Below are 144,179 nucleotides of genomic sequence, written 5' to 3' on the forward strand. Positions count from 1 at the left end.
AGCGCCATTTTAAGGAGTTATTCGAACATCCTACTCAGGACCGGCGCCATTTCCTCCTCCTCACAGCTCACGAAATTCGCGCCGCTCCACCCGTCCACCAATCGGATGTAACCCGGAATTTCGCCAGAGAAATCCCACCCCCAATCTTCCAGCCCCTCCTCCATCCCTGCGTACTTACCAATCATCCCTAGGCAGTACGTGTGACAGTCTCAGTCACCAATCACCTGGGGTTCTGCCCTCAATCCCTCCCAATCCCCGCCCCCTGCACCTAGTGGGCTCACCTGAATGACGTAAAGAGCCCCCAGGTCGACGCAGCCCCTCCACCCCCTTTCTCTCTTTGTCCTCTCTCTCCCGCCACCCTCCGTCCTCTTCCCGCCCCGCTGGAATAACCCTCCCAAAGTACCTCGTTGTGCGTCCGTTGTTTTCGGCTCACGGTAAAAGAACCAGGCTGCAGGAGTTAGCTGCGCGTAATAACGTAAGACATTTGAGAGCTTTTAAAAAATAACCTCTAGCCCCCCAATATATATTTTAAGCACCTTCCCCAGAGCTCAGAGTTTTTGCCGTGAAGATGCAGAATGACATCCTCAGGGCAATCGTCCAGTGTCCTGGATCACTACAATTCACTTTGCAAAAGATCCGTAGCGTTGATCCTTTCCTTACCTGAGCTCTTAGTTCCTTACATGCCGGTGACCTAGCCCCCCCCCCCCCCCCCCCCCCCCCCCCCCGACTTGAGCCCTGCTTTTGCTTCTCTCTTTCATCCCTAGGACTCGTCATGGCCAATGCCTTCTGTTTGCAGCACGCAGTCTCTAGCCCCTAAGGTTTCCAGCTCACTTACTTTGTTTCCCTGCCTTATTACAGTTCTCCGAGCTGTAGGGAGTTTTAGGTTTTCATTGTTCCCCAATTCCCTGATGGCCTTACTTCCTTTTTTAGCCATTTTAGATCCTGTAATTCATCATAATCAGCTGGGGGAAAAAAAAAAAGACCCCTTCTTCCCGTTGTTGCACTCACCTGGCAAAACTTAGTAAACAAAATGTTCTGCTTTTTCTGGAACTGCTACCAATAATATACAACCAGTGTTGGTTGGCCTTAGGCAGGGCTCGTTTCGGTTTAAATTTACATTCTGCTGGGACTGGATCTGCACATGCTCCGGCCACGTTTGTTTCTCCACCACAGCCAAGTGCTTGAAGTTTGCCTGCTCTTCAATTACTGTGGATAAACTGTCCTTGCTCCGCCAGCAAAGGCCAGTGTCTTTACCTGTGTTCTGCATACCTGTTTGTTCTCACGTGCAAAACAACATAATTTCAGTAATTGTCTCCGTGTAAGGTTTTTCTTTTTTATTCCAGAATTCCCAGTAAAATACAAACAGACTGTTTCAATACCTATTTCACAAAGTAAATCTTGACTCGCCCCTTTTTATTTCCAGAAAAACAAAACAGGTTTTATCCTCCCGTACTTTTTTCACTTCGTTTCCTTCCTATTGTTTTCCTGAGCTTGTTTTAAACAGCCTTGCTACTTTTCTGTAAAAACTGATGATTTTAAGGCCACTTTGCTAAATCTACTTATCAGTTCTTCTTATCCAGCTTGACCTATGATAATAAGCAACATTAGAGAGAGAGTGGGTCACCTTTGTTTTTCTGGTCACCTTATAGTTTAATTTGTTGGCTCCTCCTCATTTCCCTAAGTCCTAGAGTTTCCTACATTTGTTTATCTAGCCTAGAGCTCATATTGGAACTTGGTCTAGCTAGAGCAGAATGAGCAAAGAGGGGAGATGAAGGACTTAGCTGGCTAGGCAGGGCTTTGTAGGGCTTCACGAGGAGTTTGCCTTTCGCTCTGTGTTCGTTGGGAAGCCATGGAAAGTGCTCGGGCATGTTGGCATCCTAAGCAGGGAGTGTCATCCATTTGTATTTCAGGGACAATCATTCTGTTTGGCACAAGGTAAGAGGCATGACTTGAGGTTAGCTGTCGCTGCCACCCTTCGTTCATCTCATCACCGACCCGTTTGTGTATCTTCTAGCTCCTAGGTAGCTCTCGTATTCATCTGTAAGTTTACATCGTCACTGCCAAACTTTTCTTTTGCCTTGGTTTTAACTCTGCCTTCAAAAAAAATAATCCTTAAAAATAAAGCAAATTTTCTCCTCCCGACCTTTTTTTGTGTGTGTGTGTGCGTGCATATATGTACAAGTGCATGTGTGTGTGGGGACGATAAAGCACTCAGTGTTGTTCATAGGTAGCTGATGGCTCACTTTTTCCCCCAGTATATTTTTTAGCTTGTGTTCCAGTGCTGAATTCTTTGTATTAAGGAATTTATGCATGCATGCATGTATGTATTTGAAAGGTAGAGTGACAGAGAGAGGAGGGACACACAGAATGATTGCATCTACTGGTTCACTCCCCAAATGACAACATAACCCGATCTGGACCAGGCCAGATCTAGGAGTTCCCACGTGAGTGTCAAGGCCACAAGCCCTTGTGCCATCTTCCACTGTCTTTACATGCACATTAGCAGGAAACTGGATCAGAAACAGGAGCTAACGCTCAAGTTAACATTCTGATAACTTGATGCCAGGGTCACAGGGGTAGCTTAGCCCACTGTGCCACAATGGGTGCTCCACAGTACAGCCTATTACATGTTTTCTCATGTCAATTTATTATAAAGCTTATCCAATAAATTTGATTTTGGATGTTTTAATTTTCAATTTGAAAACTATTTTTAGCTTCTATCTTACTCCCCAAACTTCTTTTACTTATTATTTCCTATATATTGAAAAATTAATTTGAATAGTCCCTATAAAATCTTAATCTAATATTTCCAATATTTACTTCATCTCTGTGCCTGCTCTATGACCCCTTTTTTCCTGATTCCAGGTTACATTTTCTGCTTTTTGGCATGTGTCACAATTTAAATTTTGTTCTGGACGTTGTAAATGAAAAGAACATTTGGAAAGTTTGTTAAGGCATAGATCTTTACGATTCATTCACAAACTGAGTTGAACTGGTGGTCGGCATTATGGCTGTAGAGCCTGAATCTCTTATGGGCACCAGATCAAGTCCCGGCATCTGTACTTCTGATGCAGCTTCCTAATAATGTCCTGGGAACAGCAGAGGAAGATGGCCCAAGCACTAGGAGCCCTGCCACCATATGGCAGATCCAGAAGAAACTCCTGGTTTCTGGGTTTAGCTGTTGTGGCCATGTGGGGAGTGAACTAGCCGACGGAAGCTCTCTTTCTCTCAGTTTCTCCTCTATTGCTATTGACTCTGAGTTTCAAACAAATGAATCTTAAAAAGCAAAAATAGAAAAAAATCAAATTGAATTGACCTGGTGCTAAAACCGCAGCTTTAGATTGTGTTTACCTGCAGTTAACCCCAACCGACCTCTGCAATGAACTGAGCTCTTTTTTTTTTTTTTAAGAATTATTTATTTATATTGGAAAGGTGGATATACAGTGGAGGAGAGAGAGAGAGGAAGATCCTTCATCTGATGGTTTACTCCCCAAGCAGCCACAACGCCTGGAGCTGAGCAGATTTACAACCAGGAACTTCCTGTGGGTCTCCCACATGGGTGCAGGGTCCCAAGGCTTTGGGCAGTCCTCCACTGCTTTTCCCAGGCCACAAGCAGGGAGCTGGATGAGAAGCGGGACTGCTGGGATTAGAACTAGCACCCATGGGCCCGGCCTGGTGGCCAAATGGCTAATGTCCTCGCCTTGAACACACCAGGATCCCATATGGGAGCCAGTTCTAATCCCGGCAGCTCCACTTCCCATCCAGCTCCCTGCTTGTGGCCTGGGAAAGCAGTCGAGGACGGCTCAAAGCCTTGGGATCCTGCACTTTTGTGAGAGACCTGGAGGAAGTTGCTGGATCTTGGCTTCAGATTGGCAAAGCACTGGCCGTTGACCTCACTTGGGAAGTGAATCATTGGATGGAAGATCTTCCTCTCTGTCTCTCCTCCTCTCTGTATATCTGACTTTCCAATAAAAATAAATAAATCTTTAAACATAAATAAATAAAGCTAAGAGCTCAGTGTCGATCATCCACGTGGTTGTCAGGGATTCAGTGATTTGAGTCAAACCTGCTGCCTGCCGGCATGCACATTAACAGTAAACTGGAATTGGGAAGTGAGCCAGGACCTTCAGGGTGGGACACAGGTGACCTAAATGACACCTTATTCTAGACCAAAATCCCTGCCATGGGATTAAGCTCTTTGCTTTGTCATGTTTGAATTAGAGGAGGATAGGTCACAGTTTTAGGTCACTTTTGTATTAAACTTCAGCAGGGCCTTGGAATCCAAATAAGACATGGTGAATTCTTTCTATTTAACAAAAAAAATGTATTTCCTCCATTATTGCCTTCTTCTTTTTTTTTTTTTTTTAAAGCAGTCTTGGGAGTGAGTACAAACCTAAGTGATTTATTTTTTAGATTGCTTTCCAATTACATGCAAGTCTGCCCAACCAGTTTGCATTTGGTAAGGTCTGAGCTGCCTAACGATGAAGCCTTAGAGCATCGCACTCCCACCATGTGCACCCAGGCCAGGGCCTCTCCCTGGTCTTGGCAACACTGCCTCTCTCTGCTCATCTGTTTCCTTCTAGGCAAAGATAATTTTTCAATTTATTTCACTAAAGTCTCATATCTATATCAACACTCCAAAGGGAATGTGTGATTTTTGTTTGATCCAAATATTATTATTTCAGCTATGAAATGCTTTTTTCTATCTTTCCATATGTTATCCAGTGGGAGAAGTCTTATCAGCCATCCCTAGAGCTTTCCCTGACCTACCTAGACCAGATTAGATGTTCCTGACATATGCTTCCAGGATATACTCTGCTTAATGGAACCTTAGTGCACTTTGTGCCTGCCACTTTGCTTGAGTGTCTACCTGCTTGTCGATTTGGGGCAGAGGTTTTTACCTTGTTCACTTTGAATGTCCTAGCTCAATACCCGCCATACAGGAGAACCTCAGCAGGTATCTATGGAGAGCCATTTGGGCCCAGTGACCCCTGAACCTCTGTATATTACTCCATCTTCCATGAACCCTTGCATTAGTTGGAATTAATAGCTCTGGATATTTCCTTGAGCTACTTTCCTGAGCAGAATCTCCAACTGACTAACCTAACTTTCATCTCCCGGGCCAAGAGAGGCTCCCAGTCAGGACAGCAATGAGCAATGATTTCTTGGTTATGTATAAGTACCAGGCTTATTCGTGTTTGAAGATTCCTCCAAAAAGTTCATGGAAAATAGAAGCAAAAGACAAGTTTATTTTGGTGCAAAAAAATGAAATCTATGCATGCTTTCTTCATAGTACTTAAAGATTTTTCTTGTCATTTATGGAAAGGAAGACTTCATCTGCAGAATCACTTCCAAAATGGATGCTACAGCCAGATCTGGGCCAGGCTGAAGCCTGAATATGGAATTCCATGTGGGTCTTCCACATTATTACGGAACTGGATCAGAAGCAGAGCAGTTGGGACTTAAATGGGCACCCAGTGTGGGATGCTGGCTGTTATGCAGTAGCTTAACCCATTGCATCACAATGCCAGCCCATACCAAGAACTTTTTGAAGACCTCTCATTTGCATGGATTTCAAAATATTTTTGCATCAAAATGATTTTTAAATTACATTTTCCATGAACCTTTTGAATCAACTTCACATGTAGTGTACAACCGATAGGCACATGATAAAAGTGAAAAAAAAAAAACCTTAAAAAGTGGTTTCCTTCTTGGAGGGTGGGAGTCACATGTAAAGCTAGAAGTTGTGATTTCCAGTTCAAGAGCGGACATTGCTCGCTGCCTTCTCGGAGCCCTGATGATTTCTGTTCATTACTCATCCACAGCTTGTGACAGCAGTGCCATTCACATTCTAAAGCTGAATTTCCAGCACTTAAAAACAATCTATAACCAGAAATGGCCAACTGCCAGAAAGTCTCTGAAATATGTATTCTTTCCTTCAGGATTTCCATCACTGGTAAAAAATGAAAAATGTGTTACCAGATTTCATTTACTGTAGTGCATGTTGGAGCCAAAGCAAGGAGACTGTAATGAGTACTGATCTCCAAGGGCCACCTGCATGTACTCAGTAAAAAATCCAAAGAATTTCCCAATAGTTATCTTTGTTTTCATAGTAGATCACTGAATTGCTGTTATTTCATTTTATCATGAAATTCTTTCTTATCCTGGGAACGATGAGAAATGGGATCTCATTTTTCTTTTGTGTTTCATCCTGTTCTCTTCAGGATGGAGTGGTTAGGGAGGCATGGTGTTTGGCTCGTATTGATGGGAATAGAAAATATCCTCCATCCCACATCCATCATCCCAAGTCTCAGGAGTAGTATAATTCATCTGTTATGACTTGGTGAAGTGAACATATTCTACCCGAGTTACTTCCATTGAATAATGTTTCAGGCTACTTTTATTTGTTCTGGCTTTTTAACCCCACTCAGCAAGCTGGGTTGTGAGCTCATATTCTCCACACAGAACACAGAGTCCCCAGGAAGACAGAAGTGTGGCTAATGATTGTTCTTTCCTTGAGGGGAAAGGATCTCACCGTGCCATGTGTACCTGTGGGTCCCTGTGTAATGACATGGAAAAGGCAATGCCATTGAAGAATTGATGACATTTCCCGAGAAAAGGGAGCCATGTCACACCATGCAGGTTCACAGAATAGGACCAGGATGTGGGCCAGGAGGAGAGCCTGGCCAGAGGTAGGAGAGGCAAGGCAGGGCAGGGCCCATGATTTAGGATTATGGTTTATGATTACAGTTTAATCACTGGTGGTGGTGAGGCATAGGAAATTCCTTGGTTGTGTGGTGCCTGGCCCTGGGTTTAATCAATGCCTGGGAAATGTGGGCTTCACATGCAAGTTAGATAAGGAAGTGAGTGGAGTATGTGGGTACAGGATTCGTTGCTTTGTATATGAGACACGCGACCCAGTAAGGAGTTTTGTTGATATACTTGGCCCCAAGAGGAATGATGACAAATAGACACACACAGAATCTAAGAAAACACAAAGCATGCAGCATCCAATGTGGGGACTTTCTGGTAATAACCCTGGTTCTTAGAAGACACTTCACTCCTGAGAATAGAATCTCAATAATCAATTTCTCAAGTGATTGGTAGGGTGGAGTACAATTCAGAGTGGGGAAGAATGAGGGGGTATGCTGATACCTTCAATCAGACTAAGCCAGGCCTCCTGCTTCCCCAGCCTCTGAAACTGGTGCTCTAAGTTCCTTAGAGATGTGTTCTACATCCTCAAGTTTCTTAAAAAATGAAGACCATGAATTCCCCTTGCCTCTCTGAGTCTTTGTACTTCTCCTTGCTTGCATGCCCCTGGGCACCCAGCTCCTGTAACCTTTATCTTGTGACCATGAGGGTATTGCCAAGCTCTTTGTAACTTTGAGATCAGAGACCAATTTTCATCCTTTAAAATACCTTTATACTCATAACAGACCCATGCACATGGTAGACAGTTAATATTGGAGCCAGCATTATGGCACAGCTGTGGTTGGTATCCTGTATGTTATTGCCGGTTTGTGTCCCAACTGCTCCACTCCCAATCCAGCTCCCAGGTAAAGGCTTGAGAAAGCAGCCAGAAGACAGTTCAAGTCCTTGGGCCCCTACACTCATGTGGGGGACCCAGATGGCGTTCCTGGCTCCTGGCTTGGCCCAGCCATGCCTGTCGCGGCTACTTGGGGAATAAACCACAGGGTGGGAGATCCCTCTCTTACTCTTTCAAATAAATAAATGTTCAATAAAAATTTTTTTATTGAACACAGAAAATGTAGAAGTAAAAAGAATGCATAGGAGGGTAAAATGTAACCCATAATCCTTCCTGTTAGCAGGAATCGGTACCATTTCTATAAAGGTATTGTACTTTGTATTTTATGTTTTTCATCTTGGGCGGGAGGGAAGCGGGTGGAGACGAGGTAGGCCGCAGACCTGAGTCTGATTAGCTCTGAACATCTTTGACAGCACTATTCTCTTCATGGGGAAACCTTGTTAATTTTTTTCTTAAAGGCAGCAAATGATGCAATGATCAGCTGCTTCTGATTAACTTCCCTCATTTCAGAAAATGACTCAGCACCTGGACTTCTTAAAGCGGTCAGGTTATTTTGAATCACAACCACATAAAGCCCCCTAACCTGACTCTTAAAGTTCAGTATCAATGCTTCTTCCCCGAAACGTTGTTTTCTGGAGTCCAAGATAGTTATTATATAGCCTTAAAAATGGGTCAAAGCTTGGGCCTGGCAGCATGGCCTAGTGGCTAAAGTCCTCGCCTTGAATGTTCCGGGATCCCATATGGGAGCCAGTTCTAATCCCAGCAGCCTTACTTCCCATACAGCTCCCTGCTTGTGGTCTGGGCAAGCAGTCGAGGATGGACCAAAGCTTTGGGACCCTGCATCTATGTGGGATACCCGGAAGAAATTCCTGTATCCTGGCTTTGGATTGACATAGCATCGGCCGTTGCGCTTACTTGGGAAGTGAATCATCGGATGGAAGATCTTCCTCTCTGTCTCTCCTCCTCTCTGTATATCTGACTTTACAATAAATAAATAAATCTTTTTTTTAAAAAAGGGTCAAAGCTTACAAGCTGGTAAAACTATGAAAGTGCTTCATAGTTTCCCAATCTGAGCTTTTATTTAACGATTAAAACAAAATTGAGGAATCCAGTGATTGTGGATGGACTTTACCATCCACCGAGCATACGTCTGGTGTAGTTGAGGGAAGTTTAAAATAGGAACATGGAAAGGAAATTGATGTGTTGGGACACCCATCTGAGAATTCAGAAATTTCACTTGAAGACAGTGTTATGGCGTGGCCCCTGGCTAGGTTTAGCCCAGGTTCTTAATATTAGAAATACAAATGAGACATATGGAAAAGCAAGCAGAGGAGCAGGATTACTGAAAGCTGAAGATCCCACTGAAGGAATGAGCAAGGAAAAAACTTCAGGCCCGTTCTTTCTTATGCTCTAGGGTCATGGCACATGAATATTTAATGAACATTCAAAGTGAGAGGAACATGGGGCTGGGTTGAGTAGCACCCATTTCCCTGCTGTTTTAAAAGAAATTTTTGGATTGTCATGGCCTCTCAGGCATGAGTGTTAGTAATTTCATTATAACTAACAGGTCACCATGGGACCCAGCAGTTCTGGCTGTTTGGAGCGGGCAGAGCACGGCTGGGTTTGGGTGGTGTACGTGGGGATGCGGGGGAGGCGAGGTTGTAGTGACGGTGCTGGCAGTCCGCAGCAACTCTGCTAGCTACCTCCCTTCCTACAGTAGTACTTCTTTACTTTCCTGGCTCTGTTCTACTGGCTTTCCTGAATGTTCTGCTGTAGAAGGCCTTGCCTCATATGTATCCCATAGTGAAAGAAGGCTGGTTCAGAGCCAAACCTTTAATCATGTCATAGAGATCAGGCTGACAGACACACTTTGATACATCTGGTACCTGATTTTGGAATCAGAGCACTAAAAGCTACCGCTGTCTGTAGAGCTTCCTGGCAGGTATATCGGGGGAAGGAAGAGGCATGTCAGGATAGATAGCCAATGTCTGTTAGAAAAATGTGATTTTGGGGGTTATTTTGGTCAAGGACCTGATAAGCATGGCTCTTAAGGAAAAAGAATGTTGACAGTGGCAATATGATGAATCCCTGAGATTCCTTTACTATAATTCCATATTCTCCCACATACTTTCCATCAAGATTGGAGAATGACGACCAAGAGTTTTGTAAAGATCATATACATTGATACAGACATGTTAATCATTGTGGTCAGAATACTGACAGAATTCCAGAACTGCTCCAGAAATGAGGGGTTTATTGCATCTGCAGGATAAGTTTAGGACGAGGCTGGACCTGAAGCAACTGTTTATAGGATTAATCCTGTAATAAAAGTTCAAGGATATCCTGTTAGAGCTCTTTAGATTTCAGGAGAGAAATAAACCTTTATATGTTCTGGAACAGATTACTTGTAGAAAATATAGCTGTGTTATGACTCAGCTCGAGGCAGTGTTCAGTTTTCACAAGAATGCAGAATTTGACAGAACACTTGTCAAATTAAAGATTTATTTTTATTATTTTGTTATTGGAAAGGCAGATGTACAGAGAGGAGAGACAGAGAGGAAGATCTTCCGTCCGATGATTCACTCCCCAAGTGAGCCCAACGGGCCGATACTATGCCGATTCGAAGCCAGGAGCCTCTTCCAGGTCTCCCACGCGGGTGCAGGTTCCCAAAGCTTTGGGCCGTCCTCTACTGCTTTCCCAGGCCACAAGCAAGGAGCTGGATGGGAAGCAGGGCTGCTGGGATTAGAACCGGCGCCCATATGGAATCCCGGGCGTGCAAGGCGAGGACCTTTAACCACTTGCGCCACCGCGCCGGGCCCAAATTATTTAAAATTCTATAGCTCAAATCTTAATGAAGAAAGACTTTCTTTTGGCAGGCTGGAAGTCAAAATGAGCTAATATACAATAATTATAAGAAAATATATCCAAGTTATTCCATGTATAAAACCAACTTTGCTAAGATTAGTAGAAAACTTAACATCTGACCAAAGAATCATTAACATGGTAGAAAGTTCAATGACATTAACTTCCAATGCTCTGATTTATACTTGATTTGGGGGTGGTCTAGCAACAAAGATGCCAGCATGTGGTATCAGAGTACGTGGGGTCTTTACCCTGCAGACTGCAGCCTTCTGCCGGTGAACATGCTGGAAGGCAGCAGCGGGTGGTTGAAGAGCTGGATTTCTGCTACCCACGTGAGACAGCTGGACTGAGTTTTTGGCTCTGGCCTCAGCTGTGACCATCTGGGGAGCGAACCAGCAGATGGGAGCTCTATCTTCAATAAATTAAAAAAAAAAGTTAAACAATGTCAACTAAAAAAGTTATTAGAATTCTAGTCAAAGTAAAAATGAACCCAAATGAACTCATTTGGTTAGACAGTTTTCACTTTATCACTGTGGTGTAATTTATCACTGAGCTGTCTCTGGCTTTACTTTAGGTTAGTTGTCTGGGACCTATTTCCTTTGTCTCAAAAATAGATATTTCCTAAGCCAGCATTAGGGAGCTCTTATTTGAGATGGTTGTGAAGATTAACCTTAATTTTGGCCTGAGTCTAATCCTGTCTGGATTTGGCTCAATGATAGAACAGCTGTGTTTATAAGGAAGATCAAAGTTTTGTGTTTAACCACTATTAGAAGCAAAGATACCAGCAGCATTGTGTCCTACTGCAAAGAAATATGAAGGACCCCCCCCTCCCCAAAAGCCACATAAATCCAAGCAGTCTTTCTATAATATACATTTTATGTGAAGCCATGGACATTTCTGACAATTCAATGCAACTGCAGAATTGAAAATAGATAGACTTATTTCCTAAATCCTGAAATCTATTGAGTTACAAAACTTGTTTGCAAAGGTTGAGAAACCTGGTGGTTTCTTATTGTTCATTACAGGGATTTTACAAGGTTACATTAATTTTTTTTTAAATATTTATTTATTTTTATTATAAAGTCAGATATACAGAGAGGAGGAGAGACAAAGAGGAAGATCTTCCGTCCCATGATTCACTCCCCAAGTGAGCTGCAGCAGCTGGTACTCCACTGATCCGAAGCCGGGAACCAGGAACTTCTTCCGGGTCTCCCACACAGGTGCAGGGTCCCAAGGCTTTGAGCCGTCCTCGACTGCTTTCCCAGGCCACAAGCAGGGAGCTGGATGGGAAGTGGAGCTGCCAGGATTAGAACTGGCGCCCATATGGGATCCTGGTGCGTTCAAGGTGAGGCCTTTAGCCGCTAGGCTATGCTGCCGGGCCCAAGTTTACATTAATGTTTACAAGTTCTAGGCTCTTCTGTTAAAAATTACTTGAAAAGGCACATAACTAATGTAGTTCAAAGAGCAGATACAAAGGCCAGGAGGTTAATTAAATGCTTTTCATTTTCCATGAAGTCTGTCTCCATGCACAGAAAAGCAACCACTTCGGCCTTATGCACGCTGTCACAAAGCATGTACTTTTACTCCTTTTGTGAAGTGAGATCTGCAAAGTTGATCTCTTATTTTGTTTTGCTGCTGTGCTTAGGTAACTAAATGGTTGCGTTAAGTTAAAGTCATGTTAATAGAAAAAAAGTATGTCTGCCTTTTTTAAAGACACATTTAAGTGTTTAATTATACATGAATGTTAGCTGTTTTGAAATTCTTTGCAAGTATATTAAATTATTTTGAATCAGCAAGGTGTTAAGATTAAGGAAACGGTGTTCTCTCCCATCTGTGTTCCTTGAGCATACGGACAGAATGCTGCTTCGCACAGCTTGACCTGCCTCACAGGGATGACCTGTGCAAATGCATCAGCATGGCAGCCACCTGTGCTTTGCACGCTTTAGGAGAGTTCAGAGCTAAGGCTACTGGTGCTGTAACATAAAGTGGGGTTAAACTGGGTATAACTTTTTGAACTACAGAGAAACATGGAGAATACTGTGGAGCTACTACTTTTTTCTCTCCTTTCAAGTATTAAAATTACATTTGGGTACAACATTGTCCTCGAATTCTCTCCAATCAGCATTTCTCGGATAATGTCAGGTTTTGGGACATTTACAAAAACCAGACAGAAATGTGCAAACCAGATTTCAATTTCTTCTCCACTGACATGAGATTTAAAACAGGAACGTTTTTAGGTCAATATGCAGTCACAAATTACCAAAGTAAGAAACAAACTGGAGTGCATGGGTGTGTGATTTTGTGTTTTGGCATGGGATAGACATTGAAATATTCCCAAAATACAAGCCAAATCATAAAAATAAAAGGGGACTTACTTATGATCCCATCATTTTGAGAAAGCAGGATTTAGCTTTGACATCTTGCAGATTTGTGATATCGTGACTTGCTTCAACAGTCCTAAATAATACACATTTTAGTATATAAATACAGTTTTTTTCTTTCCACAATTTTTGTAAGTGAAGCAAGCTTGAGGAAAGCTCAATTTAGAAAACCCTTTTAGACATATTTATAAACAAATGCAGAAAAACTAAAACTGCGATGCACAAGGTATACGAATCATGCTAATTATCAGGAATTAGAAGTGATGACCAATAACTGCTTCCCTATAAACATTTTCCCTGGTAATAGTTTAACTTAAACATTTTTCAAAGAACACAGTTTACTAAGGAAAAAGAACATTATTGTACCATTTCCAAGTAATTCCAACACAAGGTTTAAGAGAGCAGAAGTTGGAAAATGGATTTACATGTAAGCCAAAGGCAGAGAAAGAGGTTATAGTTTTCAGTGTTCAAATGTTCAGGTTGAAATGCATTCCATCCTGAAATCCCTCCCTTGAGACTATCTTTTCTCACAGTAAATACTGATTCACAAATGAAGTGTTTTCTTCCCTGGGAGGATAACAGCTCCTGCCTCTTTTTAACATAACCACATTTACATGACCACGATGAGCTAGCTTTTTCCAACACGGCTTTCTCTCATACTAGACAGCATTTCCACTTGGTACTTCTGACGGACAGCTTTGTGTTTCGGGTGGGACTGCTGTAGAGACTCTGTTCCTTCATGCCCAAGCCTCCAAGTCTCGTCCCCTAACCACTATCCTTACATACATCGGACTGAATCTCCCAACACATTTTTAAAGTGTAAGATAAATATTTTCAAATATACTGGCTCAGAGGATGACTTATTTTTGGATGCACTGTGGAAAGACACATTTTTGTGAGAGACACTGTTGATTTGTGTCCCTTTTATCTGTTCTGATTCTTTCAGCCACGTATGTCCCATCGGAGGATGCTACACAGGACCAGGTGAAAACCCATGTGCTTTGCTATTTTCTTTGTTCTGAATCTAGTCATGAAGGGGTTAAGGAAACTATATTTCTTGGTAACATTTTACCGTATTAAATAACTGACCTGGATGTGTCTTTATGATAATTTTCCAAAAAATTCTTAGCCTTATTAATTAAATCTTCAAATCCTTAAAAATAAGAACTACTTATCCTTAAAATAAATTAGCGAACCTACAAGTCATTGATTTGTGCGGCAGATATATGCAAAGGTATTTTCATTCATCTTTATTTAGTCTTCACAGTGACACTATGAGACAGTGATTTCAAACTATATTTTACAAGAACAATGCTTTCAAGGGAGGTTGCTTTCAGGAAAGCATGGTCTGTGGAAACTTATCTAATACCATACCCATGAGATTAGTAAAACCAATCTCATGCTTTTCTGACTGCATCATGTAATGTTGCTTTACATGTTGATGATTTTAATGATCATGGGGGTGAAAGAGCTAGTAGGTACCATCTCAAAAACCCTTAACTTGGTTAGTGAGAAAGGTGAAGATCCATAAAAAGGAAGGCCATTGTTAGTAAAATCCGTAAGTTATTTATTCAAGGTGAGCTCTACCCCAGGTACCAAAAGTTTTAAGAACAATGAAATGTCTAAGGAAAGGAATCTGCAAGCAGCAAACAGGGTTGAATGGCACAATCTTATTCAAAAGGAAACTTTTTTAATATTAACAATTTTTCCTAGTTACTGACAATTATAAAAACCCTGTACATACAGACTACTAACAAGTACACACAATAATTATTCAAAAAAGTTCGTGGAAAAGAGTAAAAGAGAAGTTCATTTTGGTATAAAAAAGGAAATTCACCCATACTGTATGTACAGTCAATCACTTTTAAAGTACACTGAGAGATTCTCTTTTTGTAAATGTCTACGGCCCTGAGAATTAGGAAAACAACATATAATCAAAATTTAGAAGACAGGACCCAACATGATAGTCTAGTGGCTAAATCCTTGTCTTGCATCTACTGGAATCCCATATGAACACCAGTATATATCCCAGTTGCTCCACTTCCCATCCAGCTCCCTGCTTGTGGCCTGGGAAAGCAGTGGAGGACAGCCCAAAGCCTTGGGACTTTACACCTGCATGGGAGACCTGGAGGAAGCTCCTGACTCCATGCTCCAGATTAGCTCAGTTCTGCCCATTGCGGCCACTTGGGCAGTGAACCAGCAGATGGAAGATCTTTTTCTCTGTAAATCTGGTTTTCTATTAAAAATAGATAAATCTTTAAAACAAAGCAAAACAAAACCCAAAATATATTAGACAGAACACACTTTGAATAATTCCTTGACAAAATAAAAAAGCATGACTTTTTTCTAGTCATCTCTTATAGAGCTGTGCTTCTACATCATTTGTGGTCTTATGAAACAGTTTAAAAAATATCTACATCTCTCTACTTACCTACCCATCTTCCCACCCCCAAAGTAGAGCAGGAAAATAATATCCAACCATCAGCACTTTATTTAATAAAAGCAACAACTCAGATGTTTCTAGAGTTTACAGTAACATTTGATATAAAAATAAGAAATTCTCAAAAATGTGTACTAAAAATACGAAGTTTATGAATCTAAAGAACCGAGGAAATGTATGTTATACTTCAGTCACCCAAAACAACAGCTTGTGGTCTCCTCCAATTGCACAGAGTGGGAGAGTTCTATGCCAGGAGAGGCCAGATCCAACAGTTACAGATCCAGTGAGGATGGGCTGCAAAATATGTGAAGAATTGAAGAAGCACAATAAGTTTCCAAATTTCACAAAAAGTACTTTCAAAAAAATGCACTGATTATTTTTGCTTATAGCAGAAATAAATTTTAAACAATGTTTCCTTAGGCGTGACTTTCACATTATTTATTTGCAGTTGGTGGGAATGACAGATACAGTCCCTCTGTGAATAACTGGTACAGCCAACATGTACCAATCAACCAAACAAGCAAAATCAAATGAAAGAGAATGTAAAAGCAACAGGATAAGTATGCTTCTTACATTAATACTGGCAAGAGAATTCCTGTTTCCATTGGTAATTTGAACATAAACACCTTTTCATTTTAAGCAGATAACAGACATAAATGTCTTTGGTTCCAATTACAAATGTGGCTAGGGACCAAAAAGCTGAAAACACAAAAATAGGTACATGATCACAAAATATTTCCACATTACCTGAGGGTGTCCCAAATGATGAATTTGAAACTGACTTGCCATCTTGCCGGGATAACCAGTGGTTGCAAACAAGTGTTCACTAATTTTGGACCACCTAAGAAAAGAGAAAATAAAAAACCATAAATTTGATTACATCTACTTTTATATCTTTATCAGCACAGAGCAATAAGAAGGTATTATGCTTACACCAAAACCTGCTGTGCTGGTACTAGGAAGGAGCAGCATGTATTTCTGGTTAGACAATGGTTCAAAGAAAATATTTGAAAAATAAGTAATTTTGTTGTCTGGACCAAAAGACCAAAGCAAGGATGTTGGGAAAAGCAAGACAACCACATATAAAACAAACAAAGAAACAAACAGAATGTAAAGGAGAGGAAATGTGTAACTATTCTAGCGGTGGCCCAGCAAAACACCAAAATTTCAAATCATTATGACTCCAACAAAACGGCCCCTTACCTGAATAAGTAGGCTCGGTCTATGTGAATAGGTCTCTTTTCCTGGGGATAGCTGAAAGATAATATTTTGTATTTTGTGAATCATATAGCAGAATTTATTAGATGGATTTATTAAAGTCAAAGGGCTCTTCTCTTTAAAGGACATAATACTAATGTACTTAAACCATCAGAAAATTCCAAATAAGCATTCAGTTAAAATACACAAAATGCACTACAACTCAGAACCTCCATGAGGCACAATAAAGTCAATGTTTTTCTAACAAAAGTAAATGTTGCTCAGATCAAAGATCTCCTTCTCTGCACTGTCTTTTCTGGGCTTTTCGCAGTCAATGTGCACAGCATAATTATGTTATGTTATGTAAAAATCCCTGGGCCTGGCCCTTCCATGGGAGAGCCTTATTCTCACTCCAGACTGAAGCCCAGGTGCACATGAATGCTCCAATGGCACATTCAGCAGTAGTTTTCTTTCTCTTCTAAGCAGGAGATAAACATGCTGAGGAAGTACCTGGACCGAGTAATATCCCAAATCAACCAGTCATTTCCTGCAACAGCTCCAACTTTGAAGGTGTTTTTCAAACACCAGTGTGCTGACATCAATGGCACCTGCTCTGATTCCAGAGACAAAAGAGCCTGTTGGGCCATAAGATCATAAAACCGGATAGTTCCATTTTTCTCTGCGACCATCAACTACAAGACAAAACAATAAAACGAAATTCATTTACTTATCTCACCAGCTAAATCTGAGAAGCAGGCACTTCAGTGTTATGCAGTAAAATACAAATATTTGCATATATTACAAGTGGATGATCAAATGCAACGGAAGTAACAGTAGGCTATGTAAAAATCTATATCAAATATGAACTTCAGAGAAAACTAGTAACAGACTCAAGACACTTAAGGACATTCACAAGTGATGATGCATGGTCACTAGCAAAAAAATCAACTTAAAGACCTTATTCCAAGAAAAGTCACCTTTAAGTGATGTTAGTTAAGCTCTCCAGAAAGGATCACTAAGGATGTATTTCTCAAGTCAGATTCTTATTAAATGTTACTTCTGTCTGTATAATCATATCTGATTTCTGGAATGGAAGGCAGCATACACAGTTAAAAGGTGTAAGCAGATCTGGTAGAACTGAGTGACTGTCATGTGACCGGCAGCGTCCTCATTTCTTACATGGAGCTGTGAGGACAAGAATAGCTGTTGTGTTGTGATGAGCAAATGCACAATGTATGTAAAGCACTCTGTACAATATTTGCCACACAGTAGCCATTCAGTCAAAAAACACTATTGCTTCGGTTATTAACTTTTTTCTAGGATGTCACTCGTTTAAGACATCAATAAATTGCTTTTTATCCATCTATGGCTCACCTTATCAAAAAAGCAAAAATTATGAATCTCAAGGCTGGTGTTGTGGTGCAGTGAGTTAAACTGCTTTCCTGGCTGTTCACTTCAGACCCAGCTCTGTCATAATGTACCGGCTTAGTGAAGATGGCCCAAGTGTCTGGGCTCCTGGCACCCACATGGAAGCCTGCGTGGAGTTTCAGGCTCCTGGCTTCTCCTGACCCAGACCCTGCTGGTGTGGTCATATGGGGAGTGAACCAGCAGACAGAGTAGCTCTCTGCCTTTCAAATAAATAAAGTAGATCTTAAAATCAATAAATCTGAATTTTACAAAATATTATATTGTGCAAAGTTTTTGTTTTTTTTAGACTGAAAAGTAGAGCATTAGGAATACACAATTTATGGGAGATAAGATACAGAGATTGCTGTGAATATCTATGTGTATAATTAATTGATGCCAAAAAGTGCTTTAAAAAATTCCCAGTAAGATTATCCTTTTATTTAAAATTATTTTTATTGGAAAGTCAGATTTACAGAGAGAGAAGGAGAGACATGTGCTGGGTTGCAAATGGAGCAGCCAGGACATAAACTGGTGCCCATGTGGGTTGTCGTGCTGGCAGATGAAGGATTAACAAGTTGAGCCAATGTGCTGGACTCAGGAATGTTCTCTTAATTCTGGTTTCTTTAAGGAGAATATATCACTGAGGGTTGCGAGTACTCCTGGTACAATCAGAAGAATGTGGGACACACACACACACACACACACACACTGCATTATATTCATTGAGTGACCTGGAATTTCTTTTTTTGTAATCTCTGTAAATGAAATCATTTTTGTTATTGATTTGCATGTTTGTGAATACAAAAGTACCATTGTACTGATTTGGGGATGCCAGAGTTTTAATGAGTAGATCAATTAGTAAACATAAAATCAGCAAATAATAAGGACATACCCCCAAACACTATGTCAATTTCAACAAAAGTAAATGAGAACAGACCCTTGGTTTTAAACTGCATGTAGAAAAAAATCATAGGGAAAAGTTCTGGCCATATTTCAAGGTGAACTGTCTGAGAGTACAAAAAAGGGGGGAATTATTTAAGAATACAGGTAATCTTTGGGACTATGGAGTTCTTCAGAGAAGGAACAGAATATAAAACTGTTTCTTAAGAAGTAGAAAATGTTTAAATAGTACTGCCAATGATAACTTACAATGAGGGAAGTGATGAATATACAACTAAAGCAAGTACAGCACCGAGGTATGCTTCTACCTCATACCCTCTTTATTTAATCCTCAAATCCACTCTAAGTGGTAATCTTTTAGATGAGGCTCACAGTTTACAGTAATCTGTTCATGGAACCTAGATTTGAACCCAGGCCTTCACCCCACATAAGTTCAGCTGCAGACCATATGGAGTCTGTTACCAGAGGCTGGGCTGCCGAAGACGAGTGAGAGTTCTGGTGTGTGAAGTATGGATGTGGGGAAGGACTGGGAACAGGAAGAGTTCAAAAATCAAATTTTTCTGAACCCTAAATAATGGAAGGCAGCAGAAGTGGTTAAGAGTGGAGTCTGCTACTGTATGTTTTTCATCTTTACAAGTCAGTATGTAAGAACAGGAACATTTTTTAAAAGCTCCTTATTAACACTACAGGTATTAACATGAAACAGGGAAAACTATCAGGTTCTATTCTCATGTTCATGTGGTGAACAAAAATTTGGGTAAAAATTGTAAAACAAAACCAAACAACCAAAAACAGATACATGGAAAGTAGCTGATGAGGCAGTGCAGCTTGAAAAGTCACTGAAAAAGTTTCAAGTAGGAGGTGATGGATAGTGTTAGTAAACTGCCTTGAGATCCAGCTCCCCGCTCAGGGCTTGGGAAGGCAGTGAAGCATGGCCAAGTGCTCGGGCCCCAGTACTCACAAGGGGGACCCAGAGAAAGTTCTTGGCTCCTGACTTTTGGACCTATCCAGTTCTGGCCATTGCAGCCATTTGGGGAGTAACCCAGTGGATCAAAGATCTGTCACACAATCTCTCCTTGTAAAAGGAAAAAAAAAAAAAAAAAAAGACAGAAAAAAGGTGAGGTGAGGAGGAGGGGGAGAGGGCCAAGAAGAGTTCACTGTGGGGAGGGAGGGAATATGCTGATCCTTCATCTGCTGGTTCACTATTCAAATGCCCACAATGGTCAGCGCTCTGGGCTAGCCTGGACCTCCACCTGGTTGGCAGCTAAGCCACCAGCTGCTGTCTCCAAAGGTGAATTAGCTGGAAGCTGGCTGGGAAGCAAAGTTGCCAGCACTCCAACCAACACTCCGGTGTGGGAGGAAGGAGTCCTAAGTGGCTGCCTAACCCACTGCACTGTAAGGCCTGCTTGTTTGCTTGCTTCATTTTTTAAAGCTGCATACAGCTACCAGTCATCAGTTTTTAGACTATAATCCACCAAGGCTCAGGAAAAGTATATTAATAAATGCCATCTGTGCATGCTGGCAGCCAAGTGAAGACTATTAGTTATAGATAGACTTTCAAAGTATTGATTTCTAGACTAATCCAAATCTATTTGTGCCTTTTAGTCTCTAATATATATTTGCATATGCACTGTTTCTGTAAGTCTTTTCAATTTGCTGAAGGAAAGCTAAGTTACAGATACTAACTTTAAAAGTTTCCTCAGGATGCCAGCATACACTCATTCCTGGAGAATGAAGAACAAAATGAGCTGTCTGCATTCCTTCCAAGTTCCAAACCCTAAGAAAGAAGAAGAATATAATGTTAAATATTTTTGATATATCCCTACTAAAAATACCAAACTTCTTTGGATTTCTTCAAAGCTACTATTTATAAAGCTACAAATTATAAAGCAGACATTAGTACTCAATTCACATCTGTTAAAAAAAAAATGGTAATCTTCCTTTTAGAAAATCTGAAAGTAGGACAATGAATTTAAGTTTTACCATGTTCAATCACGGAAAAAAGGTTAAACGCACATTCTATCTCTAACACCAATTGTGTAACACAGTAACCACATTAAATTACTTATGCATTCTTATCTTGTGGGAGTTTCTAGGTTCCCTAGTCATTCCAACCAAGCCTCACTCCTACCATGGGTGCTGAATATGCTTCGTCCTCCCAGCACACGACAGCACTTACATGTCAGAACACGCCAGCAGCTAATGCCATAGCCATCTTCCATACTGCTTTTCTTGACAGCTCTAGGTTTCCATCCCAGTGGCAATTTCCCATCTTCTGCCTGAAATTATCTGGCTCATTTCTCTAGCTGGCTCTTCCAAAGATGGCCATGCTTGATGGCTACCAGATTAATGGTGGGTTGGAGAAAACAGGCTCTGGCCTGCTCCTCCTCTTTCCTCAGTAGTTACAAATCCATAGTAACAAAGTCCAGATTGCTTCCTGACATGGCTCTCTAGTTCATTTGCCTTCCCATTCCCAGAGGAGGATCAAGACTCAGAAACATCAGTTACGGATTTTGCTGTGCGAATTGCTATTCCGTACCCAGACTGCTAAATGTTTTCCAGCTCATTCTTTATACTCAGCACTGTTAATATATTGCTGGCGCAGAGTGCATAGAAAGGCAGGAGACAGAAGTGGGTGGGTGGCTGGCAAAGTGTCCACAGTTTCTTGATCCTTAGGAATCGAACCCATACACTAAAATGACCTGGACTTTTTCCCTCTAGGTTTTACAGTTCATATCTCCTTAGGTACCATCAAACAACTTCTGGGATCCTCAAGAATGTATCTTTAGTGTTCAGGCACAAATCTGTTTTCAAAGACAGTAAACATATTTATTAGGCAATGCTATTATTCTGTGTCAAGCCACATTACTTCAAGTATTTTTATTCTTGTGGAAATTATAGGGTTTCTGACCTGAAATAGCATAGTTACCGATAAATGATCACAAATGTTTTTCAAAATGATTATCTGCTTGATTAAATAATTTAGAAGCATATTCTTTTTATTGCTAAATCAGTTTTTTGTAATCTGTATTTACAAAGGAGACAATTACAATTTAATTGGAGAGAAGAATCATAGCTACCAAAGGTTTTTGCAACTATGCTTCACTCCCCACAGTGAATGAGATTATTAATTATGGCAATTGGCTATTTCTTTCTTCCCAATTTCCTTTTGCAAAGTAAAGTGCTGGGTTAGCATGTATGTCACCACTACTGAAACAGTGGGATCTATTTTGCAAATTCAGTGAGTCCCATGAGAGGATGGTTTATTTATTTACTTATTTATTTTTTTAACAATGATTTTTTTTTTTATTGGAAAGGCAGATAAAAGAGAGGAGGAAAGACACAGAGGAAGATTTTCCATCCAATGGTTCACTCCCCAAGCAGCGGCAATGGTTGGAGCTGAGCCAATCCAAAGCCAGGAGCCAGGAACTCTTCTAGTTCTCCCATGTAGGTACAGGGTCCCTAGGCTTTGGTCTGTCCTTGACTGCTTTACCAGGCCACAGGCAGGGAGCTGGATGGGAAGCAGAGCTGCCAGGATTAGAACCGGCACTCATATGGGATCTTGGCACGTTCAAGGTGAGGACTTTAACCACTACAGTATCGCGCTGGGCCCCTCACATGTATTTAATATTTTGTTGACTATTATAAAAAATTAGCAAATACATACCATGATTCTTTTCTTTCAAGTGAAGGTAACAAAAGATGTGGAAAAACATGGACAATCTACAAAAAATAGGTCAACTGAAAAGGTGCAGTCCTGTCAATGGGCCAAATTTTAGCCTAACTTTTAAATAGTATTTTACCCTGAACAAAACCCAGCCCCTTAGAATACAAAGCAAAAAACAAACACACACCTGAGTTAAAAATGAGGCTGAAATTGATTATTTTTCAGGGATCTAGGATAAAATGATTTATGGTTTATAGTTATATGCTTATTCAATAATTCACACTGGTTGCATAATCTAAGTATGCAAAACAAAACTAATTAGGTTGAATGAGTTATCCTCAATTAGTTACAGATGATATAATTTAACTATTCTCTTTTTAATAGATTCCCTAATTATGTCCTCAAATCCATCTGTAGGGCTCAACTCATTTTTCTACATGGTCCATCTAGTTCTTATTAACCCCATCAGACATTCGCATGTCTTTTTGCTTCCTGGATAAATTCTTTGAAACTTACTATATATAACAAAAAGTACCTACATCTTCAAAGTACAATTCAAAGATACTATCTTCAAATATGGCATTCAAATCAACAGTTTCTCCAGGAGCCCAGAGCCACACTGTGCTCACTTCCGTCTTAGTTCCCACTTTCATAAAAGGTACCCAATAGTCTGACTTCTAATACCACATCTTCCACTTACTTGTTTCTGGGCATTATGGAAACGGCTAATACATTACGTTTGTTTTTGATCTTGCTTTGGCTACTCATTAAGTGTTGTGAGATTTATCAACATGCTGCATGTTTTAGTCTGTTCATTCTCACTAACATACAGTCTATGTCAATAATTAAGTACAACATAATTGTTTATTCTGTTGTTGAAAGATTTTAGGCTGCTTTCAATTTGTTTGTTATCAATATAGCTGCTACACTGCTTCTGGCACATGGTTCCTAACACATCATGTCCCATCATCCTATAAATAGAATACCCGCAAAAACTTTAACTGAGAAATAATAGTATCACTTACAACTTTTAAATATATATTACATTGTTGTAATATTCACAGTATTGAGAAATACAACTTTTAAATATATATTACATTGTTGTAATATTCACAATATTGAGAAATTACAATTTAACAGTTGCTGAGTATAGGCACCAGTATATCATCTTCATTGTCTTGTTACACACACACACACCCTCCGTCCCTCCCTCCCTCCCTCTGCTGCTGGGCCCTTACCAAGGTACAGAATTGCTGCCCAATAGCTTAGTAAAGCTGTTCACCTGTAGCAGCATCATGAGATTTGGTTGTTAAATATACTTGTCCCCTTCTTACGTATTTTTAATAACCAATGGAAGAAGCTAAAACCTTTTCTTATTTTCTGACAAAATCAGTCTGAAAATAATCACTTGCTTGATAAAAAAAAAAAAAAGAGGTACAGTTTTAAGTTGTTTAAGTTGGTCTTATTTTGTAGGGCATACTTCTCCATCCCTTTCTCTGGCAATTACATTGTTGGCCTCATAGATCTATGTCCGCGTAATGTGTCAGCTTGAAAATGGGGAGAACACAAAGTGCAACAGAGGCTCACTTCATCTCTTCCTTGGAATCCGTCACTGTGTGCATTTGTCACACGCACACCAAGGGAGGATATGGGCTCTGTGTTTAACAAATGATATATGTTGTAAACCTTTGCTTACAGTGTAATTACACAATATTGTATAAGCGGAAATAAATGTGAGCTTGAGAGAACTGTTTAAATGAATCCTAATAAATAGCAACTAATTAAAGTTTCTTCAAAAAATAAAACTCTTTGTGTAACAGCTATAAAAGATTAAACCAAAAAAAAAAAAAAAAATAGATGTACCTTAAATCAGGCATGCTTTTCTAAGTGTTCTTTTTATTTTTTTATTGCAGAGGTTGTATTATGGTCCAACATCCATTAACATTCATAACCTAGGAAAAAATTGTTGGGACCATATCAAAAGATTGGCAAATGATTTTTCTTTTTTTTTTTTTTTTAAAGATTTATTTTATTTTTATTGGAAAGGCGGATATACAGAGAGGAGAGACAGAGAGGAAGATCTTCCGTCTGATGATTGACTCCCCAAGTGAGCGCAATGGCCGATGCTATGCCGATCCCAAGCCAGGAGCCTCTTCCGGATCTCCCACGTGGGTGCAGGGTCCCAAGGCCTTGGGCCGACCTCGAATGCTTTCTCAGGTCATAAGCAGGGAGCTGGATGGGAAGTGGGGCTGCTGGGATTAGAACCGGTGCCCATATGTGATCCCGGGCGTGCAAGGTGAGGACCTTAACCACTGCGCCACCGCGCCGGGCCCAGCAAATGATTTTTCATACACAGCGCCTGCCTTGCACACACACACACACACATACACACACAGCACCTGCCTGGCACAGTAGCCTAGTGGTTAAAGTCCTCGCCTTGAATGCGCTGGGATCCCATGAGGGCACCAGTTCTAACCCCAGCTGCCCTGTTTCCCATCCAGCTCCCTGCTTGTGGCCTGGGAAAGCAGTGAAGTACAGCCCAAAGCCTTGGGACCCTGTACCCGAATGGGAGACCTGGAAGAGCTCTTGGCTCCTGATTGGCTCAGCTCCAGCCATTGTGGTCACCTGGGGAGTGAATTATTGGACAGAAGGTCTTTCTCTGTTTCTCCTCCTCTTTGTATATCTGACTTTCCAATAAAAACAAATAAATCTTAAATATATATATATATACACACACACACACACACATACATACTGCATATGTATTACAGAAGAATAAGATATGGACAGTGTTAAAGTCTCCCGAGTTAACTCATGTTTTGGTTAGCTAAGAAAACTATAGGTCCACAGCATTTCACATACTAGGGGATTATTGTAGCAGGAAAAACAGTCAAATTTCAGAAACTCAGGCTGTATATTTCTTTGCCAATAAATTATTTTACAATACATGATTCTCACAGAAGCGTACTTTTAAAGAAAGGGTGCATCACAGGGAAAAATTTTAAGGGTTCAGTTTTTCTAGTAAGCATGATCAAACACTTAAAGATAACACACCACATATAAAAAAGCAGCATAGAAGTGTGGCATAAATATTATGAGATTATGTATCCTTGAACAAAAGTTAGAAGTTACACCAAATGTATGTGTGTATATATTCTGGACTGTCACTGTGGCATAGCAGGCCAAGAGTTTCACCTGTGGCTCTGTCATTCCATGTGGGTGCTGCTTCAAGTCTTTGCTGCTTGACTTGTGAGCCTGCTGCTTGACTTGCAAAACAGCTCCCTGTCTGGGAAGGGAGCAGAAGATGGCTCCAATGTTTGGGCCGCTGCACCTTGTGGGAGACCCCGAGGAAGCTCCTGACAGCCCCAGCTCCAGCTGCTGCAGCCATTTGTGGAGTGAACCAAAGGATGGGAGAGTTCATTCTGTAACTTTTTCAAATAAAAATGAATGTTTAAAAATTTTTTTAAATGTGTATGTGTACATATTTAAATGTTTACAGGGAAAATTTCAAAGGAAAAGCTTTTAGGTTGAAATTAATCTGCTGACATATTAAACACTGTGGTCCTAAACTCCTACATTTAGCTATAAACTGGAAAGATGAAGAAATAACTTGATCTGATGATTACGAATTATAATTAATTAGTTTATTGCTAAAACTATTGCCTCATCTTTGCTGAGTTCTTTTCAGCAGAACATTAAACAGAAACACCATAGGACATTTAAATGTAATCATCCCATATAATTAATAAAAAAGCGCCCTAAGTAGGGTGTTGGCATTGAGGAGATATCCTGACACTGTCAAAGGGCTTTTCAGCTGGCAATCAGTAGCGGGTGAAGTTCCTGCTGAGCATCCACAAGGACGCCTCCTTGGTAGATACTCTGTGCTTTTCAGTTGCTTGTTCTCCATTTTTAATTGGTAGCTCATTGTCTATTAGGGAGCCCACTGTGGAAGGAAATTCCTACTACCAAATGTTTGGACAACGGACAAAAGGAGGAATGGATCACATTAAGTGACACATCTGTATCCATTTGGCCCCCTGTAACTAGTAAAGCAAAAATTACAAACCACAACCTTTCTAAAACCATAGCTGGATGGGGAGGGGTTGGGGGAATCCCAGAGCCTATGAAACTGTGTCATAAAATGAAACGAAATGAAATTTAAAAAAAAATAACCATAGCTGGATCATATGAATCTGCATTCTAATTAAATATGAAAACAGGAACAAAACAGTAATAGAGAGATGTAGCTATAAAAATGAAAAGGCACTTTATAATTTTCCTGGGTACACAAAAGGGACTCCAGGATTTTTAGAAAACTTCCATTTTCACTAAATCTGTACTAAAGAAATGGGGATTTCCTCTCTCATTTGTAAATAATCAATTACTAAATCATTCATCAAACTACCGAGAGTCAAGCAGGTCAAGCCTCCATGTCCTGAAGGAGGGAATGTGCAATTAGAAAGAAAAATGAAACAAATTATACAAGAATGTAGCTCCGAAATACCTGGTTTTAAGTGGAAATTAATCCAGAAGTATACAACTATGTCAGCAAGAGCATCAATCCAGGTACTGCCAGCATAGAGGTGGATATACCTCGTCAGTTTGTAGCACAGACCATGGAGAACTCTGACAGAAACAATGCAATGGCCTGATAGCTGTGGATATGTAGAAGGTACTCCGAGTATGACTACTAATTAGAGGTTTCACTGGCTTCAGAGTATTAAAATGGTGAAAATGACAAATGTATACTATTTTAGCCCTTAATAATTAAAAATGCATAAAAAATTAGCCTTGAATGTAAAAATATCTGCAAACATGATCATCAGATTTAGAGGGACATAGAATTCTTACATTCCATTCAACAAAGGTAAGATATTAAGAAATTCAATATAAATTGGCATTGTTTTCTAAAACTATGCAGTAACTGACATTGATTCAACTTTATTTCCTCAACTGTTTGGCCTTTAAGTTAGCATGAATAATATAAATGATCCTGATTTCACTTAGAACTGGAATTATTTAGGTTTGATGAATGTGCTCCTAAATGTGGATTACTTTCCAAGGAATGTTTCCTTGGCTGATCTTCACAAGACACTCTGTCTCCGCTTTGTTTCCCACAAAGACTGTTTTAAAATACATTACATTTTTGTGATCCCCGTTGCGAGAGGGAAGGAGGTGTCCTGCAGTGTAATTTCAGATGGTAAAGATGTCTCATGCGCAGCAACAGAGAACTAAGTACCCCGCTGGCTGGCAGGTGGGACAGAGGGACACCTGATGAACTTCCTTTCTCCTCTTGTAACATTCTCAGAACACTCTACAACTGGCTTGGCGAATGTCTTAGGAATTTGGTAGTTCCTTATCCAGTTTATTGATTTTAAACTAAGAATTCTCAGTTTTTAGAAGTTAATTTGTCTCAGCCATAAATTTTAACCTAATATTTCAGTATTATTGATGGGTAAGGAAGAGGAGGAAAGGGAATTGTGACATTCTTTGGCATTACAGTGAGTACTGGGTCTTCTATTTCTTTTGTATCCCCTGAAGTACTAAATGTTGGCTATACTAAACGTCTTTAATAACACTTGTTGATCTGAGTTGTTCTTACAGAATGGTAGTGTTTCTAATATACAAGAACATCTGTTATTTGGCACTGACTGGAAATGAAATGTTCTGTATTAGCAACTTTTAAAAATAATATGCTTAACCCATTAATTACTTAAGCAGTATTCCTACCTCTGTTTCTAGGCAGAAAGTAATAAATCCTTCTAAATGAATATATACTCCCTTACCTCTCAAATTTTAACCTTATTGTGAGGATAACAGGCTATAATTATTAACATTAGTTAATAATTTCCTGTCTAGTTTCCTGTCTGCATATGCAAGTGCATAAAACAGAGATGAACATCCGTTGTTTTATATCATACAGTATGCTATCTGTAGGCATGTGGGTGTACACACACATATTTCTGTATATGCATGTATGTGAGTGTGTATTTGTATATCATGGAGATGATGAGATACCATAAAATAAGTGGTGTAGAGCATGAAGCCAAATGTTAGTAATCTTAAATTACTTGGGAATTTCTTTAACTATATTTAGGAAGTGGCTGTTTTGGAAGGTGGGCAATGCCCCCTTTATAAAGGTGTAATGACATTTCAAACTGTATTCCTCTCATCACAGTCATTGAGTCATTACCACTAAGAGACTCTTTTATAACCTGTCTGACCTCTGATGACCTTCCCAAACGCCTTCTTACTGAAAGGCTGACATAGCCCACTTAGGAGAACCTGCTCCATCCTCTAAAATGTTATGTTTTAGCTGCGTTCAAGGCTTTTGTAACTTAAGCATGACTGAGCCCATGGAGACCTCTGTGGCTCCAAATAATGCTTGAATCTGATTATACATGCAAGTTAATACAAATGTTAACTTCTTTAATAACATAAAAAAAAAAGAAACTGCTTAAAGTAGAGACAATATAAAACTTGAGGGCCTGGAGGTGTGACCTAGCAGCTAAAGTCCTCACCTTGAACACACCGGAACACGCTGGAATCCCATATGGGCGTTGGTTCTAATCCAACTCCCTGCTTGTGGCCTGGGAAAGCAGTGGAAGATGCCCCAAAGCCTTGGGACCCTGAACCCACATAGGAGAACTGGAGGAAGTTCCTGTTTCCTGGCTTCAGACTGGCGCAGCACCAGTCATTAAGGTCACTTGGGGAGTGAGTCATTGGAAGGAAGATATTCCTCTCTGTCTCTCCTCCTCTCTGTATATCCGACTTTCCAATAAAAATAAATAAATCTTAAAAACAAAAAAACCTGAATGCCAGACTACTTGGGTAACTCGTCTGTAAAAGGGAAATAAAAACAGAATCTACCCTATATTTCTGAATATTAAATTAATCTAAATATTTAGAATATCGCTTGGACACATGTTGCTTTATACAATTACAAATCAGTGCTTATCATACCAAGGGGGCCATTCTTGGTTGTTAAAATGACTGAGGTGCCTTGGGCATGAACTGGGTAAGAGCCAGACACACTATTTTATGTGATTTGAGTTCCAAGAAAACATTACAGACTCATCACAAGATGGGCACATTTCAAGAGGGGAGATGGCTGCAGTGATTGGTTACTTCCCTATTTCTCATATCCTACTTAATTTTGTTCCATCACTACTAAACATGAATTCTCACTGCAGGACTGAAGACTTACTCAGGGCTATGATGCTGCAGCACTGCAGATGGCACTATTTACATTATAATTCATGCCAACCAGATCCTGGGAACTGGGCAACCTGGCCTTGCCCTGTCTTCATGTTTCCTAATGTCTTCCCTTTCTGATAATCATCAGCACTGTAAAGCATGACAAAGACTATCCCACTACGTACATGTCAAAGGTTGTATCTGAGTACAAAAGCTTTGTTAGTTTATGAACTGATTTTAACAGAAATGTGCAACAATTAAGGTATCATAATACACTTTTTTTTGGCAAATTTTAATTGATAGGTAATGTCTTCTCTATTGTAAAATATTGACAAAGATGGTACTGGGACTGAGTGTTAAGTGGTATCCTATTTGTAGTTTTGGTTTGTTATTTTACTATTAAGTAATAACATTCAGCATCTTTTCATATGCTTGTTGTTACTTACACATCATCTGCTGAACTAAGTCCTTTGTCTACTTAAAAATATACCATTTTGTTGAGACTGAATTATAAGTTTTTCATATATTCTGGATATGACATGATATGCACATTTTTCTCCAAATCTGTAAACTGTCTTCTTATTCTCTTGAAACTATCCTTTAATGTCCAAGTTTCAATAAAACAAAATTCATTTATTTTTATTGGAAAGGCAGATAAGATTTATGGAGAGAAGGAGAGACAGAGAAAGATCTTCCACTTACCGGCTCATTCCCCAAATGGCCACAGCTGAGGCCATCCGAAGCCAGGAGCCAGAAGCTTCTTCTGGTGCAGGGTCCCAAGGCTTTGGGTCACCCTCTACAGCTTTCCTAGGCAATAAATGGGGAGCCCGATGGGAAGCAGAGCAGCTGGGACATAAACTAGTGCCCATTTGGGATCTCAGTGCTTGCAAGGTGAGGATGCAGCCACTGAGCCATCGTGCTGGGCCCCTAAGTTTTAAGTTTTGATAAAGTACCATGTATTATTTATTTTGATTTCATATTTAAGAAACCACAACTGAACCTGAGACAATGAACATATTATCTTGTGTTTTAAGAACTTTCCAATTTTAGTTAGATGTTGAGGCTTTGTTATCAGCATAATGTTGCTTTACTCCCAGAATGAATAAGAAAGTGTCTACACCTCTTCTATTTTTTCAAAGTGTTTGGAAAGGCTGTTGGTAACTCTTGAAGTACAATGATGTCTCCAGGAAAGCATTTTGTCCCAGACTTTTCACTGTTGAGTCTGCATTGCTGACTCAATCATTGTTACAGGTCTCTTCAGATTTTTCTTCTTCAGTCAATTTTGGCAGTTTGTGTGTTCTGGAAGTTTATCCTTTTCATTTTGAAAATTTAATTTTCAGTGTATAATTGTTTTCATCATTCTTTTAAAATCACTTCTGATTTCTATAAGATTGGTGGTTGTATCTCCTCTTTTTCTGACCATACTATCTGGAGTAGTATTTTTGTTCACTTTAGCTAACAGGGTGGAGAATGTTGGGCCCAAAGGCAATATAAAGCTATGAAATTATTTGGTTTGGCACTGCCAAGGTAAAAGCAAATGGGAATAGACATTTAATAAATCTATAACTGGCTAATTTTTAAGTTGATAATTTTATATGGCTCATGAATGATATTATAAATATCCAAATGGCCTTTGGCAGAAAAAAGGTTCCCCACCTAAAGACTTGTCAATTCTATTGATTAAAAAACAAAAAAAAAAACCCTGCACTTTTAGTTTTCACTCCCTCTTTTGTGTCTCTTTTTCTTTCCAATTTATTATTTATTTCATTCTGGTATCTTTGCTTTTTATTTGCTTTCTTTTTTTATAGTTTCTTAGGGTTTAAACTTAGGTAAATAGATATGAAATCTTCTTCGGTTCTTACCCATTACACAATATTTTATATTCTCCTTTGTTATTTCTTCCTTTCTATACTGGCTATTCAAGCTACACAACAGCATGTAATACCCCCTATTATCCATAGATGCTAGCATGTTACTGATTTGTTTCAGTTCTTTGTAGTCTAGGTGATACTTTGTGTACTTTGTGTGATTTCAGTTCTTCTATTAAGACATGCTGTGGGGCCCTGCACTCTGGCCTAGTGGCTAAAGTCCTCACCTTGAACGCATGCCAGGATCCCATATAGGTGCCAGTTCTAATCCTGGCAGCCCCACTTCCCATCCAGTTCCCTGCTTGTGGCCTGGGAAAGCAGTCGAGGACAGCCCAAAGCCTTGGGACCCTGCACCCATGTGGGAGACCCAGAAGAGATTCTTGGGTTCTGGCTTTGGATCGGTGTAGCACCGGCCATTGTGGTCACTTGGGGAGTGAATCATTGGACGGAAGGCCTTCCTCTGTCTCTCCTCCTCTCTGTACATCTGCCTTTCCACTAAAAGAAAAAAGGGCTATATCCAAAGAGTGGGAAAAATCTCTTCCTTTGATGGGAGAGGGAAGAGAGACCACCTGATAAGCAATAACGATGCTAATTATGGTCAAGCATAATTAGACTTTTAGGGGCAATGCAGCAAATTTTTTAAAAAGTCAAATTTATCTAAATCAAAAGACTTCCTCTGAAGTTAACAGTTTTGTACTTTTTAAAAAATTATACACTTTTCCTTTCATGAGGTATACTTAAAATTTCTTATTACTTAGTAAAATACAAAATTTGGAACCTTTTTCCAGTCCCTAAAATGCTTTGCAAAAAGACTCCAGAACAATAAAAGCCCCAAGTGCAACCTTAGGGCTTTAGGTTGTTGTTCTTTCTTCACCAGCTACTTCTTGGCTTGTGAAGATAATGCTTTCCTGCCTTCAAAGATGTTCCATTTACTTTTCAGGTCTCTATACATACTTTAGTACTATTTGGAGCTTTGGAATCTTAATGTCTATAAATCTCTATGTCTTTGATTAACTTATTAATAATGGCTCTGTCCCTAAAACCATCAAAACATGCGCTATAGTATAGTAAGGTTAAAATTGTTGAGAAAGCTGTCAGCATTTTTACATCTAACATAAGTGAAGCACTTTAATAATTTTATTAAATGGATACAGTACTAATGACTATTAGTGATACTGACAGATTTAAAACATCAAAGCTATGCTAAACAGTTTGTTGATGTTCACAGTTTTGTTACAGAAAAATGAAACAATGACACAGCTTTAGTGACTGAGTCACTCAGTTCATTACTGACTCCGTAGCTGGTTTCTCCCTCCTAGTCTTGCTCTTCAAGTGGCTCTTGTGATAAGATCCAGTTTTCAGTCTATTAGAATGTTAGTGGAGTGGAAGAACAAGATATTGCCATACACTGTATCAACAGAATTATTGAGACTTGAATTTCTCAACATACCCAATAGTCCAGGTATGACATTCAGACAGAGTATATCAGATTCACAGTTCACTGCTAAACCCTAACTTACCTTACAGGGTCTGGAAGTACTTCACAAAATGGCAGCCGCTACATGGGGCCGTAACAAACATTAAAAACAAATAAATCTGAAAACAAAAGTTACATTTTCCTCTAATTTTTGAAATGCAGTTCTAATTACAACAAAATAAAAGTTCAAAAATGTGCTTCGAGCATTGGCAATGTACCTGCAGGTATGATCATCACTCACACTTGCGATTTCTTGGCCTTCTTTGGGATCAAATACCAAATCATTGATGAAATCTGAATGGCCTTCAAAACACTGAGAGAGGAGAAACAAAGCTAGTAAGAACACAGGAAAATAATCTGCAGTATTCCTACCTAGTCTTTCTACTTCACTGCATTAAAGACATTCTGCTATTTTTAAGACATGATTTACACACTTAGTTTTCTGGAAGCGTTATCTTGGAAAGAAGTTGAACATTCAACGCACTGTTATTAGCCTGTTTTTTCTTGTACAGCATTCATTTCTTACAAAAGCACACTTTTTAAAAAAAACCTGTACCTGTCCTCATATCACCTCCTTTCCTGTGTATCTAAAGCTTAAGTAAAGTTAAAGCTAACAGCCTTTCAGGGGTACTAAGACAAGTGTTCTGGTAGGCTTTTTACCTTCTGTCTTCTCCTTTGTGGACTAATTACTACTTCACACACACACACGCGTGGTATGGACTTCTGCCTTCTACATTCTTTGTTCACTGTTCACTGTGATTGCTGGCACTGGTAACAGCCAGCATTCTAAGTCAACAGTCACAATCAATATTTTTTATTTACTGGAAGGCCAAGAATGCAATACATTCTTAAAAAAAAACATGCTAACCTTTTAATCCAGGAAGTATTTATCATGCCAACACGGAAACATTTGTGAGGGTCACTCTTGGCATGTGCTTTATAGATGTCAGCACAGGTGATCATGATCTCATGAGGTACAGGATCATTCCCGTTTTACACACAAGGAAATGGGAGCAAAGACATGAGGGTACTTGAGTAAGGTCACATCATTACTAAAAAAGTTAGTACTGGGCACTGAATGAAGATGGCCCAGCTCCGGTATCTGTGCTCTTTCCACTTTGCAGTCCTGCCCATGCTATGTTCCATTCAGCATTTGTTTGCTTGCAACTCTAATCTTACTTTACAGTCTTTTAAAGTCTACTATAACCAAACATGAATGTCTAATTCTTTTACTTCCTGTTCCTAATTTTTTTACTAAGTTGTTTTTCTTTTTTTTTTTTAAAGATTTATTTATTTTTATTGGAAAGTCAGATATACAGAGAGGAGGAGAGACAGAGAGGAAGATCTTCTGTCCAATATTTCACTCCTCAAGTGAGCCGCAACGGCCGGTGCTGTGCCGATCCGAAGCCTGGAACCAGCAACCTCCTCCAGGTCTCCCACACGGGTGCAGGGTCCCAAAGTCCTGGGCTGTCCTTGACTGCTTTCCCAGGCCACAAGCAGGGAGCTGGATGGGAAGTGGAGCTGCTGGGATTAGAACCGGCACCCATATGGTATCCCGGCACGTTTAAGGCAAGGACTTTAGCTGCTAGGCCAGGGTGCAGGGCCCTACTAAGTTATTTTTTATAACGTAAATTACCAACAATTTAGTTACTGTATTATTCAAAATGTATTTAGTTTAGCCTTACATAAACAGATCCAAAATTAGACACTTTAAAGATCACCACGTCAATTTAAAAACTGAGTTAAATCTAATTTATAAAGCAAAAAATAAATGAACTATAGATTTGTGAATTTTAATGGCTAGCATACCTTATATTCATTTTTATCTTGAAGATCTGAAACAAATAATCTGATTTTCATATCAGCAGCTGACGTACAAAATCTGGAATAAAAAAAGAAAGACAAATCCATTTTTAATTGCTAAAGTGAAAGTCCTTCACCCTCTAAATTATTAAAGCTTTTATTGAAACTCATAATCACAATTTTTGGGGGGAGTGTGGTGTGGAAGAATGGTGTAGCTGTTTTAACAAAACACCAAGTGGCTACTAATTGGAAGTAAAAGGCATATCAAATATTTTATTTTGAGAACACATGAATTGTTAGCATATACTGTATTTACTCTTTAATAATGTCAGTGTGGAAGTCAGCACCTGAAGTCCTGTGCTGCTTCAGCTTTCTGTAAATCTTAGCCACCTTAAAGGCGCTTAAGCTCTCCTTTAATTAAGCCAAAAGCCCTCAGAGAACTTCAGCATCATGAACAATTCACTCTGCAGCAATTGTGAAAACAAAACAAAAAACCCAGGAGCAGATGGAAAAAAGTAGAAAACCAAGGAGACAGAGAATAATATTTAAATTGCAATGCTGAATATAAAATATCAAGAAAGGCTACTTTCTAAATATAAGATAAAAGTTAAGGATGCTAATGATTGATGCTAAATTACACCTTAGTCACCTTGATGGATCACTGTGTAGCAATGAAAAAAATTATTTTGTAATACCAAGAAAAATGTGACCAAAAAACACAAAACTGAAAACCAGGGGAAAAAGGACGGTTTCCATAGCTTTCAAAAATCTGATGAGCGCAGACACTTGTTCTTGCTTAGTTTTAGATACTGTGAACATTTATCATTTAATGTAAAATAAAATGAACAGCACATCAGCTGTTGTCAATTACAAATGTATATTGACAAGAGCTGTTGGTTACCCAAAATTAAGGTAGCTAAAATCTATAAAATGTTGTAGGGGTGGGGAAAAAAACTAGTTTTACATCCTTATATGCAAAGATGTCTTAAAGAGAAGGAAAATGAACAGAAAGAGCACTCAGCTTTATGAGGAATGGCACTGTGTCAATAAGAACAGCTAAAATAAAGATTAATAAAAGTTATGGACAGTAGGGAGAGCAACTTCTGTATCTCTCTGTTACTGGTGGGATGAAGTAATGCTAGATGACTTCAGAAACTGGCTCTTCGGTAAGGTGTAAACATATGCCTATGCTGTGACTCAGCAATTTTACTTTCAAGATAAATAATGTATTCAAGAACTGTACGAAGGATTGTTCATGGCAGTTTTTGTCATGACAGATAAACACTGGTCAACTACCCACTTACAGGTGAACAGATAAAGAAGCTGTGGTATAATGACACAATGTAATGAAAAACTATTAAAAAAATAAAGAGGAACGAAATGGGAGTTGGGTGCAGGGGTTAACTTGTGTATCTCTAGAGGAAGGTTGTACTCTAGTAGGGTGTGGCTTATGGAAGTACATGCACTTGTCAAAACTGATCCAACTACACCCTGAAGAGCTAAGACTTTAGTGTGTTTATTATGCTTTGATTTAAAAAATTCAGTGAGCTCAATAACAGGTAACATGACTGCTAGGTACTATTTAGCCTCTATCTTTCAGATTGGACACTGTAGGAAGCAAGATTAGTGTTTTGTAACTGACTTTGGCCTATATGAAGATCAATAGGGTTCAATAATGTATTAAATTTAGTTAATTTAGCAAACTGTAAATTCAATAATTAAAGTGGGAAAGTCAATGAAGAACTTGTTAAATTTCAAATGGATGAAATGAATCAGGAAAAGAGCTTTATAGTGTGGCTTACACGCATTGTGAAGGCATCGCTGCAGTGGCTGCATATTTAAATCAGAAATTCAGGTGATAAGCTTTAATTGATAATAGCAAATGTCAAAATATCTGGAGTTGGAAAAAATGAAAACAGAAGAGTTCCTATGACCCCAAACTTCAAATTACTTAACACAACCAAATAACATGAGAAAATGATACATTTGTGATGCTTTTAAACTTACTTGATCACTGGAGGTAATGAATCAAGTCTAGTCTCTGGGCTCCAGGCTATGCCATCAACCCTGACTCCGTGATGAAATGTTCGCAAGGTTTTATACTGAATTCCTTCAATGTTTGCTTCTTCTTCCTAGCATACATAGTGTATGTTTTAATAAATTATCAAACAATCTGAATTGTCATAATATTTTGTCAGAGGCTATTTATGTACATTCTCTTGAAAAATTCAAAAGCTAAGACATTCATATTTAAATAGTTAATTGAACTATAAAAAATTCAAAGTTGCCTAATCCTTATGAAATGACTAAGGCAATGAAAACCAAATAGTAAACATGTTATACCTTATCTTAGGAGACATTTTACTATTCAGAATATGCTTCCTAACAAATTCAATGAAAATGGAATGTCCTAAAAATCTGAACATCATAGGTAAATGAATTAGTATACATGGTTTATCCATTGATGAAATAGCAACAATATACACTGAACATGAAGCTTTGTTTAGAAGATATTGATGCTTGAAAGTCATTAGTGTCAAAGATTGTTATATAGTAGTATAGATGGCACTAACTGTGTAACTCATGTTATTAGTCTATTGAACAGTGAATATACAATTGAAAATCTGGTTGATTTAGTTTTGGGCATTTGATCTGGGTATGAATGATTAACAAGGTCAGCTAATCTACCTATTCAGTGCTATTAAAATGGTTTGTTTGTCCTTATGAAAAAAGAAAAATGACTTTTAAAAGTTAAGCCACCTGGGCCCGGCGCGGTGGCACAGTGGTTAAGGTCCTCGCCTTGCACGCCCGGGATCCCATGTGGGCGCCGGTTCTAATCCCGGCGGCCCCTCTTCCCATCCAGCTCCCTGCTTGTGGCCTGGGAAAGCAGTCAAGGACGGCTCAAGGCTTTGGGACCCTGCACCCGCACGGGAGACCCGGAAGAGGCTCCTGGCTTCGGACCAGCATAGTATCAGCCATTGCGCTCACTTGGGGAGTGAATCATCGGACGGAAGATCTTCCTCTCTGTCTCTCCTCTCTGTATATCCGCCTTTCCAATAAAAAATAAATAAATCTTTAAAAAAAAAAAAGTTAATTAACTGAATGCAGGTGGATATGCTGACTTTTCCAGCCTTTGGGATGATGGTAAAATCATTTCACAGACACATGATCTTTCTCTATACAATGCTGACATCATTTGAAAATGAATTTTGGTTGAATTCAGAGTTAACAGCAAAAAACTGTTCCATAAATGAAAGAAGGAAATAGAAATGCACTCATCAAGTAAAGAAACACACTGTCAAATTTTATTATTTTATAATCTGGGTGTATCATTGCTGTATGGTTAACAATCAGATATGCCAAGGCAGCAACCACTGAGCAATTTTAAAGCTTCGCAGCCTGATCATAGCTGACTTCACAGATTGAATTACATCTATTTTCCCAGACTTGACAAATCGTTCTTCTAAGAAATGAGGCTTTTGTCTGAGAACACATTATTTTGCTACTATTAACAATAGTGTTGACAGTTAGCTCCTGTGATTTGTTATTCAAAGTATAAATGAATTATTGGGTGGTCATGGGGATTAAAAAAAAATTGCAGGGATGGTGTGTAGCCTAAGCTTTATGTATTGCCATGGAACCTTTTTTCCTGGCAGCTCTGTCTGCCAGTGAGCCAACTAACAGGCCAGCCTGTGTGTGGTATAGGCAGTGCCTCATGCTATTCTGGGCTTAGTTTGGAGTGTAAGCAGTATTGTAAAGGCAGGAAATTAAGATACTTTGGGAAACTTGCTATAATACAAACTATTTTACAAGGCTCCAACATATTTGAGGTTGGGGCCAAGCCAGGTTGATGGAAGTGCTGCTCTAAGGCTTTGAAACTGGTGGTCCCAACGCACCCAATGAAGGCCAAATACATAGGTTGTTTCAAGACTGGATTTATCTAGTCCAAACCTTTTATTCAACGCTTTTTAAGAAAATATCTATTAACATAAAAAAAAAAGTTAGCACAACCACTCCCTGAATGTGGAGAGAGGCAACTAGCCACTACTTTGGGATGCATAGAAATGTCAGTAGGGACAATTAACTGGAAGGGCTCTCATTCTGGCTCTAAATCCATACAGAATAGCCTCATTTAATGACAAGTTATCTAGCCAGAGCTGATCTACCTGACGTGAACACACTCAAGAAACATTCAGTATCATTAGTTTAAAACAAAGACTGCCTTTTTGACAGGAATGTAAAAAATCTTCCAGTGAAATTTACCTTAGTTTTCTCATAGGCCTACTGGCATGAATTGGGTGCTATAGAACATATAGGTTACATATAGGTTCTATACGTAAAAGAAAAAAAAAAATCCTACCCTATACCTACTAATTTGGGGCCAGTGTCGTAGCACAGCAAATTAAACTGCTATTTGTCATGCTAGTACTTCATGTTCAAGCACCAGTTTGGAGTGTTCTACTTCTGATCTGGCTCTCAGCCTAATGTGCCTTGGAAGGCACTGGAAGATGTCCGAAGTGCCTGCGCCCTGCCACCTGTTTAGGAGCCCCAGAGGGAGATGAGTCTCCTGGCTCCAGGCTGACCCAGGCGGCCACTGGGGCTGTTTCAGGAGTGAACCAGCACATGGAAGATCTCTTTATCTCTCCCCGTCTATGTCACTCTGCCTTTCAAATAAACAGATCTAGAAAAAGCAAATTCAAATTACAAAGCAAAAATCATTTTTAAAAGTGATACAATAAAAATGAGCCAAGAAGGGCTGCTTTCTTCTTTCGTAAATTGGTGACCTGCATGGAGAAATGATGTTTCCTTAGTCTTCTTCAAGAGGTTGCTATACTATTTACCTTCAATCACAGGATCCTAACCTGGCAGCTCCAATGAAACTAGGTTCAAGGGCATATTTAGCCTACAAGTTAGGAATTCTCACCTTCACTGGGACAATGAGCTCTTACATTCTGTTTGGGCACCAACAATCTGAAGCCTTGACTTCATATTTTACCTTAGTGTAAGTGCAATGGGACAATAAAAGATATACAACCACCCTCATATGAATGCACCAAAATATCATACAACTTCATAAATTTATGGTATTGTAAAATGATAAATTTCATTTTTGATGTCAAAACATTCTAAGGAATGGCACTTGGCACAGTGGTTAAGCTGTCGCTTGAAACACCCTCAGTGTATTATCAGGGAGCCCAATATCTGAGTAGATTTCAGGATTCCTAAGTTCATCTCTGCTTTCAGCTTCTTTGTGCGTGTGTGGGAGCCACCACCTTGAGTCTCTTCTACGCATGTGGGTGACTGAATTCTAGTTTCCTGGTTTTGTTCTGGCCCAAGCCGAACTGTTGTACATCTCTGGAGAGTGAATCAGCGGATGAACATTCTGTCTCCTTCAAATAATTAAAAATAAATTTAAGAAATAAAATATTATGAAGAACACTGCAGATGCAGAACTGCTCCCGAGTAAAACAGTAAAAGAATAATATTCACAATAATATGCTACCATGTTAGTGATGACATTATCTTAAATCAGCAAAAATTGGTCATTGCTAGATTACTTCTGTTACTCTGAGTAACACAGTTCTATATAATGTTCTTATAAACAAAGGATTAACTCGAGACTCCTGAGGGTTGAACGTTCCCTCTCGGACTCTATTGTTTTGTTCTTTTTTTTCTACCGGAAAGTAAGATTTACAGAGAGAAGGAGAGATAGGGAGAAAGATCTTCCATCTGCTGGTTCACTCCACAAGTCGCTGCAACAGCCGGAGCTGAACCAATCTGAAGCCAGGAGCTTCTTTCGGGTCTCCCACATGGGTGCAGGGTGCCAAGGCTTTGGGCTATGCTCTATTGCTTTCCTAGGTCACAAGCAGGGAGCTGGATGGGAAGTGGAATAGCTGGGACATGAACCGGCACCATGTGAGATCCTGGTGTGTGCAAGGCCACTAGGCTATTGTGCCAAGCCCCCTTCTTGGACTCCTACATGCACACTAGCTTTCCTGGTGCTAACAATGATGTGCTCACCATAAAACAATCTTAACTTCGGCGCTTGAAAGGGGCTGCGACTGAGTATCACTGTTGCCAGTATCAAGGTAAACTAAGGCACACGGATTACAGGATTATAGGGCGCCGATGCTTTCTGGGAATCTGACACATGCTAGCTCGTTCTCAGAGAACTCCACTGAGCATGACTTCCTCTTCCTTACAGGCCAGTCAAGTACTTGGCCAAGATCTTAACCGCTATTACGAGGCATAGCAAAGGAGGGATAAACACCTGCTTCTAGAATTCATTCTCCTGAAGGCCATGCTGAACTGTCTGCTCAATTCAAGCAAAGATCTCCTACCAGATGTACACTTCAGAGACAAATGAATCAAAGGAAATGGACAGGAGGTCTCAGAACCAGGAGACCTGTAACATCGCCTAAGTCATTTCTTAGACCCTCATTATTAGCTTGTTTCCAATTAAAGCACAATGCAGAAAAAGCAGTTGTATTTACTCAATTGATGCTTTCATCTTACATTCCAAGGCTTAGTTAAGTCACAGACTTTGTATGTCCAAATGTTTCATTACTAATTGTGACAAAAAAATATGAGTTTCTCATTCCTTTCTACGTATTTGCATTTTATTATTATTATTACAAATCATAGGTATATTTTTGCTGGGAATATCTTTAATCTTCCCTTTCTAATATTTACAGTCAATACACCTTCAAAAGTTAGCGTTTGTTTGTACCAGTTTTCTTATCATCGGTATGTCTTCACTATCATTCACTGCAGCTTTGCATACTAACCTGAAACGTGCACGTGCCAACGACCACAAAGTTATTGCCACCATACGCAATTAGGTTTCCCGAATCCCCGCTCTCGAAGGGATTAAATTCCACCACGTGTACATAATCTTCACACTCCACGGTATAGGTAGCATTTCTTGTGACATCTTGCTTCATCTTGTATGTCCGAACTCGAGCAGATACAAAAATAGAACCTCAATCTACTGGAAAACATCACAAAACTGTGGGTTACAGGCCAGAAACAATTATAACAGCCAACATGTTACTCAGCAATGAACCCAAATCAAATTATGGCATTGTAAGAACAACCCCCCCGCCCCCCAAAAAAACCCCTAACATTTTGAAGTTTCGAACAAACACTTGCAGGAAAAGCTGTTCCATGTAATGATGAATGGCTCAAGCCTTGCTGCACAATCTTTCTTCAAACTTACACTTGTAATACATATCCACAAGAGATTAATACCACAGGAATCCTGTGTACCTAGATGACATCCCGAGTATTTGAAAACGGAACCATTTTAACAGAAAATATATTCGTCAAAGTCAAGCGTTCTTCACATTTAGGGGGCACTGTTCTGAGTATGTTAAACGCTGTGCTGACAGCACCGTGGGTTACACCTGCATCCCCGCCCCCTTCTCTTGAAAATTACATCCAACCCGAATTAAGAGTTGTCAGGGATAATGATGAACTCAGTCACCAAAACATAAAGTGTCTGCCGTTTATCTTCCACTTTTTGGGGTTTATAAAGCAGTCACCTCAACGAATGAACAGCAGGGACTGCACACCTGTTCGGGGGGGTGACTAGCTGTGCATGGGGGCCACAGCACGACGGGAAGTGCCTGAGACTCGGGGGACAGGAGACTGGCCCCGGCGGCTTACCTAACCTTCACAGGGCAGCGCCCTGGACCACTGCGTCCTCAAGGGTCGCCTGGACCAGGCGGACTGGACTCGCCTCTCTCCAGAGCTGGGAGGAGGGAGGGACAAAGTCCCGGGAGGCCCCGCTGCCACCTCCTTGATCCTGAGGCGGGAGGGGCAGGCCACAAGCCAGGAAGCGCGGCGCCTCGGGACCCCCGCCCGATACGCACCGCACAGCTCCGGGGAGCCCCCCAAAAGCCACCTGGTCTCCGCGCTGGGTGGCCGCGGCGTGCGCCGGCTGCGCTTCCGGGTCGGAGGGCGAGCGCAGCGATTGGCTCCCGGGCCTGCCGCGAGATTTGAAATGGAACGGGCTCTGGAGGAGCCTTGGGGCCGCAGCGGGGGACTCTGCGCCTGCGCAGCGCCGGGAGCCAGGTGAGTCTGGATTCTTCTGGTGCTTAACCTGTCCCACCTGGAGTGATGATTTAGGCTGCTGCAGGCCGGGCTATTTGGGAGACACGCAGGTGCCATGTCGCCGTGTACGGTGTTCTTGGAGCTTGCTTGGTTCCGGGGCTTTATGGGAAGGTTCTGAGGGGTCGTCGGTTCTGAGGCTCACGGATGCTCTCGTTTGAGCCCGTACCACAGGTCGGGATTCAGAGTTCTAGCGTCCACCTTCTCCACCCTCCGGGATCGTTCCGTAACTGCCTCAGGTCCCTGCCATGACTGCCAGTGTTCGCTGAGCGCCTACTTATCGCTTAGCACCGTGTTAGCCCATTTCGCCCCACGTCCCATTTATTCTAGGAGATTGGAACCACGTTTCTGCTCTCCTCAGAAATTTTAAATACGATGGGGTGTGCCTCCAGTCCATGGGAGGGAGAGAGAGAGTGCTGAGTGGGGAAGGTGTCTTTCATAAATCATCTCACCTTGCAAGTTCTTGTTTGAAAGATAGTCTCAGGTACAAGGCTGCCAGACAAGCTCAGCGAAAAGCAAAGGCTGAAGGGCCAATGGCAAAGGGAGACCAGTCCCAAGGTTCCAGAGTCTCTCCTTACAGAATGGCTTGCTTCCTTGCGGGGGGGGGGGTGGGGTGGGGTGGGGTGGGATGCTGTCTGTGAGGGACACTCCGAAGGGACTCCGTGCATTGATTTCCAGTGGGTGCTGAACAGGCGTCGTTTGTGCATCCACTGAATTCCAGGGGGGAAAGCAAGGATTTGACAGAAAGTACCTTTGGCTTCAAAGGATACGGGGCATTCCTGCCTGTTAGTTCTTCTACATGGATGTCTTCAAACCCTAACTTAGAATTCTTGTCCTGCCGTTGTCACCACATTGTGCTGGTCACATCGAGTCACAAGGCTGGCCCAGATTCAGAGGGCTGGAAGAATAAAACACTCTTTTGGGCCGGTGTAGAAATTGTTTTTATTTTATTTTATTTTATTTTTTTCTTTTGCTAATCCACCACAGATACTACCTCTACTTCCAAACAAAAGTTTTCAAATACAACTTTAATTAGTTTTGTCTGGATCTGTGATTTGCAGAATTTACATGCCTGTTTTGTGTGAATTTTCAGAATTGGAGGTTGGATGTCATTATTTCAAAAGATTTGGCTTAAAAAAACTAAAGAGGAAAATATGATTGGGCAGAAATTGTATTATTCTGTTTTGCTAAACTTAATTAAAAGCAGTCTTGGTAAACATTGGAGTGACCTCTAGTTCACTGCTTATTTTTCTCTAATTGTGCCTGCTTACACATGTTCAATGTTAATTTCCAATTAAAACAAGGCACTCTAACATGGTATTCTTTCCTGCTTTGAAGAATGGCTGTGTCTCACCAGGACTCTGTCTTGGCTATGATTAAGGAGTTCAGAAGGAATTGGCGCGCTCTGGGTAATTCTGAGAGAACCACTGTGTGTGGCGCAGACTCCATGTTGTTGGCCTTACAGCTTTCTATGGCGGAGAACAACAAGCAGGTTGGTCAACTTCGTTTAGGTTAACTGAATTTTTTTTTAATCTGAATTTCCTGAATTTGATGTCACTGTTTGAATAAATTTCAGCTTAAGTATATCAATTTTTTACAGTGTTGATACTACATGATTTTCACAATGAATTGCCTTTGCATATTTGTGTCAAAATATTACACTTTCAAAATGAAGCCTTCGTGTGCTTAATGAACACAGGACATGCACGTAGGATGTTTCATGGGAAGTGCTTAATAGTTACTTGCAACTACTATGATAGCTGTGGCTCAGAATTATGTCTGTTTAAATAAGACATCCTTTGTTTCCTAAACTAAATTCACAAAGGTGAATATAAGTATTTTAATATTTTAGGTCTAGTTTCAGACTCTGTGGGTAAGTGTGTATTAATTGGTAGATCAGACACTCAACTCAGGAAGTATATGATCTTAAAACAAGATAACTTTTCTCACACATGGATAGCAGGCATATTTAAAACAATATAAATTAAGATAGACTTTAAACATAGAGAAATTTGGCAAAATATTATATTAATTTATGTAGTCTTTCATTCTTACATCGGATACCTATTGAGTTTTTATTATGTGTTATGAATTATTCTGGACATTAGGAATATAGCAAGGAAAGAAATCTTTGCATTTTTGGATTTAATTTTCTAGTGAGGAGATGCAGGTAATGCTCTTTTTTTAATGCTAAATTTATTTTATTTTTGATGATGTTTACATAGTTGAGAAAGATGCATGTTTATGTGGGCCACCAACTAGGGTGGAGAGGGTTGAGGAATGGGGCAAAGTAGATGAGACAACTGTTTCCACTCTTATTTCTTATAACTGGGGAAAGTAGGGGAAGGGGGATAGGGCCATCCCTGCAGCCCAACCACATTAGTACCTGGGAAAGGGGGACAGCCACCAAGGTCATCCCAGGGACCCCAGTGTGGAACATGTTCCGAGGATACTGCTTAAGTGATTTTCATAGTCTGAGAAACTGACGTTATTGCTCCACAGTTGAGGAAATCCTTCCGAAGTCCGTTGACTGACATAGTCCCGTTAGAGTTTCCACTTGCCCAGATACTTGATATCAAGATTTGACCATTAGAGCTGTCTAGTTTGTTCTGCCCTCCATGATACTAGACCCTCTGCAGGCTGTAATGAATGGTTGTCATGTCCCCCACGTGTCTGTTGCATTCCTGTAGTCTTCTTCAATGTGGATTAGCCTTTCTGCTTCAAGCCTGGCATTTTCAGGAGTGAAAGTCATTTATTGTGTAGGGTGTCCCTCAAAATGGGTTGTTTTTATTCTTTTTCTTGTGTGTGTTACATGTTTTTGACAGAAGCAATGTAGAAATGAGGTGTCTCTTGGCTGCATTGTATTGGGAGGAACTTAATATCATTGGTTTCTTTACTGGTGATGTGTCACCTTTCACTTGATTGAGTTCAATTCATTCAGTCCACCAGACTTCTTCAATATAAAGGGGACTTTATGGTACTTGCATGTTAAGCCAGGATTTGTGATGTCTTACATACCAGTTCAAGTCCCATCTGCTCTCTCTGATCCAGTTCCCTTTTAATGTACTTGGGAAAGTAGTGGACCACAGTGCAAGTAGAACAGGTCTCTCTCTCTATATATATACCTTTCTGATAAAAATAAATATATAAATCTTTTTTAAAAAAAGTGGACTTGCGGGCCCGGCGCGGTGGCGCAAGTGGTTAAGGTCCTCGCCTAGCACGCCCGGGATCCCATATGGGCGCCGGTTCTAATCCCGGCAGCCCCGCTTCCCTTCCAGCTCCCTGCCTGTGGCCCGGGAAAGCAGTCGAGGACGGCCCAAGGCTTTGGGACCCTGCACCTGCGTGGGAGACCCGGAAGAGGCTCCTGGCTTCGGATCGGCATAGTATCGGCCCGTTGCGCTCACTTGGGGAGTAAATCATCGGATGGAAGATCTTCCTCTCTGTCTCTCCTCTCTGTATATCCGCCTTTCCAATGAGAAAATAAAAAAAAAAAAAAAAAAAAAAGTGGACTTGGTCAGCCACAGACCTTGGGAAGATTTTTTTCAACTCAGATGTAACACAATCAACATCTCAACTACTGACACCACTTAACTTAGCATCCTTGGACATTGTTTCCCACATCGGGGTCTTTAAGGTGTCATCAAATGACTGTCCCCCAACCTCTGGTGCTGATGTCATTAGACAGCAAGGAGCAGCTCCCTCCGCTTCCCCATCTGCAGACATGGGGGAGGATTAAAAAAAGAAAAAATCCTGAAATATCTTTCCCATACACCTTCCTTCAGATGTTGACCCGCCCAACCCTAATTGCAGGTCACACAGGTGTGCATCCCTTTCAACTATGTAAATGATATTAAAATAAAAAAAAATACTTACATAGTCACAAACTAGATCTATATAGGTTATTCAGTAATAACAAAAAGGAATAAAGTTTTGTTTTTTTTTTTTTAAAGATTTATTTATTTATTGGAAAGTCAGATATACAGAGAGGAAGAGAGACAGAGAGGAAGATCTTCCGTCGGATGATTCACTTCCCAAGTGAGCTCAATGGCCGATGCTATGTTGATCCGAAGCCAGGATCCAGGAACTTCTTCCAGGTCTCCCACACAGGTGCAGGGTCCCAAGGCTTTGGGCCATCCTCGACTGCTTCCCCAGTCCACAAGCAGGGAGCTGGATGGGAAGTGGAGCTGCCGGGATTAGAACTGGCTCCCGTATGGGATCCTGGTGCATTCAAGGCGAGGACTTTAGCTGCTAGGTTATGCCGCCAGGTCCAGGAATAAAGTTTTTTTTAAAAAAAGAGATAAGATGGGGCCCAACATGGTAGCCTAGTGGCTAAAGTCCTTGCCTTGCATGTGCTGGGATCACACATGGGCACCAGTTCATGTCCTCGCTGCTCTGCTTCCCATCCAGTTCCCTACTTGTGGCCTGGAAAAGCAGTCAAGGATGGCCTCAAGCCTAGGGACCCTGCACCCATGTGGGAGAACCAGAAGAAGTTCCTGGCTTTTGGCTTCAGATCGGCTCAGTTCTGGGATTGTGGTCTCTTGGACAATGAACCAGTGGATGGAAGATCTCTCTGACTCTCCTCTCTGTAAATTTGCCTTTCCAACATAAATAAAATTTTTTTTTTGTTTTAAAAAAAGAGAGCAGTAAGATTTATTTGGGCCCTGTGTGGTAGTGAAGTGATTTAAGTCCTCGCCTTGAACGTGCTGGGATCCCATATGGGCACCAGTTCTAATCCCAGCAGCCTCACTTCCCATCCAGTTCTCTGCTTGTGACCTGGGAAAGCAGTCGAGGACGGCCCAAAGCTTTGGGACCCTGCACCTGTGTGGGAGACCCGGAAGAGCTCCAGGCTCCTGGCTTCGGACTGGCTCAGCACCAGCCATTCCAGTCACTTGGGGAGTGAATCATCGGACGGAAGATCTTCCTTACTCTGTCTATATATCATGTCTAAGTGTTTGGGCCCCTGCCCCTTAAGAGGGAGGTCTCAGATGAATTCTGGTTTTTTGACTTTGGCCTTGTCATGACTTTTGTGTGCTGGTGGGCATTGGTTGATACCAGTAAGCCCAGGTCAGATCTGCTATGTGGGTGTATTGGTTCGTCCCTGAAAGTTCATCTGGTTTCCCTCCTCTGAACCACCTGGTCTTAGTCCCCACATTTACCTGCAAGTGCAATAGACTGGTAGGTGGAAGTCCTTGAAAAGCCACTCCTCTCTTACGACATTCTCCCTCGGCCAACCTCAGTCACATGCATCTCCAGACCCACTTCCCTGAGCAATCCACAGCCCTCCGATGGCCACAAGCACCTGCAGTCCGAGCCTAATCCTCCTGTGTGTGCCATGCCATCCTGGGGGCTGCCTGTATACCCAGGGCCCATGCAGATTCATTCATGGATCCCCAATCCTGTTTGTACCCCATATAACTTAAAGAAAAATAGAATAAGCAGCTGTGCTGGCACACTGGTATGGGTAGCATGAATTTGGCATTAACCAGGTCCAGAATGCCCGATAGCTATTAGGTGCTTTTCTCCTGGAAGTGTAACACGTGCCTAGGTACAATGCAATCTAGGCAGTTGCCTATGGCTTGCCAAAATTTCTTTTTCTTAAGCAATCTGTTTCGTCCAAGCTTTAGCTGTGTACTGTGTTTCATTTCTCCTCCTAGAATTTCTTCCTGATGACCTTTGGCCAGCCTCTTGTATCTAAATAGAGACTGAAATGCCTATCAGATTGGCTGGGTCTTTAGTTGGGTGAAACATCTGATAGAGTTGTCCTTGTGATATGCCTTTGAGAAGATGTTTTCCTGAAAAAATAATTTTCTTTCCTCTTGTATGAGTGCTGTAAAGTCCAACCACTGATGTGTTAGGTGTAAAGTGGGAACCCAAAATTCAGAATGTAAACATATTTTGTGATTCCTTTCCCTACCCTAAGTTGCACTCATCAATCTAGCAGCTCCGTTTGTTCCTTCTTAGGGAACAAACTTCATTTCCTGCAAAGGTAAATGATTGCCTTCCACTATCTTGGCAAACAGTTTTAGGCCAAAATCGAAGAGGTGTTTATCCAGAGAAATGTCACACTGAAGCTACTGCAAAAATTGTTTCACTGCACAATTTCTCTTATTACCTTGTGTTGGACAGTACTTTTTCTTATTGGTTGCATTAAGTGTTGACATTACCCTTTTTTTTGTTTTCTTTACTTTCTCTCTCTCTCTTTTATATTATTATTTGAAAGACAAAATTATAAAGAGACCGAGAGAGACAAAGATCAAGATCTTCCTTCTGCTCTTTCACTGTCCAGGCTGGCTAGGCTGAACGCAGGAGCCCCCAGATGTTCCTGGGGCTCCCACAGGAGTGCAGGGGCTCTACCACTTGGGCCATCTTTCACTCTTTTCCCAGGCAGCTGGATCAAAATTGGAGCAGCCAAGTCTTGAGCCAGTTCTCATATGAGATGCTGGTTTCTCAGGTGGTGTTCCGGTGTGCCGTGCCATAATGCTGGCTCCAAGTGTTGACCTTTTTGAAGGGTTCTGATTCATATACACAAAGGGAGCAGAAAGTCTTTCTGGTCTACTTGCTGGTCTTCGCTTTGCCTCGTAAACTATTCTCACAGCTTGTATAAACCCACTGTCAGACAAAGCCTGTTTGCTTATGCCTCTGTTTTGTACATTGTCCTTGTTTTTGACCTTTGCAGTTTCTTTTCTTTTATGAGCGATCCAGTAGTTAATTTTTTTTTTTTTTTTTTTTTTGCGGGAGTTTTAGGTGTTCTCTCCCCGGAGAGGCTTGTCTGCATATATAGTCAGCAGAATTACCCTCGTACGGCGTCTATTTTCAGATGATAACAGATGGTGTCAATTTTTTCTGCATCTTGTTTTTCCATCAAGAGTGTTTTAAGACCTTTGCAGGTACTGATAGAGCAGTTGCTCTAGTATATCCATTTTAACAGCTGTATGTGCTTCTTATACGCCAGCTGTGTTTTGTTCATTACCAGAGCTTTAACTTAAGTTGTTTGAAAGTTTGGTGTTACAAACAGTTCTGCCTGTGAAAAGTTGTGCTGTGAAATGAAATGCCTGTGTAATGAGAAAAAGCTCCAAACCTGGTGTTTATTTGAAAAACATCTTTATCTTGCTCGTGGCTTCGAGAATTTCTTTTCTTTTTTAATTTTTATTGGAAAAGCAGGTTTACACAGAGAAGACAGAGAGAAAAGTCTTCCATCTGCTGGTTCGCTCCCCAAGTGGCTGCAATGGCCAGAGCTGAGCCGATGTGAAGCCAGAACCCTGGAGCCTCTTCCAGGTCTCCCACATTGGTGCAGTGTCCCAGGGCTTTGGGCTTTTCTCGACTGCTTTCTCAGGCCACAAGTAGGGAGCTGCATAGGGAGCAGGGCTGCTGGGATTAGAATTGACACCCATATGGGATCCTGGTGTGTGTAAGGCAAGGACTTTAACCACTAGGCTACCATGCCAGGCCCGAGAATTTCCAATTATGTCAATAGAAGACTATCATGAACTTATCCACATATAACATGTTGTTAGCTTTTATTAGCAAAGGGGAAAAGCTGTGGTTCATTTTAATTTTTTTCTGAAACTACAGTGTTTAAATATTTATAAATGCTTATTTGAGTTATTTGTTTTCATAGTAGAATTATATTTGCTTTTGGAATAAGCTAGGGCTAGTCCACATGTACATTTGGGAGTGTAACCATAGGAAGCTGAGCGGGTGAGACGTGCTGGTAGAGGTGTTTCCACGGACATTTCATGTTCAAAGATGAGCACTAAATTACAGTGGACCGCGGGCAGCTCTCAAGGCAGCCTGTGTTGGTCTGCACAGATTCCAGTGGCCGTAATGGCTGTCACTCTTTTTTTTTTTTTTATAAGATTTATTTTTATTGGAAAGGCAGTTTTACAGAAAGAAACAGAGACAGAGAGATTTTTCCATCCAGTGCTTCACTCCCCAAATGGCTGCGAAGGATGGAGCTGAGCCAATTCAAAGCCAGGAGCCAGGAGCCTCATCTGGGTCTCCCATGTGGGTGCAGGAGCCTAAGGCCTTGGAGTGTCCTTCATTGCCCTCCCAAGCCACAAGCAAGGAGCTGAATGGGAAGTGGGGCAGCTGGAACCTGAACCTTCGCTCACAGGATCCAGGCACATGCACGGCAAGGACTTTGCCACTGAGCCATAATGCTGGGCCCTGTAACTGGTTCTGATTTTTTTTTTGGAAACTGCCCCCCACCCCCTGCAAAAGATAGCCAGGAGAAATTTAGTAAAGACAGTTATTAGGTTTCTGTGCAGTCTCCAGGACAGTAATTATTATAGGGTGTTAGTATGGGAGCTAGCCAAGGAAAACCTGCTGTTAAGCAAGGGAAGGGGTTCTTTATTGTCCTTGGCCCACAACTCTCCGCAGACAGAGTTGGCTGAGTCATTCTCAAATGTGCCCTGATTTCCAAGCACTCAACCAAAGGACACAGCATATCCATAGATTTGCAGGTATATTTATAATTAATGTACAGTAATAAAAGGATAGAGTTGGTTGTGGATAACCCTTACTCATCTTGTGTTTGAGTTCCTTTGGGCTTTCAATTCTCTAAAGTTTGACAGCATAGTCCTAAAATATAGCCATTACAACTGAATTTGGGACCTGTATGTTAGCTTAGTTGGCTAAGCCTCACTTTGCCTGTGCTAGGATCCTATATGGACGCTGGTTTGTGTCCTGGTTGCCCCACTTCCCAACCAGCTCCCTGCTTGTGTCTTGGGCAGGCAGTAGAGGATGGCCCAAAGCCTTGGGACCCTGCACCCACAAGCGAGACCTGGAGGAGGCTCCTGGCTTTGGATTGCCTCAGATTCAGCTCTTGCAGCTGTTTGGAAAGTGAGCCAGCAAATGGAGGATCATTCTCTTTGTCTCGCCTTCTTTGTCTGTAAATCTGCCTCTACAGTAAAAATAAATAAATCTTTAAAACTTTAAAGCAAAAAAGTAAAATAAAACTGAAGCTTATTATAATAAAATTTAAATTCCTAATAGAATCTAGCTAATAACACTTTTATTAACCACTTAGGTGGGACTAAAGGAAAAGTAAAGTAAAATAATCTTCAAGTTTTAGGTTCTGGGCAATTTTTTGAGCGGGGGAATTCTTTTTTATTTTGGATCTTATAATGCTTCTCTAGCATTTTATACTGCTAAGCAGTTAATTATAGTTTCATTAAGGAATATTGATTTGTTTATATGGCAAATAACTCTTTGACTGATAATATTTTGACTTTTCTTTGACATTGCCTTGATAGGGTAAATATTTCTGGCAATGATATTATGTAGCATATTTTTCATGTTATATAGTCTTATTTAAAAAAGGATTTAGATGTTCTATTATATGAAACAGAAGAAGCTATTAATTTTTCAACTTCATGGAATGTAACCACAGAATCTTTGGCTCACAGATTTGAGGATAGACTGATAGTGACCTAATCAAGATAGAGGTTTTAAAATTGTGTTACAAGGAGCCATCTCTTGACTACCCACACAGATTTTACCTTTGATTATACATTTTTTCTGGCATTATTTAGTTTGTGTAATCTAATGTTATAATCAAGGAAGTAGATTCCTACTGAACTTAGCATGTTACTCTAGGTCATGTACCCCATTGGTGCTTTAAGAAATCCTGCTATGTTTCCTCTAGTGATAAAAATAAAAACCATCAAGTTAATTAAAAATTTTAAGTTTATTTGAAATTCAAATTATTAGAAAAAGAACTTTGATATATAGTACAAGTATTTTGAAAAATGTGTAATTTGCTTTTCTCATTTTTTTCTTGTGAAATAAAAATCTAAGTCTATCAGAGAATTAAAGCATTGAACATTTTGAACTTTCTTCTTATACTAGCCAGCTGGCATGTTTTCCTAGGAAAACATTTTCTGATTTAACCACAGATTCTCTCAATCAGTTGTTACTGGTTTGAATAATAGAATATGCTGTCATGGTGGGCACCTGATCATGAAAACTGATATCTGGAGTACGTTTTTATTTGGCTTTAAAATGTTTTTGCAGTCCCAGTATAAACACTGCTAATCTAGTCAAAACCATTTCTCACAAGATCAAGAGCTTACATAGTTTAACTGGTGGGAATCAACAGGGTGAGAATAAATTGTTCACATATATTAGGCAAAAATCTTAATTTATTTTAGATATTAATGATGTTATACTAAAAACAGTTTTAAGAATTTTTGAGATAAAGCAATATAGTTTTGAAATTCTTAAGGAGCTAGATTTATTTAATTTAAATACCACTTAGACATTTTCTGATATGTAGCCTTTGGGATCAGAAAGTAAAATGTACAGGTTTTGCTACAATGCTGGAAAATTACAAACCTGTCTTATGTTTGGGTTAGAGAGCCAAGATTTGAAAGTTGCTGGTATTTTTTTTTTGACTGCTCATTGAATTAATTTCATAAAATGCCGTGAATTTTTATGTTTATGACATACTTACCCTACCCTAATGACAGAATGATTTTGTTTGTTGATGGCATTTATTTGTTTAGTTGTCCCCTTTGGTTGAATAAAGAGCTAATTATTTTAAGGCAATCTGAATACCTTGTCATAAACCTGTGTAGTAATTGATAAATGTCACTGATTATTGTAAAAATCTATGAAGGGATAGGTTTGTAGTGTAATTGTGTGGTTTTACCTGAAAATTCCTTCTTTTTAAAAGTAGTTTAAAAGATTTATTGATTTACTTAAAAGGCATGGTTACAGAGAGAGAGAGAAAGAGAAAGAAAAAGAGGTAGAAGAAAGAGAGACATCTTCTGTCCACTGATTCATTCCCCAAATGGCCAAGATAGCTGAACCTCAGCTGATGTGAAGCCAGGAGCCAGAAACTTCTTCCTGTTCTTGCATATAGTCACAGGAATTCAAGCAGTTGGGCCATCCTTTGCTGCTTTCCCAGGCAAATTGTTAGTGAACCGGATCTTAAGTAAAGTAGCCAGGACTTTAACTTTGTGCCCATGGGGTTCTGATGCCCCAGATATTGCTTTACCCACTGTGTCATGGTGCCCACCTGGTTTCTTTCAATATTCATGTCAGTGGCAAAATGCAAATAATGGTCTAAGTTGTAAACAGGAAGGAGTTTCCTGGTTTTTATAAGCCAGGAGCTAATTGTTTTAGCAACTAAAACAAGGCTCCTGGAATAACCCGGAGTTAAAAGTTTAATGGGACATTATACATAGTAACTGAAGTAAAGTTATGCTTATTGAAAAGAGATGGCTATTCATGCCCACTAAGTCATCATTGGTTACATGTATTCTGTCTTTGGCTGGAAATCAAGATGTAAGCATTATTTTAATATAGTTAAGCTTTCTACATTGGTGAAGTTAAGGATGCAAAGATTGTTGCTTGTATATGTGTTGTTTATACTACGCAGCTGGATCAGAACTTCAGAAGTTTCTTGATAAGGAACATAGCCACTAAATTGTTGCTCTGTCCTCTCAGTTATATCTCTGTGTCAATGTGTAAAAAAAAAAAATGCTTGATTATTTTCAACTAGGTTTGAGTCAAGGTTGAGCTATAACTTTAAAGGGCTGGAGGTATTAAAAAGAATCACACACATAGAAAATAGTATGCTACTTGCATGTATGTGATTACTTTCAATTGTTCTTCATCAGGTCAAAGTAATGTCACAATTTATTTCCACTGATTTATAGATCTGCCTAAATTCCTATTGACCTTAAATATAACTCATGGAAAGACACTGGTGTTAGCAGAAACTGCTAATATAGTACAGATCTTAAGACAGCAGTGGGGCCTGGCACGAAGGCTCAATGGCTAAATCCTTGCCTTACACATGCCAGAATCTCATATGGGTGCCAGTTATTGTCTCCCAACTGCTTCACTTCCCATCCAGCTCTCTGCTTGAGGCCTGGGAAAGCAGTGGAGGATGGCCCAAAGCCTTGGGACCCTGCACCACATGGGAGACCCAGAAGAAGCTCCTGGTACTCATTACTGATTGGTTCAACTCTGGTTGTTGTGACTGCTTGGGGAGTGAACCAGCAGATGGAAGATCTTTCTGTTTCTCCTTTGTGTAAATCTGCCTTTCCAATAAAAAAAAATCTTTAAAAACAATGATAGAGAAAATAGCAGCATATTATGTTTCACAAGACTGTATGTGAATACTTAAACGTGTTTATTACCCATCTGCATTCGAAAAAGGTAATTAGAATTTTTTTTTTTAATACTGAATTAGAGTTGGCAATTTTTGGAAGGCTCCATTGTTAGTGTCCAGGACATTAATGCGGAAGAAGAATTCAATCAATTAAAAAAAAGCCTTCACAATATCTACGGAGAGAATTTATTATGTGAATATTGAAGAAGAGTTTAAAGAAAGCCTTATGATAAAATATTGACATGAACATATCGGTAACATTATTGAGTCTCTCAGCAACAATATATCACTTTAGCTAGATTTAAAAATCTGGTTTATCTCTTCTGGGAAAAATAACCGGTCAAAAAAGAAAGAATGATTTGAATAATTAGTAACATGATAACTTATAGAAAGAAACCTGACTATGGCTTTTTAGCATTTATTTGTTATAGTTTAATATGTCTGTGAATAAGAATGAATCAGAATTGTTTTCTGGCCCAAGATTTTAAGTTTTGTTTTCCTTGTTAACAATAGTAAAATGAAACATAATTTTAAGAAGTTTAGACTCTGTGACCCTATTTTTAGGCTGCCAATTAGAATATGGTTTTGCATGGGAATTCACTATGGCATTGACAGTTTAAAATAAGAAATTAAAATAAAATCAGTAGCTTAAATAACTAAATATTAACAGAATGAAATATTTTCTTTGGGTAGAAAAAAATGTAGAGGGCGTCACACCAAGTGTACATAGTATCCTGTTGTAGTAGAGCAGGCTCTGCTGCTTTGCTTCCAGTTCAGCTTCCAGCTAGTGGCCGGGGGAAAACAACAGAGGATGGCCCAAGTGCTCAACCCTGCGGCCTTCATTGGCTGTCTGGGAGGAAGCTTCCGCATCCTGGCTTTGGGCTGGCCCAGTGCTGGCTGTTGCCACTGTCTGAAGAATGAACCAGCAGATGGAAAAGCTCGCTCTCTTTTTCTGTAACTCTAACTTTCAAGTAAATACATACGACTTTCTTTTTCTGTTTTTTTTTTTTTTTTTAATTTAGAGCAGTTCTGGGAATTAGACAGTGGCAATTCACCAATTTTGTCATGTACATATTTGCCTGTATTGTTTATTCATATGTTATAAAATCATCAAAACTTTAGATTTTGAAAAACAAAATTTAAGTTTTGTTTTCGTCTCAACTACAAGTCTATGAATATTCTGATACTTGACTTTTTGTATTCCCTTTTTAGCACAGTGGAGAATTTACAGTCTCTCTCAGTGATGTCTTACTGACCTGGAAGTACTTACTACATGAGAAATTGAACTTACCAGTTGAAAATATGGAAGTGGTTGACCATTACAAGGACATTAGGAAAACTTATGATGATTTCTTGAAGAACAGTAATATGTTAGATCTGATTGATATTTATCAAAAATGTGGGATTTTGACTTCTTATTGTGAAAAGGACAAGATGTCACCTGTAAGTATTCTTCAATTATTTTTTAATCAACATTCAGTTATATTTACTTTAATTTCAAGCTATATCACCAATTATAGTAACTTGACAATGTTTTTCTTTTGGAGGTCATGCCAAGAATGAAAACTTTGGCCACTGAAAGCTAGCTATTACTTGAGAGAGTACTTAGTTGTAATTTCTTATGATTTGGGTTATTATTTGGTTATGTAAGAACAACATTTTATTAGATTAAATAATTGGTAGCCAAGAAATCAATCCCAAATACTTTATTTTTCAAATATGGCAAGTATTGCTTTCTGTTTATTTCTTTGTTTAGTGTACCCCCGATACTGACATATATTTTAGGAATGATGGACATGGTTTCACAGGCCAGTATTACTTTGATCAGAGTGTCATATCATGAGAATTGTGTCATTCACGACGCATGCATTCACAGACTATTCCTTTTTTACACAGGCATACTTTTTAATGGTAGATAAATTTTAAAAACTAAATGGAATAGTATTCCTTGCAATATTGTTCTGTCTATATCAGAATTTATACACTGGTTAGAGTATAGTTGAACATATTTAGTTTCTTAAAAATTTTAAAAAGATTATTCTTTATTTTAACATTTAGTGAGTGCCAATGAAAGATTAAGTAGTGGTAATAACTGAATAATGTAGCTGAATTTAAAAGACATTGTATTTTTAAAAATATTCAGAAATTTTTACTGTATTTCCAGCTGATCCTTGGAATTCTATTTTAGCTGTATATATTAGAAATCTCCACTATAGCAGTGGCTTAGAGAACATAGAAGTTTGTTTTGTTCTTCTGTGAAAGAATTCGCAAAATCTTTTAGGATGAGATAGTAACTCCATAATTCTGACAGCTCTGGCCTTTCCTATTATTCTCTGTGTCCATCTTAGTTCTTGGTCCTGCCTACAAGACTGTATTGTGGTTCAAGGTGTCAACTGAAACTGCAGACATTCTGTCATTGGTCTTTGTAGTAAACGGTAATGGAGCTGTTCATAGACTTTGGTTTCCATTCCATTGCTCCTTGCTTTGTCACATGGCTTTGGCAAGCTAAGGTATGGTAGAGAATATAGTCCTTATTCTGAGTATAACATGGAAGGGTAAACATACAAAGCCCTGTTGCTAAGGAAAAGGGGAGAGTAGTCACTTGCAGGTAATATATGGCCCAGTCATTTAATTGGCTATCGTAACTTCTTCGAAACACGTATGTGCACATGTGGATTCACATGTACACCCTGCTGGGGTAAGGACACATGTAAATTAAACTTTTTTTTTTAATTTCTCCATTTGCTTCCTCATTGAGAGGATTTTCAGTTACTTTTTATATTATTTAGAAAGGCTACTCATGCATATGTATTGGATTGTAGGAATAATACAGATTGTTTGATAAACTTGCCATTATCCAGAGATCTCTGGACATGCTATTGTCACTGGCCCCTGCACCTGTCCCTTACATTCTCTAACAGGTCTTCTCATCGGAATGAGTTTACTTGTAGTATACGGTGTTGACAGTATTCCAAAAAAAATTCATGGAAAATAGAATTTTGTCTTGTTGCAAACCATGTTGGAAATCCAGCCTTACTTATATACAATTACACATTTGTGATGTTTTATATTGTCTCCAACTGCCAGCATATTTTTGCAGAATACCAGGAATGATTTTTCCACATTTAAACTGAAACCTTAAAGTTTGGCCTCTGATACTTAATTTTCTTCAAGGGAAATGTCCCCTGAGGAGAAAAAAGACAGGAAAATAGATTGATTTCTCAAAATGTACTACATTTAATCTTTATTTGTATCTTTAAAAATATGTGGTATAGATAGATATCTAGATTCCACAATTTTGAATTTCATGATCCTGCATTTTCATGACTGAGTGATAGAATTTGTTGTTTGTTGTGCCTATTTAAGGCTATTTAAGCTTTATTTAAAAGCTACTATTACTAGGAATTAAAATAAGCCCAGAGCAGTTCTAGGAACAAGGTGAGTTCTCCCTTTCCATTCTATTCCCTACCATATCATTCCTTTCCCGAGGAACAGGAGCACAAGACCTGTAGGTGAGGATAAGAACAGGCTTTCCTGGTGCTTCCTCGCCTCAGCCGTGCCTGGCAGCCAGCCTCACAACTGCTGCTCCATAGGCGCAACGACATGAGGCATTTTCTAGGGGTAGAACTGTCTTCAGTTAACGCATCCCACCAGTCAGAGCCGAGCCAAGGGAACCAGTGACACAGAGTAACAAACCAACTTAATAAGGAAGGGTTCCAGCATCCGAGGAACAGTGAGTCAGCTGACAGCACATGTGCCTAACAAATGAGAACTGCTAGAGAGGAAAAGCAACTCGCTGAATATCTAAAAGCATGATGCATGGAAGGACCTTCACGGGTAGCGATTAGCATGACTTTCAGATCTTCGGAGAAAGAAAGAAGAGTTGTTGGGCCAGTGGCCTTTCGCTGGGACTTCAGGAGCTAGGTTAAGGGCGCGTGCCTTCTGCAACGGCAGACAGCGAGCCTGCAGGGAACAAGATGGGGCCCGATGGGCAGCCCCTGGGGTTGAATTGGTCTGAGCCAGAAAGCCCCTCTTTCCTAAGGAGAAGGCCACTGTTGAGAAAGCTCATCCAACACAGCACCCCTGAGGAGGAAGAGGCATTCAGTTGGAGCTCTAGGCTCCTGGGAGATCGCTTGGACGTCAGCGAACGGGGTTCTGCGGGTGGGTCCCCACTTCCTGTGTATTTCCAGGGCCGCTGTACCCACTTGACAGGGGTCAACTGTATCACCCCCTTCAGAAGGAAGAGGCTTTCTACTGTTTGGGCTTCTGGGGACTCCAGTGGGCGGTCTGGACCCGAGCAGCACCAATCTGCTCCTGGGAAGGAAATGAGTGGGTCGTCCTTGTTGGTGCCGGCGCAGCATCAGGAGGAGTCCCTTCATATAAGCTGCTGGCCAGGATTGCCCGGCATTTCCAACATAGGCCACAGGAAGAGACGAAACCTGAAGAAGCTGGCGGCTGCGATGGAGCGAGTCAGGCAGTGGGAAAGGCACCTGCTTCAGAACATCGAGGAGGCCACCCAGCATCAACTCACCATCCAAGTTAGGAAGAAATGGAAACCGGAGGAACTGAAGTTGAACACAGACGATCAGCATCAAATCTCCCCAGGGCAGGCTGCTCAGAACACCAGTGTCCATGAACATGGCCACTGAATATAAAACCAGATCTGTAAATGCTTACATCTTCCACTTTGTCTGAAAATTATGTTTTTCTTGTTAAAAATGAACACCTACTTTTCAGGCCCGCCCTTTGCTCTGCTGCTCCTCTGTCCCTCTTCCCTGGCAGGCTGACTGCTCTCCAGGATGGTTATCAAAGCCTATTGCTAGATTGGATTAAAAAAGGGCTACTCTAAATGACATTGCAGACAGAATGGAAAAATAGGACACAAATTCTCAGGGCTTGTAAGGTCTAGGATGTCCTATTTTTAAGAAACAGGTGAAAAGTTTGACTCTCAAGCTGCAGGTGTTTCATGGGGGTTGTGGAGGAAGCATTCTAAATCAAGAACATTGTTTGTCCTGGAAGCAGCCACATTTCTTTGGAGTGCTCTAACAGTGTCATGTCATGAACTTCCTGCCTCACAAGAGGGATTGCAGGCAGGCTGGGAGCTGCAATTATCCTCATAGTTTAAATTTCATTTGCTGATAATCTTGATAAGGGAACTTCAAAAGTTCATGGAAAATGGGTTAGTTTGGTGCAAGAACATTTCCAAAATTTATGCAAATGACAGAAGTTTGTCTTTCAAGGTAAGAAAACCGGAAAGCATAAAGAAGCAAGAAAAGGTTGTGTATAGCTGCGTAACAGAATTTGCAGTGCTAGGGTCCCCGCTCCCCCTTTTTTTTTTCCTGCTCAGAGCCATTTACATATTTGTGACATCATTCACTGGCCATCCAAAATGATCAATTTAAAAATGAACCTGTGTTAATAGATGTGTTGAATTTTGAGCCCTGCCCATGGTTGCCTTGGAATGATTTTGAGGGCCTTATGTGACCCACAAGCTGGACGTTCCCCACTCTGGCTAAAGTCAGTCCAACTTTTATTACAAAAAATCAGCTTGTCATGAGAACTAAAAAACGAGAAGAGTTCCCAACACAATGACACAATAGATAAATTCAGAGCCAGATCAGTGTTCTGAAAATCATTCAATAATTTTTTAAAAAGTTCAGAGATAAAGAAATCATGAGGGAGATGTTAAGAAATTTGGAGTTGAGCTCTAGAGAGCTCCACAAGTAAATAATAGCAATCCAAAACGGGGTAAAAAAAAAAACAGTTGTAGGACATTTTATAATTAAATGCATTTTATTTATATTATATCTCCTTTCCCCAAAAGAAGTTTGAACCTGCTGGCCGTGTTTTCCGAGTTCTTTCTGTTCACAAGAAATGACACATACATAGGCACGTGCAAGTGAGATGAATTCCCTCAGCTTTCTGATCATGTTTCATGCCTTGCAGGAAAAAAAAAAACAAAACTAAGTAGACTGTCTTGAAAGAAGACACCGACCGGAGGCTCTATCTGCCATCCAAACATTTATCAGTTAATCTAAAAGAAGAATTAGTGTGGCTATGCAGAAATTTATTGTGCCATGGCGGTGTCTCCTCGGAAGAATCTAATTTTCCAAAGTGCCTAATAAGTAAACACATGAGCCAAAAAAAGATGTCAAAGGAAATAGCCATGGTCATTAAAACTAGAACTGTGTGAGTGTAGTTAAAATCAGAAAAATTATCCGGGACTAAATAGGTGTAAAAATGGATGATTGTAATAATTACTTAGAAGTAAAACTGCCAGCCAGTGCGATGGCTTAATTGGCTAATCCTCCCTTAGCAAGCACCAGGATCCCTTATGGGTCCCAGGTAATGTCCCTTCTGTCCCTCTTCCTACCAATCTCCTTGCTTGTGGTCTGGGAGGCCAGCAGAGAAGGATGGCCCAAAGCTTTGGGATCCTGCACCCACCTGGGAGACTCAGAAGAAGTTCCTGGCTCCTAGTTTCAGATGGGCTAGGCTCCAGTTGCTATAGCCATTTGGGGAATGAGCCAGCGAATGGAAGATTTTTACCTGTCTCCTTCTCACTTTGTAAATCTACCTTTTCAATAAAAATGAATAACTCTTAGAAAAGAAGTAAAACTGCCAAATACTGAGGGTGCAGGAGAAGTGACATGCGTTATCACTTTTGAAAAATAAGAGAGAATATAGGCCCGATTTGAGTACAGGGGAAAGGAAAGGTAACCATTGAATAAATGAAAAAAATGAAGTGTATTTCCAAATTAAAAGGATAAAAGTAAAAGAAGTGGTAATTTACCAAGTCAGTAGAAATAACAGTTTGTAAAATTAGTAGTGCATACGGGTTTGGTCGCGACAAAGATCAGTGCACAATACGGAATGCCAAGGTGAGGTTGCCTGTACCGGATGTGACCAGAGTGCCTAACCAGCACCCGTGAGAACCAGGAAGGGAGGGGGTGGAGCCAGCAGGGGAATAAGGGGTAGTTCTCTTGCTGGACAGCTACTCCCATTGGAGAGCGTGGGCTGGGATGGGGGCAGACCAGACTAAGCAGGGCTATAACACCTGTACGCCTCAGGTGGACTAGATCAGCGAAAAGCCAGGCTGGGTTGATTATTCCTACTAGTGCAAACAAAGTTAGAGTGGGTGAGGGTTGTTTGGGCTTAGCCACAGCATCAGCTGGCAGAAGCTGGCACTGGGGCTAGTTCTGTCAAATCAAACCACAGAACTACCTGGAAAGAGCACAATCCGGGAGTGGGAGAGACCTGGGAGGGAAATAGTGGGCTCCTCCCTCTTGGGTTACCACTTCCACGGGAGGGCACGAAAACCAGGACAGGGGCTGGGGTGGAATGGGGTGTGGAACAGACTGGACTAGTCTGCTACACATACTGGCAAACCAGGGTAGGGGGCAGGCCTGGTGGGGGTTATTGTGGGTCGCTCCAACTAGGCTGCAGCTTCCACTGGTTTATGCAAGGGCCGAGTGTGTGCTGGGCAGAACCAGGCTGGACTGCAACACTTATTGGTTCCAGTGGAAGTCTGGGCTGGAAACAGAACCAACCCAGCGATTGCAACCACCAGCTGATCAGGGCCATGGACTGAGCCGGGGCCTGTACCTGCTAGTACAAAGAAGAATCTGGTCTGAGAACACCTCAGAAAGTTTATTTGGAGATTTCCCCAATCAAAATGCTGGACTCAGAACCCTAACCAAGAAAAGAGAGAAGACAGAACAGGTCAATCAACCATCTCAGCTATATGTTGGCAGTGAAATACGGGGCAAACAGAGACTTTATGATGGACTATGTCAATCAGTGGATTCTTCAAAGAGCTCATAGTGCTTGGAGTGGCAAGATTGGCAGCAATTTCTAACTGGTGAACTATCAAAACCACTTGAGCAAGAACCTCGGAGCATACCCTACATCCTGGACCTGGGGAGGGTGGGAAATTGGGTGGGCCTTCTCCCTTAATACCCCCCTTTAAACATGAAGGAAACAATATGGAAATAATAGTCTTACCCACTTTCCTGTAGTCCTTGAACCTTTTTACCCTAATCAACTATGTAAAGATTGTCAAAAGTATAATAAAAAAACAAAAAAAAAATTAAAAAAAGTTAGTAGTGCATGACAGCAAATATTTTGGAATTTTTATACTTCTCTCAGAAAACTTTGCATTCTATTATTTAAGTCTTGATGGTCATAGTTTTAGGTCTCAGGAATTGTCTACACTCTGAAGAATTATTTCCAGTTACAAGGAGATTTTTGATTTATATTTGAAAATACTTACTGTACTGAAAATTAAAATTGGGAAATAAAAAAAATCAATCTTTCAAAAGTTGATATTAACCCTCTTGCAGGTGAACTTCAGTAACATTTGATGAATCGTTTTCAATTTCAGGAAATGGAAAAATTGTTAGGATAGTGGCATCACTTTGTGTTTTTACGCACATCTTTAGTGCTATGTGTGGTGGAAAATAACGGAATGCTCATGTCTGCTTCTGGTGGAAGCATCATTTGATTGGAGTATAATAAGAAAGTTTCTCTTCACATTGGAAAATGGAAGATCTTGAAGCACTTTTTAGGGTTTGCAGGAGTCCTTGGCCCATTTTTTAAGCGATTGCTCTATAAGCATGCACTTTGTAAATGTTTAAATATGAAAATAATTTTAAACTAGAAAAGAGTAGTGTCCTTTCTTTGTACAACATTATATTTATGGGAAAAACAATTCTCAGGCTCCAATATCTTTTTTGTTTGTTTGTTTTAAACAATAATTCTTTGTTTTAAATATTTATTTTATTTTTATTGTAAAGGTGGATATACAGAGAGGAGGAGAGACAGAGAAGAAGATCCTCCGTCCAATGGTTCACTCCCCAAGCAGCTGCAATGGCTGGAGCTGAGCTGATCCAAAGCCAGGAGCCTCTTCCGGGTCTCCCACGCGGGTGCAGGGTTCCAGGGCTTTGTGCCATCCTCGACTGCTTTCCGAGGCACGAGCATGGAGCTGGATGGGAAGTGGGGCTGCCGGGATTAGAACTGGTGACCATTTGAGTTCCCGGTGTGTGCAAGGCAGGGACTTTAACCACTATGTTATTGCGCTGAGCCCCAAGTCCATCTTTTAACTCTAAGCTTGTAAAACTTTGAGTACAGGTTTCATTGGAAAATGATTGAGACATTTTATTTTGAAGGTTAATACAATATATGATGCCTACACCTGTCAGGTAATATTCTATGTACTGGAGCACTGAAAGGGAAGTATTTTTCATATATATATATATATATATATATATGAAGTTGATATATATATAGTTGATACAGCATTTTGTTAATAACCTTTATTTCCCGTAGAGTCAACTACGAGATTTTCTATGTAGCAGTCAGTGTGCGTTGGATGATGAAGCTGACATTGGTGTACCAGCATCACCAGTGCGTGACCACTGGCAGGACAATGAAAAGGTACTGATGAATTGTGAGAATCTCAAAGCAGAATATGACCCCTGTGGCCACTGTGAATTTGGTGCTATTTTAGAGTTGCTGATCTTTTGTTCTTTTTAAAAATGTTTTACTGGTCCAAATAAAAGTTCATTTGTCAACACTGAATCATTGACAGCTGGGAGGTCATGGTATTAGTCATGGTTTTCATGGTTTGGGGCTAAGGTAGTGGACTGCATGAAAGCGGATATCCACACTAGTAGAAAAGTAGTTGAAGCTTTCAGGTTGATAGGGTTCCCTCAGTTTTTCCAGTTGGTAAACCTTGTGTCTACTCTTTTGGATGGTTGATTTTTAGTAAAATGGGTTCAATTGAAAAATCTGATCTAAATTTGCCATAATACAAATGATATGTCAAGAGTTCTGCTAGCAAAATGTGTAAACAAACCCCAGAAAAAGCAGGGCCATATGATGGTTTTTCTAAGACAACTTACTATCAACTGAACCCTATATAAGGTATATAAATATGTATATAAACCTTCTCTTCCCCACCCCCGACCCCATGAGCATACGTTACTCCAACTGTGGAAGTTATTTATAAAAGCTAATATGGTTATTAAAATCACCACTGAAAAAGTGAAATTGTAAAATTATTGGAAAAAGCAATAAAATTACATCGAAAGTATTTTAAAACTGTGATATGGAAAGGTGTAGACTATTTCAATACTAGGTGCTCCAGTAAATTATCACATTGGATGAATCAGCTTCGTTTTTCAGGAACTATGCTAGGGGAGATTTTCTCCTCAGATACCACTGTAAAAAGTGTTTTTTCTTATGGCACCTGACCCTCCCCCGTAAAGCCCTGTGTACTCTCTGGGCTCAAGAACATGCTTTATCATGATAGCTGATGTTCTTTCTGATCTGTGTGAATGTAAGTTATGTAGCACTTCATCCCTACGTTTCTTCATGCATTTCCCAAAAAGAAAAACTAAGTTTTCCTAGTATTATTTACTAAATTCCATACTCAAACTCCTGCATTTACCCCAAAATGGCTTTTGCTTGTTTACACTTTTGTTTTGGAAGACAGAGCTACAGAGAGAGAGAGAGCGAGCGGGATCTTCTATTCTCTGATTCACTCTCCAATCAGCCGGAATGGTGGGAACTGAGTTATTCCAAAGCCGGGAGCCAGGAACGCTTTTTTTTTTTCATGAATATATTACTATGAATTCATACTTTTTTTGGTGTTTTAAAATCAGTTATACTTATTATTCTTTAAAGTAGAGGAAGCCCCCTTCAATTCTTTGTCTTTTTTACATTGCCTCTTAGATTTTTTGAACTTTTTTTTTTTTTTCTGGAATAAGAAGCTGTTCTAAGCCTTAAGTTTTGCTTACCAAACCTTTTTCTTTTTACTGATTTTGCGACTGTGCTTTACTGTTTGAAATTAATTTTTTCACTTCTCCTTATTTTGCCCTCCTGCCCTCAGTCTTGAGTAATGCTAACCAAAACCTGGGCTTCTCTCACTGGCACTTAAGGAGTACATTCCTGTCTCCAGAGGGGAGGCACTGACAGATTTCTTGTTTTTGGTCCATTCTACACTGTATAATAACAGTTCTACCTTTCTTAAAATATAAAGCCTGATAGTTTGCTTCATTAGTTTAATCCCCTACTTTATATTTTTTGCATTCTTGGACTGTGTTCTCTACTGAATTGCATCAGTTTGTTAGCTGATGGGTTAGAGTTTCTGGGGGCTATTAAAGTAACAGCCATCCTCTTAGCCATGCTTTTAAATTATGGCAGTTTCTAATTTTTCTAAGGTATTTTTGGAAGTCAGTATATTTCTATTAAAGTTGTACTGTGGCTTTTGGGGTTGCAATCTTTAAAGATATATTTTGATAACCAAATATGCTTAATAATGCCATACTAGAGTCTTCAAGTAGATGGATGGAATGATTTTGAGAATTAACAATTTGTTTCCTTATTTAGTTTTCTTCTCCTAAAATCCTCAGCAGTTGCCTTAGAAATTCCGAAGTAATTAAAGAAAAAATTGGAATGGAAGCCCTATAAGAAAATAATGAGTTAATTAAAGCTTTTTACTTATTTATTTGTTCTAGTCCAACTTTTTGTCATTATATTTAAGCATTAAAATATTGGCAGAGAAATTAAAAAAATATCTATTAGCTGTTGATCTTTTTACTTTAGAAAAACTGACTTTCTTCAAACTTAGGTTGAATATCTGCATTTCAGTAAGAATTAAGGGTTAGGAAAAGAAACTTTAAATTGTCAGGAACTTTAAATTATCCAATTTCTAAACAAACATTGTGAATACTTTGTGGTATAGATAGAGTCACTTTATTAAACAAATACACAGAAGAGTGTCTTTATTTTTGGTATGTTGGTAAAAGCTTCAGTCTTGTGGACTTTTTCAATTTGGGCTCTTGCTCGCGGACATCATAACGGTACTTATGTGGACTGCTTTTCCAGAGGACCTTTTGAAAACCCACTTGAAAATACAAGAGCAGGGAACCCATAACTGCCATGTTATCTGACCATAATGATAGGGATAGATTTCCAGTTGCAGCCAAGAGTTCAAAGAAACACTCTGACTGTGAGGACTCCAAGATATTTTTTCCCTGACATTTGCCCAGAATCACAGATCAGAAGAACAAAATTTGCAAGGTTTGAAGAGCAAGTTGAACATGTGGGAGCTTAAGCCTGGGCTTTGTACCCAGTGAGGATCAAGAACTTTCTGGGAAGCTTCAAAAAGTTCATAGAAAATATGTATTAGGAAAAAAACCTACCTACTGTACATTGATTTTGATTTTTTTTTTTGGTACCAAAATAATTTTTTATTCTGTTTTCCACGAGCTTTTGGAAGCACTTTCCATAAGTCCCTGTTGCTTCTGAATAGCAGAGCCACAGTGAAACTGATTGCATTAAATTGTCTGAAACAGTGTTTATGATTGCAATGTTACTGTCATAGCTTCTCTACTCTGGCTTTTGGAAAATTGAGGTATTCCCAAAGGTCAATGGGATGAAAGGGATGTTCATGCTTTAGACAGACTTTAAGTTAAAATAGAAATGTTTGTAACATGGATCATGCAAAATATTATGCTTTATTGTGTCTCTCTGTCGGTATTGTTTCATTTTGTTCTGGTTGCATTTAAGGTTGTATTTTGAAGGCCTGTGTTTTGGCATAGCAGGTAAAGCTGTCTGCAAAGGCAGCATCCCCAATGATCACATATTTGAGTTCCAAATGTTGCACTTCAATGCAGCCTATTGCTGATGGCCTTGGAAAGCGGTGGATGGCTCAAGTACTTGGGCTTCTGTGCTCCTGGCTCCTGGCTTCAGCTCAGCTCTACTGCTGGCTGTTGTGGATGTTTGGGGACTGAACCAGTGGATGGTGGATGTCTCTCTTTTTCTATCTTTTCTCTCTCTCTCTCTCTCTCTCTCTCTCTCACTCACCCTTTTCTTTTCCTTCCCCCTCCCTCCTCTTCCTCTGGGATCTCTCATATGCTTGTTTTACTTAGTTGCTAGCCATAGATTTGGGCTGTTTGCACCTTGAATTGTTACCAAGATTTTCCTCTTTAAATTTCCATCTATTTTTCCAGCCTTGAATGCTAATATTAGCGCCTTTAGTTATCTTTCTTTTCTGCAGCCATAACCATGGAATTCAGGCATACTCTTGGCCCTATTAACCAAAAACTTAATTGGGATTTCTTAGTTGTTATCTGTAGGGATCTCAGACCTCTGCTCTGTTACTGGAAAGTTCAGGGTATTAGATAATCACAAATTTAATTTTTATCCCTATTGCTGCAGTTCTTTTGAAACTAAATTCTCCAGCTTGTGTCTGCCAATTGGATACTTCATATCTTTATGCAATTAGGCTGTAAAAATTTCCCTGATATTTTATAGTTACCTGTAGGATCCACACCACACTTCTCCTTTTGTGCTACAAGTTGCAAAGCCTTGGATAGCTGTAATAGCTGAGCTAAAAAAATCATTTAATGTTCAGTTCTGTCATTTTGCAACATGAACAAAAAATGCATTCTGTTGGAGGGCTTCAAACAGTTTGTAGAAAATGAAATTAAAATCTTATTTTGAAATTTTTGTAAAAATTTTTGAAATTATTATAAAATTGTTTTCATAAAAAATATTTTCATGAACTTTTTGAAGAAAATACTGGCTGCTTTACTAAATTATCCCAGATATTATTTCTCTTTTGCTGGATACTGTGTAGCTCCGTTTGAGGCCAGTTAATATCAACATCAACTACATGGTCTTCTTAGCCTATCATTCAATTGAATTAGTATTTTAATTCTCAATTGGTAGGTTTTTATTAACAAAGTCAAGATCTTACAATTCTAAAAGTTTGAACATTTAACTTGAGGTCTCACATATACTATAGGGGTGTAGATATAGAATCAAACAGCGCCTTGTTCTTGTACTCAAAGCCTTGGAGTTCTTTATTATAAAGTATTCTTTGTCAGCCAAAAAAAAAAAGCAGATAAGATGGGGCCTCATCATAAATACATATTTGGAGTATGTTTTTCACATCATTTTCTAAAATCAATTTGCAACTATTCTAATAGTTGGTATTTGTCTTTTTTTTTTTGGATAGTAAGTTGATTTCATGTGCAAAAAAATGTAGATGATCCATCCTAAGTTTTTTGTTTATATGTCAATTTTTAAAAAGGGATAAGAGGGCTATTATGATTGAATGCTCATAAGCATTTTTCCAGTATGTTTAAAAAATTGATCATAATTGGAAAATTATAATATTATAATAGAAAAGTATAATAGTAAAGATAACTGAATATTTTACTATTCAGGTGTATATACTGGCGAAGAAAATTATCTTCTCATATTTAGACTTGCTAGTGAATTCGAAGAATGACTTGGCTCTGGCTCATATTCTAAATATTCCCGATAGAGGACTGGGAAGAGAAGCCTTCACTGATTTGAAACATGCTGCTCAAGAGAAACACATGTCTATTTTTTTGGTATGAATGTGCTTTATTTTCAGTATTATTTAAAAATGTTGTGAATAGAGTTTCATAGAAACTGTAATGTAGAGTTCTTGTGATATGACAAAATGTCTTCTAAGTGTTGAATTTAAGTATATCTCAGTATTTGAAAAGCCATGATATTATTCCTTTTTGCTTTATTTTTCAAATTTGGTAAGGAAAAATTTCTCTAAAGCAGTGTTTCCCTAAATATTCTGAGGAATGTTAACCCTAATTATTTCTCCTTAAATAAATGTTACTAATGGCAAAATGTCTTTATGAAATGACCCCTGAAAAAATATTTTCAAGAACAAAAAGTTTAGAAATGAATTTTATATGCCACTATTGCTTATATGTACTGCCAGAACTCTTGAGAAATCTTGCTTTAACAAAATCTACTTGTAAATTACAGCAGATTAACCCTGTCATTTAATCTGTTGTTTCCTAAGTATTTTCCTGTGGAATTTTCCTTAAATTATTATTATTTGTGTAAGTCATATTATCATAAGTCCTCTCTGCTGATTCATAAATTATAAAGAAAACAACCCTGAGATTTGGATATGTTGAATTGCCCAGCCATTCTACTGGTTTAACCCAACAAATTAATTAACATTGAACGTGTCTTTGTCCCATTTAACGATTTTAAAAAGAACAATAAATTCACACAAGAATGTATTCCTAACATTCTTTATAGCCAGTGGTCTACTCTTATGAATATACTCTGTGGCCCTTAATTTCTTTTACTTAGCTCCTCAATTTTTGCCTAGATGGGTGCCATTACCGCCACTTTTCTTAGCATGAATTCTGCATGACAGTTATTTCTTTAATTATTAGTTCCTGCAAAAGGCATAACATATGCTTCACTGCAACTGCATACCTGGAATTATATGGACATAACTGCTTCATAAAGAGAATTATAGGTTTTTAGATTGTTAAATTATTTTAAAATAAAAGTAACTGCTTTATTTCACAGGTGGCCACATCATTTATTAGGACACTAGAGCTTGGAGGGAAGGGCTATGCACCAGCGCCATCTGATCCTTTAAGGACACACGCAAAGGGCTTGACCAAGTTTATTAACTTCATTGACAAATTAGATGAGATTCTTGGAGAAATATCAAATGCAAGGTAATGACTTTGTTTAAGTAAATTATAAGTGTGTTTTTAATCTGTCTATAAAACTGCCCTGAATTACAAGGGGGAATAAAATGTATGTTGAAGCGACAAAGTATCAGACAAAATTGTAGGGAGAAGGCGAATTATCTAGGTGAATACATAATAGCCATGTAATCTTGCCTCCTAAATTCACCTGTGATTTTAACATTATTGCCAATTTCCAAATTCAGTTTGATTAGAGAGTTATTTTTCTTTGTCTGGATGAGCCAAATTTTTGAGGACTGGGAATGCCTGATTAGTTTCTTTCACCTTTATATTTATTAAGAAAGAAATGTGATACTAAGAATTAGTAAGAAAATTGACAAAAATATCATGAAATCACCATCTGTTTGTTGCAAGTGTGTGTGTACGTGTGTGTAAAACTGGCGCATCTGGGATTTCTTATATGATATTGGAGATAGAGTATTCTTTTATTGAGAGATTCCCATTTGCAATGTAGATGTCTCAAATGGTAAGATGTGCACTCAGAGCAGTTGCACTCCATGCTGATGTGTGAGAAAGAACCAGCTTAGCTGCTCAGAGTGGAAGGAAGTTAACGGTGCAAATATTTTGCTTGCGCCCATGGTGTCCCGTGTGCCAGCTTCATCATTGCTTTTAGCATTGCCCTCACTCCCTGAGACTGATGCTGCCTTTCACTGATGTCTTCTTAGATAGGGCAGAGGGTCTTTGGCTTCTCCATTCTGGGCAGTCGATGAACACGTGCACACCCCTTTTTGGAAGTACTTGGGTTGAAAAAAATAGATTTTTCAACTTAGCAGCCATTTACTTTGGATAGTCTGTCTGATTAAAATGATTAATTATTCTATCTTCTTTTTTAAAAGATTTATTTATTTTTTTATTACAAAGTCAGATATACAGAGAGGAGGAGAGATAGAAAGAAACATCTTCCGTCCGATGATTCACTCCCCAAGTGAGCTGCAACCTCTTCCGGGTCTCCTATACGGGTGCAGGATCGCAAAGCTTTGGGCTGTCCTCATCTGCTTTCCCCAAGCCCCAAGCAGGGAGCTGGATGGGAAATGGAGCTGCTGGGATTAGAACCGGTGCCCATATGGGATCCTCGTGCGTTCAAGGCAAGGACTTTAGCTGCTAGGCCACGCCTCCGGGCCCAATTATTCTGTCTTCTAGGAAAGATGTGTAAGAAGTGAGTATTTAAAGATTTAAGTGCGCATCTGATAGTCTACGTGAGAAATCTTTATTTATGCTTTGTGATTTTTTTACAATAAGTGTATATTCATTATATAATAAATATATACAGCGGAAGGGATATCTGACCTCGTTTGTGGGAGCCAGGAGTAATACTTGTCTCAAGAATGCTTATGTGTATGGATGTTGCAGTTGAAATTAATCTTGAAGGATGAACTTGGAAGAAGTTAACCAGACCTGGGGGTTGGAAATAACTTCCTGGTTCGTTGCTCCACTGGTTATTTTGTCATATGATTTCAACGTCTCCTTATAATAATACTTTTGGCAACAATGCATAAAGATAGCAAGAAGAAAAAACTGTTTCTTTTTTTCTTTGTACTTTCTGTACAGATCAAATTCCTAAAAAAAAAAAATACTGTCCTTTTTGCATTTCTCTATTTCTAATTATTTCATGTGTTTTCCTCAGGAGGTAGCAAGCCCTATTGAGGACAGCCAATATTTATTTACTTGTCTAGACTCGACTGGCTCAGACATGTTCCAGTTTTTGTTTTTCCTGCTGTTTACTCTGTTTTTGGCCTTTTGTGATCTGCCACCTGCCTCATTTATCACTGTGTTTGGTCATTTCTTCTGAGAGCTTCCATTCCTCCCAAGACTGCATAAATGTGGATTCTTCAAAAAGTATTTTTCAGTGAAATCTAATCCTCTTTTTTGAGTTTCAAAAAATGAAATAATAATAACTTCAAGTACCTTTAAGGATAATAACCTCAAAGGCAGCTTATACTTCTGTTGTCCCAATATCATTCCTTGTAAAAGTCTTACTCCCCTTAAAGTGACAAAGCCTTTATCCTTTCAGCTATCCGTGAGAATCTGGGACATCTCCTGAAATGATGTTTCTACTTCCTCTATGTCCGTTTCGCTCCCTCAAATCTTCTTTCTTGACTTGTGTATGTTCTTTCTCTCCATACTTAGTTCATAGATGCTGTCTATTTCCAACCCTTATGCTCTTTTTTTTGCAGACTTTCATCCTTTCTTACCTGAAGGCTTTCACCAGTTTGTCTTGTATTGCCCCAGTCTGTTACTATCACTCTTGCCAGAGTGATATTTCTGAAACAACAAGTTACTCTCATGATTAAACATCTGGTGGTTACATTTTATGCCATGGGAGAAAACTCCAAGAAACTTCAAATACAGAACTGTTTACTGTTTAACTGCTGCCAGTCTCTCACTGGGGCCTTTTAATGCTCTCTCACCTTAACACAGTTAGATACACATGTATTTTATGTCTGAGGATAAACTTGTATTACTTACAATAGGGGAATGCCAGTAACTTTGGGGTCAAGGAAGAGGGGGGAATAGACAAAAATCAATTTTGTAAATACTTGATTTTCGTATTTGTTGAGCACTGCCAGCTTCTCCGGGGCCATTTTAGCTGTGGTTGGCTGCATTTCTGTACTTTACCAGTAGATGCCACCATAAAATGCATACTATGCTCTTTTATCTGAAAGATGTCTCAAATTAAAGGTTTTGGTTTATATAAAGTGGTTTCCTGTTTTTGGAAGTTTAAAATTCTCTATCCCACATTTATCACACAATATTGTAATGCATACCTGCATTATATATTGCACTGAATGTACATTATTAGAATATTAATTTTTGGTTAAAATTATCTAATCTATTGTTAATCATTTTCTTATGGGATGGCATTGTGGCTAGGAGGTTAACCCATTTACTTGTGATTCCACCATCCCAAAGGAGCACCCATTCAAGTCCCACTGTTACAATTCCAATTCAGTTCTCTGCTAATGTGTGTGGGAAAGCAGCAGCAGAAGGCCCAAGTCGTTGGGTGGCTGCACCAATGACAGAGATGTGGATAGAATTCATGGTTCCTGCCCTCCACCTGGCCCAGCCATCTGGGGAGCAAACAAGTGATGCAAGATCTCTATATCTGTTTTGTTTCTATAACTATGTCTTTTAAGTAAATAAGTAAGCCTTTACATTTATGTGTTTTTCTTTAAAAATGTTTCAGAAACAATTTATGTGGTGCTCTTAATATATGTCACTTAAAGATTTGCTGGTTTCCTTATTTGAAAGAGAGAGAAAGGGGAGAGAGAGAGATCTCTGCCTCACTCCCTAGAAGATTTGCTAATCCACAGATGCCTGTCACTGCCAGGACTAGGAGAGGTTGAAATCAGGAAGCAGGAATTTGACTCTCGTCTTGTATTCGAATAGAGGCAGGAAGCAGGGTACTTGGGCCATCTTCTGCTGCCGCCCACGTGCGTTGCCAGGAAGCATTACAAGTCATTTGTCTGTGTTATTAGTTATTGCTAGGAATTTTGTGCTTTTTCTCAATCACCTCATGTTGGATCTTGGTGTGACACAGTTAGGAGTCAGGAGTCGCAACTGATTTTCTTTTGTCAACATTCACCTCTGATAGTGCTCATCCAGCATAGGCCTAATGTATGTTTTGAGAAACCTTCCTGAATACTTCCTGTACTTCCCCACTGCAAGACTACTTGTACTTTAAGTGTCTCTTTCTACTGACTTCTAAAATAAGAGAAACATATTTATTGATTTGTGTCCCTGCTGCACAAGTGTCTTCGTGTCATTGAATTAAGATTTCTGGAATTTCTAGGCTCTAGAATTAGGACTTTAAAGCAAGCCACCATGTTATCAAAAAGAGATTGGTAGAATTACTAGTTGGGTGTAGTAGTAAACAAACAGCAATAGATTAGTCATAACACTCATGTCTGGTGTTTTGCCAGGCATAAAAAATTTGACGTTGGTAAATGTCTGAAATACAGTTTTTAAAAAAGATTTGCTTACTTATTTGAAAGGCAGAATTACAGATAGAGAAGGAGAGAGGGACACAGAGAGAACTAGTATGTACCAGTTCACTCCCCTTACGATCACATTGGCTGGGACTTCATCTCTGTTTCTCACATGGATGGCAGGGGGGCAAGTCCTTGGACCATCTACCATTGCTTTCCTAGGTACATTAACAGGGAACTGGATTGGAAATGGAGAGGCTAGAACTCTACCCGGTACTCATATGGGAAGCCAGTTTTACAGGTGACAGCTTAACCAACTGCCAGAATGCTAGCCCCTGAAATACGAGTGTTACAAATTTTGTCCTAAGTACAGTTTTGTTAGTGAGCTACATCTTTAAATTTTGCATTTCTGTTTCCCTTGAAGGAATGGAAAAAAAAGGGCCAAAGAGACTTTGTGTGACTTTGTTTTTACAATTGACACTAAGGCCATCTTTCATATCTTATTAACCATTTCAAGCTTTTCCCAAACTCTTTTTACGTTACCGATTAATTCCCAGAAATAACACATAGTGCTAATTACGTTTTCCCTTTGGCTTCATTTCATCCAGTTCAAATCTGGGGTCTCAAATGATAATTAAAGCATAAGAAACAACAGAGAAAGAAAGTTTCATCTATATAAAAGAGTTTCTAGAATCGACTGAAGACATCTGATATAGCAGACTAGATCCCCCCATGGACCCTTTCACTGAAAATACTAATGCTGGATAAAATGCTTCTTAAATTCGTTGCTGAGCAGGCAAATGTAATAAAAATACAGGTCAAAAAGTAGGTGAAGGAGGCAAGCCAGCTTTTATTTTGAGAACATTTGCTGAATTTAGTGAATTGGAGATTCTATTCTTATAATCACTAAAGTCTGAGGGGACAGGGGGACAAAGTCCAGGGACTGCCAAGGTGGGGGGTCTAAAAGGAGACACACAGCCACTCTGTTAGGGCTAACCTCTCTGTGTCAAGATGAACCGAGAAGAAGGGCTTTTACCTAACTAAAGGGATTTCTATAAAAACTGAGTTAATGGTAGAATGTTTTAGCATTCAGTTTAGGAATGAGATGATAGTTCCTGCTCTCATCGTTTCTTTTCAACATGGTGTTGGATGTCCAATTTGGTCAGGTAAGGTAAGAAAAAGAAATAGGAGACTTAACAATTGGAAAGAAGAAATAAAACTTTTTGATGATAACATGATTTTATATATAGAAAATTCCAAGAATCAAGTTAAACTACTAAAATTAGCAGTGGAGTTTAACAATGTTGCCAGATACCAGGCCAATTTAAAAGAAAAAAAAAGCAATTTTTCTGTATTATCACTAATGAGAGAAAATTTTTAAAAGTAGTTTCAAAATATGAAGAACATAGAACGATGTGAAAAGGCCATGCTAGCTCCTTCCCCCTTGGAAGGTTCTGACTGAATGTGGGAGACTCTGGATGAACTGCTGTCCCACTTTGCTGCTGGTCCAGGGCTCTGTGTACTGGTCACTGTGGTACTAGGATGTTTGTCCTCACAAGAACCCTGTTCTTCCTGCTTGCTTCCAGCTTCTAATATAACCTCTACAGCTCTCGGTTGTTCCTGTGTGAGGGAGAAATTGGGTGGCCCTTGAAAATATTTCTCTGTTCCTATAAAATACAGGGAGATGCTTGTGTAGAGCATCTGGTCTACCATAATGTAAGCAGGGTGACCCTCTAAATGCTTCTGTGTTGCAAATAGTAGTAATATTGTTATTATGTCACATAGTAAGAGATATTTAAACTTTAGATTCTTCCAGGTGGTAATGTCCATTTTTCCACAAACAGGCATCATTCTTGTCTTCCATGTGCCAAGTGCAAACTGGTGCTCAGATTAATAAAATATGGTTCCTTTCTCAAAGAGTTACTTTTTGCCTAAAAAGTTTCACTAATATGAAAATCACACGTTACTCTTAAACCAATCCAGTGTCTTCCTCTTGATAAGATGACTGAGTAGGATAGGCCCTAGAGTTGATGTTTGAGTCAGTTGAATGAGTCAGTTGAATGATTCCGATGATCAGGGAAAATTGGGAGCCTCTGGCCTAATGTGTTACCATCATATCTTGAGTCTGATTTTCTCCTTTCCTTTTATATTTACAGTTGCTAAAAAATTGTGAGCAGTTATTCAAGGGATCTTCAGAAGGTTCATGGAAAGTACATATTATGAAAAAGATTTCAATTTTTTGACACAAAAATAAGCATCTTTTAATTTCATCATTCCATAAGCGCTTTATGTATTCTTTATTTCCAGTGTTTGTAGGGAACCTGGTTGCTCCCCATAACCCATAATGCCTGGAAATTTTTGTAACAATGAGACTGAAAATTTTAATTCATAATTTCCTTTAAGCTACTACTAAAAAAAAATAAGTAAGAGTATACCCGAGGCAGGGCTATATTTTGTGCCCAGGCCGCCATATTCCGCAGACCAGACCTCCCTGCTGTCCTTGTAGGAACACCTTCAAGCCATGGAGCTCCTAGGACTTCTGACAAGAGGCTGTTTCTGTTGTTGGGCATTTCCTGTTTGGAATGGACCCAGATCATTCCTCCTGTGCATTTCTCACACTTTCTCCTCTATGTCATGTTCCAGCAGAGCAGGAGCTGTAACGTTGAATTCAAGGTCAGGCCTGATATGGAGAAATACTGATTTCAGATGTTTTAAAAAACACTTGTCTGTTAGCCACAGCTGGTGCAGTCTGGTTTGCTTTGGATCTATACTAACTTGCTTAATTTCCTCTTTAATATAAGATAATCCTTCAATGTCAGAATGTGATAGCACATGTTTCAGGTTAGTCTCCTTCCTCTGTAGTCCGAAACACCATGTGTTCTTGGACAACCTGTTTAATCTTTGTGAGTCTCAATTTTCTCATCTGTGATTTAGAGGTAAAAATAACAACTGATTGAATAGGTTTTTAAATTAAGTTAAAGTAACTTAAGATTCTGGGTATTGAGTAGGAGAGGCCTATTTTTGTTATCTGTTACATCTCATATTTTAAGTACATTGCTTATTTATAACTGTATCTAAATCTTATAAGATTTCATATGTAACTAAATTATTTCTCTCCAGTTTCAAATCAAGGAAGAACTTGTTGAAACAACTTGCTTTAGATTAGCTTTAAGCATTTTGTTTTCAATGGCTCTCACCTTTTTCTTGAATGCTTTATTTGTTTGTTAGATCAAAACTGTATTCTTTGAAGAACGTTGATTAACTTTTAGAGTTATACTGTCAAGCTGTGAACATGTTGCCATTTAAACCACTATTATGAAGCAATCTTACTTCTCTTTTCAGCCTTGCAGGGGGTCGAATCCTGTCTGTGATTAAGATGAAGCTGATTAAAGGCCAGAATGGCAGGGATCCTTTTTATAAAGCAGTGGAGGAAGTTGCCCAGGATTTGGAACTGAGGATTAAAAATATTATCAATTCTCAACAGGGAGGCATATCTGCTAGCGCTACAGACATCAGTCCTGCTCGGGTAATGAGCTTTCTGTTTGTCATTGTTCCTGCTTACAAAACATTACCTCTTCTATTTATTGAAGAATTGGTTTACTATTGCTGCTTACGTCAGAAGAATGTGTTTGCTACCTTTGAAGATTCTGTTGAAAATTAAACTTTCTAATAGGATTAGATAGGATTATGTTTCCCTTTGGTGAATCATAACATCTTCAGGCCAAATTGTCTGTGTTTGTTAAAGTGCAGTGATTTCTGGCATTCCATTTAACACTCAAAAAGTTTATTCCTGATGGATATTTAGGTCTTTTGTGGTATTACCCGATAATTTTTTTTTTTCCAGCACTTCTTATAGAGCAATTAGTTTTCATTTACTCAAATGTAAAATGAAAGCATGAGTTCTTTGGTTCTGAGCCCAACACAAGGTCTTCTACAGGACAGCCGCAGTTCTGCTAGGAAGTGTCTGCGTTCAACAGCTTACCTTCCCTTGTTTGATCGCTGTAATCTCTCTTCTTTCCACCTCCATTCCCAACCTTCTCCTACCCGGTATTCTCTGAACCTGACAATATTTTAACCATATGTTTACAGAACATTTATTCTTTTTTTCAATTTTTTAAAAAATGCAGATAGTCAAATATAGTAGACTCTAACCGTAGTATTACGGGTGAAATTGACTATCATGTGTTTGTAAAACTGGTAGTCCCTTTTGTCTTTTAAGTGTTTCCTTGTTTATTTTACAGCCCTTGAGGAAGCTGTTTTTTGTAATGATGGATGTTTTTGGATTTCCTAAGAAGGCATGGGTTGGAGGGGAAATTCTGTGGTGTTGCCTCATGTGTCTTAATCCCTATGTGCTTGGCTCAGATGTCAGCCAGGTTGTTACTATAAGTCAGGAACAGTTCCAGTTTCAGATCATTAAGAACATTAATATCTCCCAGTTCTTGGCAGGTGAAATATATTATATACAACATGAATCCTAATTTTATGTTTTTAATTGAGAACTCTTTGAAAAATGCAGTCAACGAAAACTCAATGAAGTTACTATTAAACAGCGTGGAATTCTCTGGTTCTAAGGATAGATATGTGTTAAACATCAGATTGTGATCGGCAGTTTGTTTTAATTTCAGTGAAGCTATATGCATTACATTTCACCTGGTGGCCTGAGTCTGCCAAGTAGAAAGAAAGGAAGCCAAAACCATGTTGATGAAAGCTGAGGAGCCTGGCAGGGCTTCCATGATATCCCATAAAAGGCAATTTTGAAATCTAGGCTCACCGACAACAACTCTATGGGTTAGGCACTCTGCGCTTAAGGTTTGCTAGTGAGTTAACTTCAACACAGAGAAGTTAAGCAACTTCCTTGTGGTTCTATAGCACACTCAGTAAGTGAGTTGCCCTGAAACCCAAGTAGAATAAACTATTATACTCATGAATTTTCTTTTACTCCTCTGTCTAGTCACAAAGTTACTTCTGCTGTTGCATTTAAATTTGCTTTTCTTATCTCTGCTGCTACTACCATCTTAGTTCAGGCACTGTCACTTCTAAACTGGTTTGTTACAGTATCTTACTTTGTGGCCCTGCCTCCTAGTTTGACAACATATTTATGCTGGAAAATACTCATACTGTATAAACTGCCATCCTTGATTTTTCTAAAGTGTAAAGAAGATAATTTTTTGATTTGCTTAACAAATCAAGGTGTTTTATTCCAGTCATATTAAGGATACGTTTTACCCATGTGGGGGTCTGAATCAAGTTCTAGCTCCTAGCTTTAGCCTGGCCCAGCACGGCTGTTGCAGGTATTTCGGGGAGAGAATGGATGGAACATTTTTCTCTCAAGTCTCTCTGCCTTTCAAATAGTAATAGCAAAGAGATAATATTAAACAAACAAACAAAAAAGAATGGCAGGGTATCCTTAATATCAAATGCATGTGCATAAAATAATGCTTCATCTTTCGATTTACTTCCACTGATATTAGAAAAAATGCACATAGATTAAATTGTGAAATTAGGCTACAAGGCTATGTAGTGACTACATTTTTTGACTGCAAGTTCAGTGGTAGTTTGAGCAGAGCCTAATAGCTTCCTTTGATGGTACTCTTTTGTGCTTTGGAAATTGAAAAGATTAACTTTAGTATCACTTAGGAAGGAAATGTTGACATGCCTTATGGGCGCTGCTTTGGCTGATGTTTTGTTACTTCATCAACAGGGGAAGCAGAACAGTTTCATAAGAAATGGAAATCTGTGGCCACTTCACCTTCCTGGGATGTCTGTTTGTTTGTTCATTACTTAAAATTATGTTTTGTTACTTAAAATTATGTTTTGTCTTAGCCAAAATCTCATGCCATAAACCATGACACTGCATACTGTGGGAGAGATACTGTGAAAGCCTTACTAGTTCTTTTGGATGAAGAAGCAGCCAGTGCTCCTACAAAAAACAAAGCAGAGCTTTTATACAATGACGAAAGCACAGATCATCCCAACAGAATGTCTGTTCTCACACTTTTCAGGTAGGTAATGTGCAAGTTACATATGTGTGTAAATATTAACTCTAGGGAATTTGTGCAGAAAACACCTCATTACTTACAAAAGGAATATGTGCTTATGGTAGGAAACTTTGGTGCTACAGAAAAGCATAAAGAGCGAAAATAAAAGGAGAGTGACTTTTTGAATGTGAAGAGAACATATACACAGGTTGTGTTTTATGAGTTGGCAGGGAGAGGTGTTGAAGGTTCAGCATTTGGTCTTTGCTCTTTTTTATTGCTTTGAAATATTTATTTACTTTGTGAGGAATTATGATAAATGTTTTCGCTTATCTGAGCCGTCTCAGCAGCCTCTTTTCGTGAGGAGTTAGAGGCTTGAGATGCGTATTAAATAATTTACCCAAGACAGCTCAGTTAGCAAGTAGCAAGGGTGGTAGCAAGTACCAGGCCTGTGCTCCAAGGATGGGAGAGATCATATACACCAAACATACATGGAATTGACATGTACTGCTTCTTTCTCATGTTATGAGGAAAAATTCCCAGATTATGTCAGTGCTGGGTTTATAGTAGTAGTCTCTTTCCCCAGTGCCCTCTAAAACCATGGAAACTACTGAACCCAAGTATACTATTGTTTTCCTATTATAGTTTATAGCTACATATGCATTAAAAAGTTTTATTTATAAATTAGAACATCTTAACAGAAGTTCTATGAATGCAAAATATCTTATTTTCTATAGTAAGAGATGATGATGGTCTTAGCTGGTAAAATGCCTTCCTCATGAGATGAAGCGAGGTGAGTGGTGCCAGGCGTTGTGATGTGGCATTATGCCAGTATCACCAGAGGGAGGATCATCTGCTTCACCTGATACTGTGGTGGGCTGGAACCCCTGAAGGTAAAGCCACACCTGGCCATAGGCAGACGCCACCCATTGGTGGCTTGAACAACAGGAACTGGCTTTCTGTTTGGGCTGATGCCTATCTTCAAGTGCTGGCACAGCGGGGTTCCCATGAGGCCTGTCTTGTGGGGTGTCCTGTGTGCTCCTGTGACCTCTTGGCTTTCTTTTCCTTCTGTTAAAAGGTCATCCAGTCCTATGGGATTAGGGTCCCACCCTAGGGATTTCATTGAACCTTGACCACTTCCTACATGCCCTATCTCTGAACAGTCACACTGGAGATAAGGCCTCAATCTGCATATTTGGCTTTGGGAGACATGATGTAGTCCAAAGCAAATGCTCACCAGTCTAACAATGGTTTGGTCAGTTGCCGAGTTGTTGGTGATATTTTTAAGTGAACATTGACTTTCAGAGACATTAAAAGTTTTAAAACAACCATATTAAATTGTGTGTATACATTGCGGAGCATTTTTATGCTTTCTCACTCTTTAGCTTTCCTATTTTCTACTGATGCTATTTTTTAGGAATCTGGTTTTATGTCTAAAATTGTTCCTATCTATTCAGGATTGTTTTAGGTACCTTCTTCACTGACCCAGCATCCTTTCTCTTCTGTTGAAAGGAAAACTTTACAATGATCTATCATTCAATGTTACCATCTAAATCCTTTCATATAAATCTCCTCTTTACTTTCTTCCTGTGAGTATTCTTTTAGATATGCCCATGATATAATTCTTTGATATTTTATCTAAAAATACTCAAATATTTCCTGACAATAAAAAATTCTGTTACCAGAAATATAGTTATAGACTCTGCTGGATTCATAGGAAACACTTTTGAAAAATGAATCTTTTGTTTTTCTCTATATAGTTTATTTTTGCAAAGTTTGTTTTTAGATAGAAACAATGATGGTTTTGAATATTTTCTGAAATTGAATTTCTATCTTTTTAGAGCAAATCATTTTCTGTCTAAGATTTCATTAAGGGCCCAGTGCAGTAGCCTAGCGGCTTAAGTACTCGCCTTGCATGCAGCGGGATTCCATATGGACACTGGTTCATGTCCCAGCGGCCCCACTTCCCATCTAGCTCCCCACTTGTGGCCTGGGAGAGCAGTCGAGGACAGCCCAAAACCTTTGGACCCTGCACCCATGTGCACCCATGTGGGAGACCCAGAAGAGGCTCCAGGGTCCTGGTTTTGAATTGACTCAGCTCCAGCCATTGCAGCCACTTCAGGAGTGAATCAGCAGACTGAGTATCTTTCTCTGCATCTCTTTCTCTTTGTGTATCTTAAAAAATTAACAAATTTTATTAAAATTAATTCTTAAGTCCATTTGAACGCTGGAACATGTGAGCAGGCACACTGCAGTTGTTTCCAGCTGTCAGTGTGCGCACAGGTCGCAGTCTGTGTTTCTAATGATCTGTACCAAAGTGGTAAAACTCAGGACAAGTCAATCATTTAAGTCAGTAAACTTGCCAGCTACTGTTTTTTTTTTTTTTTAATTCTTATATAATAGTCTTTTGTATCAAATGGCTCTGACTGTGTTGCTCCAAAAAGGGTTAATTCGTTGAGAAACAGGTTGCTGGGACTCATATCCTAGATTTTCTGCATTGCTTCTTCTCTGACTTTTCTGTTTTTTTATTTTTCTCATTGTGCTTTCCTACTATTTTGAATTTTAGTTACTGTATATGGGTCATTTTCTTTACTCTGATTTCCAATTACCTGAATATATATATTATCAATAATGAATCAACTTTCTGGCTCCTACAGTATCTTGCATAGGGCCTTAAAAATAGAAGCAAAAGAATAAAAATAGAAAACTTGGGAAATATTTAGTTAACTGAATTAGTTAAACTACTATTATTTTGAGGCCCAAATAGGAATACCAGCACTTTTATAACAAAAATACACAGATTCAGTTTTCTTTTACCTGTAGCTATTTTTTTTCGTGGTGGTATTGGGAGAACTCACTTAAAAATCTTTTTGCCTTAATAGTGGCTTGGCCTTTCTGGCTGGTTTAGTAAGATGCCTTTTTGGTAAATTACACAATTTATTTCTCATAGTTCTGAATGTTAGAAATGCAAGGGCAAGGCCCCAGCAGCTTCATTATCCTGTGAAGACCGACCTTCACGCACACCACCGTCACGCACAGCACCCTCACGCACACCACCCTCACCCACACTGCCCTCACGCACACCACCCTCACCCACACCACCCTCACACACACCACCCTCACGCACACCACCCTCACCCACACCACCCTCACCCACACCACCCTCACGCACACCACCCTCACCCACACCACCCTCACCCACACCACCGTCACCCACACCACCCTCACCCACACCACCCTCACCCACACCGCCCTCACCCACACCACCCTCACGCACACCACCCTCACCCACACCACCCTCACCCACACCACCCTCACGCACACCACCCTCACCCACACCGCCCTCACCCACACCGCCCTCACGCACACCACCCTCACCCACACCACCCTCACCCACACCACCCTCACACACACCACCCTCACCCACACCACCCTCACCCACACCACCCTCACGCACACCACCCTCACGCACACCACCCTCACCCACACCACCCTCACCCACACCACCCTCACCCACACCACCCTCACGCACACCACCCTCACCCACACCACCCTCACCCACACCACCCTCACCCACACCACCCTCACACACACCACCCTCACCCACACCACCCTCACGCACACCACCCTCACGCACACTCTTGCTGTGTCTAACCATGGCAGAAAAGGTGAAAGAGAAGACCTAGCATTCTTCCCAAGTGCTAATCCATCCTCTAAAAATTTTAACTTCAGTTTTGGAATGACACAAATGTTCAAACCATAACAGTAAACTTTGGTCTTTATGTTTTAAAATAGATCTCCCACACAAGTGAGCAACCCATTGAAACCCTTGAGAGAACGCATTCAGAAGTCAATGCAAGAGAAAAACGTTAAGGTACAATTTAATATACTGCGAAAAAATATAAGTAGGCTTTATTTGGAAGAAATAGATAAAAAACTGAGGTAAATTTTGTAAATATACATTGTATAGAGCACAATAAAATTTCAGTAGAAAATGAGTTATCAAAATTGACATGCAGAAACTTTCTTTTTTTATATTGTCTTAACCTATTTCTGGCTTGTTTAGCCTTTAAAGAAGGAAGGGCATTTTTTGTTTGTTAATTGCTATTTTCTGTTTGCTAGTTGCTGCTGTTAAGTATTAAATATCTTTCGTGAGTGAAGGAGGAAAGAAAGAAGAAATGGCTTTCTCATTTATATTTTTAGTGGCTTAAACTGAGTCTTAAGTGACTGTGTAATTGAAAATTTGTGTCTGCCGACTTAATGGCAGAATAGAATTAATTGTGGATAGACAAGAGGAAATCGTTTTACATTGTTACTAGAGCTGTCCTTTGAATTTGTATTAGTTTGGGCTGAATTTCACTGTCATCATATAAAACACTTGTTCCTATAAATAGGCAATAATGTGTTCCTTCAATAATTTAAAATTTTCTTGGTCTTATTTTTCAAAAAGAAACTTTCTTTTTAACTCACCATTTGTTCAACATATTTTGTTTGAATATAATATACCAGAAACTTGTTTGGTTGGGAATTAATGGCTTTGTTAAAAATTTTGTGTAAAGCATATACTTCTTAAATATTCATGTCAATACAACTGAAAATTATAATATGTTTGCCCTTTATGTATTTTTTTTTAAAAAAAGATTAATTTATTTGTTTGAAAGTCAGAATGATGCAGAGAAAATGAGAGAGGAAAGGAGAAGAGCCATCTTCCATCCACTGCTCACCCAGTCACAGCAGCCAGGTCTAGGCCTGTCCAAAGCCAGGCATCAGGAACTTAATCCAGTTCTTTCACCCGCGCGGCGCGGCAGGGGCTGGGGCACTTTGGCCAGCTGCCTCCGCCTTCCCAGGTTCATTAGCAGGCAGCATGTTGGGAAAAGGTACAGCTGACAGTCAAACTGGTGCTCCAAGACAGGATACTCATGTCATAAGCTGCAGTGTGATTTGCGGTGCAATATCGTCAGCCCTTTGCTCTGTAATGTTCCCACTTGAGTATTTAGTCACAGTTAACATAGCTTTTAGTTATGTATTTCACCTATACACCCCTAAACGCATTTGATTTATCTTTTAATAAATCTTTTCTCTATATTAATTACTAGCAATTGTGAGTAATTAGTGGCCTATGAAATATGTATTTGAGTTTCTGTGACCAAAACTTGTCACCTGTGTTTTAATACTATACATACTTATAGTCAATGGATAAACTTTTAAAAAATATATCTGTCCTTGGGAATTGGACAAAAGCAGAAATGTAACTTTTAATCCCCTTTAATTTTCTCTACCCTTGGTACCAACTGACTTTAATATTTTGATTCAAAGCTAATTGATATATTTCTTACAAGTAAGTAAATAAAAATGAAAGTATTTGGAGAGTGAAAAGCCTTTCTAGAAATTGTTATGGGTTAACTAATTAGTATGAGATATTAGACGGATTTTAGAAAGTTTTGGGTAATAGAAATCATCTAATGTGTTCTCATTTGTAAGTCTGGAAACCAAAATTCTAACGAAGCGCTTTATCCAAGATCTTTTAATTTAATGAAATATTTTATGCCAGTTGTAAAACTGTGGTTAAATACTAATGAGATTGTAATTACATTGCTTCCGTTACTTAACAGTGGAACTGGCTTAGACTGTACAGTTCTGGAACTAAATGGTAATAAAGAAAGGAAAGAATTGGTGTTTATGGGTTACAGTGCTTTTTATAAATGCAGGGTATAAAAATAATCAGTTTAGCTACATAGACAACTGAACTGCTTGTGGGAATAGCAACAAAGATTGCTGAAATTTATTACCAAAGTCACTATGTTAAATTGGTTTAGCAACTTACTACCTTGTTACCCTGTTGCTTTTATTCTTTCAGCATCAAAGATTTTTTTTAAGTAATGAAAAGGATATGTGATATATGCTTAGAATAGTGGAATAGGTGTTTCCAAGATAGAAATGTAGTCAACTGTGAAATATTCTTGTCTTCATTGTATGGGGATACTTAACTCTTAGTCTTACTATTCATAAATGGAATAATGCTACTATGATTTTAAAGTCCTATGAAATCACTTTGGAAATTGTTCATTAGCATCCCTATTTTAGTAGTACAACTTTTGTTTCCTACTGTAGTTCATTAGGAAGCTCATTTACAATGGTTAAATTGATTCCCTTTGAAAGAAACTGGGAATTTATTCCTGAGCCTTTGTTGTTGTGTTAGGAACCTTTGGAGAATATTTTATCTTCATTCCTTAGATCCTTTTTCAAGGTACTTTAAGTAAATTAAAGTGCCCTTATATTTTTATTAAAAGATTCTTCTTTGTTTAGCTTCCTATTAGTTTTGTCCCTTCCAGCTTAGTTTATTAGTAGTTTACATGTCAGGTACAACTGAAGTGTTGTATATTTGCAGGTCTTTTCCTTATTCTGAGACTGCTGTCTATTCTTGTTTGAATCATTGTAAGTTAATCACTTCACAATTTGAATTATCTGATCCAGAAAATACTGGACCTTTAAAACATGGAGCAGTTGAGACAGTTAAGTTATAGTAGATTGAGTTTAACTCATAAAATTTCTCTTCCGTGATAATTACCCTGAATTTATAAAAAAAAAAATCGACAAAGTAATGACCAAAGCAAACAATAAATAATGTAGTCAGATATTGTGAACTTCAAAAGTGATGGTCAAGGGGAGAAACTGAAGATTTCACAGTAAAGATGTGCAGTGTGACTTATAACTTAACCTAGTTCCAGTTCCCAGATAACTGAGAAGCCTACTGAGTATGTTTTCTTGTTCTTATGCTTTTGAGGTGGGCTGTCTATTGTCAACTCTTTTCTTGACATTGGTGTTGATCCCTTAAAAGGAACTCAGAAAGAAAGAGAGAGAGAATGGAGAGAGTGCGCTTTTGGATATCTTGATATACTGTTAATATATTTTGAAATTCCAGGAACTTTAAATGCAGATATATATATATATCTATATATATATAGATATATATATATTTTTTACTTACAGTGTAATTGATATTTGTAGCTGTGTAGTGGTAGGGAACTTCAGTACAATACACTAAAATCAACCATGAGCCTTAGTGTTTCAAAGACAAGGTCCTGCTTGAACAGTAGGACTTGCCTAAGATCCATGGCTACTCTCCTGTGTGAAAATAAAGTGGGGTGGGAGGCCAAAGAGACTGTATGAAAAAATCCTGAGAAGACAGGGTGAATCTTCTGGACTTTGAGTCACAGGTGCTTCAGGGCTGCCAGCTGAAAGCCTGTACCTGAGGAAGCAGTAAGAATGAAGTTGAATGCAGGGCGTGATATGTTATTGGTTACTTTGTTGAACAGAACTGAGTTTGGTCTGTTCTGCAGAGTTTTTACCTTCAAGCCTTTATTACTTGCTTTGTGTACTCCTTTTGCTTCTGCTTGAATATACTTGTTATAAGCTAAAGCTTTTATATTCATTATTTATTCAGCAAGCATAGCTCTCTATAGGCACTGGAGATATGTTTGAACAAAGAAACTGCTCCCACTACTCCAGTGGACAAGATTTCCTTAAATATTTGGGCAGCAAGATACAAGCGTGTGAATGAAACCACCTGGGCTGCCCTAATCCCCCTTCAAACCTGGTTGTGTTTTGTGCTTTGAGGGATTTTCAATTAGGAGGCATAAATACTCCCTTTCATTGTTGCTATTTGCTAGTCAGTCTTTGCACCTAGAGGAAAAGGCTCGTGTCTAGGGACGCCAGGAAGCTGGAGCAGGATCTGAAGGGAGTCATGTTGGTCTGGTGGGCATGTCTGTGGCCATGTGGACTCCTCACCCTGTATGTGGGTTGCAGAGGAGGCAGGAAAAGGGCCGAGCCAGGGATGGAAAGGAGAGCCAGAGGAGGGCCAGAACAGGCCACCAATTGCCAAACTGAAGGGGTTTACTATTCCTTGATTCTTGATTATTTTAATATACACAATTCTAGCAGTTTGGTGAAGTAATTCTAGCAGTTAGTTGTGACAGAGTGACAGGTTTAGTGGCCCCATCTTGAGGATTAATGGAGTACTTAGTTGCAAAACCCATTCATGATCACCAGCTCACTTTATTTCTCCTTTTCTAGAAAAAGAAATAGTCTTTAGATATTTACATTGTCAATTTTTTCCAATTTTGTGCATTTTTATGCTTAAATAGAAGGTAACTACAGTTGTCCAATGCTTCATTCAAGCTGATAAAACACTTTTAAAAAAATCTGGGAAATAGTCTCATGGGCCCTATTAGTAGGAAAGGCAGAAAATGTATCATCGCAAAGAAACTGCTTTTATGGAAGCAGCTACAATTTATTCCAAGCCTTAGGCAGTAGATTTCATGTCTTTGTCTTGTGATCTTGGATCTGAATAAATGACAAATTCATGTTATTTTGGATTTCAAGAATTTATCATTTACTTTTCTGTAAGTAATATTAAGCAAAATGTTATTTTTCTTAAGTGGGTAAGACCTTTGTTTCCACAAAATGTTATGTTTTGAAGTGTTGATTTTCTAAGTGGTTGATATGCAATTCATTGAATTATTAGAAATTTTATTTGTAAGCAGAAGGTGAGGTGACAATCATTTAGAGAAATCTCCGCCCTGGATGATGTAATTCATTACATCAGCTGTAATTGTGGATGTTTGCATTGTCTGTGTGAGCTTCTTTTTTCTGAAATTAATTTCTACCTGTAAAACAGGTTACTGGTTTTATGTTTGCAGTGTGCATTCCCGTATGTACTTTTTTAGCATCCCTTTCAGTGGTTGAGAGTTTAACTTCTATTTCATTTTTTCATCTTTACGTAAAATCCCATAGTTAGTGCACGAAGATAAATGTAATAACTTGTTACTTTGCAATGTTGTTATGTTATTATGCAGTAATAAGAATTTATTGCATTTATCTTGAAATTTTAACCATTAAATCACTTGTTCAGATCATCCTAGAAGCACATATTTGAATTGCCTTGTCTTCCTCGTTATTGAAATTTTAGCTAAGAAATACCACTTAAAAATTTAATCTTATGATTTGTTTCTTTTGACTTTTCTTATTTATTTTTTATCATAGCGTTTCTCCTTTTCCCAGCTTCTTGAACTTTGTATGTAATTTTTCCCATTAGTGTTACACTCTGTGCTTTCTAGGATGAAGAACTTGTGTTTTCCATGGTGGATCCGGTCATGGGTATTATTACTTTACTACCTACTGTGCAAGGCATCCCAGGCACAGCATGGCAAGAGCCTCTAGCATCTGAAATCAAGTTTTTTTAATTTCTTTTTTTTACAAGAACTATCTAAAACATACGTAAAGCTTTACAGAACAAGAATGCTAGCTGAAATGATGAATGAATTTGCAAAATATTAAACGAAGTTAAAAGTTCCCAGCAAATAATAGTCTTTTTGTATTAGGATTTTGGGTGATACCTTAGTTACTAAAGGTTATGGATCCAGATTTTAGAAAACAAATAAATAAATTGCATACTTTCTTCTTTTTTTCTGTTACCAGACGAAACAAACCTTAATTAGATCCCAATTTGCTTGTACATATAAGGATGATTGCCAGATAAGCAAGAATAAATGTAATAATGTTAATTTACCATCAAAACCCTTGTGTATGCTTCGCATGGAAAATGACCTTACTGGTAATTGATCTGATTTTAACAATTGAATAATAGTTTAACTGTAGTTGTTTTTTTTTTGTGTTTTTATTTTAAGGTTTATTTATTTTACTTGAAAGTTATTGAATTACTATGGGGAGGGAGAAGAGGTGGGGGAGAAGAGAGCAATTGATCTTCCATCTGTTGGATCACTTCGTGAACAGTCTCAGTGGCCAGAACTGTGCCATTCCAGAGCTGGGAGCCAGGAGCTTCCCCCAGGTCTCCAGCACAGGAGGATGAGCCTGAGGCTGTGGACCATCCTCAGCTACTTTCCCAGACTATAAGCAGGGAGCTCGGTTGGAATCCAGGAACCCAGTACACAGACCAGTTTCCATATGGGATGCGAGTGCTTCAGATGGAGGATTAACTTGATATGCTACTGTGCTGGGCTCGTTACTTACTGATTTTTATTTAATAAAACTGGATTATTTTTTGAAGTACCATGAAATGTAAAGGTTTATGTGATTTAAGGTGTGATTTTATTTAAAATATGAAATCAACATATAAATTTAGTAAGCTGGAAAAGGACATATTTTAAGTAAATGTATTTAGGAAATCACTTGTAGCATTTGCCTAAAGAATATCATGCATTGAAACAAAATAGATAGAAATGTAAAATGAAAAGGAATGTGACAATAGTGTAATTTTATTTGCTAATCATAAGTCCTATGATTACAAAAATTTTAAGATATTAATCACTTTTCATATTTATTTGGAAGTTCTCATGAGCAGTAATACTAAATATTACATAATTCCTTTCTCTTTTTCATCTTGCATAACAGAGGGTGTAAATTCATCTGTTGGAAGATCAACAGTTGGAACAAGCTTTGGAAGTGTTCATCCGGACAGACGTAAAAATGAGAAAGTGTCAAGAAAATCAGATAGTCAGACAGGAAATAAAAGCTCAAAGAGAAAACAGGTGGATTTGGATCATGAAAATATTTTCTGTGATAATGAAAATGAACCATCTCATCCTAAAACTGTGAAGATATCTAAGATACCAAACGATTCACAGAATAAACTGGATGGCAAACTAGCCAGAGTACCAAAAAGCAGTAAGTGTGCTGCCAAGAACAAGTTGATTGCTGGCCAGACAAAGCTAACTCAGTTTTTTCGACTATGAATTTGTTTTGTTTTGGATTTATGTGTATGTAAAACCAGTTTACCAAAGAGGCTTAATTTTAAAGAGATGAAGGTGCAAATTATGGTTCTTTATTATTTTGGTCTGAAGTGTATGTAGACTACTGTGTTATGCGTTGTTCAAAAAATACTAGTAAGTCATAATTATGCAGAATTTTCAGAGTTTAATATATAGCACAAGCATGTAATTTAGGTTATTGATATATTTTTAATATTATTTTCTTGTAAAACAGACATATTAAAACAAGCATTTTAAATAATACGCAAGTTATGGTAATGTTAAGGGCTTTTCTCCCCACTGGCAATGAAGTGGTTTTGTTTTCTTCCAATGAGATGATGCGGACCAACAGACCTCAGACTTGCCAACATGGCCGGTAGACTCTTCCCAGCATGCACCTGAGCACTGAAGGGAAAAAGAACGTTTAAGTTGTTCAGCAGCAAAAACAATGCGTCAGTAATAACTAATCCTGGTAAATCAAAATGACAATAACCAACCGATTCTTTTAATCTCACTTTTGTACAGAGATCACTTAACATCAGCTATAACTGAACCATGGTCTCATTCGGTTTTTTGAATAATTGGATCCAAGTTCAGTAAAGCTCAACAGTTCTATTTTATGATATTAAAATACAAAATTGGGTTTAAAAATACTACTCACTGTCAAAATCTCTCCTTCCTATAGGGAACTTAGCTGAATTTTCTTCATCCCCAATCTCTCTCTTTTCTTGTGTTGACTCAGTATTCTGAACTCCATTCTCAGGTGGAAAAGCTACCGATCCTTTTAGTGCAAGATAAGGCTTTAGAGCCAGATTGAGTGGCAGACCATGATTTAAGAAATTATGTTTGGAGCCTGTGTTCTGCAAAAAGAAGGTTGATTTGTATTTATTCGTCCTAAGAATGAAACTATAATGAAACTATATGCAATTTATTAGTATCTTTACTGATCAAAGATGCTCTGCACTATTTTAAACTCTTTAAAAAACACATTATGTACAGGTTTATTAGGAAAGTTAAACTGGTCTGTATGAAATTTCATCAACTGTCTTAATGCACATCATGACTATGTGCATATTTAGTAAACCAACCAACAAACAAAAAAACCATAAAACACCCCCCCCCAAATTGCAGCTATCTATTTTACTTTCTGAAGGATTTATAAATTTCCACTGTAAGAAAAACCAAGTCACATTGCTACTTACCCTTGAGTTTTTGTTTTCCTCATCATTCATGAAAATGCTCTCATCATTTTTATATTGTTCCAGTGAAGGAGCAGCAATAGATTTTTCTGCAGTATCATCCTTCGGAAAGGCTTTCCCCATCCTAAATGTATTAAGTACCATGTCATCTTCTAAATTTCTTATGGACTTGGAAGCCGAAAGCAAAATACCTTGAGAAAGCAAAGAAAAAGTTAGTAATAATATGTAGCACGAGAGACTCATTTTTGCCATTCTTAGTTTGATGTTTGCCTAGAGTTGGATTTGCAGTCAACCTGCTTGGTAAATGAGTCTCTGCCTTTATATATTTTTCAGCTTGAATAGAAAGCACTTCAGGGACTTATACTTTGATTACTTTCAGAAATGACTCATCATGTAGAGGGTAACCTTTCACATAGCTGCTAATACCTGCATTGTTTTGGTTTTAATGGCATATTGTTTGATTGTGAGTTTTCTCAGAATCTCATTACAGTCCTAGGTAGAATGCCTTCTGTTGAGTAGATTATAGTCTCTTGAAAATGGGTTGTTATTAAGGAAGACCACAGGACATCCAGCTCTCTATTATTGTTTCCTTCTGTGTATTTTCTTATTCAACAAGATATTAAAACTCAAGTTACTTTACTTACAATGATTTGGTGAAAGTTTTGTTTCCCTTTAATCCTGATTAAATTGAAATAATCTTCAAAAGGAATTTTCTTGTATAAGTACTTGATATTGTCTTTGGTGATTAAAGTGCATATACTTATCAGTGTGAATAAAAAGTTGTTCATGCTGCATCTAGAATTGACCAGTCAAGCATATATTATCTCTCCATTTAAAAAAGATAATGTTGGTTTACTTATGAATTTAGTAATAAATGAAAAAAAGCCATGGAAAATGGTACTTATGTGATCCATAAGCATTAGTTTTGCATAATGAGTATATGTTGTATGGATTTTGAATTGAGCATTCCAGAATTGATTGCTCGTTTTATCCCCAGTGACTTAGAGAGTACACCTGTCTGTGTCTTCTGGTACTTGTGGAAGAGCTTTTATGAGGTGCATCCCAGGCATGGAGTGTGCATGTGTTCACCTTTACTAATGCCTAAAATGCTTTTCTGAATAGGAATAACCAGTTGATACTCCAGCAGGCAAGGTGTGGGAATGTCCTTGCTCTGTTCTACTTGGGATCTCAATATCTTTTTGATTTATGTTTTCCTGATTATCAAAGGGATAGAGTGCTTTTCCATATGTTTTTGAGTCATTTATCTTTGCTGTTATACACAATGCTTTTCCTTGTTATTTGTCTTTTTGTAATTAATGAGATTTCTTTATTTGGAATAGTTAGTTGTGTATGTTGCAAATATTTTGACATGGCTTGTGACTGTTCAGACCCTTCATGGTATACTTTTATGAAACAAGCTGCTGAATTATAGTGTCTAAATTTCGTTTTTCTTTATGGTGAGTTCTTGTAATATATTGTTTTCTTTTTTAAAGGAAATCTTTCCCAGCAGTGATATTTTTAAAATACTTGTATTTCCATGCTTACTCTTAAAAAGCTTAAATCTTTTGACTTTCAAATCATGTTTAAAATCTTAATCTCAATGGATGTTTTTTATTATCCATGATTATGTATATATAAGATTTTCAACACATCTTTACATATTTGATCTTTCAGTAACATTTTATAACTTTATTCATAACGATTTTATAAATCATTGTGGACATATTATAGGCAAATTCTAATTCTCTGTTTTTGTTGATTTATATGGTATCCTTAAAAAATGTATATATATATATATATATGTATATAAAACCTTTACTACCACTATAGCTAGTTTGAGCACATGCATACAATACAGGTGGGTATTTTCTTTGGTAGTTAGTACAGGGAAAAACTTTGTAAATAGTTTATAACTGTATGGATTCTTTGGAATCTATATATTCTTTGGACAATTGATGTAATAATGGCTTTTTTGTTGGTGTGTGTTTGTTTACAGAGTTGTCTGTGCTCTACTGTGTGTATGTTTTTGAGTGCTAATGTATTTATACACGATGTCCAAAAACAATAGGAAATGGAGATAATAGGCACCTGTGTGGTGTTGCTTATTTAACAAAAAATACTTAATATCTCATCTCTAAGCATGATGTTTCCTGTAGGTTCTATTGTAGAGTGCAGCATATTCTCTTCTACTTTGGGTTTACAGATAGTTTTTATACTGACTTTTGTTGAATCTTACTGAATTTTTTTCTGTATATATTGACATAAATTAACAACTTTTCTGTGTTAAATTAACCATGTATTCATGAAAGAAACCTACTTATATTATTGGATCCAATTGAGAAATATTTGTTCCAGTATATTTTACATTTATTATCACCAGAGATTGATCTACAATTTTTCTTAAAAAAAAAATCTAGAAGTCATTTATTTGAAAGGCACAGAAGCAGTGAAAGCACTTGAGCAAGCCCCCATCTGCTGCGTGAGTTGGGAACTCATCCAGGTCTCCCACGTGAGTGGCAGGGACCCAACTACTTGTCAACTGCCTGCTAGACTTTGCATTAGCTGGAAGCTGGAATCCAGAGTTGTACGGGAAGCTCACCCTAGGCACCCTGCGGCTGTAGGAAGTAGGTATCCTAAGTGGCATTTTAGCCTCAACCATCATGCCAAATACCTGCCTTGCTTCCTTCCTATATTGATTTTGTCTTGGTTTGACATTAAGCTTTACAAACTTCATAGAAGGTGCACATTCATTCTTTTTCATTCCTTTCCTGTTGAGCTATCTGGGGCTGGCATGTTGTTTGTTTTCCTCAGGACTGTTTTACTTTCTTCGGTGGTGCTAGGAATATTTAGCTTCCTGCTTTTTTGTCGTTTTAGGAATTTACATTCTTGCATAGTATACTGATTCACTGAAGCATGTTGTATCAGAGGTGGACACAATTGCTGCTCATTCTCTTGGGGAATATTTAAATATTGTTAGGCAAGTATTTTCTGAGTATGTTTGTAAACAAATGATTCTGAAGTCCTGTTTTCCACTTGTAACGCTTCCTCATTTTTAATGTTACTAACTTTACCCTAGTTTGTTTCCCAAGGCTTAAACGTTCTTAGACTTATTAATCTATGCATCCTTGTTAATGTAATCTTATAACTGCTGTTCTGGGAATGTAATGAATATTTATCATTATGTATTTTGTTTTAGATTTCCACTATATGAATTGTTCTGCCCGATTTTCACCCAAAATTGGGATCAAATTCAAGTCATTTTGGTGGTTTAAAAAAATCAGTTAATGTTTTCCTTTGCTTTGCTTAAATTATCATAGCCTTTGAATGTTATAAGGTCTTCACATAATGATTTAATTGTGGAGATAGTTTCCAATATTTTAAATGACAACTCTTTAAAAAATTGGTTGCTCTGATGTGCAGTGGACCATAGATTTATTTTTCCTTAGCGCTAAATATGAAATGTCCCAATATGGTAGTAAGGAATTTTTTTAAAATTTGGCTTATTTTTATTTTTCATGATTTTTACATAGCTGATTAGGGTGATAAGGATCAAGGGCTACAGGAAGGCAGGTGAGATCACCATTTCCACATTCTCATTTTTTCCTTCCTGTATCTGGGGGAAGAGGGAGAATAAGGGAGAAGCCATACCCAGCCTCCCAGCCATCGCAGTGTCCCCAGTGTAGGACATGCTCTGAGGGTCCTGCTCAAGAGGCTTTGATAGTTCAATAGCTCTGAATTACTGCCTGTCACGCCACTCCAAACATGATGAAATCTCTCCAGAATCCACTGGTTGGCTTATTCCACCTTAGAGTCTCCATTTGCCCAGATAGTCACTGCGAACACTTGGCTGGGATAGTTGATCAAATTGTTCTATCCTTTGTCCTCTATTGTGTACCGGGTGTCTTCTGCAGACTCCAATGTGCTGCCATATTCTCCATGTACAAGGAGGAGGAGGCCCAAGTCTGACACATATACTGTGCAGTCAGACCATGGAACCTGCAGTTCTCTCCATGGTTGGGGTTCTGAGCCCAACAACTCAACTTGGGGGATCCCTAGGTCTAGGATCACTTAATCTGAGGTGATCCCAGACCTGACTCTTGTGTATGCTTGCCAATACAGGGTCCAGCACAGTATGTTACCCTAATCAGCTTATGCATATGGTGGTGGTTGCATTTGCTGGGTCAGTTCTGCCTCCAGCCTGTCTACTATACAAACCAGTGGGTATTGTAGCCCAGTCCAATCCTGCCCACCACACACTCAGCCTTCACATACACTAATGGGAGCTGCAGCCTAGTCAGAGTGACCCGCAATAACCCCCACCAGGCTCACCTCCTGCCCTGGTTCAAAAGCTTGCCAGTTTGTACAGCTGACTGATCTAGTCTGTCCTGCATCCCATTCGGCTTTCATACATATCAGTGATCATTGCAGCCTAGTTCAACCCAACCAGCCCCGCTATCCAGCCCATACACGTGCTGATGGATGTCACTCTCTGGCTAGCCATGCCTGCTCCAGTCCTTGTTTTCTGCTAACCAGCTGGAGTGGCAACCCAAGAGGGAGGTACCCACAGTGGTAGCAAGGAATTTGAAGCAGGGAGGGGGAGATGGGACTTAGTGCCAGATGGGTTGGTTGGTTTAGAAGCCTTGGAAAAGCAAAAAGCAATATCAAATGCAATCTTCTTTTCTGAAGAACTGCTTGCTAACACTATATTTGTAGATCATTTTATATTAAACTTCTTTTCCATTTTATTCGCATGTCTTTGCTGTGAGGTACTAGTAAATTTACCTTAATTCAAAAGACTGTCACTCATTGGTTTGTTCAAAACCCGGAGTTTCTTAGTGGCTGGTTTTTGTAATCAGAACACCAAGAATTTTTACTCCTGTTATTATCAAGAAGAATGAGAAAACTTAAAATTCCTTCTAAATTTCTGCAATGAAGAACCCATGTACTTTCACCTCAGTTATAACATTAGCATTTACATGTATCCTTCTCTTCTACCATTCATCATCTTAATACATTTCAAAATATATTGCATATAGCTATGTACTTTTCAGTAAATATTTCAACATGTGTAACATAAGTCAGAATATAGTATTTGCTTACAATTCTTTTTGTGGTAAGATTTACAGAAAACAAAAGAATGTATCTTTTATAGAAGGGATTTTGAAAAGTTCATGGGAAATTAACATAATGAAAAAGTATGCATGAATTTCATTTATTTTCACCAAAATAGATGTGTGCTAGTTGGTATAACACATTTGAAAAGGATATTGCTTGAGTCATTAAGAAAAATTAAGACAGCATGCTTGATAGGAACGTCTGTCAAAGCAGTGTGATTCTAGTTTAGTTGAAGTAAGAACAAACATTCAATTTATTATGAAGCTTGGAGAAAGAATGCCTTGGAGAAGTTAGTTTACAAGTAACTAGCTCATTTTAAGAAGAGATAGTGTTAAAGATGAAGCCCACATTGATATTCCGTCTACATTGATTTATCAGTTTGCAAAGAGGAAATTACTCCTGTTCCTGTCTTCATTGAACAGCAATGACGGTTATCAAAAGAAGCAATAGCCAACATCATAGACATCTAAATTTGTTCAAGTCATTATAATTTTGAATTCTAGAATGTTAAAGCAGAGTGGGCTCTGCTTAATAGTGCCTGCACTGTTGGGCCTGGATTAGCTGCAGATGAGCAGAACTTCCATTGCAAAATTTAAACAAGTAGGGTCAAGGTCCAGAAGCATTTCTTAGGACAATTATTATGAGATGAAATACAGCTTTACGTGAAAATAAAACACAATCAGACAGTGGCTACCAAGAGGTAGAAGTGAGCTGAACAAAACAAAAATGAACTGACTAGTCAAGACCAATAGTCAAGAAGGCAATTTTTTTAGATGCTCAAGAGATTATGTTTGTTGACTTTCTGAAAGGACAGAATAATAATATCTGCTTCTTGTAAGATTATGTTGGACAAGTTATCCAAAGCTTAGCAGATAATTGCTCAAAAAGGAGTCACTAGAGAATTTTCCATTATGCCAATACTTTTAATTAAACAGGTAATTTTGTGAGAGTTTTACTGGCATATAATTAGGCATCTACCATACAGTTCTGACTTGGCTCCTGACTTATGTGTTGTTAGCTAATCTTAAAAACAAAACAAGAAAATCTTTGGAGCCAGTGTTGTGGCATATCAGATTAAGTCCCCAATGGTATCCCATCTGGGTGCCAATTTCAGGGCTAGCTCTTTTATTTCTAATCCTGATACCTGCTAATATACCTAGGAAGACAGCCCAAGTTCTTGGGCTCCTGCCACCACTGTGAAAGACCCAGAAAGAGTTCTGTAGTTTGATGATCTCTGATTGTCTTACCTTTTTCTCTCTCTTTACTTTTGAGTTTCAATAAATAAATCAATCTTTAAAAGACCAAAAAAAAAAAAAAAAACAAAGTCCCTTTAAAGAGCATCTGTTTTTCATATCAAGCAGATACATATATTTTTACACAAATATTTTTGTGGGCATGCATTTTTTCTCTTGGATAAAGTTGTAGGACTAGAATTTGTCATGAGGTATATTTCTATGTTTAATTTTACTATAAACATCCAGGTTATTTTTGAACATGGTTTTACTTGATTTTCTTTCAGCTAAGAACATCTTGGAGTTTTGATATCATATCACCAGTATTTGAATTTGTCAGTTTTAACTGTACTGGTAGGTGACTAGTGTTATCTTGTTATGATTTTAATTGCATTTCCTAATGATGTTGAACATTTCTTCAGTGTGCTTAGTAACAATTCATGTGTCTTGTTTAAATCTTTTGCTTATATTTTAGATGATGTTTTTGTTTGTACAATTGAGGTTTTTTTTTTTTTAAATATCCTGAGTACTAGTACTTTGTAAATAGTATCTCTTAATCCTTTCGCTGACTGTTTTCCTACTGGAAAAGTTTGATGAACAGATGCTTTTCTTTTTGGTAAAGACAGTTTATCAATTTATATTATTATTGCTTGCAGTGTCTTACAATACTTTTCCTACCTCTATCATTCATCTACATTTTCTCTAGAATCTTTATGATTTTAGCTTATGCAATATGGGTTAATGATCTTCAGAAATTTTTTAAAATATTGATTTTATTTGTATGATAGGCACAGTTATATAGAAATAGGTCTTCCATCTGCTGGTTTCCCTAGTTGACAACAAAGGCTGGGGCTGTGACAAGCTGAAGTCAGGAGCTTCATCCGGGTTGTCCACTTGGGTGTAGGGGCCATTGTCTGCTGCTTTCTGAGCTGCTTTAGTAGGAACTGGATTTAAAGTGAATCTTGGAATGGAACTTGTACCCATGAAGGGTACTGGCATTTCAGGTAGCAGGTTAACATGCCATGCTGCAGTACTATCCCTTCAAGTTAGTTTGGTGAGTAAGGTGAGGTGGGTTCCCACTTTTAATAGGGATATTTAACTGCTTTGGCACCATTTGTTGAAAATTTTTCCTTCCTCCCTTTTGTTGCTCTGGTGCCTTTGTCAAAAATTAAATAATATTTCAGACCTACTTTGAGATTCTTTTCATTGATTTATTTTTATTGCATTGCCACACTATATGAACTTGCAAATGGATATAGAATCCATGTGCTCTATGGTAGCTTGGTAAGGTGTCAAAGTGCCTAGTACTATTGAAGTCACAGGTATAATATGCTCAGTTTATTTCATGTTCAGCATCACTCTGGATATTCTAGTTGCTAACAAGCTTCATGTTTGGGTTCGTATTGTAATTAAATCCCAACTAAATGGAAATTAAACAACACATTTGAAAAATGAGTGATTCAAGCAAATAATCACAGTAGGAATCTGGATGAACATAAAGCATTGATGTCATCTTATAAGATTTAGATAATGTAATTCTCAAAGGGAAGTTCATTGCTCTAAAATGTGTACTCTAGGATATTAGATGACTGAAAAATCAATGATCTAACCTTACATATTAATAAAGTAAAAAAAAGCAACAAAATGAACCAAAGTGAAATGGAAAGATCTGCTAAATATAAAAGCAGGAATGAAATTGAAATCAGTAAGATAATTGAAAAAGTTAATGAAGCCAAATATCAAGGAATTAATGACAGCACCAATATCATGAATGCAAAAGAAATTACTACAACACATTTTAGAGACAGTAAAAGGAAATGAAAATTATAAATTATTTTTTGCATATTTGAAATTTTAGAAGCAATGGATCAGTAATTGGCTTACTAGGGCTGGCGTTGTGGCATTCCAAGTGTAGTTGCTGCTTGTTAATGCAGCACTTCATGTTAGAGTGCTTGTTTGGGTCCTGGCTACAGTGCTTCTGATTTAGCTTGGTGGGCCTGGAAAGGCAGCGAACAGCCTATGTGAAGGTCCAGGATGAAGTTCCTGTCCCCTGGCTTTAGCCTGGCACAGACCTGGCTGCTGTGACCACTGGGGAGTAAACCAGCACATGCAAGAGCTCTGTTGCTCCCTCTCACTCTGCCTTTCAAAGTGAATGGATGAATGAATACTAATAAAAAATCTTTAAAAGCGAAAGCAACAACAAAGCGCTGGAAGGCACTTTGTGAAAGGTAAATATAAGGCGCCCTCTGGTATATAAAATCACATCTACTTAATCCTTCCTTTATAGCATAAAAGCAACCATGCATAATATATAATGAATGCATATGACTATTGAAACTTTTCAAGCATGAATATCCTGAAGACCATTGTTTGCTGACCCCTGAAATAGACTAGTGCTATAGAAACAAAATTTACAAGATTGGTCTACACACAAAAATAACATCAAGTCGAAAAATATAAGCATTTCTGTATAAGGGAGTTGAGTCCGTAAATTTGGGGAGAGAGGGGGAACTGTCACAAAGAAAATTCCAGGCCCAGATGGTTTCAATGATAAAGCTTTTCAGGCAGTAATACCAAGCTCATAGTATTCACAATAGAAAAAGAGGAAATATTGGTTGGGGGTAGGTTGGGGGGTTGGGGGGCGACAAAGGATAAAAGTTTTAATTTGTAGGGATAAGTTTAAGAAATGTGTTATACAATGTGGTAATTATTCTTAACACTATACTTGAAAATTGCTATGAGTAGATTTTAAATGTTCTGTGGTAATCTTGCAATGTGTTGACTTGTCTAATTAAATTTTCCAGAATTTCCTTCTATTTATCTGTATGTTTCTTATTGCAGTGGGCCACAAAAGACATTCCTGTATGTGATTTGGAGGGCAGAAGTTTAACAGAAACCACTTATGATGCACACATGATTTTTGTCTGCTATCTCTTCTCTTTGGCTGGGCAGCAGAAAGGCCTCTAACTGCCCCACTTTCCCCTTAAGCAACTCTGTGTCTCTGACTCCTGGGATATATGTGTGTTTAGTTCTGAGAGAAGTAGCACTTGGTCACCAGAGGATGTCATCATGTTCATGTCAGAAAGAGCAAGATGCAATGAATTTCAGTCTCCTCTCATGCTGATGGATTCCATCTTCCTTGATTTGCATTTGTTTCTCCTTCCCAGCTTTCCATGCTGTAGACTTCAGCTTCCACAGTTGCACAAAATCAAATTCTATAACAAATTATATATGAGTTTCTGTATGTGTGCACATACATATAAAGCATTATGCTTCTCTGATTGAATTATGGCTGATGTGCTAACCAACTCCTCTTTTGAATCTAATGAAGTTGCTACCAAAACCTGACAAGGTAAAATAAAAGGCAGATCTTTCTCATGAACATAAATGTAAAAATGGTGAACAAAATACGATGAAAAGAATTCAGGCATATAGAAACAGTCTTATTTGATAACCACATGAGGTTTGTTTTAGGAATATAAAATGGTTTAATTTTTCACTAAAACCAATGAATTCACTACTTTGAATGAACTGAGGAGAAAATAAGTCTCAGTAAATGCAGAAAAGCATTTGTTCAACTGTGCCAAATGTTACAAGTGTTCTTAGTAAGACGAGAACTAAGAAATCATCTTTTATCTAGCTGGACGGTGGTTACTAGTTACCAAAGAGTTTTGGTAATGCTGGCAGGGACTGAGTATTGATTGGAAAGAGTTTAACGAAGTATGGAAAGAGGCTTAGTGGAGACAGCATATGTAAATGATATGCCAACGATTTATTTTGAAGAATGCCAGAAAGTTGGGTTGTGGATGGAATAAGGTGTGGTACCCAAGGAAGATTTCTATTTACAGACACAAGATGTGGTACATTTATGAGAGAAAAGGTTAATGCTGAACTTATGGAACTCAAATAACAAGGTTTCAGACACTACTGGTGGAATTAAATGGGCTTAAAAGATTTTTCTCTCCCCACTCTCACAAGTATGAATGGCAGTAAAAATATCAGTGAGATGTGCTCCCAGAAGGCTTAATGTAAGCATTGGCAAGGGAAGAAAGAAGACATAAAGTGACAGGTAGAGATGAAAAGGTGGAAAAGATAGTGACCCAGAGAGGCTCACAGATGAGTGGAGAGCAACAGAGCATCTGGTGAGGTAGGTGTGCTTGGCAGGAGCTTTAGACCCAGCATCCCCTCAAAAGGAAATCAGTAGTGGTGTTAGAAGGCCATACTTACGAAGAGTTTGAATCTGGTTGCTGAGTTGATTCCCACTTTTACAGAAAAAAATCAGCCCGAGTCTGGCTCTAATGTGAAGGTTCAGAGGAACGATTGAAGGTTTCCAGTGCAGAGATGTATCAAAAATGCTTAAAGATTCTCCACAGAAAATAGGTTCCTACAGAAAACCGTGGGAGCAGTAAAGTTCTTCCATATTTCTCCATCAGCTGCATGAGTAGGGTATCTGCTTACCTTGTTCACTGCAGTAGACTTGCATAATGGTGGAGTGATATGTCAGGAGAGTTGGTAATGCTTTACTGTAAGTAGTCTAGTGCATACCATACCAGTTTGGTAGTGGTAACATTGTTATCCTTAAGCTTTGCTCCACTGCTACAGCTACTAAACATGGATTAGTTGTATAGGATAGTACACTGTTCTTATGGTCATGTTAACACAGTTAGTGAAATTGCTTTTAATGCTAAATGAAGAGTCCATTCTAATGAGTTGTACATCAACAACTTTTAGAGCTTTAGAGTAATATTTGCTAACACCTCCTTGGCACGAATCAAGATAAACTCAACATTAAGAGTTAGAAGAACACGCTTGAAATTATATTCATGGGTACATTTTTCAAATGCCTTGTAAAGACAATTCTTGGATATTGTTTTGATTCTTAGCAATTTTGGAGACATTTGATAGCTTGGTTCCAGAATAACAATCTGCTGCTGGCTTTCAACATTGGGTTACCAACGAGGATTGTTATATGGTGTACACTGGCTCATAATTTCAGGTTTCTTCTCTGTGATGATAAATATTGCATGGAATCTTCATTGTTATTCATGTTAGGAATTTGATGTTTGTGCTGTGATGACTCTCTTTAGCCATCAGACATTCCTCCTTATATTGAGAATTCTAGACTCTCAAAATATTTGGAAATGTAGTGGTTTCTACTATGTAGGATTTACGTCTGATTCATTTGTTCTACTTTCTTCTGTTTTTGACAGAGATTGGACCAGAGGAAATCATCTTAACATTTGTATATACCAGTCTTTTCATGTCATGGATGTGTTACAGCATTGCTGCTGCCATCAAACCCTGTTCATGATTTGTACTGTTCTTAGAGTTCCCCCATCTTGTCCCCTGACCTCCAGAAATCTAAAATAGTATTCAAAACCTTTCTCATTATAGCTTTCTTTTTTTAAAAATTCTTTTATTTTGATAATCTTTACATAGTTGATTAGGGAACAAAGGGTCTAGGGCTACAGGAAAATGGGTAAAACCATTGTTTCCATATATTAATATTATTCTTTCTGTATTCCGGGCAAGGGGAGAGATAAAGGGAAAAGCCCCACCCAGCCTCCCATCCATCTCAGGTCCCTGACATGGGGCATGTTCCGAGGGTCCTACTCACGCAGTTTTGATAATTTATCAGTTCTGAATTGCTGCCAATCTCGCCTTTCCAAGCACAATGAGATCTCTTCAGAATCCACTGGCTGACATAGTCTCTTCATGGTTGGAGTTCTGAGATCAGCAGTTCAGTTGGAGGAATTCCCAAAGAAACTTAATCTGAGGTGATCCCAGACCTGACTCTTGTGTGTGCTTGCCAATACAGGGTCCAGCACAGTCCGTCGCCCCAATCAGCTTATGCATATGCTGGTGGTTGCATTTGCTGGGTCATTTCTGTTTCCAGACCTGTTTTCCACACGAATCAGTAGGTGTTGCAGTCAAGCCTGATTCTGCCTAGCACACGCTTGGCCCTCTCGCAAACCAGTGGGAGCTGCAGCCTAGTCGGGGCTATTCCCAGTAACCCCCACCAGGCCTACCCCCTACCCTGGTTCCCGTGCTTACCAGTATGTACTGCAGACTTGTCCAGTCTGTTCCACATCCCATTCAGCTCTTATACATGTCAATGGACATTGAAGTCTAGTTCAACCCAACCAGCTCCACTTTCCAGCCCACACACATACTGGCAGGTGCTGTTCTGTCTAGCCACCTCTGCCCCAGTCCTGGTTCATGCTGTCCAATGGAGTGGTAACACAAGAGGGAGGTTCCCACTTTTTTCCTACTGGGCCACTCCCAGATTATGCTCTCCGTAGGTGGTTCTGTGGTTTAACTTGACAAAATTAGGCCCCAATGCCAGCTTCTGCCATCTGATGCTGCGGCAAAGCCCAACCAAACCCTCACCCACTCTGATTTATACTTGCACCAGTAAGAACAGTCAGCCCAGCCTGGCTTTCCCCTGATCTAGCTCATATGAGGCCTACAGTTATTGTAGCCCAGCCCTGTCTGGTCTGCCCCCATCCCAACTCACATTCTCCAGTGGGATTGGTCCAGCAGGGGAACCCTCCCCATTCCCTACTACCGGCTTTTGCCCCTCCCCCATTGGTTCTCAAATGTGCTGGTTGGGCGCTGCAGCCTAGTCTGGCTTGACATCCCTCACCTCAGCATTTACCAGTGGGTACTGTAGCTTGGCTTGGCCTGGGCCAATTCCAGCTCCTGCTGGTGGGGTTACAACCTAGCCCAGCCCAGCTGGCACCTCATCCTAGCCATAATGTGTACTGGTATGTGTTGCATCGAACCTCATTATAGCTGTGTACAAATTCTTATTTTAGCAACACATATTTGTAATATACTATCATCCTATATAAAAGTTATTATATCTTTTAGTTTATCCAGGCCTAATATATGTGCAGAAGGCTTTCCTTGATAGCTTCATATAACTTTGCAGTGCCTTCCTATTTTGGGTATGTAGACCTTCCCACTTTTTGACTCTGGCCTGAGGTATGTGTCTTGTTCTAACCAATGAGCAATTATCAGCTGTCATCCATGCAGATTCTTGACATGGTCTTCTCCCATGGAGATGCCCCCTGCAATCATGATGAGCATTTCTCTGTTAACCATTTGGAGAGAACCCCCTGAAGCAGAACCCTATTGCCCCAGTTGCCACAATTGAGGCCATCATAAGTCAGCAGGAATCCATATGGTCACTAGGTGTTACAGCAAATGTAGCTCAATCAGACTGCCTACCTGACTCTCAGCTGACCTCCAAAGTGGAAGTTATAAACAGTGTATGTACCCTATGAAAGTTTACATGTGTTCTTTACATAGTACATGTTACTGTTCCAATAGGTAATTGATACACATGTCCTATGTGGCCTAACCTGTGCAATTCTTTCCTTCCTTGGAGATAGGGAATGAGAGATCATCCATCCATTGCTTCGCTTCCCAAATAGCCACAATGACTGGAGTTGGGCCAGACTGAAACCAGGAACCTGGAACTCCATGCTGGTCTCCTGCATAGGTTGTAAGGACCCAAGTACTTAGGCCATCTGCTGCTGCTTTCTCAGGCAAGTAAGCTGAGAATTGGGTCAGATGAAGAACTGCTAGGACTTGAACTGGTGTGCCCTTATGATGTCAGCATTGTAGCTGGCAGCATAACCCACTAAACCAAACAGTAGCCCCCTGTGCGTTTCTTACTACTCTCTCCCTCTGTTGTGTCTGACCATATCGACTATCTTTCTCTTCTTACAAGAAGCCAAAATTATTATTATATGTTTTTATAAGATTCACCCACTTTTATTGGAAAGGCAGATTTACAGAGAGGAGGAAAGACAGAGAGAAAGATCCTCTGTCTGCTGGTTCACTCCTCAAGTGGCTGCAATAGCTGGAGCAGAGCTGATCTTCCAGGTCTCACACATGGGTGCAGGGTCCAAAGGCTTTGGGCCATCCTCCACCACTTTTCCAGGCCACCAACAAGGAGCTGGATGGGAAGTGGAGCAGCTAGGACATGAATCTTCGCCTCTCTGGGATCCAGCGTGGGTGAGGTGAGGATTTAGCCACTGAGCCATTGCATCTGGCCCACCCAAGATTATTTCTGACGCAAGACTCTTACTCTGTTGTTCCCTCTGTCAGGAATATCTTCCTTCTGTTATTTGAGCATTTGCCACTAACCATTCAGTTCAGCTCAGATATACTGGTTTTTTAAAGAGAATTCTAGGAGCCCACTAATTAAAGGAGTCACCTTCGTTGTCCTCTCATACTCCAACTCATCCTTTAGATTCTTCACTGTATTTCATTTTTATTCTCTGTATTTCTAAAGTTACTTATTTACATGTTGTCTGTCTTCACTGATGCCCATAAGGGTTGGAGCTGTGCTTATGCTTTTATCTCCAATATCAAGGACAATCTGAAATGCCAGTTTGATTCCCAACCCTTTTACTTCCAATCCACCTTTTTACTAATGCATCTTGATAATGATTCAAATGCTTGCATCCCTGCCACCCATGTGGAAAATACGGATAAAATTCTATACTCCTTGCTTTGGCCTGATTCAACTCTAGGGCTTGTGAACACTTAGGAGAATGAATATTCATCAAATGGGACTGTCTATGTTGTTCCAAATTTTAAGTGGATAAAAATAAACATTAAAAAAATTCCACATCTTCTGTAACAAGGATCACAAACCTAGTGGCTTGAAATAACCGTTTGTTTCTCAAGTTCCAGAAACTTTAAGTTCCAAATCAATGGATGGATTTAAGGATGGACAGATCAGAGGCTCTAGGGAAGTCTTCCCTTATGTCTTTTTTAAAAATACATTTTTGTTGTTATTATTACTTTCCATTTTACAGTTTTTAAGGTATGGGGATTCCTCCCTTTCCCTTCCTTTTCTTTGCTCTTTCTCCCCTGCCACATACACACATATCATTTCCCTCCATTTTATTACAGTAATATACTCCTTCAGCTGCAGTCAGAATTCCAACATTCTGCTATTCATGTGAACCATGACATTGTAGGCCTCAGCAATCAATCTTGTTTTATAGGTTTTGGCTTCTTTTGTCACTCATTGGCTTTTGACTGTGTCTCTTTCTGTTCTATTTTCCATGGTGGTTTGCATTTTGTATCACTCCATCCATACCTTGCACAGTGTCTTCTTCATTACAAGTCAATGCAAAGTCTTATTTTTCCCCACTTCTACTTCATACACACCCTCTTCTCCTCATGTTGTTAGTTCTACTTTGGTACCAAAGATCCGTAGAATTCAATGAATCACCCCAAGTTCAAAAACTTAAATCTTATCCCTCTCTTCATTTCTTTTCCAAGCTGTCATTGAGAATGTTGTCATACTTGTTTAATACTTAGTTGTTTTTTGTCATGATAGGTAAGATTCAATTCTAAACTAAAATTTTTGGCTTTTAAACAAGTATGGTTTTTAGGAGCGTAGCACTCCGATTTTGCTACAGATATTCTATTTAAGTAGATCATCTAGTATATTCCTGTCTAAGCCTATCTGCTTTTCACGCAGTTAGTCACGACACTTGGAGGTCTGCTTCCAACACTGGCACAAAGGAGGTCAATTTTTCCACTTTCTGTCCCAGAAAATATCAGGAAGTGCAATAAGGTTCATGAAAATTTAAGCTTGAAGTTTAGAAAACTCAAAACAACCCAAACCCTCAAGCATGCAGTTTGGTTTGAATGTTGGACAAAGATTTGCTGTGCAGCTTGCGAAGTCATTCCAATTTAAGGGCTGTAGTAACTCGTCTTCAGGGTTAGTTATGAGGGAAATTATGAAACCATAACTTGGCTCTCATTTTAATAAAACCAAGAAATGAAAACACAGGGGAATCTGCTTGGGAAGGGGAACCTACCTAACCCCAATTGCTATGATTTTACTGTGCCAGCTTCTCCTACTATAGGAATTGTGAAAGTGTTCTTTCTGATTCCTTCAGAGAGAGCTGGCTTTTGAAAGCAATTGAATTGCCTACATCAAATTTATAAGACTCCTGATGTGCACAATAGGGAAGACCTTTCATAGGTGATTAAATCCAACAGAGTTAAAATCTGTCATAGTGATATCCCTTGAGATCAGCTTTCATTTCAAAAGTCATCCCAGGAGAAAAACTATAACTCTTTACCTACTTGACTTCTGAAACAAATTTTCTACTTCAAAGAGAACCCACTAGCTTAGACTTATCCTTCTTGGATATGATTTATTTTATTTATTTCAGGGATAAGAGTTGAATTTAATCACTATTTATTGAAAGGCTCCATTATGTTTGGAACAAAGTTTTCCAGGCAGTGGTACTCAACACAGAGGGAAAATAATGTCTTCAAAGACTTACAGATCAATAATCAACAATGAGAATATCTTGGAAAAAGAAGCAGATACAAAACAGGATTCATTCTGAAATAATTTAGAGAGCTTCAGTTAATTTCCAAGCATATCCAATGGAATATTTGACCTCAAATTCTGCAGAAGAAAATGAGGCTGAGCCCCAGGCTCTAGAGGACCCTTTGAGGCCCAGAGAATCACAGAGACCTGCTATAAAGCCCAGTCTCACAGGATGGTTGAACAATTGTTGCTTTTGCAGTCTCAGCACCCAGAGAGTCTGAGAATTTAATAAAGCATATATACTTTCTTATGTAGTTGAGATTTTGACTTGCCAGAAAAGAGTAGTGAGTAAAGTGACAAGGTGCCAGGTAATAAATGGCATAAAATACTCCTCCAAAGTACCTGTATTTTTATGAAACTGACTGCTTCTAATCATGAGCATGTTTAATTTGTGATGGCAGTTGTAGTATGTCAAGCTGTCACCATGATTGTTTCTGCTGTTGCATGGATTCATATTACTGTGAAATTTGAGTTAATTCACGCGAAATCTGAGTCACAGTCAATGGAATGTGGTTAATGATATTTGTTTAACTTGAACTATTTTTGCCTTTTTGTTTGTAAAAATAAGATACTATTTGAAATATTGTGTGTTCATGACATATTAATATCAAATCCCCTTTCTTCATGTTTGTACCTTAGAACATGAAGCAAGACTATTTCTTGGAATACAAATACCATCTAGTTAACTTTTAAAAATCTGGAGTTCCCTAGAACTGTTTTTGAATTAATAATGATTACAGATAACAGTTAAACTTGAATGTACCATTTTCTAAGGAACTAGAATTTTCATGAGGTCAGTTTTATGAAAACAGCAGCATTAGCCTCTGTTGGCCACACCATCATCTCATAACACAAGGGTAGTTTGAGTCTTGGCTGCTATTTGTCCAGCCTAACTTCTTACTGGTGTGCCTGGAAAGAAAGAAGATGGTATAAATACTTGGAGTCCTTCAGTTATGTGGGAGGATTATAGGGAGTTCCTGGATTTCAGTTTTTGTTTTCCTGGTGCACCCCTCCAGTTTTTGTTTTCCTGGTTTTTAATTTAACCCCTGATTTTTAATTCATCTGGGGAATGAACCAGGATATAGATCTTTCTCTCTAGTACTCTGCCTGTCAAATAAATACGTAAATCAGTAATCTTTAAAAAGGAATTTAAATCTTTAAATTTGATTCTTAACATTTATGTGAATTATGAATGAATAACCAAAAATATTGTGTAGAGTCTAGTACACTGGACTGAACCAATGATTGAGGAAATGTAGTAAGCCTGAGTATGAAAAGGCCTTTCAAATTTTAGGGACAGTTCCAAAGAAGTAGAGAATAGTGTTCGGGCAGATGTAATCTGAGTATTCAAAGAGGATATGAGATTAGTGTATTGGCATACAAATGGGAACTGCCTATAAGTGAGATTGATTCTGCCTGGGGGAAAGTACATGGAGAACAGTACAAGGCTGGGGATGTATTTTGCTACTATTCTCTTCTCCTTTTCTATCCAAGGGGTTGAGTAGAGTTACTTCAAAAAGGTCATAGAAATATAATTAAAAGATGATTTTGCTTTGGTGCAAACAAATACTTTGCAATCTATGCAATTTTTTCATGGCACACATTTTACAGGAAGTTTGTGAAGACCTTAAATGCCTGCTGCTCACATTTGCTCCTTCCACTTCCCTTACTACCCATCTCTACATAGTTTTCATGTAACTTGGCTCCTTTCTAAGAAAATTATTCTCAACTGGCTTCAAAAACTTATAATCATCAAAAGCAATGACCTTTTCCTTTTCTCATTCTGCAGAGTCCCTCTAAAGCATTATATCCTGCTGGTTGTGACCATTACTAAAATTCTTCTCATTTGATTTCTGTAATTCCATCACATTCTGCTTTCTCATTTGCCCTACAATTTCTTCTCTTCTCTGCCTCCTTTATTGTCTGCCTCCTACTTTGAATTGACCAAATATAAGCATACCTTACAACTCACACCTTATACTATTGCTCTTCCACCTCTAATGTTTCTTATCTCCCAACTTCAACTGTTACTGATATGAGTATGTGTGTGTAAATGATCACACAATTTTTATTCATAGTTCTGGCCTTTCTCCAGTCTCACATAAAACTGAGCTAAGACCAAGACAAGAAGTGTGAACTTCATCTTGTAGGTACATGGAGCTGTTCTAAGTTTTTGATATGGGAAATTAAGTGAAGCAATATTTTAGAACAATAATATACAGAGAGCATAAATGAAAGAGGGAATGATTGAAAACAGGACTATTGATTAGAAAAAATCTGTAGTCATATAGCGGTGGTTAAAGTGATGGGGCAAAAATGAGGATGATAAAGTGAAATCACTCTAAGATTGAGGTTATTCTTTGAAGAGAGTGAAGCGCTAATTGAGATGACAGTTTTTAGTTTAATATATGACTTGAAGTCTTTGTATTATGGAGAAAAATGGTACAATAATATAAATTAAAAATTTGGGAAATAGATTGGATTAGGCAAAAACTAGGATTTCTTATAGATGAGTTGCTGTTAGGTTGGCTCAATCTCACTTATATACAGTTGCCATTTGTATGCCAATACCTTCCAGAATTAAAGGTCAAATTTAGACCTGGCACCATACTCCCATATATTAATAACACTGCTTGTTATCAAATGTATACTTCCACTTCAACATCTGAAACCAAGCCTGTACTCTGTATTCTTGCACTACAAAAGTAAAGCAAAATATGAATAGGCGTAACAAGAACAACAACCAGGAATGCTGGCATAAACAAGTTACCAAGCTTCAGACTAACCTAAAGGCTGATAATTTGCTGATACAGGAAATTAAAATTTGTACCAGCATATTATATGGGGATAACTGTGTTATGAATATCAGATTTTCTGGGTTGAACTTAACATGAAGATCACTGGGTAAGATTTCTAGATAAGATATTAATGTCATTCAAAAGGCTTGCTGTAATACTCTTGACCTATAAATCACACATCTGAAAGATAACTTTTTAGTGGTGTGAAGATACTTAGTTGCTTGTCTCTGAATAAATAATTGTAGTGAAATAAAGTTAAAAAAAATCAAAGGTAAGATTAATTTTCTGGTTTAAAGTGTCTAAGAAAATAATATACCAAGAAAGTGATTTGTGTGTGTTTTGTAAACTTGACAACTAATCATGAGAACCATTTATTAATATAGGAAACCATTTGTCTTGAATATGACAGCAGTTCTGATTTCAGATTTTTGTCAATAGGATTTTTAGTTGGAGCAGTCTGACATGTAACTTTGAAGAGGTATAACCTGAATAAAAGCATTCAGCATTCTACTCACAGTAAGGCAATTTTTCTATTGTCTGTAAGCCTCCTTTCCCTGTTCCCTGGTGTCTGTATGTTAAGGTACTGTTTGAATTATTGTTTAAAAGAAGCCAATTATGGGGGAGGAGTAACACATTCATAATATTAATGAGTGATTAATTTATTCCTGGCATTGTGTGAAGCACTCTGCATTGACTTTTGGTTAATATCACTTGTCTAATAATTGTTACAATATGTAATACTTACGAGATTGGTAATATTGTATTTAACTGCTGTTAAGGTACAATTTTTCCACACTGTAACTTTTAAAAATTGATATATACTTTAAACTCAGTGATGTCTGACAAGCTTAATTTAGAGAATTTTCTTTCTTAGTGGAATATAAAATCATGGTGAGACTGAAAGTAGGTATCATAGACTATTTAAAATATCCACTACTTCCCTTTCCCATAGAACCAGAAGGAAACAGATAGAAAGAAATTAGATGAGCTATTCCAGATCACAGACCTGGAAGCATCTGCACCAGAATTCCACAGTATTCCAACCGAATCCAGGAACAGTGCTTATGGCCAGCACACCATGCTGTCTGTTGGGAATGTACCAGCATTTATTAAGTTTTAGCAAAATTGGCATATGTGAATGGCCAGCTTCAGACAATCGCACACTTCAGAAACTGGGCTTGGAAGGATAGGAAATTTACAAGGTCCATAGTATATTGTTGATAGAAGGAGCAGGGTGGAGGCTCCTTGGCAGTTAGGGTCGTTGTGAGTGAAATGGACCTTAAAAAGACAGAAAAACTACCAGAACAAAGAGTAGTCGTGAAGGTGGAGGCCACCCACTTCACTATTTTGTCTAAGTCCAGGTTCTTATGTGCATGCAGAATACAACCCTTCATGCATTAAGGAAGTGTAATAAGGGAGTGTCATGCATTGATTTCATATCTAACTACAACTACAACTAAATCTCAAGAGTTGTATTATGTTTTAACAACTTCATTCCCATAAATTTTAAAAGCAATAAAATTAAAGTAATAAAATAAAATTAAAATTATATACAGTAGTGTATAATCCCTATCAATTTGTTTAAAAAATAAAACAAAAATTTAAAAGGAACATAACATTATTAACAAATATTTTCTTACACTACAGTTGGAATTTAGAGTTTTATGTGTTAGGCTTTTAAAACATTTTTTTAAATTATTTTTATTTTGGATTTTGAATTGTGTGGTACAATATTGCGTAGGCTGGGATTTCCCCCCCCTTCAACTCTATCCCCCCGCCGTCAAATTTTTCCCATTTTGTTACAATAGTGTAGTCCTTCATAAGTAATCATAATTCTATCAGTCTCTTATTTAAGTATGCCGCAACATTGTTGGTACAGACAGTGTCAGACAGTCCAGCATCCCATTGACTACACATGTCCAACAGTTTCATTGGGATTCCTTCTTTCGTCTGGATGCAGGGATGCATAACCCCATGTCTGTATATGATAGACCCGAGTACTCCATCACTATACATTACCAGAAGTGAGAAGCCATGAAACAAGGTCAACAACTGGTATGAGTTAGAAAAGCCACAACAACAACAATATCAACAAATTACAGCACCATGAAAAAAAAAAAAAACCGCACCACTGAGTAACCAACACATGAGTGAGTCTCTTGGGAAAAATGATGCCATCGTATAATTCATGAGTCCATGATGAATTTGACTAGAAAAGAGAGATTATTTGGAATGAACCAAACTGAAATAAAAAACATCAAAACACATGGGATACAGCCAAAAAAGCAAACAAACAATCAAAAAGCAGTATGGATTGGACTATAGTTACATTTTCCATGTTGATTTCCTTATATAAGAGAGAATATATGGTATTTGTTCTTTTTGCGTTTGAATCATTTCACTGGACATAATGGTCTCTAGTTGGGACCACCTGGTTGTAAATAGAATAATTTCATTCTTAATAGCTGAATAATATTCCATGAAGTAGATATACTACAGTTTCTTTAACCACTCTTCCTTGGTCGCAAATCTGGATTGTTTCCATGTCTTTGCTATTGTAGATTGTGCTGCTGCAAATATAGGATTATAGATCCCCTTCTCACATGTAGATTTCACTTCTATTGGGTATATTCCTAGGAGCAGAATAGCTGGGTCATATGGCAGGTTTATTTGCAATTTTCCAAGTACTCTCCATACTGATTTCCACAGTGGTTGTACTAGCCCACACTCCCACCAGCAGTGAAGGAGGGTGCCTTTGTCCCCACAACTACGCCAGCAGGTGTCGTTAGTTGAGTTCTGAATGTAGGCCAGTCTCAGTGGAGTTAGGTGGTATCTCAATGTGGTTTTCATTTGTATCTCTCTTATGGTTAGGCTTTTTTAAAAAAAATATATTTTTCGCAGTGGCTGGCACAGTTCAATGTAAGTATCAGAGAGATCAAGCATTTGTTGAATAAATGAATAATAACCTTAACTATCACACACAACTTGGAAATGTATTTGAATTTAGAAAAAAGTGCTTTAAGCAAGGATGGGGAGCCTCTACAGAGTTGAATCAACCATGGAAGTCATAAAGAGTATTTCTGTTTCTATTCCTGCTTGTTATGAAATGCAGGGGTAGATTAAAGTCATTCATGATCTAACTCTGCTACTCTGCCTCCCAAAAGAGCCAAGAAAAAGAAGCCCATAACAATATTGTCACTCCCTTCATCAGCCCCAGTAATAATATTCACAAACACCATGCGGGTGTGCTCGCGCGCGCACACACACACACACAGACACACACACACACACACACACACACGTTGAGTATTTTCTTTTTAAGTGTCTAGTCAGCTCAAATGGGTTGACTCATGTTTTGGCTTCTAGAACCAAACCAAACTCTTTGGCTCAGCTCTACCTGCAAACTTTCTGGTCTGCTAGGGTATAGTGAAGTGGTTTGAGTTTCTGAGAACAAATAATTGGGCTCTAGGAAGAAGCCAAGACTATACAAAACCCATTTGATTCTGTTCCTGTGGGTTTGGTACCTCTTTAAAAAGGAAAACAAAGTTAGATAAGGACAGTGTTCTGCAAAGTGTGCTTCATAATATTTTTCCTTTAGCATTATCACAATATTTCTGGTATTCTGGACTCCAACTAAATTGGGGACTAATAATTTAAAGTTACGACTTCTTTTAATCAACAACATATATCTTAGAATTAGGGCTAGTGTGAAGCACAGCTAAGCTTGGCTTCATTATGAATCTGTGCTCCTTGGACTTCAAAAGTAAGAAAGTTTCAGACCAGGCTTAGGAGCAACATGAGCTTAAAAGGTGGCTGTGAATAGGAAACATATTAAATCTGTTCCACTGTCTCTCCATGTTGTGTTTTTAACTGGTAGGCTGCATTGTAGGAGAACTTACTGAATAATGAAGACTGATGGAAGTACCAATCTCAGGAAGTGGCTTTTGGTAGCCAGGGAGCAATAAATGCACCAAATTCAAAGCTGGCCTCCCTGAAGTTCACAAATAGTGCAGTTAAACCAATTTTTAAGTGATTTTATAATGTAAAATAGATGTCTCATGTTTTAGATGACCTCTACTTGGGATACAGCATCCAGAAATAATTCTCTATTCATTGAGTCTTGGCCCCTTTTCAAATTGTGAATTGCTTTATATGATTACTTATTAATATGAGGGGTTTTAAAATATTTGTGGGAACATGGAACTCAAAGATAAGTTTGGATTAAAGTGGGTAGGGAAGAATGCAGGAAGCATCTTCCTCATGCCCAAGCTTACAACTCATGTCCCACAGGAAATGAAACAGAACCCTCCTTTCCTGATTGTTAAGTTTTTTAGTTCCTAAGAGGAAGCAGGCAAGGGAGTGGTGATTCCTTCTGTGACCTCATTTTCTGTTTGCAGTTTCATTTATCAGACGATATTTTAGGATTCCAGAATTATCAGTGTCACCAATGACTTATTAAAAGAAAAAGCTCGTGGAAAGAAGTGACAATAATAGGAATAACTGTTCATGTTATGGGTCAAGGAGATGAGCTCAAAGAAGATTAAAAATAACCCATTTGGAGGGTTACATAAAAGCAAGCAAGAAATTATCTTACTCATACTCCCCAAATGATTTTTTAGGCTAATTGTAACTGAAAGGCAAAATTAGGGTGGTAAACTGGTTTGAAATCAATACTGAATACTAGATAGAAAACTGGAGGCTTTTTTTTTAAACGTTATTTATTTGTATTTATCAGAAAGAGACGGGGAAGAGATGTAGAAATCTTGAAGTTGCCAGTTCACTTCCTAAATGTCTGCAATGGTCCAACCTGTGCCAGGTCAAAGTAAGGAGCCTGTGCTCAATCCAGGCTTCCTACACGGTGTCAGGAATTTGTCAGTCCTTGCGCCATTACTTGTTACCTCCCAGGGTGTGGGTTAGCAGGAGGCTGGAGGAGGGACTGCAACCCAAAGTAGGCTGCTAAGGGGTGCACATATCCAAAAGTTGTCTTAACCACTGCCCTGGAGTTCTGGCTGCAAGGAAAGTGTGTTTTTTCTTGTTTCCATGTTGGACTTCACCCTTTGTCTTTCTAAACTAAAGGTGAAAGCACAACCACTTTTTGAGGTTTTGGCTTATGCTTTGTGAATCTTTTAAAACTTTTATCTCTAAGATATTAATTCATTCATGAATTAAAACATCCTGAAGCTTGCTACTCAGAGTAAAGAGAAAGAAGATGAGAAAAATGGGTTGGAAGTGGACACCATATTTCTTCATCATAGGACTGCACTGTTAACAACTCTTCAATTAGTGATTTAGTAACTGTTGGATATGTGATTTCCATGTGTTTATTCTTCTTTCTGTGTGCAATGCCAGAGAATTTTTGCTTGCGTCCTTCTACAATGGACTTGATCTGATCGCCAGTGATGCAACCTCATCGTCAGTCTGCGTTTTGTTCTTTTCATTGGAATGCTGAAAACGTACGGTTGGAATTGAGATCAGAATGGCAATTCTGTTGGAACTCCACCAACAGAAGTCCACGGCTCCATGAATGTAGCCTCATCTTCTTACTAGATACTGATGCGTTTTGAGATCCTGTTTGTGGATTGTATTGCTCCCATAATTATGAAAATATTCTGAAAACAGTTTGCTTGCATAGCCTTCTTTTGACTTATGTGCACTTTGGGTGGCAGATTTGTTAATCCTAATGTGACAGAGAGGAGTGATGATGCAGTGATGATGTTGAACTCTCCAGGAATAATGGCATGATTAGTGTGAGGAAACAACTCTGTTTTTTACATACTGTGTTAGAAAATCAGATGGGCTATTGTTGTACAGGAAGCTGAGGAACACATTTCTGGCAAAATTCTCCCTTCTTTCAAGTGGCAGAGAAGGTTAGTCCCGAGTGGACAAAGAGTGTTAGATGCTTGGCCCATCACAGTGGCCTAGCAGCTCAAGTCCTCGCCTTGTACATGCCAGGATCCCATAAGGGCACCTATTCGTATCCTGGCGGCCCTGCTTCCCATCCAGCTTCCTGCTTGTGGCCTGGGAAAGCAGTGGAGGGTGGCCCAAGACTTTGGGACCCGGCATCCACGTGGGAGACCCAGAAGAAGCTCCTGGCTTCAGACTGGCTCAGCTCTGACCATTGTGGCTGCTCAGGGAGTGAATTATCAGACAATCTTTCTCTCTGTCTTTCCTCCTCTCTATATATCTGAACTTCCAATAAAAATGAATAAATCTAAAAAAAAAATAATAGATGGAACTGAGCAGACTCCACAGCTCTCCTATGTGCCTTTTCTTTTAAGTCAAGAGAGGGGAAATAAAATACCCTCCACCCCAAAAGCCTACTCTTCCAAGTCCATTCATGCTTTTTTTTTTTTTTTTTGCTAAACTGTGTTAGCTATGTTTTCATATAACGTTGTCTTGTCTTCCTTTATTTTCTTACATGCTAACTGGAACATCTCTTTTTTTTTTATTGTTGTTAACATTGTATTATGTGATACAGTTTTATAGGCCCTGGGGATTCCCCTCACCCTTCCCATACCCCTCCCCCCATGGTGGATTCCTCCACCTTGCTGCATAACCACAGTTCAAGTTCAGTTGAGATTCCTTCATTGCAAGCATATACCTAGCATAAAGTCCAGCATCTTATTGTCCAGATAAGTTCAGTGGCCTCTTGGGGAGACCTTCTCTGGTCTGAAGGTAGAGCTAACAGAGTAAAGTTCTGGTCAGTTAAAAGCCCCAACAAAACCTCAGTATCAATATACAACATTATGGAATTAATTGACATAGTATTGGGTAAACAATATGTTAAAAATGTTGGAACTTGCATTATTTTGAACATCTCTTTTTTAATGTTTAAAAGTTCTTTCTGCCTCTGTACCTTTTTTTTTGTTTGTTTTTTTTACAGTTTCTCCTTTGCAGTTGTCTGCTTACTCCTCTCCGAATTCTACTCTCCAGAGGTGTCCTGCAGTAATGTTTGGATGTATAGCTTTCCAGACATCCTCTATGACTCTTCATGCTTAGTAGAATCAGAGACTGTTACGGCTGCTAGGCATTTTGCCGATCATCATTCCACCTCTCTCCCATCATCTCTCTGCAGGCTTTTGGAAGACGTCTCGTCAGACTGTCTCAGCCAAAACTCTGCTTTAGCTAGAGAGCAGCACAACAACTAGAGCCTAGGACTTTTCACCCTTGGTGAAAGGATGTGTGTAACCTCGCCCTAGAACTTTGTACTTTTAGTCTATTGGCTGCCCAGAAATCAGGTCTGGAAGATGGACTTGAGGGACTTTTAGTTAGGTTTTACTTACAAGACTCCATCTATTTTCTGATGGAAAGTGAAGTTCTAACCAAATATCAACGCCTAGAGTTTATCTGTGCATATGCCCTGCTTCTCTTGGGTCTCTGTGGCTGGTTCCATAGGTCAAGAGTGCCTTGCTTTCTGGATCAACTTTCTTGAGCTGAGACTGTCTTTGTCCCAGTGACACACTCTCTCTCTCTCACTTGCTTTAGGCGTAGGGACAACTTTCCCTATTTTTGCTTTGATTGCTTCTAAGAAGATACAACTTCTAGAAAGATGTGACAGAGGGGTCATTTGAGCTGCTGATTTTCTGAGTCTTTTCTGAATGTGCCCCATGGAAACCAGGATTTTTCTCAGTACTGTTATAATTTTTTCACTTGGCTGAGACTTAAAACTTAATCAGTAAACTTTTACTTTAAATGTCTTGTCTAACCTTTTTCTTTGTATTTTTAGACTCTTTCGTAGGTTTTCACTGCACACTCAGCTTGACAGTACCCACATCCTCTGCACAGATGCCTACTATCTCCAAATAACCCATGTAAGCCTTCAGTCCCATTCTACCTGTAACTACGAATGAATCTCAGAGGTTCTCACGCACCTGGCCAACCTGGAAGTTACAGGATCACTCTTCTCTCCCCCGGTGCAGATCTTTGGCCTTTGTTCATAGTCTATCATCTCTTCTGAGTAAGAATAAATATGCTTGTTTTAGCTATAGTCAGACCTCTGATACAGATATAATTCATAGTTGAGGAAAGAGATTTTGGTTTTCGTTTCCAAGATTCCAAATGGATCAAACTTGAATTTGTAAAGAACATGTTGAGTAGATGCCAGAGAGGCCCACTCTGCAAATACAATTTGCAATGAACAGAGTGAAGATGAGCTTTCTGAGTTTGGTGGTGGTGGTGGTTGCCTGATGGTCTCTTTCTTGTTGTCTTTTGCCTTTGGTTTCCCTTTGTGTGTGTTCATATGTGTATATCAGGAGGCGTGCTAGCGTGTATCATTTTGTTTCATGCAATTACAAAGCAATGCTTTCTTGTTTACCTTGCAAATCCACTTCAGCAGCAGAATCTGTTCTACAATTGGGATTGCTGCTGCGACTGACTGTAGCATTCCCTTCAGTTCAGGCACAAGCCTCTGAAACCTTAATTACAAACAGATGGTGCTCTGAATCAAGAATTCCCCTCTCTGGCTACTCAGCCTGAGCAATGAACTGCCTAACTTGGATCCTACAGGCTTCTTGAAAAACTCCACAGGCTGCCTTACTAGCACACTGGTAACATGCAGAAGATTGATATTTTCCAGACCCAAGCAGGACTTTGAAATAATACCTAGCGGTTGTAGAGAGTTATTTATTTTCCCCTCCTCCCACAAGTGTTTTCACATACATGATCTCATTTTATCCTTCAAATAGTCCTTGGAGTTAAGCTGGGAAAGTAGTATTTTCCCCCCAGGAATCTGGGATCCAGAGATGTTTAAGTAACATACTCAAGGTCACACAGTTGTCCTTGCCTGCTTTCCACTAAGATGGCACCAGTATTTGTCTCATGTCAAAAAGTTCTAACGTCTTTTCAGGTCTTTCATGAATGCAGGCTGTCATCCTGATAGCTTAGATTTTAGTTGAATTTGCAACATCTTTTTGTGTTTTGTTTTTGTTTCCAAGGACTGAAGTTATATATCCAAAGCAGTGGTTTTGGGGGCCTGAAAAGTACGTGGGGAGCTTGTTTGGTAGATCCCTGTGTAGGAGATCAAAAGATGCAGTCCCAGATTCAGCAATAAAACAAAAACAAAACCACCCACGTGATTCTGAATCTGGAGGTCTGTGTAAACAGTTTTCCAAGAGCTAACCAAGCAAGGCACTTAAGATGTCTGAGCTTTTGTTTCTGCATTCAAAAAAACAGAGTAAGGCAAGACTAGAATCAATTCCTAAATTATCTCCAGAAATTGACATCGATTCCAATCCACTAAAAACTTAACAACTCATGTCAAATTTTCTGTTTTGGAAGAAACGGTATTTGTCTAACAAAATATTTTGGAGGTAAAAAATGAAACCCCAAGGGTTGGGATATTCTGAGAGGATGCCAATGAAACTATAGAAGAATTTATGAAAAGTTATGAAGTTGGGGCTTTATAGGTTAAAAGAGCCAGCAAAAGAATTCCAAGTGGTGCCTTAAGGTCTCTCTGGGCAGGCAGAGGTAACTGGCATGGAGATGCAAGAACTGGCTCTGTGACCCTGCTCCCCACACATTCAGCACAATCTCCATTTTGTGCAAATGGAGGCTTTTCTGTAGGAATTACTGAAGAGGCAGGGGTTTACTTCTGATAGAACACAGAACACTGAACAGAAGCAATCATGCAATGCTAAGTCCTCAGAATCTGTAGGAATCTAAGAGCATTGGATTTCCTCAGACTAGAATCGAGGTAGCAAGCCTATATCACCAGGTCTGTAGGACAGATGTGGTCAGGTGGCATCTGGAGTAACGTGACAGTAAATTTGATGATAGGATAAGAAAGTATTCTTGAAATAGTGCCATGGGTTTGAAAGCACTAGATCTCACAACAAAGGTGAACAAGGATGTCTCCACGGTAGGTGAAGGTCAAGGAACTGTGCAATGCAGCTTCAGCTAACCTTGCAGAGTAAGTTTGGATGCCTCTGTTCCCTTTCCTATGCCATGCGTGTTGGAAATTCGAATGGAGTGTGGATACTTTTAACCTGGCAGCCAGAGCCAGAACATTGGGCATTTACTGCATCTGGAAATTGTTACCTCAGGATCCTGAGGAATGGTTCTTGGTCCGAAAAAGCAGAGGCTGGGGAGGAGCAAGGCAGAGGACAACAGATGCAAAGCGTTCCTTTCCAGCTCAGCACAGAACTGGCATTTTACTTGAATGCAAAGCAGAGTTCTTCTCTCTGCAGAAAGGCAACTCAGACTTACTGCCTTACAGGCGCAATGGATCCTCATCTGTAGTGTGAATGCTAGGTAGTTTCAATATGTCCAGTCGGGGCTGCGATGACAGTAGTTTCTAGAATGCATATGTTGAATGTTTCAGCCCTCTCAGTATATAAAAATAATTAGCATTGATCTGCTGAAAACTAAAGGTTTGGGTGTGGGGATTCTCACAGAAATCTGTAGATTTCAAGGGTAACTCTGGACTAGTTCTGGCAGAATTTAGTAAGGCCATGATAAATTAATGGTAGGACTGCTAATGAGTGCCGAGGGCCCAAGAGCCCCAGTATAATCTTAACTTTTAAAATAAAGATTCCTCCATTTTCTTACTGTTAGTGAAAGTTCCCTTTAAGAACACTGCTCAGGTGGACCACTTACTCTCTCCTTCCTTGGCATTCTGGGGCCAGTAGGGGCAAGCAGAGCAAAGACCAGTATTCTTTTGGCTTTTCCTTTTATTTATTCTTCAAATGTTTGTTGAGCAGCTACTGGTCTAGCACTCAAGGTTAGGTTCTGGGAGTCCAGCTGTGAACAAAACAGCCTGTCTTGTGAAGTGTGTTTTGTAATTAACTCTTTTAATCAGAATTCCACCATTAAAGCTTTTGTTGTATCAAAATACCTTTTCTTGCATCTTAGTGGGTGAGATGCCTGTTAGGACACCTGCCATTTCAGAGTGTCTGGGTTCAAGACCTGGGTTTATCTGAGACTGCAAAACCAGCGAGGTGATAGCTGATGGAGTCTCTGCCACCCCCATGGTAGACCTGAGTTGAATTCCTAGTTTTTGGTTTTAGCCTAGTTCGGTTCCAACTGTTGAGGCAACCAAGGAGTAAACCAGTGGAGAGAAACTCTCTCTTTCTCTGCCTCTCTCTTTCTCTCTCTCTCTCTCTCTCTCTCTCTCTCTGAGGGAATCACCCCCTCTTGCTGTTGTTTGCAAACTGCCTAGTTCCAGGTTTTGAAGCCTTTCAATCTGGGTTATGGGTATAGGTAGAGTGGAGCATTTTTCTTGACTTAGCCCATCCACTGTTTAGGTCACAGAGAGATCTTCATCTGCATCTCTTTTCTTTAAGACATTTTGTACCATGAAAAAGACTTACACTATTGCAATTTTGCTCTGTGACAACTTATGGAGAAAATTTAACCACAGATGTGAGGACCCTATCTTTTATTTGATTCTTGCTTTAAGGCTGAGTTTTGATCAGTGCTTGTTATTCAGTTGTGTATTTTACCATATGGGATTAAAAAAAACAGTTGCTTTCTCTATGCCTTGTAAGTCTTCCAATTCCTGGACCTTCTTTTATTCCTGTTTGCACATTGGTCAATTCTTTTCTGAGCATATAATTTTCTTGTAACAATATCTTGCTGTATTCATTTTCTAGGGCTAATGTAATAAAGTACCACAAACTGGGTGGCTTGAATAACAGAAATGCATTGTCTCACAGATCTTGAAGCTAGGAGTCTGAGAACAGAGGGCTGTGAGAAGACTCAGTCCCATCATGCCACTTTCTTTGCTCCTGCTGCTTTGCTGATAATCCCTGGATTGCTCTACTTAGAGATTCATCTACCTTCTCTGCCTTCATCATTACATAGCATTCTTCCTGAATGTGTCTCCAGGTTCAAATCTCCTCCTGTTTGAAATTGTGACTCCAGTTATATTATGAGATTATATTTAAACTTGATTATTCAGTATCTCCAACAACTTTGTTTCTTAGGGATGAGGACACTAACGTATGTGTTTTAAAGAAGTGAGAGGACACCATTTAGCCCATAACTCTTGCCAAATACAAGGGTTTTTCAAAAATCGACTTATTCTATGTTGATTTAGCATAAAATATTGAAATCCATGCAGTTTTTATAATATGCATTTTCCATGAGTTCTGAAGCATTTACTTACAGAAAACAACTAAGGCATAATAGTTATATTCTTTTTAGTTTTTAAGAGATTTTATTTGCAAAGCAATAATGGGTTGGGGGAAAGAGAGAAAGAGCAGGTGAGCAAATGATGGCATTAGAGAGAAAAGGAACTTTTTTCTTTTTTATCTCCTGATCCACTCCCAAATGCCCAGGGCTTGGACTATCCAATAGAAGGCCCCTGGAATTCCACCTGGGTCTTTTACAGGTATGTAGCAGGCCTTCAGGTATTTGGCCCATCTTCTGCTGCATTTTCAAATATTTCAGCAAGCAGCTAGATTAAAAGCAGAGCTTCTAGGGCTCAAACAGGCACTCTTTTATCAGATGCTGACACTGCAGTTGGAAACTGTGTCACAATGACAGCTCCCTACTTTCTGTTTTCTAGCCATTTTTTCTTGGGGTTGAAAGTTGATTTAGTGCATGATCTGCATCTCATGTTATCATAAGCAAAAACCTTAATCTAATGTTACCAGTTTTAGCCTCATAGAGTTAATCAACATTGAAATATGGACCTCTAACCCTCATACCATGTAGTGCACATTCCAATTTGTGGGTTATGGAGACATGTACAAGAGTTCTTACAAGTTAGGAATCCTATAATAGTCTGGCTTTTCATTTAAATTATTTTATGTTAGTGTATAAATTTTATGTATTATACATAAATTTAGGAACATAAGGATACTCTGGATATGAATTCTTCATCAGTTGCAAGATGCAAGTATTTTCTCCCTTCCTGCTGGCTGCCTCTTCACTTTTTTTGAGTGTTTTCTTTGTAGTGCAGAAGTTGATGTAATGTCATTTGTCTGTTTGTTTCAATTGCATGTGCTTCTCGGTATGTTTTCCAAGAAACATTTCTTGGGCCTGGAACGATGGCTCAGTGGTTAAATCCTTGCAGGAGTGGGATCCCATATGAGCACTGGTTTCGTGTCCCAGCTGCTTCACTTGCCATCCACCTCCCTGCTTCTGGCCTACGAAAGCAGCAGAGGATGGCCTTGGGACCCTGCACCCATGTGGGAGACCCAGAAGAAGCTTCTGGCTCCTGGATTCTGGCTTTGGATCAGCTCAGCTGTGGTTGTTGCGGCCATTTGGAGAATGAACCAGCAGATGGAAGATCTTTCTGTAAAAGCCAGGAAGCCCTTGTCTATGACGATGTCTTATGGTTTTCCTAACATTTTTCTCTCTTAATTTAATGGTGTCAGGTAGATCTCAGCCCTTGTTCCATTCTGTGTTGATTTTTGTATAAACCATAAGGTAGGGGTCTTGCTTCATACTTCTGCATACAGATATTAAATAATCCCAGAATCATTTGTTGAAGAGATTGTCCTTTCTCCAGGGACTGAATTTAGCTTATTTGTCAAAGGTTTATTGATTGGGCCTAGCACTATAGCTTAGTGGCTAAAGTCCTCACCTTGCACGCTCCAGGATCCCATATGGGCGCTGAATCATATCCCAGTTGCTCCACTTCCCTTATAGCTCTCTGCTTGTGGTGTGGGAAAGCAGTGGAGGATGGTTCAAAACCTTGGGACCCTGTACCCAGGTAGGGGACCTGGAGGAGGCTCCTGGCTCCTAGCTTCTAATCAGTTTAGTTCCAGCTATTGCAGCCACTTGAGGAGTGAACCAGCAGATGGAAGATCTTTTTCTTTCTCTCTCCTCTCTGTAAATCTGACTTCCCAATAAAAATAAATAAATCTTAAAAAGATATTGAGTGGTTATGGGTTCATAAATTGATTTCTGGGATTTCTATTCTGTTCAATTAGCCTACATATTTATATTTTTGTTTCAATATCATGCTGTTTTGAGTAGTGCTGCCATTTAGTGTGTCCTGAAGATTAAGAGAGCAGAGTTGATGAAACCATCTGTGCATGAATCTTTTTCATTGTCTTATGGAGTGATCTTCAGACGTCAGTTTTCTATTTCTGTTGAGGTCAGTTTTGGTAAATTATCTCCTTAGAAAATAATCTATCATTTTTGATTCCCAGTTTACTCACGTAGAGTTGACTCGAATAATGTTCTCCGAAGGGGTGATATGCAAAATGTTACACTCTGTTGTAACGGGTGTTGGTGAGTCATAGCAGATGGCATAAGCAACCATGATGAGTACAGACCACCAACAACCAGTGTAATACTCGTGACCAAAAGATTAATCTTACTTTTATGAATCGAAGTTCCTACTGTGTGTGCCTTTAATCTCTACATTATTTTCCCATTTCTTTCTTTCTTTAATACTGCTCTGCTTTTTTGCCCCTGTTTTTATTTCCCAGTTGTATTTCATCATTCTCTAGATTTCAGTTGATCCTCTGCTTTTCTTACATTCTCATTTGTAATAATAAACATTTAGATTGTTTAAATTTCCCCTTAGTGCTCTTTCGAATATGTGATTAGTAGGCTAGACATGTGAAGTTTTTTGATCTTTTCCTGTTACTTCTTATTGTCCCAATGATTGCTCAGGCGTGTGTGTGCATGCTTTCAGTTACCAACTGTTACTTGCTTTGTATTAGTTCTAGCAATGCTTCCTACACTTATATTTTTGGGATTCTCCGATTTTTCTCTTCAAGGTTCATTAATGAATACAGGACATGAATGTGGGCATTAAGCATAACATTCTCTTTTTGAGAGTATAATTTAAAATAAATCAGTTGTACTTTGTTTTTTTCTCTTTATATTCCAAGAAACTTATTAATACATCTTTCTTCCTTTCTTTCCTTCCTTGTGAGATAAAATATTTTTAGTCTACATTATAATCAAAGGGTTAATGCTCCACTAAAGAAAGGGGTCGGCAAAATAAAAGTAAAACAATAGACTTTAGCAAGCACATAGACAAGGGGTAGAAACAATAATTAAAAAAAAAAAAGGTAGAAACAATAATTTTTTAAAAGGTGTGAATTTTACTCATATACAGTAAATTTTCAAATAATCACAGATAAATTATAATAGTATATTTGCATATTATTTACCACCAGAAATAAAACATTATATTTTGGCTTTATTGACTTAATATAATGATTGTTTTTTATTTTATTGCAAATGTAACAGTTTAATTCTCTGATGGCTGAATAATATTCCATTATATATGCATTATATATATATAGTGGGAAGTTTTATATATATAATGGAAGATATATATATATATATAACTTTCTTTATCCATTCATCAGTTGATGAAGTTGGTAGAAATTTAGGTTGATTCCATTTTTTTCTTTATTATTTCTGCATAAAAAATCATTTTATATAAGGTGAACATATTTTATGTGTTAAATATATACAGATTTAGGAACATAGTGATACTTCTCACTTTACCCTCCTTCCTACCCATTCTCTTAACTTTCCCACTCATTCTTTTCTTTATTTTAATTTCAACCGTGACTCATTTTGTTTCTTTTACACTCAGAAAGTTAACACTTCACCAAGTAGAGAATTCAACACAGAGCAAGGGAAAAACCACCGTTACTTAAGAGTATAAACAAGGAATATAAACAGTAATCAAATTTCAAAATGTCAAGCTAGCTCATATGCATTACATTTTTTTTTTACTCTGTAACCACAACAAGGAAACATGATATTTATCTTTTTTGAGCTGGCTTATTTTACTAAGCATAATGGTTTCCAGTTGCGCCCATTTTTCCAAACACAGGATTTTGTTCTTTTTATGGCTGAGTAATATTTCATAGTGTATATATACCACATTTTCTTTTTTCAGTCATCAGTTGATGGATATCTGGGTCAATTCCACATCTAAACTATTGTGAATTGCGCTTCACCATACATGAGGATATGAGAACTCTTTCCTGTGCTGATTCCATTTCCTTTAGGTAAATCCCCAGGAGTGGGGTCACTAGGTCATGTGGCAAAGCTATTTTCAGATCTTTGAGGAATCACTATTCTACCTCCTTTAACTAGCACAACTGAAGCCAGGAGCCAGGAGCTTCTTCCAGGTCGCCAGTGTACATGTGAGGGGCGCAAGCTCTTGGATATTAATCAGCCAGGAATAGAACCAGGGCCCATATAGGATGCTGGTAGCACTGATAGAAGATTAATCTAAGCCACATGTCAACCTCCATTTCTGTTACTTTTATATATTTAATTTTAAATTGAAGTTTAATATATTTTTATCTAAATTTGATAGCACTCTATGTAATGATTTTTACATTATTTTGGTGCTGTAATTCAACTAAAGAGTGTAAGTAACCAACAGGCACTACACACTAGCATTGCAAAGCATCCTACTTGTTTGTTTCTTGTCTCAAGTTCTTTTTTTGGTTACCACTTTTGTGAGCAAAGTAGATTCTTCCCGTGATAAGAGATTCCTTCAGGGGAGAGAATAGAGCAGTGTCACTGCTTGGAATCAGTTATAACTGGACTACCCAGAATTCAAGATGCCATTCCTTTATCCTTCCTTAGTATTGGGCTGCTTCTGAGAAAGGTGTATGTCTCCTTTTGGGCCCCTCTTCTTGTAGGTATTCTATGGAGCTAGAGTAGGGCCACAAAAGTTGAGTCTAAAGACCTAGATAGCCTGTTCCATTGTTCCACATTGGGGCACACACTCTGGATAATTGTGCTTGGTTTGATTTATTTGAAATCTGCCCTGCTCCCTTGTTTGACCTCCCTGCAGGCAGTTATTTGCCAGATAATGTAGTTCAAGGGTTAAAGTTATCGGTGTCTTCTAAATTTCTTGGAGAAAGTTATGCAGAACCATCTCGAATCTGGCATTTTCTAATTGTGGATATCTATTTAGAGAAACGTATTACTATTTTGCTAGGATTAGTTCTCCAAGTATTATAGTACATTTATGAAATTTCAATCTACTTTCCAACAATCTCTTCTATATGAATTTCCATTTTTCTATGCTCTCACTAATACACATCATATTGTTTGCTCCTGATATTCCAATGTAGCATGCCTCTTAAGTTACACCTTAATTCTTAGGTGACAAGTAAATGTGTTTTTTTTTTTTTGAAGAATTTTCTGTTGTTGTCTTTGATAATTTTGGAATTTTTTTCTTATAGGGTATATTGCATGTTAAGTAATTTATAAGTTTTATTTTTAATGTTTTTCCATGTAGTTTCTATTTTGAGTCATTTCTTTATTTCTTTAAGGTTATATACCCACATATAAGTTTCTTTGAGGATATAGATCTTATTTGAGCATTTATCCTGGTAAGTCTGGAAATTGTGTTGAATATAGTATAAATTAAGCTGTATTATTTTTTTCAAATTGTTAGTTATGTGTTCTATCACTGCTTCCAGACTTTATTCTTTCCTCAAAAGATTTCACTATGAACACGTTCGTCTTATGCTTATACAAAACAGTTTTGAACTTTAATGTTACTTGACTAGTTTCTTATTTTTTTTTATGTTAGTACTTCATTATTTTAACTCTCATTTTACATATCAACACAATTCCTAGCATGGCCAAATTGTTTTTTTATCCCAGTTTTCAAAATTTGTTACTTCATTTCATGGAGTATTCTTTCAGGTGAACTTTGAAGTAATTTGTTGAGTTTCCAAAAATAAATTCTCAGACCTACTGGGATTGCACTGAGTTTATTTATTTATTTGGAAAGAGTTGACTTGTTGATGATATTAAGCTTCCTTGCTGGTAACATAATGTAATTCTCCATTTAGACCAGTTTTCTTTCATGTTCTTTAATAACAATACTGTGGTTCTCGTTGCAGAGGTTGCATATCTCTAACTTATTAGGTACCACATATTATTTTGTCCATAGGAATATATAATATGTTTTCTAATTCCTTTCTGGAATATAGGACAATGGTGAATGCTATCTGTTTGGCTATTGATATTCTACTAATATTTCTTATAAATCCTGCCACCTTTTCAGATTATTCTTTGGAGTCTTATACCTATAAAAATGTGATGTGCAAATAAACTTCGTTTTTGCTCCTCTTTTCCAGTATGCATACTTTCTGATTTTTTCAAAAAATATTTGGAAACCAGAGAGAAAGAGAGAGAGAGGAGAGAGAGTGATTGAGATCTTCTATCTCCTGGGTTTTTTCTAATGTGTCTTTTTAAAGATTTGTTTCAAAATAAGGGCTACAGAGGAGAGAAAGAGATCTTCTATTTTCAGGTTTACTCCATAAATGGTTTCAACAGCCAGGGGTGGGCCAGGCTGAAGCCAGAAGTCTTAATGGGGTGTCCTATGTGAGTGGAATAGGCCAAGCACATAAGCTATCTTCTGCTGATTTTCCTAGGTAATTAGCAGGAGCTGGATTGGAAGTGGTACAGCTGGGATTTGAACTGGCTCCTATTGGGGATGGCAATGTCTCAGGTGGCAGTTTTATCTGCTATGCCACAACACTGGCCATGGCTATTGCTTGCAAGTACATTTTAGGTTATATCTTTCTAACTGATATACATTATTATAGGTACTAGTTATTGTTATTATCTTTGCTTCAAATTGTTAATCTTTTTAAAAAAAGATTTATTTTTATGCTAAAGTCAGATATATAGAGAGGAGGAGAGACAGAGAGAGAAAGGTCTTCCGTCCACTGATGAACTACCCAAGTGGCCGCAATGGTGGAGCTGAGCCAATCCAAAGCCAGGACCCCAGAGTCTCTTCTGGGTCTTCCTGTGGGCACAGGGTCCTAAGATTTTGGGCCATCCTCCACTGCTTTCCCAGGCCACAAGCAGGGAGCTGGATGGGAAGTTGGGCTGCTGGGATTATTTCCAGCGCCCATATGGGATCCTGGCACGTGCAAGGTGAGGACTGTAGCCACCAGGCTACCAAGCTGGGCCACAAAACAGTTAATCTTTAAAGTAAGAAATGAGAATCATTTATATTCACCTGCGTTTAAGTTTTTGGTATACTTCAAAGGTCTATCTGCTTTAATTTTCCTCAAGGCTGGACTCAATGCACATCTTTTATTTGCACATTTTCTCAGATATATTCAGAAACACAAAGTCAGTCTCCAGTCTTTCTCGATGTAAAAATTCTATGCAGACCATGTATTCCTTTCAGTACTTTACAGGCTTCTTTTCATTGCTATCTGGCTAATACTCTGAGAAGAAGTGAGAAATTCTTGTTCACCTGTTTGTAATAAATCTTTTTTTCCCATTGGCTCCTTTTAATGGTTTTTATTTCCGATTTTTCAGTAATTTAACTGTAACGTGCAGATAGTAGAATATCTTAGGATATTTGTAACTTATTTATATTTTTCCTTCCTATATCTTTCCTCTCCTTCTATAAACTCCGTATTTGTTAAATTGATGCTGTTCCATACAGCACTGAAGCTGTGCTCATTATTCTCAGTATCATTTTCTTATTTTCTGTACTTTTATTTGGATAGTTTCTTTTATTTTTATCTCTAAGATCAATATTATCTTTTTAAATTTAGTCTACTGTTAAGCTGACATGATGTAAATTTTTCATTTCAGATATGCTTTTTATGGGATTTCCATTCCTTCATGCAGATTATAGTCCTCCATTTACACTATGTTCTTGTTCACTCAATTAAACTGTCTTTGAGGATTTAGCCATTCAGCCACTAGGCCCAGAGTTAAATTTTTATTTTGGTTCAAAATTTGTTGAAATATGTGCATAAGAGGTTTCTTCCAAAAACTCATGGAACAACGACAAAAAAGGCATGTAATGAAAAAGCTAAACATGGATCTAAAGTATTTTAATTGCTTATTGTGGGAAGCTAAATATTACACTATTATGACAAGATCCTCATGTCTGGACATATCAATTTAAGATGACTAATAATATAACTAGATATTGAAGTGTGATATATACATGAACAGTTGAGGAACAGTCTATACCCCAAATATAGTAACAACTTAAGACTATCAAGGAGATGAGAAATCAAATTCAGAAATAGAGGTGGCTGAGGTGCGATTACCCAGAAACCAAGTAAAGAATGTTCTATCAATTGTGTTAAATAGTGCTGATGGTCAAGTATGAACTGATCTTTGGATTCACAAACATTGGAATCATAATGACCTTGACCCAGGAAATTTTGTTAGAATGTTACTGATTGAAAGCCTGATTGGAGTGAATCCAAAATAGAATTTGAAGTGGGGGATTAGAGTAGAATGTATGGACAAGTGTTTCAGAGAAATTGCTATAAAATGAAGGATTAAAAAAATCATGTACAAAGGAATGTAGTAGATACAAAAGTAAGGACTGTGACATTACTTATTCTTGAAGGATTGCAAGGAGTTTACGAGTAAACCTTTGGACCTCAGTTTTGGATGGAAAGGCAATTCTAGGGAAATACTGGTAAGTGTTGGACAGTGTCTCTCTAAAAAGACAGTCATGTCATAACTATTGCCAATTTTTGTGATTTAAGTCTTCCCATCATGATAGATTTCAAGATAAATGTGATGTCACTGAACATGCCATTGGAAACCAATACATACAACCCACTTCAGGGTTGAGCATTTCTAACTTATTGTATGATTGTTGGTCTGTTTAGATTTTCATTATACTTTTTTTTAAAAAAATTGTTAACTTGAAATCATGGTTGGCAGCTAATTGAGCAAGAGAAGGTGAAAGAGTGAATATTTTCTGTTCATCCGATGCTTTGCTTCCCAGATGGCTTCAATGGTAAGGCCAAAACGAGGAGCCCGAAGATTCTTCTACATTTCCCACATGGGTGACTGTAGCCCAAGTATTTGGGCTGTCTTCCACTACTTTACCCAAGCCATTAGCAAGGTGTCAAATCAAAAGTGGAGCAGCCGGGACTCAAACTGATACCCTGTTGCATGCTGGGATCTTAGGCGTGGGCTTAACCTCTTGTGCCACAATGCTAGGCCCCTTCTACTTATTTTTGAATTGGTTTCAATAATTTGTAATTTTTGGAACATTATTTGTTTCTTTTAAGTCATCTTAGGTTGTTATTGCTAATGGAGAAAGGGCAGTGAAGAATGTGAATTGTTTAAAAATTTGAGTTTTTGTTTACTTCCTTTGTGTGAAAATCATAATATAGTACCAAAAATATGGCTTATTTTTCTCACTCTTCCAGTGGAAGAAGACTACAGGATATGAAGAAGTATGGGTGTTAAACTGCTTTTTATTGTGGTTACACAAGATTTACAAACAAATTGAAATAGGACCTTTTACTCTAAAAAGCCTGCTTGAGTAGAAGACTAAATTAAAAACTTTGAAAATTTAATGAGCACAGTAGGACTAAATAACAATTGATGGCCACTTGCAGAGAAGGTGGTTTAATGGCTTGAACCTATGAAGACACCAAATTGCTATCTTGCAAATGTATCTATTTCTTTTTACTTGCTGTAGAAGTTCTTGTGTAATTCTACTCCAGGTAAGAATTGTGATATTGCTAAGCATGCAAAAGCAGGTATGCACAGAATATTAGAAGATCTAAACATTTAGATCTTATTATTTTTATTATTTTAAAAAGTTTACATTATATTCGTGTATGTTTCTGTAGGTCTAGGGATTCCCCTCTCCATCTCCATTTCCTTTCTTTCCATTCTCCACTCCACACACTGTTTTCTCCCAAATTATTACAATAGTATTATTCCTTCAGCAAATGTCATGAGTCCAACATTCTGCTGTTTAACTGTATCATGGCATTGTAGGTATAGGCAATGGTAGAAATTCTAGTATTCTTCTGTCAAGGCATATTTAAGTTTCATTGCAAATCTATCTTTTATGCTGGAGTAGAGATGCATACTGCAATGCATCTTCATTTGCTAGTAAAATTAGATTTAAAAAAATTCTGTTTACTCAATTGCAACGTTTCATTTCCATAGTATTTATCTTTGAAGTTGAGATTTTGTAAACAAGTTGTGTGAAATAGCAACATGTAAATAGAAATATCAGAAAGAACATAAGTAATGACAACACTTTTAAGTGTACTTTGAAAGTAGAAGTCATTTTAAAGCAATATAATTGACTTCGTCTTGTGGGGCCATTTCAATGAAATTGCCTCATTCCCATTGATCAAATTTTCAAATCTATCAGTTAAGGGTGAAATAAATCTTTTCCGCGCTATAGGGAGAAAGTTCCGATTTTCAAAAAGGCAGAACCGAGTAAACTGGTGTCAACAATATTACAGCAGGGTTAGATAAAATATGTCGTGTTTCCTCATGGCTTTCAAATGAGCCTCTGGCATTTCAAATGGAACCTGTAGTGATTATGAGGGCAATTGAATAACTGATTGTAAAATTATGTTGAGAAATTTTTGATATTTTACAATGTCAAATTTTTATGAAAATATTGCTAAAGCTCAATAAATTCACAATTCTTGTCACTTTAGAAAAAAGTAGTATTTCAGTGTATTCTTGTGTCTCAGAAATTTTATCCTATGATGATGACTAAGTTTTCATTTTGGCTACATGTGATTTTAATCCTTTGGCATTTGTCATTCAACTAAACTAGATATTCAGCTATGGACATGAAGTCATATGTCTTCAATAAGGGAACATTTTTCTTTCAAAATTTTGAGGGTGTTCCAGCCTTTGGTGTTGATATTGAGAAATCCAGTCCCACTAGAATCTCATAATCTGTATAAGGCTATTACCTTTGAGCATATTTCAGATCCTCTCTATGTGGCATCATAGATTTTCTTAAAACACGTTATATATTTCTGCTAAATATAATTCTTTTTTAATCTGCTGGAACCTCTTGACTCATTTGTTTCTCTCATGTTTGTGAGCCCCATATCTTTCAGTCTACTTCCCAGTAGATTCCTTTAAGTTTACCTTTCAACCTTTTGACATGTTTTATTTTTCTTACCACAATTCTAGTCTCTGTGATTGTTTTCTTTATTATTTTGTTGGTGATAAAACATCTCTATTTTGCATAACATATTAATTACATTTTGATGTTTTCTTCTATTTCCTGTTGGAGCTCCATTCCTCCAAGTATTTGTCCCTGCCTTATGCTTTGTATTTTTTGTCATTAATATTAGAGTCTTTCCTCAAATGTCTGTTGATCTTGGTAATGTCATTACGTTTAAGAATTAAGAGACTCTGTGTCTGTGTATAGGTTTTAAAGGGTATTCTTATATCTTTGGTTAACAGAAATAGCCATTTCTTTGGGAAAACACTTCCCTCCACCCCAATGTAATATCTTCTGCATTTTCACATCTCCTCTCTATATTTACAGGAGCATAATCCACAATATAAGCCAACATTTACACGCAGTACAAAGCAAGTAGATATGTAGGTAAACGTGTATGTACATATATTCTCAAAGATTAACTGTATAATGGAGACTAGCATACTGGGAAATGAAGATACATTGCAGCATGCGTCTCTCCTGACAAATAAAGAGGACTATCAATGAAATTGTTAAATACACCTTGACAGTAGGATACTAGACTTTCTGCCATTGCCTATACTTATAATGCCATGATACACTTAAATAGCAGTTACTTTTGCTGAATGAGTATAATATTGTAATAACACAGGGAGGAAAACAGTGGGTGGGTGAAGAATGGGGAGGAAGAAACGGGAGATGGGGGGAGTAATCCTTATTCCTATCAAAACCATGTCATAGGAAATAATAATAGTAAAGAAAAAATTGAAAAAAAGAAGTTTGGGTTCTCAACTACTATTATTCATTATATTCTTTTCATTGTTTTCACATGTTTTCCTATTAGTAACATGACCTCCTATTTCCGGTTTTTTCTTTCCCATCTCCAAATTCTGTGTCTTTCTGTAGTATTTTGTGGAGTCCTTTGCTGCATCACAGTGTGTCGCCAGTTAGAATTTATCTTGTGTTTCTCCTCTGACTATAACTGCCTTGAGGGCATCAATCACACATGTCTGCCAGTCAAAGAGTGAAGTGTGAGCTAGAGAGCCAGTTGTCTGGTAAGTTAAACAAGCAGAAAGAAACATTGAGGGAAAAAAAATCCATGGAAATGGTTAAATTTGTCATAATAAATTAGCCCCCTCAGTCATAAACTAAGGTTTATCAAGAGAGAAGGTGGGAAGTGGCATGAAAAGGAGTCTCAGGAGTATTATCTATCAGTGAGGGGAGAGATTTTACTGAATATGTGAATATTGGCATCGAGTTGTAAAGAGACTACTAAATGACATTAGATAGGAACACAGTCCTGTAAACAGAATACCAGTGGATTCTTCTAGAATCATTCCATTCTATATTGAGCTTTAAAATCCCTCCTGCTGTTTACACTCTAGTTAAGGAAGGGGTTGTGGTTTAACATGAGACCTAATGGTTTTGGCAGTGTTGAATGAAGCTCAGAAGGATGGGATGGGATTTCATGTGTTTCTGTATAACTTCTATATAACATGTTGGGTAGTGGTTAGGGAAAGGAGTTTCAATGGAATTTTCTTTAACATTCTATTGCTACCTTGGTTCATAGTGCTTGCAGCAAAAATTTGAAAAAAAAATAAAGGTTGTTAGGAATAACCTGACTGATTTCAAAATTCTGTTTATGTTAAAAGATTGTTTATGTTTTCACATGTAAGAAAGAATATCTACAATTTCATTGAAAATATCTTGGGACTAAATCATAGGAACTGATCATCGTAGGCCCAATTTACTGGAGAAGAGTGCATTTTGCCTTGACTGCGTAGCTCTCACTGTGCTTCATCAGAAACTCCTGATTTTTCTAGTCCAGTAGTTTCCTTTTGTTGTTTGGTGGAGCTTATGGAATTCTCAGAATGGTTTTTATTTTTTTTTAATAATTTTACATGAGGTTAACAGTTCATATATTTCACATTACAAATGTCGGAGCATACAGTGATATTTCCCACTCTGCTCTTCCTCCTGCCCACATCCCCCCACTCATCCTCCTCTTTGCTTATTTCTTTTAAAAAGTTTTTTTTTTATAGTGACATACTTTTAGTTCACTTCACATTCACATCTTAGCACTCCCTTAGGTAAAAAATTCAACAAATATATGATTAAAATAAAGTATGCTGAATTTAAGAAGAACACTCTACAGTTACAAAAATTCTGAATTTGTGTGTGTGCGTGTGACATAGTCTTAAAGCTTTTTTTAAAACACACACTATAAAATAGTCTGTTTAAAATACATCTCAGTGAAAATTAGTGTTAATAGAGACAGGGTTAGGGTGAATGCTATTGCTTATCCTGTATGAGAACTTCAAATTCTGGGTTAGTCTGTCTCTCATTTCTCTCATTCATTGACCAGTAATGGTAGACTGGGAATACTGGAAGTCCGCATGGAGCTGAGTACCCCGTGTAACTTCAGTGGGCACAATGTGAGGACAAGGTGGCTGGGGGGCTGTGGAGAGTGGGGTGGCATGCTAGTAGTTCATTACCTGTGTTGCATCATGAATATCTGCAAGCAGGAAAACAGGAATCACACGCAATTTTAGCAATCAGTTAGTTCCTCCTGTAATTTTGAAAAGGGAATAAATTCAAACAGTATTTTCAGATATCTGTGGCGACTATGAAAATGTTTGTGGTTTCTATTGGTGATAAAGTAATAAATGCTATAAATATTGCAATAGTTTATTGGTTATATTTGTTACTGGGGAAAATGTCAAGTTGGAGTTTAATGAGAATAAAATGTAATTTTTCTACCCATGATTATAGTACTTTCAAATTCTACCCTTGGACCGCAGATTTAGCAATGTATCCTAGATTCTTAATTTAACGAGTGTTCGACAATAATGCTGGAGCCAGTCTCAGTTCCTTGTCTACTGTAGCATGTTAGTTTAATTGGTATTGAATCTTGAGGAAGGTGTCTTTGGCAAAGAAATTAAATTCTTGATGGTGAAATCTGAAAAGAGGTAACTAGGCCAGAAGCCACGAAGTCTGCTTGTTTTCAGATCTCAAAAGTGACTTGCTGTAGAACAGTCACTCTGCTTTTCCTCAGGGTTTGAAAAAGGCTGAACCTGTTTTTGTCTCCATGTTCAAACTTTTGTTTGTCAACCACATAGAAGGATCTGAATGAGAGACACATGTTGTGATGTCTGCCCCCAGAGGTGCAGTTACCCAACAGAGTGACCCTGTTAGGCATACTCCAAGTTTATGGTTTTAATCAAAGCAAAAGGTCTGGATTTGTTTAATTTCTTTTTTTGTGTTAATGGAGATAGTATGTGGGGAAGAAAATACATTTCTGCTATGGGCTTAGATCCAGTTAGAAAGCTGTAGTGAACCCTGCTCCTGAATCCACATTGTTTTACAAATATATCAACTTAAGGTACCTGCATTTGAGCTATCTATAGTAGCAACCATCTACATGGGAAAGTAGCTTTAGTTAGGAAGTTAGAGCCAGAACTTCTTCCAAACATTATGCTTCAATGGTATTCATAGGTTTTGAGATTGTAAAATTGAATCTATTGTGTAAAAGCTGAACACATTGTACCTACTTTTGTTTTGTTTTGTTTTGTGTGTACTGCTTTCTGAGGTTCAGGGGAAAAGTGATGATTGATTTCATATGAAATTCTTAACTGAGAAATAGGACTCAAGGTTTGAGTTTGAAGGTGGTTATGTTCTGATTTTGTTACACAGTAAATCCAAAATGGATACTAGAAAACCTCCCTTAAAAGAGGAATCCATTTGTGTTTTATTTAAAGATGTATTTATTTTACTGTCAGAGTGAATGGGTGAGTAAGAGAGTTGGGGGGAGGTAGGATGGCAGAGAGAGAGAGAGAGAGAGAGAGAGAGAGAGAGAGAGGAAATTTTTCATCCATTGGTTCACTGCCTAAAAGATCTCAAATGGCAGACCTGGGTGAATCCAAAGCCAGGAATCTAGAACTGCATCTGGGTCTCCCACCTGGGTGGGGAATCAAATACTTGGGCCATCATCTTCTGCCTTCCTAGGTGCATTAGTATGCAGCTAGATGGGAAACAGAGATACCAGGATTCGAACTAGTGCTCCATTATAGAATACTAGTTTCACAAGCAGGAACTTAATGTGCTAACCCATGCATCAGAATAGGAAATCATTCCAAATGGAAACAAAAAGGTTAAAATAGTGAGATAGGTTTAGCTAGGGTGTTAGTTAGTTAGAACAATGAATAACAAATATTTAAAACAAGTTAATTCCACACAATAAGATGTATTTTATAACTGTTGATTTAAGAAGAAATGAGTTAAATGCTGGTTATTTTGGTATAAATTTTGTTTCAGTAATATTTTTTTTAGTGAGATTGGTTTTCCCCCAATTTTCAAGGACTTCATCAGCTTACAATTATGGAACTCAAAATATATGAAAGGCTCTCAATTAGGAACTTTTCAGATCTTTACAAATCAGTGAGACAGATACTACAATTGTGTCTGTTTTGCTAATGTCCAAGGTCAACACAATCAATAACTTATGTATCTGACTTTAAGCTAATGCCTTTAAAAATATCTGAAAGGCAGACTAACAGAGAAACACAAATGTAGAGAAACCATGCATCTACTGTTGCACTACCCAAATGTTTGCAACAGCCAGGAGCCAGGAGACCCATCTGGCTCTCCTGGGCCCATGTATTTGAATCATTTTCAATTGACTTCAAAGGTACATTAGCAGCAAACTGGTTTGGAAATGATTTTGAGTCAGGATTCAAACTGGCACTCCAACATAAGATGCCAATGTTGTAAGCAGGACTTAAGCTACTGATCCGTAATATTGACCCTCGACCCTTACCATCTTAATGTCTTTCTTTGTATTAGGGTTTGATTAACATTAAATATTAAACACTGTCCTGTGTGTTCTTCTGATAATGGACTTTCACAGGATAGTTAGCCCTGAGATCCTTTCATAGGCAAACGATAATACAGTAGAACAAAGCATGTGTTCCAGAAGTCTGAGTGTTTGGTCAAATATGTAGGGCATTCAGTGTGTAGACAACATGTTTTTGAGAAACATTCAAAAGTATAGCATTTCTTTTTACCATAAGAATATTATTTTTAAAATATATTTTTATTTTGAATTTTGAATTATATGGTACAATTTTGTATAGGCTGGGATTACCTCCCCCCCAACACTCACCACTGTCAGATTTTTCCCATTTTGTTACAATAGTGTAGTCTTTCATAAGGAATCATAATTTGGTCAGTCTTTGTTTTACCATAAGAATATTCTAAAGATAAAGGGCCAAGAGGAAAAATGTTCAAGGAAAGGGAGTTAATGAGAACAAGGAAGTTGACAGGGTCTTATAGAGAGGAGCTGAGAAAGGTGAATGGGGGACAGGACAACTGATGTGAGTTAGCTATCTGAGAAGATAAGGGTATGTCAATGACACACCAGCTTTACACGGGGTCATGTTCCTTGACGTAGCATGAAAATATGAAGAAGATGCTGTTCCATTCAATATGTTGTGGAAGAAGCAAAGGGAACTGCAGATCCTGAAGTACACACTGGGAGAGGGATGAAGACAGCCTGAATTGTGTGGACTGATGAGTGCATAGCAGCTGGGGCATTGGATATCTCAGCGAGAATCTATATGGAGAAGTGATTCATTGGATCCGGTCCATTCGTTGCCCTCAAATCAATATTTTGGTACTTTAGGGGAATCCTTGGAATAGGCCCACGACTCCACAGAAGAGTCCTTCCACCGACTTGAGATAATCTATGTAATCTTACTCAACTAGGTAAGGACTCTAAGGTCTATCATTAGCATCATGTGTAACTTCTAAATTTTTTCTGGTGCTTCTTCATTTAATCTTTTAAGAAATCGTGCTATTGCTAAATTTCTAAATTAACAACTTATTTTTTATAAAAATGTATTTTTAAGATTTATTTTTTTTATTGAAAATATAGATCAGATTTATGGAGAGAAGGAGAAACAGAAATATCTTTTATCTACTAGTTCACTCCCCAAATAGCCATAATGAACAGAGATGAGCCAATCAGAAGCCAGGAGCCAGGAGCTTCCTCTTTGTCTTTCCATAGTTATAGGGTAACTAGCAGGGAGCAGGATGGGGATTAGAGCACCTAGGACATGAACTGGTGCCCAAGTGGGATTCTGGTACTTTCAGAGGGAGGAGTAGCCAATTGAACCGCCATACTGGGACCTGAATTTAATAAATTCTAATTTCTTTTTAAAAAATTTTTTAAACATATTTTTATTTATTATTATTATCATTTTATGATACAGTTCCATAGGCTCCTGGTATTTCCCTTATCCACTCCTCAATTCTCCTCTTCCCCACACCTAGTTCCTCTATTATATCATTACTAAAGTATAGTTCTTCATACACAGTCATATGCCCATCATTGTGGGCATGGACAATGGCAGAGAGTCCAGCATCCTATTCTCAACATATAGTAAACAGTTTCATTGAGAGTCCCTTTTTTTTTTTCTGGAAGTACAGATGCATACTACATTGTATCCTCACATCTGGATATGCTAGTCTCCACAGCTACTGTACATCCCCTTAAATGAAAAGTCACAGTACAAAATCAACAATAGGAAGAAAAGTAGAAATTTACACTGCCATGAAGTTAAATATATGCTACTGAATGACTAATGTGTCACTGATGAAATGAAAAAGAAAATCAAGCAAAATTCATGAGATGTAATAGGTAATATATGCTTGTAACACAAAACTCAAAAGGCATCAGATGTACATTTAAAATGTCTTGCTCTGCAGTACTGCCACTGCTACAGTTTTGTTTTATAGCAATGTGAATATGCCCTCCTGTAAATATAGTCTAATAAACGACCTACAAGTATAGCCTGTTTTACACACTACTTTGTGCTGTTTACATGTGACAAAGTATCTGGATATTATTACATCATTTTATTGGGTATTTCACTCAAGAAATACATCAAGTTTAAACAGTTTTTGCTCTTTATGAACTTAAGTTGTTTAGTCTTTTTTAGGTTGTTTAGTCTTTTATAAGAAAAGATTTATGCATTTGAAAGGCAGAGTTAGAGAGAGAGAGAGAGATCTTTCCACCATTAGTCCACTCGTAAAATGGTTGCGGCCGAAGCCCAGAGTCTCTTCTGGGTTTCCCAAATCTTGCAGGTGCCCAATTACTTGGACCATTCTCCAATGCTTTCCTTAGAGTATTAGCAAGGAGCTGGGTCAGAAGTGGAGCAGCTGGGACTTGAACCAGTGCACCCACAGGATGCCAGTGTTGCAGGTGTGGTCTTAACCCTTTATGCCACAGCTGCTATTTGGTTTCTAGTTTATTCTCCTTTACAAATAATACTTTGGCAAATTCTTTGTTCATATGTTGATGCATATTTGAATATATCTGAGTTATAATCCTAGAAGTAAAATATAGGACAATTATATTCACTGAAAATGTTGGCAGACGGGCTTGGTTCTCCATACAGATTGTACTAGGCAAAATGTCCACCTCTAAAACACACCCATTTCCATGTTCTGTTAAACTTCTCAACTGATCATTGAAAGTATCTGATAGTTGCTTTTTGCTTTAGAAAATTAACACTTTTGAATTCTCTTCTGTTTTCTGTTCATAACCATTACCCATTTTTCTATATGAATTTCGATGTTTATTCCCTTTATGAAATTAGCCCCTTGTAATTTGCATTGTGAATGCTCTTTTCCATTTTATTGGTTTGTGCTTTGACTTTGGGCTATTTGTGATTTTTGTTTATATGAAGCTGACTCATCTTTATTTTTAAAAATTATTTCAGACCTTCCACACTAACGAGATTGGTTTTAAACCTTATGCTTCTAGTATCATTTCCTCTTTTTGTTCTTATGTTTAGTTCTTCCTCAAAGGGGAATTTTTGTTGTAAAGGGAAAAACAAAAATGTTAGTTTTTATTTCCATATTGTTTCATTTATAACTGAATTCCTTGTGAATCAAGAATATTGGAATATGATTCTTTCTTGTGCTTACAGAGGCACTTAGTTTAATTTACTTCCAAATAAAAGTTACACGAGAAAAAGTTATTATTATACTTCTCCTTCCTCCAAATAATACCATACAGTTTGGTTGAGTTAATTGTCACAGGACTGGGGTGGGGAGAAGGTCAGAGGGTGTCTTTAACTACTATAAACTTAGTGAGCAAATGCAAACTCTGTTTCCACAAAACTGTAAACTGTATTTGTCAAAGACAGTTCTTAGGCTCACTGTTCTGAAAAAATGCAGTTTCCTCTAACAAGAATTTATATTCTCATCCTTACAAGTCAACAGTTGTTTAAATTATTAAAACAAACCTTTGAATATTATAGGAAAGTTGTCTTACTCTGTAAACTTAGAAGAAATTCAGCTTCGACATAATGTGATACAGAGTAAGCATAGACTGGATTCAAGTTTTATGGTAACTGGTTTGTAAATATTCTCTGAACTTCATTATCTAGCCAAAAACAAAGGAGAATAGCTAGCCTGGTGCCATCCACTTCTAAAAAGCACTTGCTTTAATAACTCAGAGTTTCTCCGTAAATGACAATGAAACATATGGTAGTCATTGCAACTATTATTCCAAATATGGCTGCATCAAAAATTATGGGCACAAAGTTGTGTACTTTAATGGGTAGAAATAATGGACTCAAGCCATATGGCATTGTAAAAGATAATGTTTTGCAGCTACATTTCACAGATTTGAAAACTGTTACAACAATAGCCTGTATTATCCCATTCTTTAATTTTGATTTTTCTTAAATGAATTTAATTTCATTATCCACAAGGTATGGATACATTTACTTGTTCTACCAAAACTCCAGCCTCAGCCCTGTGAGGGGATTGGTGCTTGTGTTTCTAGGCATATTTTTACTTTTCCAGTAATTTGTATAATTTTCATATCCATTTTTGTTGAAGTTTTAGGTCATTTTGATTATCTTAACCATTGTGCAATATTCCATAAAATATGAACACATTACATATAATCACACTCCTCCATTGATGGTCATGTAGTTTGCTTTTAATTTTTCATTATAAATAGCATTTTAATTAGCATACTTATCAGTATATTCTTGTGTATCTTTCCTGATTTTTCTTTAGGAAATAGTACTAGAATTAGAATTGTAGAATTATGAGGTATGAATGTTTTGCGTTTATAGTTTCTATCAGATTTTTCTCGCAAGTAGGTAACAGGGACCCAAGCACTTGCTCTATCTTCCGCTGCCTTTCCAGGCACATTAGCAGTGTACTGAATGGGAACTGGAGCAGCCAGGACATTCCACAGGAGCCCATATGGAGTGACGGTGTTGGCTTAATATTCTGTGTTCTAAGGACATCCCATTTTCAGAATCTTTTAACTTTTTCTGTTCAAACTTTAAAAATGTATGCT

General features: G+C 38.4%; 2 protein-coding genes and 1 long non-coding RNA gene across 13 annotated transcripts; 2 read left to right on the plus strand and 1 right to left on the minus strand.

The window, feature by feature from the left end:
- Positions 1–15,262: 15,262 nt before the first annotated feature.
- On the minus strand, positions 15,263–42,684 carry NUP37 (nucleoporin 37). Its single transcript, XM_040984398.1, has 10 exons — positions 42,620–42,684; positions 41,534–41,733; positions 36,753–36,877; positions 34,752–34,824; positions 33,161–33,255; positions 20,420–20,510; positions 16,937–17,118; positions 16,433–16,483; positions 15,977–16,070; positions 15,263–15,523 (listed from the first exon to the last, which is right to left on the minus strand). The coding sequence occupies exons 2-10, from the start codon at positions 41,687–41,689 to the stop codon at positions 15,410–15,412; spliced, it is 981 nt and encodes a 326-aa protein (XP_040840332.1). The 5' UTR covers positions 41,690–41,733; positions 42,620–42,684; the 3' UTR covers positions 15,263–15,409.
- A 1,497-nt stretch (positions 42,685–44,181) lies between these two features.
- On the plus strand, positions 44,182–93,207 carry LOC121159387 (PARP1 binding protein). Of its 10 annotated transcripts, XM_040984419.1 has the most exons (11): positions 44,182–44,349; positions 56,191–56,421; positions 64,303–64,410; positions 69,213–69,383; positions 70,360–70,514; positions 77,816–77,999; positions 80,297–80,475; positions 84,244–84,322; positions 89,926–90,061; positions 90,859–91,131; positions 91,548–93,207. In XM_040984419.1, exons 1-11 carry the CDS (start codon positions 44,197–44,199, stop codon positions 91,592–91,594), a joined length of 1,716 nt encoding a protein of 571 aa, XP_040840353.1. In that variant the 5' UTR covers positions 44,182–44,196; the 3' UTR covers positions 91,595–93,207. The 10 variants fall into 10 exon arrangements, with proteins under 10 accessions (XP_040840353.1, XP_040840344.1, XP_040840362.1 ...); XM_040984410.1 differs by having other exon boundaries at positions 90,859–93,207; XM_040984437.1 differs by having other exon boundaries at positions 44,274–44,349; positions 56,196–56,421; positions 90,859–93,207.
- Positions 93,208–112,320: 19,113 nt separating this feature from the next.
- Positions 112,321–135,847, plus strand: LOC121159438. 2 transcript variants are annotated; one of them, XR_005884365.1, is made up of 4 exons: positions 112,321–112,449; positions 129,147–129,206; positions 132,218–132,289; positions 135,704–135,847. It is a non-coding gene; the product is annotated as an uncharacterized LOC121159438 (long non-coding RNA). The 2 variants fall into 2 exon arrangements; XR_005884366.1 differs by lacking the exon at positions 129,147–129,206.
- Positions 135,848–144,179: the final 8,332 nt, after the last annotated feature.

Source organism: Ochotona curzoniae, unplaced genomic scaffold (genome assembly GCF_017591425.1).
Source record: "Ochotona curzoniae isolate NIBS_2020 unplaced genomic scaffold, NIBS_Ocur_1.0 contig_1014, whole genome shotgun sequence".
Taxonomy (NCBI): Eukaryota; Metazoa; Chordata; class Mammalia; order Lagomorpha; family Ochotonidae; genus Ochotona; species Ochotona curzoniae.

Coding starts and splice junctions, on each gene's coding strand:
- NUP37 (XM_040984398.1), bottom strand. CDS start 41,689: ATGAAGCAAGATGTCACAAGAAATGCTACCTATACCGTGGAGTGTGAA. Junction 17,119..20,419: donor ATCCTGAGGAAACTTTTAAA/GTTAGTATCTGT, acceptor TTTGTCTTGTAG/TTGATGGTCGCAGAGAAAAA. Junction 15,524..15,976: donor ATCATTTGGGACACCCTCAG/GTAATGTGGAAA, acceptor CATATTTTGCAG/CCCATCCTCACTGGATCTGT.
- LOC121159387 (XM_040984410.1), top strand. CDS start 44,197: ATGGCTGTGTCTCACCAGGACTCTGTCTTGGCTATGATTAAGGAGTTC. Junction 56,422..64,302: donor AAAAGGACAAGATGTCACCT/GTAAGTATTCTT, acceptor TATTTCCCGTAG/AGTCAACTACGAGATTTTCT. Junction 64,411..69,212: donor ACTGGCAGGACAATGAAAAG/GTACTGATGAAT, acceptor TTTACTATTCAG/GTGTATATACTGGCGAAGAA.